This window comes from Thamnophis elegans, chromosome Z (genome assembly GCF_009769535.1).
Source record: "Thamnophis elegans isolate rThaEle1 chromosome Z, rThaEle1.pri, whole genome shotgun sequence".
Taxonomy (NCBI): domain Eukaryota; kingdom Metazoa; phylum Chordata; class Lepidosauria; order Squamata; family Colubridae; genus Thamnophis; species Thamnophis elegans.
Window position 1 is genome coordinate 100,425,028 of NC_045558.1, and position 121,896 is coordinate 100,546,923.

A 121,896-nucleotide genomic window follows, 5' to 3' on the forward strand; every position below is an offset into this window, starting at 1 on the left:
TATATCTGACCTTTTTAACATTCATAGTACAGTGGCTGAATGGGAACTGGCTGCCAAATATTGTCAAAGAAATCTGATTAGTTTAGAAATTGGTCTTCCTTCTTTAGCTGCTCAGGTCAAATAATCCAGTAGCAACTGATGTTATCGGTGCAAGTGAAATGGAATATTTCATTGAGCAGATTTACTAAGATGTAGTAGAATACATTCTTTTGAATGTCATTGAATTCATCAGACAGAAAGATCAAGAGTTCTTCATAAGATAAGCAAATGATTTCATTTTTTCCCCTACCACAACCGGCATATAGAGAAATAGGATTTTTCAGGTGCCAAATGTTAGTTATCTATTTCTTAGCTATCTACCTAATCTAACTCAGGAATGGGATTATTGTGGAGTCCTTGATGATGCTTGGATTTTCTATCAGGTCCACCCAGCACTGCTGATGCAATATAATCTTGCAACATTGAAAAAACTATTCACATTCTCACACATTGTACTTGAGAAGCTTCTGGAATATCTCAGGTTCTCTTTGCTTTTTCTTAATAGTGGTTTTAGCCAATGCTGCAAGTCAGGTCCCATCAGAAAATACCTGCAATTTTACAATTTCTAACCTAGGTTAAAAATATGGAATCTTAATGTGTCATTGGGACTATTCTCTCCTGAGCAACATTTGGACATTCTTCTCATCACCTTTCCTTGTTCTTTGCTGCTCTTTGCCGGTTAAGAAGCCTTCCTTCCATCCCCTCTATCCTCTTTAGCCAACTCATCTGCAGCAATCCCCGCAGTCCATTTCTAAGTTGGTTCAATCTAACTTTATGATTGTGATAACCACTGCCCCATGCCTGTTTTCAGTATCCAATTCCTGTGTTTGCCTTGTCTCTTTCCTATATACCCCATTCCGTGCACTTGAGCCAAGTCTAGATTCATCAAAGGTTTCTGGGATACACTCATCTGTCTGGTACTTGTGAGCAGTGGTGAAATTAATTTTTTTACTACCAGTTCTGTGGGCGTGGTTTGGTGGGCGTGGCAGGGGAAGGATACTGCAAAATCCCCATTCCCACCCCACTCCTGGGGGAAGAATATTACAAAAACTACATTCCCACCCCACTCTGGGGCCAGCCAGAGGTGATATTTGCCGGTTCTCCAAACTACTCAAAATTTCAGCTACCTGTTCTCCAGAACCATCAAAACCTGCTGAATTTCACCCCTGTTTATGAGGCACCATCAAGACCCTGCAAGTAGCTTCCCTTTTGGTAAACTCTATATAAATTGAGATAAAAGACAGAAGGAATACTAAGATATTTCCATATGTTGGAATAGTTTCAATCTTTGTACTGCCTCCCCAAGTCTTCACAATATTGCAGGGCTTCAGTGAATGTTGGAAAATTAAATCGGTTAACTACCATCTTAGCGCTTAAGAATAATCATTGAGATGTTATTTATGCATGTGTCCTCTGGAGCTGCAGGGTCCCTCCTATTGATATGGGCTCTTGTCTTATCTTACTCACCAACTTTTCCTTTCCTGCCACTATAGAGCCCTGTTACCATCTCTTTTCTGCTTTAGGAATTATTAGAGAGGTATTTTTTGCTCCTGCTTCATAATCCCTAGCTTGTTCAATTGATCCCCTTCCTATGGAAAAAAAATAACAAGAAAGCAAAAAGACAGCAACTGGAGTACAGTGGTTTTCCATTCCCCCATGACAAAAAGGGTTGTGGTGCAATCTCCCCCCTCCCTTTCCTCCCCCTTTAATCCTCCTAGGGGAATAACAATGAGTTACCAAAAGCAGTGAGGATTAATGGCTATCTGAGGAGGTTCTGATACACATAATTAGAAGAATCAAAATGAGACTTCATTTGGATTAGATGTTTTTGAATTAAACCCCACTGAGTTCAGTAGGATCTGGCAGATAGATATGTATTGGATCGCAACCATGATGTCCCCTAAATGATTAAGCCAAGAAGTAATTGCCTGAGCCCATCCTCTGCAGAACCTGCTATAGTCAAGGTGCTGATTATTTAACTTTGGGGATATCATAGTTCCTTCCCTTCTGTTCCTTCTTCCCTATTATATGATAAGGATGATGATTTATTGAACAAATGTGCTAAGGAATAGCACCCTATCTGAAGAATGGAAAGAAGTCAGTGTTGATTTCTGAGGAATGTGCAGGTCTCAGATTAATGTAACTTTGCAATACAGAAAAAGCCATTCATATTCTTGTTTAAAAAAAAGCTGTAAGGGATTTCTCTACCAATGCAAAAGGACTAGCCCTTCTTCAGATGTCCTTGGTGTAATCCATACTATTCTGTAATCAGTTTGAAATAGAAGTTGAAAAAAGGAGTAAAAATGCAGTAATTTTAAAATGGTTGGCCTTTTCTACCCTTCTGCTGTCTTTGTTGTTTTCGTGCAGTTAAATTGCTATGAAAATGTCCTTGTCAGCTGAGACCTGGGTGACATGCGCCAGGCAGGGATATGTTGCAAAACCCCATATACATAAAATTATAAACATAAAAAATAGGAGATTACAAGGATCAACTTGACCTTGGCCTTTGAAAGGAAGAGGTGACACCATGGCAAGTTCAATTGCTTTCTATGCTGGCGTGGATGGCATGGAAGAGGGAGGAGGATTTAAAATTGGTTGTTTTCTTATTTTGTACCCAACTCTTCCCCCATCTCATTCCTCCTACTCTTTTGAGTACAAGCCACATGAAAGCACATTAAAGTTGGGAGAATTTGCAGCTGCTGGGGGTAGGGGTGGGCGGAGATTCTTGAAAAGACCAAATGTAGAGGATTAATGAGCATTTTAACAACTGTATCTGTACAGCTGTCAAAACAGACATAAGAATAAACACTTTAAAGTGTTCTCCAATCAAACTTATAGAGATCATGTCAAAGTTCCCCTTAAACAAGGGAGGGAGAGAAAATTTGGGGTTTCCAAATGCAACTTTAGATGCAGAAATTTCTGCCTTCCAAGAAGAACTAATAGAAATAATATTTTTATATACCAATTATTCCAAACAGCTGCATCGTTATTTTATTTCCTTTATAAAGGATTTTAACATATGCAGGCATTTTAGAATCTATCATCACCTCATCCATCAAGAATGATTCATATATAGAAACAGATTTTGTGTAAAACTTCCCTTGAGATTAGACATCTCAGAAATACAAAGGAAATGCTGGACAGCATTGAAAACACTTATTTCTTGACCTGATTCTCACATTATGCTAAGCCATCATGTGCTTGCCTGCTTTGCAAACTGTAGAAGCCAGCTTCCAATGTTTTAAAGTATGGTTCAAGACATATTTTAATGCAGGGGTCCAGAATATTATAAGCCCGGACATTTGGATGACGATAGAGTAAATAATATATTTGTCATGATGTCATTGCAGAAATAAAAATTATGGTTCTTATCAGTCAGAAATTATTTTAGTTATTCAGTAAAACAGTATAACCAAATTGAGGCTTCGAGCCATAAGGGAAGCTGGTCCTTGTACATAATACATTCCTTGCTGGTTTGGAGTGCTACTTTAAATCTTACAACACTAAACTTATACCAAAAATAAGAAGAATTACAATGGAATCTAGTATTTACTGAGAGCTCACTGAGTGTGCGGAGAGAAATTGGAACTGCAGAATAACTACTTAGACCATAGTGAAAGCTTCTTACAGTCCGAATAAACAAGTCCGAATAAAAAAATGATGTGGTAGATCTGAATGCCAGTGGCTTTAGGGATAAATAAGATTTTCTTGCTGCCTAAAGATCTTGGTGTATCTTAGGTGAAAGAGAATTATTAAAGTGAATTTATTACAGGATAGAACTGGTAGACTCTCCTTCACTACTATAATTTAACAGAGCTAGGATGACCATCTATCAGAGATACTGTCTTTGCATCCTGTATCTAAAATTCAGACACCTATATTCGGCATGGATGACCTATTACGTTCTTTCTAATCTATTCTAATCTTTTTTTTTTTAAATTTGATTCAGTAAGAAGTAATTTCATGCATCCATATTGGGGATCTGGTATTTTTGACATTACATAACAAGGCATGAATTAACCAATTTTGTGTAATGGTTAAGGCATCAGTCTGGAAATTGGGAGACCCTGAGTTCTGGTCCTGCCTTAGGCACAAGCCTAAGGATAACCTTGGGTTTGTTACTTTTCCTGAGCCCTAGGAAAGATGCAGTGGCAAACTACTTCTGAAAAACTTTGTCAAAAAATGCATGCCTTATCCAGAGAGTCTCCAATTATTCAACGCAGTTGAATGGAAGTTTGAGGGGAGCAAGTCTACATTGTGCTGTCAGTGCTAAGGTCTATTTGAGGATAAAGGAGAGTCCAAAACAAATTTATTATTAATCTAATTTATATGGGCAACAAATTCACACACAGTAACTCTTGGTGACTTTCAACATTAAACTTTCACAGTGTAAGAACCTCCCACCTTCCTGTTTCCTGCTAAACTGATCACTGTTACAGAAGCCAGAGGTTGCTGGCCACTTGCTTAGTAAGAGGAATAATTTACTTATTTATTTATTTATACATTCATGCATTGTATCAGTTCCCCAGAAATAAAAAAATTTCTAGGCAAGCTACAGATTAGTACAAATTAAAATCACTGTTTTCAGTAAACATCAGTTCGTAATGCCACAAAATCCCCATAAAAGGTACAGCCATATGAAGGCAATCTAATTCGAGATTTAACAGGCTTTCATTAACTATCATATAATACAGAGAATTGTAAAATAATATTTGCAGAGCAGAAAACTGCTATGCAAAATTCATAATGAAATGAAGAGAGTGTAATATTTAATTTCCAAAGGTCAGGAGCCCTGGCAGAAAGACGTGTGCACTAAAAATTGATTTTTTTTGTAAAGTCTGCTGAATGACTAGCACAGGAAGGCAAGGAGAAAGATTGTGCAAAACATTATTGAAAAGAGCCTTTCATTCATAGAGTGTCTCTCTATCTCAGATTGAGAGAAGGGGCATTGAAGAAGCAACAATGTTTGCATAATCCATTGTTCTATTCATTTTTTTAAAATTCTTCCCCTCTCCCCAATCTCCCACTTGTGAGCTTTAGCACTTCTAACTTCATTTGACAGACTAGTGAACAAACTGAAAAACAATAACTTGCTTTAGACTACCCAATAAATCATTACTTGTGCAGGAATATGAACATGTCACTTTCCAACAGTTGGTCAACTAGAAAACACCGTATATATTACAAAGTTCAATCCCTTGCTTGAAAGAAACCTGGTACCAAACTGAAAAAAGATTTTTGCTTAAAATTTTGGAAAGTAGATGGCCAGCAGTCTAATTCAGTATAAGTCAGCTTCATAAATTTGTGTTATGAAAATCAAATGTAGAAGCAGACGGTTCTAAATGCTGAAAGACAATTTTCAGCAGATTCAGCTTTACTCAGCCCTACATAGCATTTCACAGTTGGTGACATTCCTGTTGCTATTAATAAAAGGTGAAAATCGTTTTATTGTTCTGCATCTGATAATAATGAAGCAGGAATGGGCAGTCTAGTCCTCTGGATCCTTAACTACTCTGTGGTGATACTGGCAGGGCTTATAAAAATTAGAGTTATTTTGCTGATAACCCACAAATGCACTAAGGATTCTGTATTAAAAGTGGGGAACAAAAATCAGTACATACGTGTATCTGAAATAGATCCTGGCATTTTATGCCATTCAAGGTGCTCCACAAACAAACCCTGCTTTGATAGCTGTTTCTTTCTTAAGGAAACAAAGTGGCTTGCTCTCATGGCACAAAATAGATTTATGCTCCCAAACATTGAAATATATGAATTGGAGCAACATTCCCAGTTTGCTTAGTAATATTTGCTATGATAAAAAGTAGTTGGGTTTTATTAATTTTATATCCTGTTTTCCTTCAAGAGCTCCAGATAGCTTGCATAAGAATGTCCTTTCAATTTAACCCCACAACAGAGACAGACAATAGAGGTGGATACAGCTAAGGGAGAATAGTGGCCAAAAGTCACCCAGAGAATTTCCATGACTGAAGATGGATTTGAGCATTGCCCTTTGTCTGAGATCAACATCTTCACCATTACCCACATTGGTTCAGGCCAGGGGTTGGTTCTGGCTGCTGCTACTGCTGGTTTGCTCAGGGACGTGCTGTGCACACTTGATGCATGCTACGCGTGCATACGCAGTACTAAAAATACTTCTGTGCATGCGCAGAAGAAAAAAACAAGATGGTGGTGCCTGCAGCAGCACTGAGAGAACCAGTTTGGGGACATGGCAGCCTGAGTTACTACCTATCCAGCCAAACCAAGTCCTTCCTTATGCAAGACAGACATTTTAATGAAAGGATGCCAGTCATTTAGTAATGAATTCTACAACTGGCTTGTGACAAATCATTGCAGTTGTGTATGCCAGATGCCAGTCTGGCAGCCTGGCTTGTAAAATTGAGCTTGTAGAGGTTGAGAACGTTGGCTGAAAATCAATGGATTCTCCCGCCCACACCCATCACCATTAAAATGACTCTGCAAACCTTGGATTATAAATTGTGTGTGGCATTAGAGCAAATTCTCTAGACATCCTGCTTGTGGTTTGCAATCACCATACTATAGAATCCAAACTATGGTTCCAGCTTCCAAAAATATAACGGGAAAATTGTGGATAAAGACTGCACATCTGCTTCCATTTTCCTCTTCTAAGCTTCATACATTCACTTTTATTTCAAACATATCAAAATGGTTTGTAAAAATCAATGTTGTGATCAGTGACTGCTGGCACAAATCATGGCTGACATACATGTAGCATTGGGCCAGGTATAATATGGTTTTGTTTTGCCTTAGCATTCTATGTAGAACTACCAGCTGTCCAATTTGAGGCTATCACTAGGTGGCAATCACCTGTTTCTCTTTGTTGCCATCCAGTAATCTTTTGGATTTTCATTCATAGATCCGATAGCCTTAGTAATATTTGTTGGAAATTTTTACCTAGTGGACCATTAAGAAGCCTAGATGCGATGAAACAAGCTGTTCTCCAACCAAGCAGAGTTGCTGTTTGTTTAGAAACTGTCTAGCCATCTGTTTGGTTTGGCCGTAATTCTGAAGAGGACAGCATTTTGTCCCACTCTACCTTGAGACTCCTCCAGGATTCATAATTCCTACTGTATTCCCAAATGGAAGCTGTAGTCAGGGGAATCTTGACCAAGTTTTGATTGGATTACGGCACTAGTTGTATGGGAATGGGAAGCCTTAGCAACAATGATTCATGTTGTTATCACCAATAGATTAGGTTTTTGCAAAATGCTTAAGTGGAACTATCTCTGTAGACTATTTGGAGACTGTAATTGGTAAAAAATGCAGCAGGTAGCAGGTCAGAATCACAAAGGAACATAACATTAGGATTCTAGGTATTGCTTTGGCTTTCAATAGATTTCCAAGTATAATTCAATATGCTGTTTGTAACTTAAAAAGCCCTTATATCATTTAGTCCTCAGCTATTTTCATGACCATCTCCTCCATGTAGCATATCCTCTTAAACAGGGAAGTTAAAGCCAAAGCAGTTTTTGGATGCTAGATTTTTTTGAGGGGGATTTTTTTCCATCCAGATATCACGCTAAGAGCTGGTCAAAACAAATCTTTTCATTTTATAAAGGCCACAGAATGTCGCTATTGACCTCTGATATATTATAATTATTAAGCTATGTATTTTAGACATGGCACCTGTGGTTTTTGTGTTTATTTACAGTTTTATTTAACTGCTCTGCTTTTGTAATTTTGTTATATCTTGGTCTCTAATGAATTATTGTGGAAAGGTAGTTTGGTATAGTGGTTAAGACATCAGGCTAAAAACTGGAAGACTGTGAGTTCTAGTTTCCCCCTTAGGCACAAAGCCAGCTGGGTGACCTTGGGCCAATCACTTTTTCTCAGGAAAGGAAAGGAAGGTGGCAATAGCAAACCAAGAAAGCCAAGGAAACTTGGTATTTCTTCAAGATGTCTCTGAGAATTGGCCATGATTGAATGGAAAGGGAAAATTATTGTTAGTTAGATTTATTTCTGACATAGAAATATAATATCCAACATATGTTAAAACAAATGTGGATTAATGTGGGTTTACAGAATAATAAATTGTGTTTTGGTAGGATGTAGACTCAACCGTAGTATAGCCAATAAACCATGATTAAGTGTGTGATGTGTGAATTCAACTTTAGCGTGTAGCACAAATACAAAAGTTGCCTTAGTATCATCTTCTGACCTCGGTATGTTCTTCCCATATCCTGAAATCCTTGTCTTTTGGCTTGTAGTTGTACTACACACTAAGCCCCTAAATCTGGATATCAGAGATGCACTATAACACTTTCCGCTTTAGTAGCTTTCATCCAAGCATATTATAAACCATAACTTCTGTTGACTAAATACAAATTTATTTGTGAGATATCAAAACAAGGTGTACCATTGCTTGGCTGAAAAAATCTGGATGATCACCAAATGGACATCTGGGAGCTAAGGGAATCCTTGCTGTCATCTTATGCAGCTAAATAAATCCTTGTTATCACCTTATGGATTTATAGTTCCAGATATTGCTATTGATGCAATATTGTTCAGCTTGTTGTATGCTGCTTGGGAATTCTGGGAACTAGAAGGTAACAAGGTTGAGAGGAGATGCCTGGTTTGAGAAACATTAAGGGCTCTGTAAAGGAGCAGTGAATCCATAGAAAAGCATGTGTAGAAAGCTCTAATAGCCTTCAGAGAATTCCAGGACCAGAAAAACTAAGAGAAATCTTTTCCTGCAAGGTCTCAGAATTCTTGTGGGGATCTTCTGACTGAGAATGATAGAAGTTGCAATTCTACTCATCTGGATAACCTTGAGTTGGGGATGGATAAGCAGCCCGGCTCACTAGCAAGGCAGCTCTAAGTTCGAGGGTGAGAAATAAATGATCTCAGCCTAGTGGCAGCCAAGGCCGGAGGCGACTGCCATCTCTCTGGCCCGCCTGCCTGGCGTAATCCCCGCCTCCAAAAGACAGGTGGAGTCCTGGTTGCCACGGTGACTGTGTCCTAATAAGGAAAGCGAGAGGAAGCTCGCTTGCATTGCTAAGGTCAGGGAGGGGAGGAGGAGTGAAGGAGTATGATGGCAAGTGTGTAATGGAGTTGGTGGGGGGAGCTGCACCTGCATTACTTCTTCTCCAATGGGTGATTTCACTCCCCTCCCCAAAGAAAGCTTGCATCTTCCCCTCTCTACATCACCTCTGTATACCCAAGAACAACCGTATCCAGCAGCAGCTAAGAGAGTGCAGAAAGAAAACAGCCGAGCTGCTGACGGATGAATTTATAGACACTGCAGCCTCCCATTGTGTGAAGTGGGCTGGCTTGAGGATGGCAGAGGCAGAAGGTTCTTTAAGGTGGCCTGGCTTGTTCTAACCTGTGGCAGGTAAGGAGGTTGCCGGATGAAGATGGGGAGGCGATGCAGGGAAATGTCAGTGGAGCCGGGAAGGGAGAGGAGGAGGGGGAAGGGGAGGGGAGCGGGACCCACAGCTGAGCTCTTGCCTGTCTTACTGTTTGCATTGTGGAGGGAAGAAAAATACAGACAGCTTCTTCCCCTCTGTGCGTCCTTTTATGGTGATGGTGGGAAGTCAATCTTTTTGAAAGGAAAATTGTTCTTTCTATGCCTCCTGTAATTCATTGCACCAAACAGTGCAACTGGCTAGCATCTCCCTCCACATCCCAGCCCAGATTGAACAAGCTCTGCCTAAAAGCAAAGGACACCACAATGTGTCCTGGGGCTGCAAATGTTTTCTAAGGCAATGAAGGCAACAAGGGATGTCTGGCTGCCCCTGTAGGTGCACCCATAGACCAATACAGAAGGTGATCCCGTATTGCTCCTTTGATGTAACCGGTGCATAGTGAAATAGTATGGCACTATGGAGATATAGCAGACTCTGTGAGAAGGGAAGGGGGAAAAAAGAGGAGAAATGTTTATATGTGCCTTTGGATTGTTGCTAAGCCACAGCAATCATAAGACTCCAGAGGTCAGAGTGAATTGTCAGGGTGGTAAGGAATTAAGGGGAGAGAAGGAAGGTTTCCTTTAGGATATTTGTAGAAAATCCCTTTCGGATGAGAAACTGAAGCAGTAACGTTTGCATTGGAGTGGGGAGAGGATGTTAATTTTTTGCATCCCACCTATTTGCAAAGGGATCCTGGTATAAATGGGCATGATGTCCTTTAAATTTTACAACAGCCATGTGAGGTAGGTCAAGATTGACTGACAACCATAATAGTCCAAAGGTCTTTAATAATATTCATGGCTCAGAGCTGAGAAATCTCTATCTGGCCAGTGTCTGCTTTTTTCTACTACAACGGTGCTTTGTTTTTTGTTTTTAAACAGTATATTTTTAAGAAGCAACTCCTTTCTCTTATTCTTTTTATAACTGAGACAAGACTTACTTCTCCCATTTTATTATTTTCCATTTTTATTAGAAAAGTAAATGCAGTCATAAATGCATTCCGAAAGAGAACATATGGTTTATCTTTTAATCCAGAAATTTCTACTCCTCTGTTCTTTGGTACTGCATCGTTTGTAAGATAAATGAACTGCAAATGTTAAAATACAGTCTTAATTTTATTTCATTCATTATAAACTTGGTTCTAGCACTGAAACTGGAGCAGCGATCTGATAAGCTTTTTTAAAAGTTAAGACTTTATCTACTTCTTTCTTAAGACTGCTTCTTGGAGAAAGAAATTGGTCATTGATGCCCACCTGTTCATTCCTGCAACACTCCTCAGTATAAAATTTTCAGGAGGATGTATATGTGAAATATTTTTGCCCTGGACATTCCAGAATCCAGAAAATCCATCTATGTTTTCCCCCTTACTCTTTCTTTGACAATGATGTAAGCTATGCCTTATCCACTATTCATTAAGATTGCAATGTCCAATTTTGCATATATGTATTACATCATTTAGTAGTTCACTTATACAATGTTAATTGGGTGTTCTCCCAAGAACTACTACTACTACTACTACTAATTTATGCAATAACTGGGCACTGTCTGGGTCCAGTGGTGTAATCAGTGAACTAAAATCAGTAGTGTTTTACAGAAGACTTATTCTCACAGAGATAGTAAATCCGTAACTGGGTTACACCATCACATTTGTACAGGGAAATTGTTTAGAAATAATACAGATAGCAAAATAGATGATAACTAGTAATTTGATGCATGGCAGAATTAATATGTGATATTTTTCAAATGCTCCGTTGCAATAAAAAAAGAAAAAACCTTGACAGTCTTCCTTAGTACAGAATAGAACATTGCACAGTTAGGAGTAAACTTTAAGTATATTCTAACTGATACATTAGGTTTCTTCTTGCGTGGAGTTTGACACTTGAAAGGAGCCTTCAAAAATAGAAGTTTCAGCTTGCAACCCCGTTATTTTCGCAATCAATTTTCTGTCATGTTCTGTTTTATATGCAGATAAATTGATTGATTGCATTGGATTTATATCCCCTTCCCAAACCAAATCACTGTGCTTAGAAAACTAATGAATTTACGGTGATAAATAAAGTAAAGCCATTCTTTTTAACACAGTGTTTTTCTATTAGGAAGAGTACTTTTTTTTACAAAAAGGCATTCAATCATCACTAGTTCTTCCTACAGACTTAAAACACTTTCAAAGGCATATTTAATTAAGCATTCCTTAGTGAGAAATTTGTCTTAAAGCTTAAAACATATAAAAATAGCTGTTCTGGATCTAAGATCTAAGATCTAAGACTTCTCAGACCAGCATTTATTTCTGAGAATAGCCAATCTAATGCCTTTGGGAAGCCCACACCAGGAGGTAACTGCGACAGCATCTCTACAATAGTTTTTTTCCCCCCAGCAAATGATGGATTGGTGTTTTGCCTTTAATATTGCAGATAAGAGGCGATACAGGTAATCCTCAACTTACCATCACAATTGGGGGTGGAACTTTCATTGCTAAGTGATGCGATTATTAAGGGGTTGTGATTTTACAGTCTTTTTTGCTGCTTCTTGTTGTTGAACATATCAACATGGTCATTAGGTGAAAAACATGGTTGTTAGACTAATCCAACATTTTCTTTGCTTATTGTAAGCCAGCTGGAACATTAGTGGCAAAGAAGAAGTAAGGAAGGGAAGGGAAGGGAAGCAATAGCAATAACAGTAGATTTATATACCGCTTCATAGGCCTTTCAGGCCTCTCTAAGCGGTTTACAGAGTCAGCATATTGCCCCCAACAACAATCCGGGTCCTTCCCAATCCGGGAAGGGAAGGGAGGGAAGAGCACCAGTCATCCTCTCAAAAGACCTGGCTGAGGAACCCTTTGAAACACCAGTGGGGTGGAAGCTGTTCAAATCTCAGGTTGGGGGATGACGACTATGTTCCAGATAGCAGGTATTATTTCTCCTTCTAAACTCCTCTAATAGTCTAACTTTACGGTAGAGCATTGTTCCACTGACCGCATTCATTTTGAGAACCATGTCCTCATATTAGGATGCTGAGTACTGTAGTGAATTTCCACATTCCTGCTTGGTAAGCATTTTTGGTAGAGAGACAGTGAAGCACATGGGAAAGAAAAGAGAAAATATTCACTTATATAGGATTACTGGAGAGAAATGGTCAGGGGGTAGGTGGAGGGAACCAAACGAAATGAGGCAGAAAAGCATTAGTTGAGGACTGAGTGTAGGATGAGTTCACTTGGAAAGAAGAGAGAAGCAGCTTGGAAGATTCTTGCTGTCTCTTACGCGCAGTTGCACATGAAAAAAAGTATATGGATGACTTAGCTTTTAACAAAATGTTCAGCACTTCTGCCCCACCAGAAAACAATTCTGCTTGACTGAAAAAAGGGCATCTGCATTGTTGGCTGCAGGTTGGCATCCATCACATCCTCTTGTGGCACCCTCGTAAACACCAGCTGGTTATGCATTGGCATGATACCAGTTTTACAACATCCAATTACTATCAATGTTTCCTCCCTCCAGACCTTCTTTCTCTCTCTCTCTTTTCTTTCTCTCCTGAACTGTATGGTCACAGTTTTGGAGGTGAAATTATTTATTAAGAATGCTGCACTTTAGCCTTTTAATTACTATTTTTGGGGGAGGGGAGGTTGCATTGAATCATTTTCTTTGATACAATAGAACAGATAGCAATAATCTTCTTTACATTGTCCTTTTCCCATTAAAATTCTGTGCATACATTTGTTCAACATAAATCTGCATAATAGTCTTAAGCCAAAACCAGCAAGGTCATGGTTTTTTCCAGTACTATCTGAAAGGACCAACATTTGAAAGATGCTTCTGTGACTGACTTGCAGCATAACATTATGCCAGGAATCTATCATTTTTGTTGGGGCTGGGATAATTCTTGTAACTGCTTCCATGCCAGTCAACTCTATTTGCCACTAGATGTTGACCTACACACCAGCCCGATAAGCTATATCAAGATTTTTCTATTAATCAAAATATATATATTGCCTTGGTTTGAAAAGCAGTAAAGGATAAGCATTATAGAGTAAAATAAAAAGAGAGAAGATCTTAGCAAAACACGTTTGTCAGAAATGTGAGGGGGGATATGGACAACATTTGGCATTAGGCAAAGGATGCTACTACTGTGTCTCTAGTTTCATTAATGACCACCCTTGGAGAATACTATGCTGTTTTGAAGACATCTCAAAAGAGACATTGTAAATCGGGGAAGGTACTTAAAGCAGGAAAGCAATTAGCAGGTAAGTAACTTCCTTATGAGGAAAATGTATAAAGTTTGAAATCTGTCTCTTTAGAAGAAAGGCATATATTATGACACAAATTCCTCCCAATTCCTTAATGTACACTTGTATAAAGATTTGACCTACAGATTTCTACACCCTTGAGTGTCAAGTTGAGATGCATGTACAAAAAAGTGGCACATGTGTCATGATGTCACAATAAATGCATGCTTCATTATTTTGATAAGAAATAGTTGCCTTGTAAGATGGGACATAATATTAGATGTATCCATAAAGCATGAAGAAAGAAAATAGGATTTTGATATAATATTTGATACAGAGTTTGTCCAATGGAACAAAGAGGTAGGAAGAATCCAAGAAATAATATTATAATTAATATTTGAGGTTCATTGACACTCTTGTTTATAGAAGTTAAGACATTCTCCCATTGACTAGACAACCTCTAATACTTTATTCCACTTTATTCCAGTAATCTCTTAACATCTGCTATCAAATTAATTTATTGATAAAAAATACACGCGCACACTCACATTTGCAAACAAGTAGCGAAGGTAAGTTGATTTCACCCTGGACTAGGAATGACATGATAGCAGTGTTCCAATATCTCATGGGTTGTCACAAAGAAGAGTGAGTCAAACTATTTTTAAAGCACATGAAGATAGAACAAGAAGCAATGGGTGGAAACTAATCAAGGAGAGAAGCAACTTAGAACTAAGGAGAAGTTTCCTGACAGAAAAATTAATTAGTGGAACAAGTTGGCTCCAGAAGTTGTGAATTCTCCAACACTGGAAGTTTTAAAGAAGATATTAGATAACTCTGAAGTGGTGTAGGGTTTCCTGCTTAAGCATAAGGTTGGACTAGAAGATCTCCACGGTCCCTTCCAACTCTTTTATTCTATTCTACTAAAAAAACTCACTTAATATCTGTCTCAGATAACAACAAAAATTTTGGGCTCAATTGCAGTCATAAGTCAAGGACTACCTGTATATGAAACGTTTAAGCAATATTATTATTAATAATAATACTGTTGCTACTACTAAAAAGAAAAGATGTTATATTTTAACATTAAGAGCTGTGGTAGCACAGTGGTTAAAATGCAGTACTGCAGGCTACTTCTGCTGATTGCCAGCTGCCAGCAGTTCAGCAGTTCAAATGTTACCAGACTCAAGGTTAACTCAGCCTTTCACTTCCAAAGTCAGTAAAATGAGGACCCAGATTTTTGAGGGCAATATACTGACTCTGTAAACCACTTAGAGGGGCAGTAAAAGCACTGTGAAGTGATATATGTCTAAGTGCTATTGCTATTTTAATTGTTTATTAATCAGTTTTAATCATTCCAGCTCTCTGCCTTTAGAGGAAAGTTGGAAATACTATTTGAATTTACCATATATATTTATTTTGTCCTTTTTTCATCCACCCTTTTCACTTTGGCCTTTGTTGTCATGGCCGAGCTTCAAATTTGATCAGCTTTGCTACTTCCTGGATGTGTTCCCATGGCTCTGTCACTGAATAGAAACTAGGGAGACTGCTTGGGTGGGAAGTAGTGCCGCTGCATGACAATTCAGTCTTATCAAAGCCTAGCAGCTGCTTTCACTTTGGAGTGCTATTGAATTGGAATATGGTTTGCTGAGATACACATTCCTCTTCTCCCAAGTTTAAGAACTGATCATGGATACTTGAGAAGCTTGTAGTACAATGATGAGCAAATCAGGCATTCAGAAAACTAGCTATCTCCATCTGCAGAATCAGAGGAAACTGACAAAAGAACTTTCTTTTTGCAGTAAGGGAATAATTTAAGATAGTAGTAGAACCAAATTTTGAGACAATCTGCTCCAGATTTTGCATACTCTAATTCTATAGTTGAAAAGTAGACTGTGCAAAATCTGGAGCAGATTGTCTCAAAATTTGGTCCTACTACTATCCTAAATATGGAAAGATACATGCTCGGCATTATAAGACAAGATAGAAAAACCTATACTGTATTGGTTGGAAACATGTGGAAGAGGCCTTTATCCTGCAGCTAAAATGATAATGGTGGTGATATACATACGTATGTATGTATACGTATACGTATACATACATAGGTATGTATACGTATACGTATACGTATACATACATACATACACACACACACACAGACACAAACATATATACATACTTACGCAATAGCTATTAAGACCATATTTTTCTCATAACATAAGCCACTTTTATTCCCAAATATAAGGACTAGAATAAATTGACTTGATTTTCAGTCTTAAATTAAAGTTCCTTGGTAGATTAGTAGATCCTTTGGCATTCAAGTATTTTCAGTGGCGTTCTAGAATCTCCAGTGGTTTTGGAGATTCTAGTATTTGGCTAGATGGATATTGCTTTGTCTGACAAGCAATATAGCATCTTTTCTTTCATATATTTCTACCAAATTCATTTCCAAGTATGAATCTTTAAATAGCTTCTTCTGGAAGGGTCAGATACTTTCTTTTCCTATGGTTCATGTAATCTGGGAATCGAATAAAACACAGAGATCAGTGGAAGTCGAAGGAAATATATTTATTGGAAACAATTTTGCCAAATACACTCAGGTGGAAGCCGTAATGGACTGCTCCTCCAGTTCTCTCTTTATATAGGATTTTTGGCCAATGGAATGTGTTAGCTTATTAGAAATAAATGTTTCATTATCTATAATTAAAACAGATGCCTCCTTATTTATAGCCCCTTTATCTTGAGTTAGAACAGATGTCTTTTTAAATGACCATTTTATCTTTCCTATACATAGTTTTTTTCTATGCATAAAATATATGTCTTTCTTAAATGGGTTTTGCTATGGGATATTTTAATTATTTATAACAGTAGGAATCAGTCTTTTCCTTTTATGAAATAGCTACTCTTTTTCATCATTTCTTAACTGAAACTTATTATAAACATATGAAGAAAATATTTCAATACCAGAAGAATACATACCATAAGAGAAAGAAGAAGAAAAAACTTAGCATGATGTTAAACATTCCACAATAGAAAATACATAGTTAGTGGATAGAAAGAGATATTGACATAACAAACATACATATACACATATCGATTAGACTCCTTCCTTTCAGGGTAAGCATTATTATGCAAAGCGGTAAAGTATGCAAGATAACCAAAATCAGAAGGAAGGAACCAGAACTAAATCTAGTTTTCATACTTTAACTGTCTATGTTTGTAAACTATATTTCATTTCACCAAGTTGAAACACATCCTCCTTGGTAGCCTTTTGTTCCTTAACCTTTTTACCTTAACCTTTGGCGCAGTGGTTAGGGTGCAGTACTGCAGGCCACTTTAGCTGACTGTGATCTGCAGTTCAGCGGTTCAGATCTCACCGGCTCAGGGTCGACTCAGCCTTCCATCCTTCCGAGGTGGATGAAATGAGGACCTGGATTGTTGTTGGGGGCAATATGCTGACTCAATTTGCTAAAAAAAAAAAAAAAATTAAACCGCTTAGAGAGGGCTGAAAGCCCTATGAAGCGGTATATAAGTTAAATAAATAAATAAATATATTTTTCAACAGCTCCATCCAATCACAATTTTAATCCAGTTATTCTTCCTTCTTATATTTGTTTTATAACAAACCATCTCAGTCCGCCTCTTTTGTACCAGTCACTCATTTTTCTGTTCATTCAGAACCCATTCATTTTTCATTACCTTTTTGTTTGACCATGGACACTTCTTAAGTAAACTATTCTTACTATTGTCAAAGAATTTCTTTTGTTTTTCTGACATTCTGAACTTGGGGTAGTGCAACCCTATTTAGAACTAATCGTGTTGAAGTCCTGGAACCCGGAGCTCCATTTGCTCAAAGCCACTCGGTCTTACCAGAATGCAGCCCATCCAAATTCATTTACAGTATATACAGCCCTTTTCCTTTTCTTTCACACATACTCATTCCTCACAAAACCCTACACACTATTTTTATTATAATTGCTTCATTTTTAATAAACATTCTACACAAACTGCAAACTCCTGCAGTAAGGTCTTTGCTTCAGTTTTCCAACTGCATGCTTGCAATTATTTGCAAGAGTTACCATGTCAACACAACTATGTGTTCAATATAATTTCAAAATGTACACTTATTGCATCATACGGTATGTAACATATGCTGCACATCGTTCAGATTGTCACCCAAGAACATAGCATTGTCTGCATGCAAAGGTACATATTCATATCTACTTCATATCAGACTTGTTTCAAAAAAGCTGGACTAAAAAAAGCACAAAAGGTGTTTTTTATTTTAAAAAAAAGACTTATTGAAAAAAAACATAGTAAAGACAATATGAAAGAATTTCAAGGACTGCTATGTCTGAAATGCAAGCCTCATTTATAGTAAAATCAAGGTTTAAATTCTTTTGCCTCTTTCTATTGCCTGCACAATGTTAAGTCCTTTCTCTTTCCTCTTTTCTTTGTCTCTTTTTTTCTTTTTTTCCCTTTTTTCCCTTTTATAGCTGTCTGGACTTTGGTTTCAGTTTGTTTTCTTTTGATTTTGTGAGAATTTGTTTCTGTACCTCAAATATTACTATTGTATTCCTTATCCACAAGTACCTTAACCAAACAAGGAATTATCATATATACATGTCATACTTGAGCTGTGGTGGCATAGTGGTTGGGATGCAGTATTGCAAGCTAACTCTACTTACTGCCAGATGTTTGATTCTGACTGACTCAAGGTTGACTCAGCCTTCCATCTTTCTGAGGTTGGTAGAATGAGGACCCAGACTGTTGGGGAAAATTTGCTGACATTGTAAGCTACTCAGAGAATCTGTAAAGCACTATGGAGCGATATATAAATCTAAGTGCTATTGATACTCGTTGCTGAATTTCATTTATCACATTTATAACTTAACTTTTAATGATTTTTATATTAATATAAATATTAGTGCTCTTTGATATACATCTACCCTTTCCAGAATTCTAAAATGCTCCTTCCAGAATGCTCACTCTTAAATTTCAACCAAATCATTTTATTTTTTTAAATGATATTTACTGTGATGGAGGCTTCTTGTTGAACTTTTGGAATCCATTTCCAAAACAATTTTAGCATCAAACAAACATTTTTTTCATGACAAATTTTTGACTCTACCAAAAGAGCCATGACCCACATTCAGAACCTATTATCACCTTTAATTCTTTCACTAATCATCTTATTTAATTCATGCTTTTTCCATGTATATGTACGGACTTAACAATATGTTTAAAGCATATATTGGAAACAACCTTTTCTCTAAACAAAGCCTTAGTATAAAAAGTCACCAACTAATGGCAGTACAGATACACTCGAAACTCTGACATGTTCTTTAGCATCTGCCCTTTCACTTCTGTTGATGGGAAATTTCTAGGAGAAAATTATTGCAATTTTGAAATGGAAGCCCACAGTGAATATTTGTGAACCTACTTTCAGCAATGTGCTATCATTGAATTTTGGAACAACAAGAGTCCTTCCAATTGAAATTCAGTATCAAAGGAAAGCTATTAATGGTGATGACTATGTGTTACTGGGCCAACATAATGATGGTGAAACAGAAAAAAACTGATTTTTGTGATCAAGAATAAAGTGGACAACTTGTGACAACAAATGACAAGTTTCACATAGAACAAGTAAGGTTAACAAACTGATTAAGGACAGTCAGCAGATCACTCAAAAAAATTGTTCACAGGTTTGGCATTTCACTGAAATATGTAGGTCATATTTATGTTCTTCAGTATGGAAATATGTGTACAAGATGGGTTCCTTTGCATGCGGATAGCAGAGATGAAAACTTCAAGAGTTAAAATTTGCTAGAATTGTTGTCACACTATAAGAATGTAGGTAAGAGATTTCTTCACAGTATTGTGACAGCAGATGAAATATCAGCTTATCTTTATGACCCAGAAATGAAGCATTCATCCATGAAATATTATCACAATTTCCTTTTTTTTCCCAAAAGGAAAACTTGAAGCTACTTTTTGGAGCAGAGATGGTGCTATTCACATGAATTTCTTTGAATCTAGAATTTACCAACACCTGATAGAGCTACATTGCAATGCTCAAAGCTATGAAACATTAAAAAGAAAATTTGCTGCAATACACAATTGTGAAGTTGGGTCTACTGTTTGACCTCCTTCCATATAGTCCAGATTTGATACCATGCAACTTTCATCTTTTTCCAAAATTGAAGATCTTTATTGGCATCTGTTTGTCTCAAATTAAGAAGTAGGAAGAATTCTCAAGACTTAGTTTTACATTCAGTCCACATATACAAGCTAGGATCCCTCATCTGGGAATGATATCATAAGCAAACATACTGTCCCATTTTTAGGAAGTATATGTGGTGTATTGATGTACACTCAGGATATTGCAGCCCTGAAAACCAACAAAATCGTATCAATAAAGATCATGCATCTTAGTTACAGAATAATGATTGCATGGGGGAAAAGATTAGGAAAGCTATGATTGGGGAAGAAAGAATAAAATGAATTATCTAGGGTGCATAACATTCTATTTGTTTGCTTATGAAAAATATTTTGTATATATTAAAAACACATATGTCTTTGTGAACTTTCAATCATTGCACTGAAAACAAGTTTTGGAACCTTAATTCTGTTTTACTGCTCTGAAATCAACCTTCAGTGATCTGCAGTTTCATAGTCATATTGGTATGTTTTATTCCTTGATATAATCTATTCCTTAGCCTTTGCTATTCTTCATACTGTCCTTTCTGCATCATTTCTCCTGTTTTTATTGGTATTAATAAGTCTATCATTTATTCTTATCGCCCTCTGATCCGCCAGTACAAACAGAATGTAATTAATTGTGGTTCTTCTTCCTGCTTTTCTCTAAAATAGGAGGAAAATCCGCTGATGTCAACACCATCTCAGTCTGCTGCAATACAATTGATTTCCTGTGCCAATAGCTGCACTGAAGGGTATGCAGTATGGTAGATAGCTTTGGGAAATAAGCATAATGCAAGAGTTGAAAATGTTGCCAAGAATCAGATAGTTAGCATGTTCAGCCTAGCCTAAAAAATATCATTGAACCACAATTAATTATTCTGCTTCCCCACTATTTTTATTTTAAAAAAAACCTCGCTTGCTTCAAATAATACTTTGCTTTAAGCCAGAAATAAGAATGCCCTCCGTTAATCTGAGTAATTGAAATATGGAGAAATCTATGCATTCTTCCTGGATTTGCGAAACAACTAGAATCTTCAGTAGAGCAATATGGTAACACAGAACACAATCTTCTCCACTCAATAGGTTGCAAACAAATCATTATCTTCTCAAATGACTCATCTGTATGCAAATAATTATCTTCCACTGAAGGTTCCATATGGTGGAAAGCAAAAACTAAAAGAATGTGGTGGTGGTGGGGGACTTATAGGACAAAACAAATTGTGAAAGTACAGTAATCTGTTTATATTTACCGCTTGGTATTAAAGACCCAGACACAGTGGTTCAGTAGCTAAGATGCTGAGTTTGCCGATCAAAAGGTTGGCAGTTCAGTAGTTCGAATCACTAGCGTTGTGTAACATTACTTGTCCCAGCTTCTGCCAAGCTAGCAGTTCTAAAGCAAGCAAAAAATGCAAGTAGAAAAGTAGGGAACACCTTTGGTGGGAAGGTAACAGCATTCCATGTGCCTTTGGCATTTTGTCATGCCAGCCACATGACCACAGAGACGTCTTCGGACAGCGCTGGCTCTTCAGCTTCGAAATAGATGAATACTGCCCCCTAGAGTGGATCTGGGTACTTGAGAGACCGCCTACTGCCAATTACCTCCACCCGACCAATTAGATCCCATAGATTAGGCCTCCTCCGAGTCCCATCTGCCGGTCAATGTCGACTGGCAACTACGCGGAGGAGAGCCTTCTCGGTGGCAGCTCCGACCCTATGGAACGATCTCCCCGTGGAGATTTGTACCCTCACCACCCTCCAGACCTTCCGCACAGCCCTTAAAAACTGTCTATCCCGCCAGGCCTGGGATTAAAGACTGTAACCCACCCGAATAGTATGAATGTTGTGCTTTTAATGATGTATTGTCTTATGTGTCAATTGTTTGTTTCCCTCCCTTTCCGAGTTGTAAGCCGCCCTGAGTCCCCCCAGGGAAAAGGGCGGCATATAAATAAATTACTCAATTACTCAATTACTCAATAGAGTTGGGAATGACTAGCACATATGTGCAAGGAGAACCTTTACCTTTACTAAAGATCTGGTTTTTCAATTGGGCTCAGTTTAGGACTACCTCACTTCCTGGGTTTCAGAATTAGGAATGACAATGGAAATTTTTGATCAAGATCCCCTAAATGTTTTTTTTTCAAAAGCTAATAGCTGAGAGGAAAAAGAAATTGAATAGGGACAGCAGAGCTGCACACTGTTTTTCTTATTAAAATTCCATCAGTACCAGTGAAGCAGATATTTGTCCTGCAGGGCAAAACATGGTTGTAATGTGTAAGTAGCAGTGGGAAGTTCAGCTCATCTTTTACAGAATCATGAAGGATTGCATGAAAGCTGTCCCAAGTCATTAACTCTCTTTACTATACATGGAAAGCTAATGTGCTAAGAGAAGCTCTAGCTAAGCATACCCCCTGACACGCTGCTCTCTAAATGTAGGATGATGAATCATTGTTTAACAAAGTTCTGCTGAATTAATTAATTCTGAATTATAGGAGGGGTTTAATGACATCATGCATAGGGACCTTTTCTATCTTTCTGCTACAGAATTCTCCTTTTTAATGAGTAGCATGTATTCCAACACATGTTTATTACTCAGAAATACATTCTACTGATCTAAACAAACTTATGGTAAATAAATTAATGTAGGAATTCAATCTATATCTGTTATTTTCTGAAGCTAAGAAAGAATATAGCTTTTGAGTGAACTAGATATTATTCAACACCAGGAAGGATTTGAGGCTGATTGAATTGGTGTAGCTAAGTCATCAAAACTTGTGGCCTTTTCCTCCCTTCATTTCAGTGGTTCTGTGTTCCAGATCTGTACATTCATAAAGAAATATTTAATTAAGAGCTAACACCACAAACCAGAAAACATTTAGTTTCACAAGATGTACTAATCTGGGCTGCTGCCAGTTCATTGTTTAAATTCTAATCCCCTCCCCCCAAGACTAGAAAATGAGAAAACTACAAATGATTTTTTTTATTACAATTCATGACATTCTGAGTTGCAATCAATTATTGCACATTGTAATGCTGGCAATTCAGATTTCAATATGTCCATCATTTGTGGCTCTTTATTCAGTCTCTTGTTTCTACTTCTGCCTATGTTTAGATTTGGGGATATATTTGGCAATGATATAATTTTGCTTATGAAATTCCTTAAGTGTATGTCCATTGGAGAAGAAACAAATAAGATATTTTGTTCTATTCACATACCAAATTAAGAATACTTCTCAAGGTTCTATACTACTACATTATTAACCAAAGGTAGTTAAATTGCATTTTGCTCAGTCTGTGAGCAAAGAAAATAAGATGGCATCTTTTTTTTTCATAGATGGAACTATGTACATTGTTAAGTCTAGTTTCAGCATCTTTCACTTCTCAATATGGCTTAACTTCCCTTCTGGCATATCCATTTGAGCATCTCCACTGCTGCTTTGGTTGCCATATAAATTGAAATTGCATACTTTTTCCAGGTATCTAAAGTTATTCATAGGTGTGCTAATCAGTAGTATAATTCTACCTTAAGAAAATAAGGCATATGTCATGAGTAAAACCTAGCCAAAATTAAGCAACATTTGTAGCTTTATTTGGAGACTGAGTACATGATGAATTATTCTTTAACGATCAGTGGGGAGGGCAAATATTTAATGATAGCTGGAATGTGCTCCATGTTGTGTCTCTCTCTCTCTTTACATTGCTATGTAACCTATCATGTGTGTTCTTATTGTTTGCAATTAAATAATAATAATTGGAATTATTTAAAATAAAATAAAGCCATATCTGGCAGGGGACCAGTTTGAATAAATTATTTTACAGAGAGGCATTTGTCCTCTATGTGTTATTCTGTTTAGTCATAATTTAAAATATTCTTTATCATCAGACTTCAAGATAAAAATCAATATGTGATACTGACGTTGCTTTCCTTTCCCTTCCTTTCCTTTAGGTAGTAAAAAAACATGCAATATTACATATATATGTGTAATATATGTAATATATATATATATACCAGTGTTACTAGTTTAACTATAGTTTCTAGATGGGAAAACATTCTTTTAGGATGAAGTAGGATCTTGAACTCTTTGCTTTTTTATTTATTCTTCCAGTAAAATTTCACATCTATATCACTGTATCTACCTGACTGAAGCCTTCCTATGTGATACACACTGACCATTTCAATTCATTTTAGGGAATTCATGACTTTTGTTTTTAAAAAAACCATTGGGAGGGGACTTTAAACAAACCAATTAAACATGATCACTTATCACACTGTTTAAAGTCAACTGTTTTCTCAAAACAGAATCTTAATGGTATTTTTTTGTTGTTCTGTTTTTTTGTTCTTTTTTTGTTAGCAACCCAACTACTGGAGCTTTAAGGTCAGTACTTCCAATTTTTCCCCTCCATGCTTTTATTTGAAACAAATGCATGTGCTTACCCACCTTTTCTCTGTATTTTATGTGTGCGTAGGCAGATATGTCCATGAAGGAATGGGCAATTGAAAACTCGGCTTCCTTAGCCCTTTTTCTTGCACCACATTTCTTATTTTTAATAGGCAGCTCTTAATTCCCCAAACATGTTTGGCTGGTTCCGTTATTCGGCAGAGCTACTTGGCTGCTTCGGGCAGTTAATTTTAAGTGAAAGGCAGGAAACTATGTGTCTGTCTATAGATGTTTACATGCATACATGTACATACACACAAAGATGCATGCATATATGCATACATACAAAGACACACATTCATATACATTACATACATACACATCTACTCTGCCAGGAAATGGTATGAGTAAAATGTTCCGCTCCAAATCAATAAACTTGATCCATCTTGGTTCTTAATATACACCTTGACATTTGTTGCATTACTTACATTTGCTGCCAACTTTGCAAGCATTAAGTGGTCTTGGAACCTGTTTCACCATCTGCAAGTGCAGAACTGCAGCTGTGGGAGTAAGAGAATTAGATATTACAAATAGATGTACAACTTTCCCAACTGTTTACAAATGATTACAGCCCTGGAAGATGGCCATGAGGAGTAATGGGATAGCAGGGTAGACAGAAGAGCACAAGAAGATGTTTTATACCAATTCAGTTTATTCAAGCGCGCCTGGGAAAGGTGCAGCTTTCCAGATGTCGTTAAGCTCCAACTCCATCTGTCCTATCCAGCATGACCAACGATGAGGAATAACAGAAGTTTCAATCCAGTATTATTAGTACAGCTACACATGGCTGATCCCTGATTTATATTTGTTTATTTCATCCAGCAAGGAGTCTGTAAATATTACACACAAAGGACTGAGACTTCATTTGCTCCCAATTCTTCTAAAAGCACACAATCTTATCTAAATATTAAATCTTAACAGTTCCCAACAGTAGTCTGTGGATAACTAGCAGTCTGAAAGAGTACTGCAGCTGATCCACTCAATTCTTCACAAAAGTGAGAGTTCAACTCAGAACACCAACATTTCACAACATTTGGTGGTATGAGATCACTCTTAACATTTCATGGTGGTCTACAAAAGCTTTTGATAACCAAGTGCTGCTTTTCCAAAGGCCAGAAATGCTCATAATTCTAGATACAAAACACTATCATCCCCCAAATTCTTTATTGAAGGGACAGTGAATTTAATTTCAAAACAGTTCTAAGTGATTTTTTTTCTTTTACACACCAGTGATAACCTAGGATTCTTGCCCCAGCTGCTTTAAATATGGGTAATGATTGGGCTTGCATAATCACATATTCAAAACCATATGTTTACTTTTTTATTTATCAAATTTAGAACCACTCTTTTCCCTCACAGCAAATACAATATCAGAATGCATGCAACATTTTAAACCAGGACCAAAGAAACAACCTTTTGCTAAATGCAGGATATCAACCTAAGCCTGTGAGACAGAACAGAAAAATGTAGGCTTCTACGAGAGTAAGAATTATTCCTCAAGTAAACCACAATGCCCACACTTTCAGCTTTTGGTTTTTTTGAAAAAAGATCAAGCTTGTAACACTTCTAGAATCTGAGGTATAAATATCTTATTGTCACAGGCTATTTTAAGACTTTTTCTTGGTTTTCAGTGGATGAATGAACATTCTTAGCAATGACTCATATATTGCACACATGGTTTGGAAAAGGAAATTCCTTTTTTCCTAGTTAGAAGAATTTCCTTCTTCACTTTAAAAAAAAACCAGAAATCTAGGCTTTTGCTAATAGTAGTATTGGGTATAACACATCTATCTAACAACTGAAGGCAGGGGCAGGACTAGGCATTTGTCATATTTTAAACTCATGCCTTGCATTTAAAATAGAGGATTTTTTTTTAACATTAGAAAAATATCCTGCCAGACACATATATTATTTGCCATTGCGAGTTGTAAAAAAATAAGCAAGAACTGAGAGACTGTGGCTCAGGTGACACAAAATGCTCTACTAGATTAAAACTGAGTTGCACTTTTTCTGATCTATTGTATTGCAAAAACCAAGATACTGGTTTAGTGTGTATGAATTTTGTCATCATGTTAAGCCTTAACAGTATTCATATGTTTGGACATAAAATGTTATGGGAACATAGATGCAGTGCTTTGTTAATTCAGATTTAACAGATTGAGTTTTATCTGAACCAAACCTACAATTCATATCAATTCTGCATGATGTGGTTATTCCCATTTGGGATAAAGTAAATAGAATAGTGGATGTATATATTGGGATTTTCTTTTGTAAAAATACCAAGGTGATGGGCAGATTTAAAGTGCTATAGATTGTAATGGTTAAGTCTGATTAAGTAATGGAGAAGAGTCAGGTCTTTGTATATATCGAAAATTCTAAATTAAGTAAAATTATAAATTTCCCTTTATCTTATTTTCTGCATGAGATCTGTCTCACTCTCATTAGCAAAGACCATGACATATAGAAATTAGTGTCCCACCCTCTTCCCCACTTACACTGTGGCAGCCTCTCATGGAAGATAGCCACATCTCTTGCATACTACCTGCAGCTTAAGAATGCACAAAGATGGTAAACTATTTGAAGAAAATCACATATTTATTAAATCTATACTCTTTCTTTCTCCCCAAAAATGGCACTCAAGACAATTATGAATAATAAAAATAAAGATAACAAAATTATAATCAATGCAAAACACAGCAATTAAAACAAATAAAAATAGATGAATAAAAAAGTAAAGTAATAAAAGTGAAGTAACAATAAATGGTAAAAGAGAAGAGAGGACAGGAGAAGGTATTGCAGTGGTGACAGCTATAGGGAAATATGAGCAGGAGACAAGGGGAAGGCTATTCTCAGGCAAGGCAACATCAGTGCTTCAGACTGTTCTGACTTGCTCTGCTCAGCTCCATTACCAGGTTTTAGAGTTTTAGTCTCTCTGATTGAACTCTCTTTTGAATGCAGATCAGCATGTAATAAAAATGTTGTCATCCACAACTTGATCATGGATGAGAATGCTAATCTGGTCTGTATCACTGAAATTTGGTTGTGCACGGTGGCTGTTGTCTTTTGTGAGTCTCCAGTAGTCACTAGAGGCCCTGAAATCACCAGCTATAAGACCCTGTTTGTGAACTTGGACCAATGGAGATTGCTTCCTCCTATAGGGCAGCAGCATCCTCATGCTATTGGGCTCTTGTCTACCCAGTGGAGATTTCCAGGCTTATGTTCTGGGGTGGGGGTGGGGAGCAAGGTGTGAGATAGTGCATGGCTATCATGGCAGTCATGGATCTGGCCCAACTTATTCATGGCCCTACTCTCACAGGGGGTCACCCATTAGATCTGCTGTTAGTAGCCTCCAGGCAGTAGTATCATAATCTGGATTTGGAGGGCCTATCATTAGTTCATTCTCATAGATAGACCACTCTCTCTTGACCTTGGAGTTCTCCACTGTTGCTACCCACCACTGGGTGGTGGAGCCTATTTGACTGGCCTGCCCCAACCACCGATGAACCAATGTGGTTTCAGAAGAAGCTTGGGATTTTTCCTGAAACTCTGTTGCATGGTTGAGCAGAGGCTTTTGTCACAGCTTGGAATGAGCAGGTGATGAGGATCATGGACTGAATCTCTACTATGTGGACACTCTCTGTATGTGGAACTTATAGATCTCCATTGTTTATCAAGAGACTCGGAAAAATGAAGCGACATAAGAGAGAACACACTTGAGGAAAAGAGCAAGGCTGATCAAGCAAGAGTAAGAGACTATATTAGGATTTACCTTGTGATGATACGGGCAGTTTAATTACTTCTCAATGCATCTGCAGGTAGCCAATTGGCATTTCTGTTTTGGGTGAAAAAGTTCATCTGCGTAAGAAGGAGCCTGAGCAGTCCTTGCAGCATCACAATGAGAAACACTCTTGCTTGAGTGCACTCAGAACTGGACCAGATCCTTTGGAGGTGATGGAGACAAGCCTCAGCCTTGTTATCTGAAGGAGTTCAATTCAGTTGCTCTTGAGGACAGTTCCTTGGGGCAATGAATTTGGCTACCTGTGTTTTGGACTCATGTCCCTCCTGGTTGATTAATGCCCCCCCCAACCCAGGAGGGCACATGTGGTTAGGTTCAAGCAGTGGTTAATGTCTGCTTGCAGGAGGGGATGATTTTGTCTATAGGTGTGAAATAATTTTTAAAACCCCAGCTTGAAAAGAATATTACATTATTCTTGGTTTGAGGTCTGATATAAATCTTGCCAGACCGAAGACTATCTGCATCTACAATAGAGTCTGTGAACTATTAGGGAGGGACTGTCTTCATCCTGTTCCACTCATATCTAACACCTGGCCTGAGTTGCCTCTTACTCCTATGGAATGCTCCCCTCCCCCCCTGGGGATCCAACTCATCAGTACATTCTATCACTGTTGCTGCCTTAGAGGCTATGTGGCACGTCTACACATCCTATCAGGTCAGTGAGCATGGCTCTGATCTTTTCCCTTAAATGTGGCCATTTTAGGGAATCCAGGAAAGGTGCCTTTTCTCTGGTGACTTCTGCCCTGTGGAACACTCTTCCACTTGTGGTTTGACAAACCACTCCCCTTATAGCCATCCAAAAAGCACCGAAGACCTGATTTTCCCCCTCCCAAGCACTGGGATAGGATGAGGCAGAGATGGGTTGCTCCCGGTTTAGCCCGGATCGGGAAAAGCAGTAGTGGTGGTGGTGGAAGGCTCCACCTACCCTCCAGATGCTTCTGTGCACATGCAGAAACATTACGCATGAGCGAACCGGTAGTAAGAAAAATGGAAACCCACCACTGGGGTGAGATGGATGAAAGGATATAATAAGGATGTTGGAAGTTTAACTTTGGTGTTACATTTTTAATGTTTATGGTTTTAATTGATTTTATGCATACAGTTGTTTTAACTGTTGATTGGCAGATAGGCTGAATATAAATGTTTTAAATAAATAAATAAAGTTGTGTTAATATGCAAAACATGGTTTGCTTCCAAGCAGTGGTGGGTTTCAAAAAATTTTGGAACCTCTTCTGTAGGTGTGGCCTGCTTTCCGGGTCCACTGGTGGAACCTCTTCTAACGGTAGATTTGAGGAACCGGTTCTACCGAATAGGTGCAAACCCACCTCTGCTTCCAAGCCAGCTTTGCTCCAGTTTGCAGAAAGAAAAAGAATGATGTTGGTGTTCCCTACAGCGGCGTTAGATAGTTTTAGGCCTGAAGCAAACCAAATTACTGTGTTCTATTATAATGTGAATCTCATTTTAATTTTTTAAGCACAAGACGTAGATTAAAATCCACTCAGGCTACTTAATATATCCTTTCCCATCACTTGCTACCTTATAAAGCTTTAAACTAGGTATATCAAGGGTTGTATCCTGTCCTTTCTACTTGAAAAGCATGAGTGTTGCTATTTGGCTCAAAGCTAAGATTCCCAGTTTATGCTGAATTCTGATACAAATGCTGAATCACATAATTAGCACTCTTCTCAGTATTGGCAGCCTGCTTTTCAGACCTGATTTGTAATGACTACTCTAGAAAAAGGTATATGCTTCCAACTAGAAATAAATATTAAGCGGGAGAAAATAAATACTAGTCTCTTTTTTTGTGGTCTCAAAGCGACAACACTGCATGAAAGGCTTCATTCTCACTGAGAATTCAAACTGTGACTATATAACACCCTGTCAAATTGCAGGTGGGATCTTACTTTTTTATAATGTTATACAGTAATTCATTCAAAATACTGCCTGCATGCGTATAACAATCTGTTCCAAGACAAAGGTTACAGCCTGGCTTGTTCCCTGATATGTTCAGAGGAGATTTCATTTTAGTTTTAAAAATATACATTTTTAATATGGAAAATATTTTTGTTGTGTTAATTGCACATGCAACCTGGAGCAGTGTAGATATAAGCCAAAACTCATTTCCAGGATGACTCTGCATTTTTTCTAAGTGATGAAAGAGAATAAATTATGGTCCTTGGTGATGCCTTTGAGATAGATCTGACTAAGAAGCAGACTCCTCAAGATGATTAAAACTACACTTTATTGAGATTCATAATAGAAACAGAAACTTGCAAACCTTATATTTTCCTTCCATCCCTCGCAGAGTCTAGGCAATCAGAAAGGAGCCAGCCTGATTCTCTTCCTAATGCTTCCTTTGGTTCCTGGACTCAACACATGGCAGCAAGCTTTGTAAGGCAAATACTTTTGGGCAGGTTTGGTTTCTGTGTGCTCAGATTTAGAGTACAGTCAGAAGCCAATGTTGGTCATTGACTTACACAAATAAGAATAGGTATATGCAAGCCAAAGCTTTGTTTTTGCTTTGCTTTTTGTAGAAGAAATTTGTATACTGTGTCAGGCCTGCAGCCATCTTTTCTTTTGGGTCTTTGGCCTGCCACACTTTCTATTTTTCTGCTATGCATTTTCTATTGTGGGGAAATAGGAGGAGGGATTGTAAGGAGTTGCATACTATGTAGCCATAACAAAATTCTTTCTAGAAAGCCAAGGTCATGCTTTGTCTTTGCACATCTGCACCTGACTGGAATTGGATGGGTGGAACTGCCAGCATGGCAGTGGGAGATTGGACCATGTAATAGTTGTGCATGTGGGGGCAATATCTTGAACTTTCAACTGGGTGGGGAAAACCGGGAAGCTTTCAGATTCGGGTTTTTCCAGATGTGCCAACATGGCTCTCTTAATAAATTGGAACTTTGAGCAATACTTTGTCTTGGACTCTGATTTACTTTTGGATGCTATTTGGAACTCTGACATTAATCTGAATCTGAAAGCTTCCCATTTTTTTCCACCTAGTTGAAAGTTATACATACTGTATATTCACATTCAACCAATATGAGACATTGGAATTCAAGAAAGTATGTTTTGTGTATAATAAATTCTATGAAACACAAAACTTCTGCATACTGCTCTAATAAATACTTTGGAAGTAGATTACTCTTGCTTCTGTGGGTTCCATGTAGTTAGTGTGGCAAATAGCTTTAAATGAACCTCTTCGTCTCCATGACCATGGCACATGTCCTTTTAAAATACATACGCTCCACCACATCCTATGACAATAAGTTCCATATCCTATGGTCATATGCTGTATGAAGGATTGCTCCCCCCCTCTTGTCTTAAATCTACTTCTAATAAGTTTCACTGGATAACTTTGAGTCAGAGGAGAGGGTGAAGGAGAAGGTGTTCTTCAAATCTACCATAAGTATTTGTATTTTATGAATAGATATATGGCTCTGTCTGTGGTTCTTAAATTGATTTCAGAAGGGAGATATAAGTAATATTCTGAGTAGACAAATATTCATGACAAAATATTACTAGGTTTTATTGCTATGGATGGTTTAGGAGAGGAAGGAAACTGAATTAATGCTTTGCAACATGAGATAAGACTGTATTGTCCCTTCTCCCTCCCCTATTCCGTGATCTGAGGGACTAGCATATTGTCTTTTTTCACACTGAGGTGAATTCAACAACAACAATGCATTTTCTTGCTTAATGCCAACAGACATATGATGTTTATATTTACCATTGAAAGCACAAACCAGAATATTGTGCAACATAAATAATGGAGGATATCTGCCCTTATTGAACATTAAGAAATTTTCAAGAATAGGAAGGAGGAACTGATGTCGCAATGACACAATGTGCAATCTTGGAGCTCCAATATCGCAGTCGATATGTTTGCCACTGCACAGCACTTTTGGTCCCAAACCGTTCTGAAGAGATGTTGACAGGAAAGAGTATGTCCTGCTGATCTCAGGGACACTGCAAAGTCCCTGACTGATCCAGGAAAATCTCTTTTTGCTGGCGACAGAAGCACAGCCATTGAAGCTGCTGAAGTTGGGACAGCTCCGGAACAGGAGGAAAACGGAAAGAGAAAGTGTGTCCATCTGGTGAGGAAATCTTATTATTATAAAAGAGACTACCCCCCCAAAAAATTAAAGCTAAATTAAATTTGAAAACAGAAGAGAACAAGTGGCAAAATTAAGCAACACTAGACAGTGTGTTATCCTTTTTTAAAAATTTTCTTTTACGAATGGAACTTTTGCAAATGTTTCCTATTCTTTAAATTGAACAGATTAGTTTTTCTTCTACTACTTTTTATATTCTTTCTTTCATACCTATGGATTAAAATCTTTTTCCTTATTTTTATAATGCTGGATTGGATGGGGTTTCTCCATTTAAGAATTTTGTTTTCTTTAAGCCTGGAATATAAAGAAGATATAAAAGGAATACAAATAGGGCTGTAATGACAGAGGGAAAGGAAATAACACTGCCACTTGGAGGCTGGAGGCTTGGAAGGCTTGGAAATATTGTCTTTTCTTTTTTCTCTTTGATCATTTGACTTTGCATTTCAAGGTTCCTCAGCATATTTACAGAGAATGATAGTGAGAAGAGCATGGGTTGTTTTTACAGGTGCTCTTTGGGAGCTTTATTGGCAGCTGGAGTGGAGTGAAAACAAAGCCTTGTCTTGAAAGATTATAAATGAACTTGCTTTAAATTTAATAAAAAGTTTTGAATGCCAGAGTGGCAGTGTTTGCAAGTTGGAAGTATGGCACAACATGAAAAAGAAACCTTAACATTGCAAAAGATTATGTTTGAAATTCAAAAATTATTAGAAGTAACAGAGAAAATTGAGAAGAGATTGGAGAACATAGATCATAGAACAGTAAAATTTGATGGAAAAATTGAGGATGTTCATCAAATGAAGAAAGTGGAGGTCAGAGTTCTAAAAACTGAAGGAAAAAATAAAGAGACAAGAAAATTGTTGATACTGACGGTGAACTGAGTGTGATTGGAATGGAAAGAGTGGAATATGGAAAGGGGAGATAGGTGAACTGGAGCTGTATCCCAGATTTCAAAGTATAGAAGAGAAGAGAGAAGAATTGATGGAATTAAGGAGAAAAACTTTGTCAGAAGCACTAGTGATAACCAAAGATAAGCTGATCAAAGAAGCAGATGGAGGGTTTCGAGCTTATACAAGATATGCAATAAGCAATAAGTTGCGAAGAGAAGTCCATACAAAACTTACTAAGGAAATAACCAGAATATTAATGCTACAAATAGTAAGAGACATAAGATTGTGCTATTACCGGAAAGACACAGGTTGATGTAATGAAAGCTTATAATAAAAAAATTAAGTCAAATTTAGTTAAAGTTAGAGCATTATGTATAAAATGAAGTAATAATGGATACAATTAAATAATTGATTGATAATGATAATAATGCATATATATGTATTGGTTTGATAAGAGGTAATTTGATATAAATTGCAAATGGTGACTACGAAAGGAGGTTTAGAAACTCTGTTATTAAATATATCCAATTTTTATTTAGAACATGTTATAAAGATATAATGTTACTGGGTGATATTGGGAAAAGCTAAGGGAATACCATTATGTGGTTCTGCTTTAAATCTGGAATATTTTACATAAAAGGACGTAAAAACAATTACAGTCAAATGAAGGTTGAGGTATGATGATAGTTATATAGAAATATATTTGATTTAAAATATATGATTTGATATGAATTGTAGGTGATGACTGTGTCAGGGATGCATGGAGGGTTTTGTAACCAATTGACACACTTTCTACAATTTGTAATGGAAGATGGTTTTGTATTTTTGTGTGTGTATGTTTTATCTGTTTGTGTTTATTCAAAAAAATTTCTTTATAAAAAAAGAAATGATAGATTGGAGAATAGATTGGAGATTATAATCCAAATTAGTATATTCTGGATTAACATATGTCAAACTGATGTTTCTTTAGTGCATTTGAAAATATACATATACATATACATATACACATACACATATACACACATACACACATACACACATACACACATACACACATACACACATACACACATACACACATACACACATACACACATACACACATACACATACACACACACACACACACACACACACACACATATATATATATATATATATATATATATATATATATATATATATATTAGATTTCGCTGATAACGGATAAGAGCCTGTGGCCTAATGGCTAAGAAGGTTGCCTAGTATGCAATATAGCCCAGGTTCAAATCCCAATAAGGGTATGGCTAGCTGATGAGAGCTAAATAGCTTGAAATAGATCTATACTAGTCTCCCTTTATTTATTTATCAGCACAAATACAACAACATATACAACAACATATACAACAACATATACAACAACATATACATATACATATACATATACATATACATATACATATACATATACATATACATATACATATACATATACATATACATATACATATACATATACATATACATATACATATACATATACATATACATATATATATATATATATATATATATATATATATATATATAAAATATACAGCCACTTTGATTACTGTCATGGTGGTGAAAAAGGAGTTATCGTCCAACATATGTAGAAAGTAGCAGGTTATAGACAATGGTTCCCTGTGCCCACTCTTAGACATCTGAAGCTCACCATTTTCAAAGACTACAGAAAGTCATGGACAAATGCTTGCCAGCAGAGACAGCAAAAGTAAAAATGATAGTTACAAATGTGTATGTTAAGATTGGTTCTTTACAAAATACCTTCACAAAGAGAAAAGATGGAGCTTTAAATAGCATGGTTACACTGTGCACGATGTAGTGAATTGAGCTTGTAGGCAGTGACTGGATTTGAACAACACATGAAGCTTTATTAATTTTAATTTGGCTATTTTTTGTGATTTGCGTTTTGTGTTTTGTAAAACCAGCCAATTTACTATTTTGTGGTTCTATATATTGTGTGAATGCAGAAAACGATTTAATTGAGTATCTAAATTAAGTGCACCCTCTGAATCTAATCAGTTATATGAACTTTGCCTGTTCTCTTTTCTGTTCCTATACTCTCCAAAATCACATTTTAAAATTATTTTTCTCCTGCGGGAAGGACTCCATGGTCCAAACCAATCTTCACAAGCAGAAAGTCCTTCTAAAAAACCTTAATCTGCATTGCAGTAATTGGGTATAGCATGAGATGGGTCTGCCCATCAATGTTTCAATGCTGACTTCCTTTTTTTCTTTCTTCTTCTCATTTTATCCCATTTATCACCCAAAGAAGATTTGTCTTTCTTTCAACTGGCTCTCTCACCCTCAACCTTCATCCATACTTATCAGAGGAACTTCTGGTCCCTCTTTCCCATTGCAAGTTCTATCATCTATCATCCAAATGCATTTTGGTTCTAAATGGTCCTTTAGTAACCTAGCAACTGCAGCTCTAGCAACCAGAGAAAGGAAACTGGTTCAGGCACTTCAGTGTATAAAAAAAAATCCATCATCCACTTTGTTTATTAAGACTTTTTAAAAAAGATTTCTCCCCCATTTGTATACATTATTTTCCAAGTATTTTTCTCAGCTTATGTAGCTTTTATGTGTATTAGATAATCTTTAACCTGCAATGACTAATTTTCAATGAATGAGTCTCATGTCTCACCTCCAAATCACACACTGTAAATCTCTTTTCATAATATCTAATGTCCACTTGAAGGCTGTGGTTATCTTAGTGATGATTGAAAATAATTCCATACACTTCTTTATTTTTATTTTTTTGAAATTGAGTTCTCACAATACAATTGTAGGACAATGTCGCAGTGGAAATTTGAATATTAAAGTGACCAGATAAAAACATTTTGTATCTACAGTATGTTTAAAGGAACACTGATTTATCAACTGTGGGTTTTGTTCATTTCAGAAGTCCCAATGGATACAATGTCCTATATTCAATATTAGAAAGGTGATTCTTCCCCCCCCCCCCCCTTAATTTAGTATGGCATCTTAGGCTGGGTCAAGAATGATTGCTGTCAAATAAGAACTTTGTTTTAATTTGCAGATACTGATGATTTATTTCCAAACTTGGGAGTTTTAGGGATTGGCACTGCATGCATCAGAGATGTCTGTTCCAATGAATCAAGCAAATATCAAGGAGGATTAATGCCTATAATCTTCTGTCCAAATGCAACCACAGCCCTGAAAGTCAGACCAGCTGGCTCTCTAAATGACATCTGGGCAACTGTTGCAGTTATTACTAAGGAATTCTCCCTGATAATGATTAAATTTTGCAAGTCACACTTTGCATGACAACCAAAGTTTGATATGAATCAGTTTTCATCCCTAGAAAACTATAGTACTATAGTTTAGTTTTCAAGTTATGGGGGAAAGGTGGTATATAACATGAATAGATTCTAAACATCTATGCACCTGACATCTTGGGAAAGAGTCTTCCTGTCAGAGGATGTGATGTGTATATATTTTTCTTATTTACAGTGTTTTCCTTCAGTAATATGGTTTCTTTTATTTAATGTTTGGGCTGTTTTATTTTGAATGCAATATTTTTGGGGATATGCATCAGCTTCTACAAGGTGCTCTTTTTGCCCAAAACAGAAGAGGAAAATTACAAACAGATTGAAAGGTAAATATAACAATTCTCTTTGTACTTTGACAGTTTTGAAATCAGACCCTATGAGACTGCTTTGTACCTTCCAGATATATTTAAACTATAGAGGCCATGTTGTCTGGGGAATTCCCTGTTGGAAGAAGTACATCTTCTTGCTATAAAACCTTCCTCGGGTGATATACTTTTTGTTGGGGGAGGATTGATTCCAATGGGTCTATAATATTTTTTGTCATCTTTTCATCTTTTCTGATATCAGAATTAGACTTTTGATGCAGGAAGTACTGACCAAGGTAGTTCTTGGGTTATAGTTTCCATTGCTTAAGCCTACATTCATAAAGTTTGACGTCACATAATTGCATCACTTAACAAAGGCAGTCCTGGCTGTTGTTGTAATCCCAGGACTACATAGGTTGTTAAGCAGGAAGAGGAAAGAGTCCCAGGTTAGTAGGCAAGCAAGTAAGAGCTTAGGATGAGAGCTATGGGCAAGTGGTGGGTTCCATAGGCAAATGCTGTGGAGTACAGTTAGGTGTATGGTCACCACAGGGGACAGGCGAAAAGGCAACAAGAATGGGAGCAACTTCCAAATTCTCGCAAGCTTCCCCATTGACTTTCCTTATGGAAATCAGCAAATCTTACTCACATAACCCCAGCTCGCTGCAATATCATAATTGTAAAGCAAACCCTGAATGCTCAGATCATGGTCACTTTAGCATGGGGCCACTCTGACAGCCAGAATTCCAGGACTGGTTATAAATCCCTCTCATTCAGTGCTATTGTATCTTAGAATGGTTGTTGAACGAGTAGTCATAACTTGAGGACTACCTGTAAAGACATTTCTGGTGTATGATTGGTTCCTCTCATGTTAAACCTTGAAGATGAAATTGTGTAGTAACTTGTGGTCCTTAGATTCTTTTATGCAATTATAGCCTGAAAACATCTAAGGCTTATTTTTTTACCAAGTTCAAGAAATGGTCAAAGCCTTAAAAATTACTCTATTTCCATTGCTAAATGCTGAGGCTTCATTTTAGTTGTCTTGGTAAAAGCAGTAATAAATAACTTCTATGTGGGCATCTTATTTATGAAGTACATTAACCCAGCACTTCAGCTGGGAAAAAATAATCTCAATTTTTAAAAAAAAGAAAAGAAAGAAAAGACAGCTAATAATGCCCATCCCAGCTCTTGTGGTAGGGGCAAAATATACATTCTGTGAAGAAGTATTTCTTTTTGTCACACATTTCATTGGGTGTTTGGTTGTTGATGTTGTTTTTAAACAATGTGAGGATGAAGTGCATAGAATCTTCTTGCTTTGCTCTCCTTAAAAGTGAAGAGGTCCACAGCCAGTCCTTAAATTAGTCTGTGAAATGAAATGAGAAAACTGAAATGCGGCAATGTTACCTCTATGAAACTTGCATGTTGCTGCACAAGGAATCTTGCTTATCATTGTTCGGTTAGACAGAATAGCAGAGTAATAGAATAAGAGTTAGAAGAGGTATTGGAGATCTTCTAATCCAACCCCCTGCTCAGGCAGAAAACTCTATACCATTTCAGACAAATGGTTGTCCTATCTACAATTGACTACAATTGTCAATTGTAAAATACAAATGACTACAATCCTGCTTACCCAAAAATATGTTCCACTGAACTTAATCGAGTTTGCTTTTGAAGCAACATTCCAAAAATTCCAAAGAACCAAAAATATTTATTATTATTATAGTATTGTTTTACATTTTGTACGGGAATCACTGTGTTTTTTTTAATCTCCTTTAATACATTTCCATATTTTCTTGGTAATCCATCATTATCTTCAACAAACATTCATTTTTTTCACACTTGAATATCACCCCCTCTAGTGCTGGGGGCGTGCAGTCTATCTGCTAATCTGATTTTAACATTAATCCTGTTAATGTAAAGATTAAGATTAATTCTGGATTAATTGGGATAATCCTGACAAAATGGTTAGCATTTTAAACTTCCAGCAGATTAATTTTTTAGCCTAAGTGACATTTGGGTTTAAAATAATATTGAAATTCTTTGATCAGGAGGGATATAAGTGAGTGAAAATAAAATTAGAAATAAGGTTAGGATTTTGAGGTCAAGAGTGGGAAATGGAAATGTCTGTCTAGAGGCAATGGATGCTGTTTTGGTGCTTAAGAGGATTCTTGTTGGATAAACAATGTATAGTCCCAGAGGTTTTCTTTATCCAAGGAATAAGAAAAAATTCCTGAATGTATGTCAGTGTCCATTTCTCTAAGTGTGTGTGTATCCTTGCAATGGATATTCTTGCCTTTCTCTGCAAGAGAAAGCTTAGCCTGTTTGTTCAAATATCTGAAGCTCTCCTCATAAGAGCACTGCAATATGGATTGAGCCAATTTGATTATGACGAAGGTGTCCTATGCATGTTGAGTCCAAGAGAATGTGCAGAAAAGGAAAATCAAAACATCTTCCCACACATCAGCATGATATTTGTCCGTTGGGAATAATTTTTATACAAATTGAAATGAGAGAGAGTTGCAAGTGACTATTTTCAGTGGATTATCAGTCAGATTTGTTTTCAGTTCTACATTGTTATGTTCACTCTGCCGCCCAAGGCAGATGCTTCATTTTTCCTCTGGATAGGCCCATTCATGTGATCATTATAGAGAATGTTAGGCCTCAGAGAAAATGATAATCAGTAAATAAACCATTTGCTGTTCCAAAATTTAAACAAACTGTCACTGTTTCCTTGCATTTCTTAGTAGCCCTTCCTTTCTTGGTTCTGTAGCAATCCTTACTTGTAGCAATTCCTCAAAATGCATTTTGAGGGCTTGAATGCTCAACATTCACAGTTCACTTCCTAGATCCGGTTGCCTGCTGGGATACAGAAAGATAGGCAGCTCATTTACACTGAATCAAACCCAAAGCTTAATTAATAGAATTGATTCTGAGTGATGATAATTGACCGTAGTTTCATGAGACACTGGGTATGGACCTGAAATCTGATGCATTGAAATTGTACTGTATTTCTGAATCACCCACTATATGGATACTGGCATGCTCTAGGATTGAAAGGAAGAAATTTGAGAGTATGGCTTTCAACATGTCTAGCATATACAAATTCTAATCTGGGCCATCTTGGTTTTTTTAATGAGACGTTAAAAGATTGAAGATGCCAACTTTTGTTTTTAGAATATTTTTCCAAAATTAGGGCATGAAGTCTGAGTTGTATAAAAACCCCTCCAAAAAACCAAAGCAGGAGAAAATCATATCTTAGTTTATAAATTTGGGATCAGGCACCATAAGGATAGCTGATTTGCCATTATAGTACATGGCAGATGGGCGTTTCAGAGACCAACTTTTCTCTGTCAGCATTGTTGGCTGCCAGCCAAAAAAGATGGCAAACTGGATGCCTGCCACAGTTGAGTGATATACAAACTCAGGCAGAACTTTTAGAAGAGAAGGGTCCTTTTTACCCATATCTAACAAAGTCAAACATATCTAACATAGTCAAAGAGGGACACAGTGGCTCAGTGAGCTTGGCGAACAGAAAGGTCAGCAGTTTGGTGGTTCAAATCCCTATTGCCACATAATGGAGTGAGCTCCCATTACTTGTTCCAGCTTCTGTCAACTTAGCAATTCGAAAGCATGTAAAAATGCAAGTAGAAAAATGGGAACAACCTTTTGTGGGAAGGTAACAGTGTTCCGTTCACCTTCGGTGTTAGTCATGCCGGCCACATGACCATGGAGACATCTTCGGGCAGCACTGGCTCTTTGGCTTTGAAACGGAGATGAGCACCACCCCCTAGAGCAGTGTTTTTCAACCTTTTTTGTGCAAAGGCACACTTTTTTCATGAAAAAAATCACGAGGCACACCACCATTAGAAAATGTTAAAAATTTGTAACTCTGTGCCTATATTGACTATAGGCGGGTGTTTTTCCCTCGGCACACCTTACATTATGTCACGGCACACTAGTGTGCCGCGGCACAGTGGTTGAAAAACACTGCCCTAGAGTCAGGAACAACTAGTACATATGTGCAAGTGGAACCTTTACCTTCACCTTTTAACATAGTCAAAGACTGGCACAGATTGAGATCAAGGATCCAATAAAGAACTAATTCAAGAGAAAAGACAAAAGACATGGTGAAGTGGAATCCAGAGTTCAAAGCACAGCTTAACAAGGTAAACACGACTGAACTGAGACTTGGAAATTTGTTCCCACCATTTGCTGTCAGGGAGTCAAGTCAATAAATAAGATACCATGCCAGAAAACAGCTTCTGAACTTTGTGTTTGATGTGGAAAAGAATGAAACTTTGATTCTGGGTTTTACAGACTAGACTGATAGACTTTTGTAGAAATGACTGGTTCGTGCTATTATGGTAAAACAAAAAGTTGTGATTTATTGTTAATGCCTTATCCTACTGTAACAGATAGAGTCGGAAATCAATACTTTTTCTTTTTCCTTCCCTACCCTCTCTCACTTTTCTTTGCCCTTTCCCCTTCCCTCTCCCCATCCTCTTATTTCTTTTTGTATTTTGTATTTTATAATACTTCATAACCCAATAAAAATGTACTATAATAAATAAACAAGATATCACCCATATGCGCAAATAGACGCACATTACTGAATCTATTCTTCTGCTGGGTTGTTTTTGGCCAATCTATCTGACCTACAGATTTGAGCCTTCTAATATTGGGTCTTTAAAGCACAGATGTGCTTGGGTCTGCATGGCTGGACTTGAGTCTAACAGATTATTAGTATGGACAGACAGAGAATGCTGGTGGTGTGCTGGACCTGCCTTGCCCAGTCATTGGCTCATTGGCTTTAATGCTGCTGGAATCACCTCTACCAAGGCTATTAGCCCTGGAAGTCCTCCTTCTCTTCCTCCTCCTCCTCCTCCCCCCTCCTCCTCCTCCTCTAGTAGAGCAGTAACAGCAAGAAAATGTCCGAATGATTCTTTTCTAAGCATACTAGCATCTTTCATCTTTCAAACTAGCAGGTAGCTATTTTAAGGATGGTGCATATTGTGGTGGCAGAATTTCTAAGGGATCATGGTAAATATGTAAACACAATTCCATGCAGGGACGTGCAGTCAGGGGAGGCAAGTGAGGTGGAGCCTTATCCCTGTCATCATGAAAAAAAAATGTAAAAGGAAAAAGGCAAGAGCTGAGGTCAGGCTGAGCTAGTTGCTGCCAGAGTCACCATGGATGACTCTGCTTAGTGCTTAACTGTTTAAAAAAGTCTCTAAAAAAGTGCTCTCTACAGGAGGCGGCAGGAGAACATCTAGTCTGACTTTATGATCACTCAAGCAGAGCTAAGCAAGGGTTAAAAGCCGAAAAATTCCTGACGTAGATGAGGCATGTCGTTCTCCTGCCTCCTGTAGTGGGCGTTTTTTAAGAGGCTTTTTAGAGGCTCTGGCAGCAACTAGCTGGCAGCAACTAGCTCAGCCTGACCTCAGTTCATGCCTTTTTCCTTTTATATTTTTTTTTCTTTTCATGATGCCAGACAAGAGCAGAGTTGAAATCCTCTCTGAAACAGCTGGAAAAGGTACATGTGTGGGTCGGAGGGAGGGGGAGGAATTCAAAAAGTTTGATTGCATGCAGAGCCACATTGCCTTTTCAAACACACACATACAGAGAGATAAAAGTATATAAGCCCAACTTCACTGATTACAAGTTTGAAAAGGCAACCTGCAATCAAAGGCTCGGATCGGAAGGCAGCAGGGGAATGGGGGCGGGGCATGGCAGAGGAGCTGTTTTCAAGCCATTGGAAAATATATCCAATCCAACCTCTGTGTTTGTGTTTGTTTGAGAGTGATGAGTGAGAGAGGGATCCAACTTCTCTGTGTGCGTGTGTCTGTTTGAGAGAAGGGGGTGGGAGGGAGAGAGGGAGGAAAGAGAAGGAGGGAGAAGAAAAAGAATGAAGGAAAACTTTTTCACAAAGGAGAAAAACAAATGCTGTCGCTTTAAATCAGAACTGAGCATGCCTGGCTGTGGAATTCTGGGAGTTGGAGTCCACAAGTCTAAAAAAATTTGAAACCCCTGTGTCAGTGCCTCACCATAAACCTCACCGCACGGCACTGATTTCATGTCTCTCTCTCTCTCTCTGCTAATATGAGAATGAGGTTAATGTGTGCATAAGCCTGACTTCCAGCATTTGCAATGGCAGGAGAAAGCCCAGTGAAGAACAAAATCAAAAACTTAGGAAAGGTATCTGAAGTCTTTAATAGCCTCCCATCCCACAGAAAAAAAGATATTTCCCTTCTGCAGATATTTATGTTTGACAATTATGTACTTCTCATACATAGTGGAAATTCAGTAACATTGGCTCCATGTGTTATTATTATATTACTAATAGCCTCCAAAGTAATCCATTCTCACTGTAAGGAATGATTTCCTTTACATGTTCATGGCTGCGACTCTCTTCCTACTTTAAGATATTTGAATTAATATGAATTATATTTGATGACGGTGGAAGAGATGCCCAAAAGCCTTTTGTAACCAGCTGATACACTTTCTACAGCATGCAAAGAAGGAGGATTTGTATGTTTGTTTTGAAAATAAAAAAAATCTTTACAAAAAAAAAAAAGAATGAGGTTGTAAATTGTTGAAGAATTAATCTGGGCAAATGATTCTACTTTTCTGGTTTTCATACTATGCAAATATTACTTTCCATAGAGAGCTCTTTCTCATTGTGAAATCTGAAATATATTTCTGGGACCATCTTCTGAGTGAAAAATAGTGCTAGAAAATGCCAACAAAATGTAATAGTTGCTAGCATTAATATTTTCTTTTAGTGAGGGAAATTCCATCATCTTTACTGGAAAAAGTATGTATTTCAGACAGTAAGAGGTAGCAAGATTTGGAGGATTACAAACATTTATTTGCCAATGTAATCATAGAGCAGAGCTTTTAAAAAGATAGAAATCAATAGGAGATAACAAGTGTGAGATGGCTACGGTAAAGTAGGATGTAGGAGCTTTATGTTTAGATATTCAGTTTCCTATCCATTCACCCAGTTCAAAATTATTGATTGACTGACCAACACTGATGCTGGGGAAGATTTTGTATTTTTACAATATTGCACTGTGTTGTTACTTTTTTTTGAGGGGTGTATCTTTATTATATGCTTAGGGCATTATGCTTGAATAAATACTTTGCTTGGAATCACTCTGCTGAATATCTAGAGTCATTGTGCAGGTATACAGTATTTGTCTTTGTTTAGTTTTTAATTAGTGCTTATATACAACGTTTCTGTATCACTGTATGCAAAATATGCCTTGATTTGAAAACACATCTGGCATATGAAATCTTGATGTGGCTTTCTTGCAATGATGTTATGAATAATACTTTGAGATGGGCTGCAAGTGCTTTTGTCACATATATTATTAGGAACACTTTGATTTGATGCATTCTGTTTTAAACCATAGTTTGAAGCAGCATGTAATGTCAGACAAATCTAATGCAAAAAAACATGTTTGGTGATGCAATTGTTAAAACAGTCTCCATTATGCCTCTGCAAAAGTGGCCAGGACAGAAGGAGAAAGATATGCTCTTCTCATCTGATGCAGGAAGTCCAAACACTGGTTTGCACGCTTCACTAAAGATAATGTGTGAAGAGACCAAATCAGATTGTTCATTATCTGTGCCCGCAGATACTTAATGATATTGATCCCCTCCACAGCTGCAGCTTGATACAAAATGGAGTATGATTATGCCACACTCTTTCTAAAATCAACAAGGATCTCCTTTGTTTTTATCAACATCCAAACCAAAGCCTTCATCTCCTCCCTATAAGAGTCTTCATTGTCATCCCTGATAAGACCCACTACTGCCGTGTCCTCTGCACACAATATGATTTGTAGAAGATTTGTAGTCATGGGTCATCAAGGCGAACAATAATGTATCAGGACAAAGCCCTGTGTGGAACCTGTACTCAAGAAGATGGAATTTGAAACTTTTCTTCCAATTCGCACCAGCTGGGGCCTATCAATAAAGAAAAGAAGTATGCAATTACATAAAGAAATATTAAAACCTAATAGACCCAGTTTGTGCAGATGAATGATTGTGTTGAATCCTAAACTAAAACCAACAACCAGCATTTACACATGAGTATTCTTCTCCAGATATGCCAAACTAAGATGAAGCACATAGGAAAGTGCATCATTTATAGAGTGTTTCTTCAGACAAGCAAATTGTAATGAATCAAAAGTAGGGGGAGGGCAATCTCTCAAAACACTTTACCATAATGAAAGTGAGTGCACCTGGACAGAAATCATTAAGGCATGTAATTAAAGATTTTTGGGGGGACTGATACAATGATTGCAGTCTTAAAACATCATAGAAACAAGGCCTGGTGCAACAAAGGATTGAAGATGTCTAGATTGAAGAACAGAGTCCTGCTGGTCAGAACACTCCTTAAGTATTCACTCAGGGATATTATCAGGTCCTACAGTCTTTCATATGTTGACTTTCTGCGGGATCTTCCAAATGGCAGTTGTATCAAATCCGAGTACTTGTTCATCAGAAAGGGGAACAGTTTTTCTTTCTGGAATCTTATTTGAGGCCTCAAATTTTCCAAAAAACATGTTTAGGTTATTTAGAAAATCCATGTCTTATAGTCAGGGAAGCTGCCTTATAGTCAGTAATAACCTGGATACTTTGCAACATAGGGTCCATATAAACTTGAAAAAAATTCTATACGTTCTGACTATAGGCCCGCTTTGCAGTTTTTATAGGAAGGTTGTGCAAGATTAATCCTGATCAATGCTCCATGTTCAAAATTTTGTTTCTTTATCAACTCACCACTTCACCACTTCTGCTGTTGGGTATCTCTCACTCCTAACTGTGTAACCTATGGACTCGGAAGATTGAATGATAAGTATCTGGTGGAACAACATAAATTGCTTTCTTAACTTGTTTTCCAACAGGTTGTTTTCTATCAACACTGAATGCAGGCTATGCCATTCTCTTAGCAAAAGTTGATAGAACTGGTAATTTAAGAGAGGACAAAATGTCTTATAGTAGCTGCTGAACATTTGTCAGTGTCAATTTGTGCATGAGGTTGGCTTTACTGAAGAACCATATCTTTAGAAAAAACCAAAAAGCCCCACCTTCTGATCATCAGGCTTTAGGAAAAAGCAAGATATATCTGTCAGATGCTGCATTAAAAGCCGCTTACTCACATGGGGTGAGATAGGTAGATAGGGCTAAAATACCACATTTGCCATTATATTGGGATTCTTGAATAAATGGTTATGTTGGACTGGAGTTGAATTATATTTGTTTTTTATGTATGAAATTATTTAGATCATATTCAAGCTTCCATCGGCAACTGATCCTGCTTCTGGAATACTTAAAAGATGTGTGAATTAGCTAATATATATAGTAAATTTTAATATACTGTTTTCCATAATGTTTTACAGAGGCTGGGTCAGATAGTGTGATAGGAGTAATGAAAAATATTACTTATGTGAAAAAAAATTAGCGGTCCTATTTGATAAATCATTAATTTAAATTAGCAAATTATATTTTAATTACATGTAAATTAAAAGCATGTACACAGCAGTTATTTCAGAGAGATGTTTGGCCCCCTTTAGGTTCTGCAATTTGTCCCACTTAGTTAGCAAATGCCTCAACACACCTCTTAGGATGCAGATTGTATCTGCTTTTTAGCTCTGTGCATGGAAATCAGACAGTGATTTCAACTCAGTAAAACTGAAAACATCTATTTATTTAACAAGCTTTGTTTCATTAACTGTGACTGTTCTTTGGTTTTAAGCAAGGATTTGCACAAAGATTGGCAATGGAAAATTGAGAAGTAAATATTCTCCTAGGCCTTGATAGACAATCATCAGCTATTGAAGCTTCCCCCATCCTTGTGTTTCTATTCCAAAAACAAACTCATAGCTGCAAAATCAAAGGAGTTTTGTTAATTAAGAGATAGCATTAAGACTCACTCCAGTATCTGCTCCCCTTTCCTATCTCTGATATCTTCACATGGTAGGCTTAAAGGTACAATACTTTGGCTATATAAAAGCTTTGCGCCTTTACCTTTAATTAAAATAAGATAGTGAAGTTTGGAATAGTTTTACATGCACATCTGATAAAAAGATAGTCTGGAAAGAATTTCTGTGTAGTACAAAGTCCAAAAAGTTGGACTGTATTCCACTTCTCCCTTCAATTCCTCTTCTCAAGGTCTCTAGTTACAAAATATTAAATAGAGTGGGATTGGCAAATATAATATCAACTGACCTGGTGGTACAAAGATATGAGAGCGGAGAAGAGAGTGGCAGGCACACAGAGAAGCAGAAGCAGAAAAGCTATCTTATCTAACCAGGCAGATATAATGAAGTTGTTTCTCAGCAGGGACAATGAAGGAATTGTTGGATGCAAAGTGAGAATTGCTTAATTGTATCCACACACTTTCCTCTCCTTGTCTGTGTCCTGAGAAGCAGTCGTTTTTCTCACCTCCCTTCTTTTCATTTCCAGTTGTAATAATACATCCCATTTCAAAGGTGCTAAAGATCCTAGAAGAATAAAAATTCAAGTCTTGGACACCTCAAAATCTTGCCCTCAGAAGCTGTACTTCCTAATGTCAGGTATGATAAAAGTAAGATGGTTTTAGATATTTAAGACACATTCTCTGCAAGCCTTCCCTAGCCAGATAGCCTACTCAGATATTAGTCTACCAATCCCATTGTTTTGATTTGAAATTATTGAAGCTGGAGTCCTGCGTATCTGAAAGGCATTAAGTTGGTGTGCTGTTCTACGTAGGTAGCTGGATTATGGACTATGCTACTTCACGATGCAGCTGTTTGGTCAGGCATTATTGCTTTGATGGTTCCTGTACTTCAGAGGTTCCCTGTGTTAGCATTCTCTCTGCGGTACTTGGGGAGGGAAATGACTTATTCATGGTGCAAATTTAAATATTAGAATATTTTTATATTTTACGTTCAATATCCTTTTTTTGTTTTAAGTTTTGTTTCATACCACATTGAACATATTTTGGGGGGAGGGGGGAAATAGTTTAAAAGGCAGAATGCTCATTACACTAACCCAGTCTTACTTTATTTCTATAAAGCAATTTCCCCTGTAACTTTGTCCTCTCGGGTTACCTTTTCATTTTGTATAGAGCAGAGCGTGGCTTCTCTCACACAACAAAGGTAAGCTCTCTTAAATGGTAATTGTCCCATTAATTAAGGGGTTATTTTTTTCCCATGTTGCCTAGTTTTCCCTAGATTACTTTTATATGAATCGGAAGTACTCGTACTTCATGGTTCCCATGTAACAAATGGAGCGTGGATTGGAACCTATATCATTCTGTACAGCATGTGAAACAGACTTCAGGGGTAAAGATTGGGAGGGGGGGAGAGAGAGAGCAATGCCTCACTTTTGTGTTGCCCAATGTTATAAGTAAAAAAAATATCTTTCAACTCTAGTAAATTAAAGCAACGTGAAGTCCATTCAGTGTATAAAAGGAAGGAGAACAATTCTTGCATTAATGTTTTCAGATATATATATATATATATATATATATATATATATATATATATATATATATATATATATATATATATATATATATATATATATTCATATTGAATGGGTACATTGTTCAGACTTGATAAGAGTATCTACAGACTTACTCTTACAGCATTTTCCCTCATATCCCTGGGTCTCAGTGCTCTTTAATTTATAGCCTCCAGTTGGCTCTTCAGTGCATCCTGTGTGCATCAGAGGATGAATGTGAGATTATCTGAGAGGCACTCCAAGGACTATAAAAAACTCACAAGTATGCAGGCATGAGTGGAGAAGATCGCTGGGCACCAGTAAGACTAAGATGAGGCAAAGATGTTATTGTAGCAGCTATAAAGGCTGCCAGAGAACCAGTGCATACATGGAGCTAACTAAAGAAATGTCTGACTAGATAGCAATATTGGTGAAACAGGAAGGAGAAAATAAAACGTGATTAGATGAATCTCTGCCAATGTACCATATAGCAGAACGTTGGTACTCTGATATGCTTGGAGACTATCTTTTGAGTCAGTGGAAATAGGTAGCCGAGGGTTCCTGTATCTGTTATTATATGTCCAAACTTCTCCTCTCCTTCCCTCTCTCCCCCTCCCCCCCCTCTCTCTTGATTTCAGTTATTGTCTCTGATCATTTTTATGTTAAAATGTATATCTGTGCTACATTCTAAATATTTTGTTGCCTTGGTATTTAAAATGAGGCATTGCATTTCCAAGCCCAATCTCTCTATATAAATGGCTGTGTGGGTATGTTTCAGCATAACTCTGGAATGCCTTGAGCAATTTCAACCAAACTTGGCACACAGATGACTTACTCTCTGGAAAAAAAATACTGTGGGGATAAGACACCCCTAACACTCTTGGGAGGGGGTTCTGTTAAGAGACAGCCTGTTGTGCCTTAAAATGGCTTACACTGTACTGCCTTAAAATGGCTGTACAGCAGGGGTGGGTTTCTCGCCCCGTTCCAACCGGATCGGTTGGAACGAGGCCGGCGGCGTCCTCACGCACGCACGCGGCGCGCGCGTGCATGCACGTGGCATCCTCGCGCATGCGCGCAGCGCACGCATGCGTACTAGCATCTGCGCGATGCTCCAGCTGCTCCTGGAGGATCGCGCAGGCGTTCTGCGCAGGCGTGGAAAGCGCAAAATTCGAAAAAACTGGGTAAGGAGCGGGCGCGGGTGTGCGGGCGCGCGCGGGCGCGGGGGGGGCTTCGCCGTTCCCGGAAGTCTTACTTCCGGGTTCGGCGACCAACCGGATCGCAGGGACCGGTGCGAACCGGTCGAAACCCAGCCCTGCTGTACAGTGTAGTGGAGTTCCCTTGGTAACAGCTTCACAGTACTCCACAAGGGGGCTCCCTCTGGTAACGGGGGAAATCCAACATTAAAAATTATCATTCTGGGGGCACAGGGAAACTATTTTTAACTAATTTAATTGTCCCAAAATCAGGGCTCAGAGAGAAGTTGCTCTTGCCATCACCTATTCAGGAATTGCGGCAACATTCCTGGAAGGAGGGAAGACAGCCCATTCCGCACATACGTTGCCACTTGACATCACCATTCCTGTCTAATAGAGAATTGGGATACATAAATACCTGGGCAACACCAAGTTATCAGCTAATGGTATATAAATCCTGGCTATTGGACATCCAGAGTCTCAAGTCTGTAACAAACATTAAGACTGTGATATTTTAGATTGTTTCAAGTTGGCAACATTAGATTAATATTGGTAGTAAAGAAGCTGAATTTGTGGAAAGAGGAAATTGCTCCCTTTCCCTCTTAGATGTGTGTGGTCTTTGTTCATTCACGGTGTAGGAGGGGGAAATTCTTTAGCTTTGTGGACACCGGTTTATTTGTTGTTTGGAAAACAGTGGCAGGCTGCAAAGCTAACACCTGTCCATTCACACATTTTCAATTTAGGGTAGAACAAAAGACCCAGTAGAGACGATAAAAGATACAGTACAGGATCAGTGCAAGATCCAGGGCTAAATGAAGTTTAAATGTTTTTAACTGCTTCTGCCAAACTTAGACATGAACGAAACGCCACTGGAATAATTCCATTTGAAGTTTTGCACGGAATTATTTGAAAGTGGCCACTTTTGATTAGAAACTATGTACTAGGAGGTCTCTGCATTTGACTCTTCTAGTTTTCAAAGAAGCATGTCTTTGAATGGAATGAGATGATGCACATCACTTCAATGCAAGCGAATGTTTTCTTGGTTGTATCCTGGCCCACATTTCCAGGAAAAGTTCTTTTCATGTTGTGTTTGAAATTACCCTGAAGCTTTTGGCTGGCCCTTAGGGTTAGCTTAACCTAACCCTAACTTATGCTATTATTAGCATTTTGGACACAATTCAGCTGTCCAGCTCAGTTTTATATTTTATTGGTTTCTGCTAAAATGATTAGGAATTTGCTTAAATTTCCCACTAGAATCAGTAGATTTCAAAAATACTAACATCGGACAGCTTGTGTCTTATATCTTTACTCCTATATTTAAAAAATAATAATTCACCACCACTACCATCATCACCACACACACACACACACAGAGAGAACCCTCAGGTATTTTATGAAGAGCTGTGCAACATTCTGAATGTCACAGAAAAACAAAGCAATTGATTAGCATAAAAAATAGCATTCATTTGCATAATAAATCAGTTACTGTAATTTTTCTTGGAAAACAATTTAAGGATCCTTAGTTGTAGATGTTAATTGAAATTTATTCTTCCCTTGCTGATTCAGAAGGCTGTGTTCCCTATCCACTCCTGTCCTCCAATTCTTTTGTTCATCACCCACACTGTAGCTTTTATAACTTCCCATGTAGTTTTGTATTACTGTAGTGTATATTTGTTCTTGTATCTGCTACCTGCCTGCTTAAATTGGTGCTTTTAAATCTTAGGCATCTTAGCAGAACTAAAGTTTATAAATAAAACCTTTCCTGTTGACAGGGATTTTATTAATTTAATGGTATATGCAAGTATTAATATTTGAAATCTTGTAGCCCCTATTCTTCATTATAAAGTACATCTTGCAATATAAGAAGATACAAGGAATATAGAATAGGATGTCTCATGCCAAAGTCACTATGCAAGTTTTTGGGTTTCAAAAGAATCATCAATGGACTTGAAAGATATTCCAGAGGGTAGGTGCCATGGCAGAAAATGTTCTCTTCCTGATTCCCATCAGATGGAACTCTTTAACTAATGAGACTTGGAACATAGAACACATACTGGGATAGATATTTGCCTGACACCTAATGGATTTTTCTTTGGCTATTTTTTTGAAATGGACTAAAATGTTTGTATAACAGAAAATGACTTATTCTTTTCTTAACTGAAAAAAATAAAAGACTTAAGGCTATTTGTAAAGTCCTCTTTCTTATATAATACCTAATCTTGAATGGAGGAAAGGCTCAATCACAATCCTAATCTTGGTTAATGGAGGAAAGGTAGGATTCTTGGCTCAAAGATATCTTTTTTAGGTCACACTTTTAGAATGTGACTTAAAGAGTGATACCAAAGTGAACAATTATATGATAGCTAACCCAGGGCTACCCAATCTGGGCTGCTGAAACCTAGTAAATCCACAGCAGTTTTCTGCACCTGGTGGTCATCTGGATTTTCACCTGAAAAGCAGTCTTCCAATAATCTCCCCCCACTCCTCTTCCCCCTTATTTCCACCATATACATAAAAGCAGCAAGAATAGAAACCAAAATACAGCATGCCACTTTACATTACAGGCTGAGACTGACATTCCTTGCTACAGGTTATGCCGCAAATATGAGAGTAGACATTTCAAATTTTCATTTCTTGGCCTTTCATCTTATTTACTAAAGCACAATGATGTTTAAGTAGTGCCTGTTTGATAAAGAACAGCAGTATCATCCAGCTCTTCATGGAGTATCAGTTTCAGAAATGTTATGGCATCAGCTGTTGCATCTCTGTAGTTCTTTATCACCAAATAGAGAAGAGCTTCTACCTTAATCCAATACAATGACTTTTGCTTGTTGCATCAGGAATGTGGCTTTGAGAAGATTCCCAGGCATTAGGCATTTGCTTCCAGGAATCAGAATAAATAGAATCTATTTGGCATGTCCTTTTCTTTTATTAATTTTGCAGGAGCCCAGCAGACTTCTAATCACTTTAATATCATTACATAATTTACCATCAAGCAATATGTATAGTTTTTGCTTTCTGACACTAACTCTGAGGCAACACTGCAAGGTATTGTATATAAAATAAGACACAGGTACTCCTGATTTAGTGATTCCATTTGGTACCAGCAACTCAGACATTAAGTCAAGTAGTTGCTATGTGAAATGGTGACTGTGCTTATCATCTTACTTCAGTTTTTCTTTGCTTTTTAGACTTGCAAAGGAGATAAATACAAGGATTGGTTATAAAATTACTTTTCCATCATTGCATTAACTGTGAACAGTTGCTAAACAAGGCAGTCACTAGACAAGGACTACCTATAACTAAGAATAGTTGTACTTATTTGATTATGGTCTGCCAGATACTGGCATTAAGTTTAAAACAGACTGACTTTTTCATTGGCCAAGCTGCCCCTTTTTAAATGAATCATTTATGGTAATTGATTGCTATTTTTAAAACCCAACCTTTCATTTATTGTAATCCTTTTAGTTTTATCTTTAGGCTTATTGTTAAGTGACAATATTTAGCTTTAAAACTTTCTTTAGTTAAAATTAATTATTTTATTGTAAATGTTTTATTCATTTTTTCATTTTCAATTTTGTACATTCACTTATATACTGGATATTGGCAATAATAATATTATAATCGTAAGAAGAACAAAAAACAAACAAACAAACAAACAAACAAAAAAAAAAAAAAACACCCCCAACCGAGACGCAACTCATAAACCCCACCTATCACTTTCACACATCCCTTCTTCTCCCCCTCCAACTTTCCTTTCTCCCTCCAACAATCACCCCTCCTACTTCCCTTTCCCCTCCTATCTTCCTTTCTCGCCTTTCTCACCCTCCTTCCCCTCTCATCCTCCTTACATTCCCCTCTTCCTCCCTCCTTACTTCTCCCTCTTCTTTTCCTCTACTTCTCACTATGGTGCATTTCTCTATTCCTTACACCCAGAGAGAAAAAAAAAAAAAAAAGGGGAAAAAAAAAAGCAATAAGAAAAAAAAAAGAGAAAAATAAAAAGAAAAGATAAGGAACAGCAGTATACAAGTGTATTCTTCTATATATTGAAGCTATATCTCCACCCACCCACCCACCCCCAATGAACCCCCCTCCCTAACCCCCTCCGACTTCCCAGGTCACACACCCGGCACGGTTCAGTACCATTCACCTTCAAAGTATCTTATTAACAATAATAATGAAAATAAAATAAAAAGAACACTCCGAAAAAGAAAACAAAAACAAAAAAGTAAATAAAGTAAAATTAAAAACTCTTTTGCATTATGCTCAGCCTCCCATCATTCTTCAAATTTTAAACAGTATAAATCATTCCATTTATATTTTGTCCTCGTCCCTTAGTTCTTTGATATTTACCCCCATCTTCCTGTAGAATCTCCAGATAGTCTTTCTTAAGCTTATATTCAAATATTAGTTTATACAAAGATCAATTTGTCTTCATATTTTCGCTGCTCATCTTCCTATCCTTCGTTTCACGTCTCCATTCCTCCCAAGCCCAGATTGCATAAGATTAGGATCTCACTCTTCACTTTAAAATCCTGAGCTTTTTATATTATACTTCAGACTTGTAGATTCATAAAACATATGCCCAAAATTCATACCAGTTCGTTCAATCCCAAGATTCCTTCATCAATATCCCATTCCACCTTCCTTTCTGCTCCACACTCCATTCACCCCAAACCGCAATTCAAATGAATCTTAGTCCCCGCTTTCCTCACAGAAAACACTTCGTGCGCAGTTTGGATTTAAACTCAAATAAGTCTTGTAAAAGTCCCGTATCAATACACAACTTTACCATTTCATACCAAACAGAAATCCTAAAGTTTTAATCAGTCCAAAAGCTTAGAAAGTATTTTAAAAACGTCGCTGGGTCTGTATTCTTTACTCTTCTGTCCTTCCGGAAAGAAAAGGCAACCCTCTGCCTTATAACCACGTGTCCCGCTGCTTTGTAGATATAACTGAATCCTCAGTTTCCGCTCTTCTGCCTCTCCAGTAGGGGGAGAGCAACTCCCTCCTTCTTGTAGTCAAATGAGTTGCTGCTTGTCTTTCCTTCACCTTGTCCTTCCGCGTTTCCGGGTGAGTCAGGAAGCCCCGCCTTCAGAATTTTATAATAAAAGTCCCGAGCTTCCGAAACAGAATTAATACGAAATCTTTGATTTTCAAATGTAACTGTAATTCCAACTGGAGCCTCCCATTTATACTTTATTTGACGATTTCTGAGTTCTTGGGTTAAGAAAGTATAACTTCTCCTTGCGTGGAGCATCTGAAGCGGAATATCTTTAAAGACGAACAAATCGTGGTTCTCAATTCGGAGCCTGCTTTTATAAAACTTTCGTAAAATCGCATTTCTGGATTCTCTTGTGAAAAAATGTATAATTATGTCTCTTGGAAGCTGTCGTTGCTCCGCCACATGCGAATTCTGGCGATAGATTTTTCGAATATTCCAATCAAAATTAAGTCCTGGGCCTCCCACCAGTTGGCTGAAAGCTTCTACAAAAGTCTGTTTCAAACTCTCTCCTTTCCTTTCAGGCAATCCTCTAACTCGTAATGCAAACGCCTTTGTATTATAATTTATCATTGTAAGTTGTGTTTGATTATTAATAATCTCTTGTTGTAAAGCTTGAATATTAGAAGACAAATCAAGATTAGCCCTCTCCAAAGATTCCAATTTCGTCTCCATTTCTTCAACATAATCTGTTAAAGTAGACGTGACTTCAAACACATTCGCATTCATCTGGGCAATTTTGGCATGTATTTTATCGCATAAATCCAACACAAATTCTTGAATTTCTTTTCTAAAGTCATTAATTATTTGAAAGAGAAGCTCCTGTGTCACGAAATCTCCAGTAGATGGCGTAGGAGACAAAGGCAGCGATTTGGTAGCAAGTTCTTTAGGCACAAGGGGGGAGGGTTTTTTTGCCTGTTTAGACTTGGGAGGCATTATAGATAAAATCTGAGAATAGACAGATAAACAGTGTCTTCAGCTGGCCAGTTCTCAATAAATTATTTGTGGACTTTGCTCATTAATGAGTAGCGGTCTCCGGGGAAATAAAGCCAGTTAATTACGTCATCAATCACCAACACAGTAAAAACGCCATTTTGTGTCCCAATTGCGCAGAAAAGTTCAAAGGAAAAACAAGGCTGGTGTTTAGATAGTTAAAAAAAAAACACACACATCACAGAGGTGTGACCCGCTCGTATTATCTTAAAAGCAATTTGTCATTGTCCTGAGTGCGGGGGAGGCTGTCTAGGGCTGCAAAAAGGCAGCTGTAAAGAAATGGCTGGAGATGAAAGCTCGGCTACGTTGGATCATTCTCTGTTCGCAGCCCAAAAAAAAAAGAAGAGGGCTGTGAACTACGAATAAATCCTAACACCTGAGCTTCTGCCTGTCCCTTTCTGCCAGAAAGGGATGATATCTATTGATCTTAATTAGATATACAGACCAGATCTTTAAGAGGGGCTTCGTTGAGCTCCTCGGCGACAGGCTCCTCCCACAGGAAGTCCAAAATTAATTATTTTATATTGTCCCTTATTTTAATTGTTTTTATTCTCATCTTAGACGTACTGTTATATTTGCTTTGTGCTAGTTTGTGGCTGCATTAACATTGATTTGATTTTGCAATCTAGATATGATTAACTAATCCCAACTTTTGTTGATTTATAAGGCCTCCTTGCAGTTTAGGGCACTTCCAAGTTTAAAGTTTTATATCTCCCTTGAACTGCTTTCATTGCTTTTTTTATTGTTTTTGGAAACTTTCTTCTTATTTAGCAGAAGTTTATTGCTATTTCCTGTACAGTACTATTTACACAATGGCTTTTCCAGGAGATGAAAGCAAACTATTTTACCAGTCCTTTGCAACCGTGTATCCTAGAACTTTGTGAAGCTAATTGGCCTGTAAAGCTGTGCTGAAAACTCCAATACCAAAATGCCATGTAAAAAGTGCTTTAAATCCAGTTCCAGTTTGTTGTAAAATGATTTGCTTTGATCCACCAAACTCCGTCCTTAATAAGACTTGCCAAGCCAAGTTAATAGATCAAAGTAGAACTTTTTTAAAAGCAACAGCACCATTTTTCAAATTAATCATGCAAAATTGCCTGATCAAAAGTTCAGCAATATTGTAAAAAGCACTCTAGCATAAGAAGCACATTCATGCCTTTTCCTTTAAGATGGGGAAATGCTTTCCTCATAATAATCTGAATGAAACAAACAGTTAAATAGCTATTGGATGGTATCTTCACTCCCACCCCCTTCCCCAATAGACTGCATGCTGAGAATTAAAGAATAAGAATTTCAGAAGCAAAACATAACGTTTTCAAAATTATAGAAATAAAACAAAGTCTCTTAGGTGAACTTGGTTATTGGTGATTTCATGGATTTATCTATATAGCTTTTTGACTACCATAGAAAAGTGGTTGGCCACAGTTTCCTTCTGGGATCTTTTTTCAACTTCTCCCTCTAGTTAGAGAATTCTTTGGTATTTACCAAATTAGTCCTATTTAATTCCAAGTCTACATAGAAATTACGGCTGAATAGATGAAGAGTTTAGGGGTTTTCTGAGGCACATTTGCTTATAGCAGTAGACTTATATACCGCTTCATAGGGCTTTCAGCCCTCTCTAAGCAGTTTACAGAGAGTCAGCATATTGCCCCCAACAATCTGGGTCCTCATTTTACCCACCTCGGAAGGATGGAAGGCTGAGTCAACCCTGAGCCGGTGAGATTTGAACCGCTGAACTGCTGATCTAGCAGTAGCCTGCAGTGCTGCATTTAACCACTGCGTCACCTCGGCTTATGTCTATTAGTAGGATTTCCCTCATATATATGTGACCTCTACCTCTATTTATTTACCTATATTAAGAATGCACCTTCTAACTAAATGCCAAGTAATCAACTCGGTGCAGTTTATAGAAGCCTTTCCCAATTTTTGTCCTCCAAATATACTGGAACTATTCCTGCCCAAATTTATGCACAGAATGGGAATACTGGTTTGGTATTTTGAAAATTATGATCCCAGCATACTTGGAAAAAATTTCAGCCTTAAAAAAAAAATGTTCTGAAAAATGTTGTAGTCAGTGGATGCCCCCTAGTGGTACTGTGAACTCCATCCTTGCTGGTGCCACATAGCCAACCTCAATCTAGAGAAGGATGTTTATTTATGAAACAGATCCCATTGTGGTTCCCTTTTTCTAACTAGTCCCTAAATTCTGCCTTTTTCATAGTGCTACTATAAACTTAATGTGGTCTGGGTCCCATGCCCACAACATCAAAGATACTTCAGTAGTTCCACTAATTTACACCATGTTCTTTCATTCAGACATACATGTTTAGAAAGAAAACTATGACTATGAAAGAATCCCAGGGATTCAGTAATGGTTCTGGTAAATTTGTTTGCTCCTCCTTTCATACTTTATAAGTGCAGCTGTTCTACTGTTAAATTGATTAAGTTTGTAGTTTAGTTAGGCTCTGAGGTTTCCAAAAATGTGATCTGCTTGGAAACATTATCTTGTTCTTGGCTAATTCATTTGTGAAATCTGTGTCATAAACAAACCCTTTTAGCAATTTCACAAATTAGTTCAGTGGAATGGAATATATTTCTTTTAAGGGATATTGGCATGCAACTTCTATGGAAAGTATGTACAGTATATAATAAACATTTCTAAGTGATCAGAGGTCCATATCAAGGGTAGGAGGATAATAATACATTCTACCTCTTTTTAAAAAAATATTTAAAATTTGTGAGATGGTAGTCCTAATCTATTTCATCTTGTTTTGCCATAGAAAAATTCAGCTTCTAAAAAGCTAGTTATAGCTGACATAAATATATCCCTGAATTGGTTGGTCAAGGTTCATGCAGGCATAATTTCCTGGGCCAATTCACATCCTAACCAAAACAGAATTTTGATAATTCCTATAATTATGCTTGCATTATCCTTGGTGCCCTTGTTGTTTCTTATCCTGCCTCTACTGCATTATCCTCATTCATTGGTGAATTGTGGTGATGGCTAAAGGGCATGTTAAACAGAGTATTTAGTTCATTCCTCTAGATGTGCTTCCTAAATATTACTGTCCACAAGAAAATATATTCATTACTCATGATTGTGCTGGGTGAACAGAGTGGGGTCTGATGACTGAGTTTCATTGTCCTTTTAAATTAAACAGTGGGAAGTAAAAAGGAGCATACAGGGAGCCTCCATTACATGCATTAAAAATGCATGAAGTGGAAGAGTGTGGTCTAATACTCTTGTCCCAAAGGTGCTTTTTCAAGAGGCAACTGGGCTTTCTTTGTTTTTCCTTGAAGACATTTTGCTTCTCATCCAAGAAGCTTCTTCAGTTCTGATTGATTGATGGAGAATGGAAGGATTTATATTCCTTGCAGTCATTTGGTTATTAGCACTCTTTCTGAGGGTTGAGGCCATTTGGAAGTTTATCTGTGCCTTCGGGATCATCTGAATACTGCAAAGGTGTGTGGAACCTTTCTGGAACTGCTGAAGGGACTGTGTTGTAAACAAAGAAAGTCCAGTTGAAAAAGCACTTTTGGGACAACCAGGGCCTGGATGACTGAGAAGCTCCAGAGAATTCTAGTACTCTTGTACAGTTCTATGTTAAACTGCTTTAGCTAATGCTTTCAAGGCTTGCATGAGGCTGGAGCATAACTCAAGCAGGAGAGGAGAGGCATGCAGTGCTCATAATCCTTATTCAACCAGCCCAACCTGACTCCATGATGAGCATCCTCTTCATAAGCTTTTGAAGCCATTCAATACAACAGCAAAGCTTGTGGGTGGAAAATGCAAACGTTTACTTGACCCAGCTGAGAAAGAGATCCTGTGAGTGCTAGTATCGTTAAAATGTTTTTATTTTCCATTTTTCATTTTCATACAGTCACATATATACTGTGCATAACCGGGGCCATACAACATTAAACAATAATCACAGCAGTTCCTCTTGTCAACAATACCCCCAGAAATATAAATAAAATAAAACTCAAACTCAAACTCAAATAGAAACCCAATATACCTCTTCCGCTCTCCATAAACCTCTTTCTTCCGCCCCCCTCCAACTTACTATCTTCCCTCCATCATTCCCCTCTACCCTACTTCCCCTCCCCCTCTACCACTCCTCTCTCCCAGTCCGCTCCCTCCCTTCCTTCTCACCCTCCCTCCCATCCTCTTTCCCGCCCTCTCTATCCCTCTTCCTTCTATCCCACTCCTCCTCCCCTTGGTGTATTTCTACTATATGTCAATGTATTCAGCTTGTCCTGTTTTTACAGAAAAATTAAAGAGAAACAGTATACATGTGAAATCGCATTACGTTGAAATCTAACCCATAGTATATGTCCCCCCCTCCCCTACCCTCCCCCCTAACACCCCACCTCCCTCCCCCCGCCTTCCCAGAGCCCGTACACGGTATAGATTTTTAACAAACACAGTCTAAAATATATTAAGACAAAAGAAATTTTAAAAAGAGGTTAATAACATCTCTACATTGATCTTAGCTTCTTCCTGTTACACTAACTTTGAACAGTTTAACTCATTCCTGATCCTAAGCGTAGACTATCTGGAATTTCTTGGTTCCGTATTTGTTTTGTATATAGTCAATCCATTTTTTCCAGTCTCGTTTATATCTCTCATTTGAATGATCTTTAAAATATGCCTGTGAGTGCTAGTATCATTGTCAAGCTATTTATTACATAACCTGAGCCATTATTTGCACTGGCTTGTTTCACCGGATAGAGTCAAGCTGGGGGTTCTATATGCACACTACTCTTCTACAAGGTTGGTGAAAATGCATGGATGGGTAGCAGTTACTGAATGAAGTCTATTACTACTGCACTTTTGTGCTGTCGTTTTTACCAAATGTGCCTTAAGGAAAGTAAGCACAATTTCTCAGAGGTCCTTTTGCCTCCCTTTGGTGTCCAGTAGAGTCCAGGCAATCTCCCTCTCTAACCTGTCTCCATGGAAAGATTTCACCCTATTACCTACAAAGTCAAATGATATCTCCAATAGTGATATGAGTTTTTCATACCTTGCAACAATGCTTAAAGGGAGAAAAGTACTAATGCTGGTACAGTTCAGGATAATTTAAATGTCTCTCATGGGTTGGAGATGACAAGAAGGCAAAGTCACAGAGATATGGAAGAAAGCAAGATATTGTCATGGCGTGTTTTTGCTGAATTCAAGTGCAAAAATGGACCATAAAGAGTGGGATTATTCCCATTTGGGAATGTTTACTAAAGCACTATAAGGCAGTGTAATACAAGCAATTCCCACACTACTCAAGTATCATCATATAAATGGGATCTAGATAGAAAGTATGTCTTCTATAATTGGTAATGAAGAAATACAAGCCTTACATTTATATTAGCTTATGGCATAAATTATTCTTTACTTTCCTCTGAAGTTCCATCTGATAAAACTGAACAATGTCACATTTCTTAAAGTTCAAGCTCCACTGATTTGAAAAAAATGTCAAATTAACTACCCAGACATTCTGACATGCATGTGTGCTCAAACCTCATAGCAACCAACTTAAAAGCATAGCAACGACAGCTATTTGGCTGAAAAATCCATTCCATTGTCAAAATATAGCTGTAAGCTTTTCCCTTCCTCTTCGTGATCCGATCATCTTTTGCTTCCTTTTTTTCTCAACAAAATAAATTATTGGAATAGGGAGTAAAAAAAACAAAAACTGTTTGATGTAGACTGCAAACGTTTTGCCTCAGAAATTCAGAAACACCCTATTATAGGTAGTTTTGAAGATCATTTAGTGATGAAAGACAAAAAATGCATGGCAAATGCATACATTTATGGATATGGATGTGTGTAGTTTTAGAAATAAGACTGGATTTATTTATTATAAAACTGCCTGTCCTAGGATTCTGGGTGCATCACAATTTTCAAACAATAAAAGTACCCCAAAAAGTCACTGAAAAGGCAGTTTGTAAATTTATGTACAAAACGAATGAAAATGTCAATCGATGAAACTTAAAGTTAAAAGACCTAGCAGAAAAAAATACTTTTCATCCTATCCAAAATATGAACAAATAGGAATTATCTAGATTTGGGGCAAGGAATAGTAAGCTGTCTCACAAAGATGGAGGCAATTGCCAAGATCTACCTGCCAACCTTCTCTTTCTCCAGCCACCTTGAAGCATCCTAAATATCTCTCCAGTTGAATGCATAGGATGTAAAGGTTCTGTGTAGATTTTAAATTTAAATTTAGATTTAGATTTTAATAGCATTTATAGGCCGCCCTTTTCCCTGAGGGGACTCAGGGCGGCTTACAATAACAAGGAAGGGGAGTGAAGACAAAACATAAAAAGAAATGTGCAATAACTGAAAAATACTAAAAACACAACATTCTCTCAGCATTCGGGAGGGGCGGAAGAGTTTATCCCCAGGCCTGACGGGCTAGCCAGATCTTGAGGGCTGTACGGAAGGCCTGGACTGTGGTCAGGGTACGAATCTCCACGGGGAGATTGTTCCATAGCGTCGGAGCAGCAACTGAGAAGGCTCTCCTCCGGGTAGTCGCCAGTCGGCACTGACTGGCGGATGGAATACGGAGGAGGCCCGCTCTATGCGATCTGATGGGACGCAGGGAGGTTATTGGCAGAAGGCGGTCTCTCAAATAGTCAGATCCACTACCATGGAGCGCTTTATGGGTGGTAAGTAAGACCTTGAATTGCACCCGGAGATCCACAGGCAGCCAGCGCAGCTCGCGGAGGATAGGTGTTATGTGGGCGAACCGAGGTGCGCCCACAATCACTCGCGCGGCCGCGTTCTGTACTAGCTGAAGTCTCCGGGTGCTCTTCAAGGGCAGCCCCATGTAGAGCACGTTGCAGTATTCCAGCTTAGAGATCACAAGGGCTCGAGTGACTGTCGTGAGAGCCTCCCGATTCAGGTAGGGCCGCAACTGGCGCACCAGGCGAACCTGGGCAAATGCCCCCCTGGTCACAGCCGATAGATGGTGATCAAAACTCAGCTGTGGATCCAGGAGGACTCCCAAGTTGCGGACCCTAGAAAAGAAGTCTTGTAGGTAATACAGAGGCAAACCATATTGGGCTTTATAGGTTAAAAAAAATCACTTTGGTTAGTGTTGGGAAATCAAATATGTAACGTTTCAGCTCCTCTTTCAAGTGAAGAAAAGAGATAACTTAGAGAAGGGACTGAAATATTGCATAATTAGTTTCTGAATAAAATACAGAAAAGTGAGTCTAAAAGAAGGAAACAAAAAATATATCCTTTGTAGCAGCTATCAACTAGATAAGCAGGGATTAACACTAAAAAAACAATCTATCTGAAAATAATTCTCTGTTCAAAGGGATTACCAATGGGGGGGGGGAAATCACACACGCACAACCCAACGCTGATAGGGCAAGCAACTAAATGTTACTTTCATTCGTACTGATGATGTTACCTAATTGGGTAATGAAATGTCTTCAAGCAAACAACCAAACTCAGAGAGCACCGAGGACTTCACAAAGTTTTTAAAGTTGTCAACAGCTTCAAAAAATAATAGCAAATGTAACAATAAATTATTTATAGAAAGAACATTTTCTGTCTCACTCACAGGGACTAATCAAAGTCCAATTAATGCCCCCATTTAAACAATGATTGTAGCTGTTATAATTTCAATATTGATGTCCTTCCTTCCTCTTTCCCCATTTTTAAAATCTAGTTTCAGAATCTCAGTTCTTCCTTCCATCTTTCTCAAATCGTTTCTTCAATGTATTATTTGTTCTTAACTAGAGTTTGTCAACAAGAAGGCACTTAAGTATTATTTGTTTTCTTATCTCTGTGTGTTTGAAAATAGAGTCAGGTAATTTGAGCACTGAAGGTTTGGGAAAGTAAATGAGCAATATGGCTTAAAAGTAACTATGAAGATGAACCCATGAATAAAAGCGGGAACATCCTGATAAATTGTGTATGGACCAAAGGTAAGGATTGTGTAAGGACCAAAGGTAGACTCCAAATTCTGGAAAATAAAAACTGTCCATAATATAGAGCAGTGGCCCCCAACATTTTGGACGCCAGGGACCGGTTCCATGGAGATAGGTTTTTCTGTGGGGCAGAGGGGAGTTGGTTTCATGTGCTGCCTGCCTTCCGCGGATGGGGCTTCGCTAGTTTATGCAGCCTGGTTTCTGGCTTGCCATGGCCTGGTGCCAGTCCAGAGACTGGGGGTTGAAGACCCCTGATATAGAAGACTATATTTAATTTTGTGCAATAATCTTAAGGCAGATAAACTTGCAGTAGACATATTTGCAAATATTTCAGTAAACATATTTCATAAATTAAACTGGTGTTATTTCATGTACTTATAGCAATAATGCAAGCATTCAGAAAATAATTGTGATTTTGCTCCCCTTTTTTCTTAAGATTCTACATCTCTTTTTATATACTAATATAATAAAAATGTACATTCCACCCAAATATATACTTATTATTCTCAGTGAGTCTTTGTTCTAAAATGCTGTCCCTTGCTCACCCAGAATTTAAATAATGCAATGTTTTTAAAAAGTATCATGGGAAGGTATGCAGAAAATTATGTGATAGTTTGAGCTGCTATTTTATTGTTCAAAATTAAGCAGATTTCTGATGGTTGTGGTCTGAACAGTAGATTACATGGGAACTCTATATAGATTCTTCTGACCTTCAGGCAGGCTGTAATAAATAAAACAAATGCCAATGCTGTATTGAAGCAATAGACCCAGATGGTCATGGGAACAGAAAATTCAATTTCCTCAATCTCAGTTTCATTAGCCAAAGTGTTATAATGGTATCATACAGTGATTTGATAACAATCCATTCTGAACCACTTCTAAAATAATGGAATACATCTAGATAGATGGTTATTTGCACTACTAGTGAAAGTACATAGTGTACTATTTTGATTTTTATTCCTTGATTGAATAGGGGTGAGGAGGGGTTAAGGAAAATAAGAGAGCAAATGTGTAGACAATATAGGAGGACTAAACATGAAAGACGGGGACATCTAGACTCCCTGCTAACATTACAGAAATAAGCCGCATGAATGCACATTGGAAACATTTCTAGAAGTATCTCTAGCTTGAGCTGCTGTGATGTGGAATCACAAAAATCTCATGTTAGGATCTTTAGCTGGCGGGCCAAAGGGTATAAGAATGAACAGCTGGCAAGGAGTAAGTTAAAGCCATTACACAACTCTCCTAGAACATACACACATATACACATCATCTGTTTGGCTGCTGCATTTGCTTTTATGGTCTTTCACTTTGAAGTGATTTCAAAGCTGCCTTTCAACACTTTTTTCCTCACTAATGTGGCAATGGTCCAAGAGTGCAGCTATTTTTTCTTTCTGATAAAAATTCAAAACTTTCACACACTTTCATACAAATTCTTTACACTGCAAAAATTATGCAAAAAAAGGTTATGTTTGCCAGATTTGCTTTCTTCAGCTATTCGGGAATGATGCGGGACCCTATGGTATGCATTCAGAAGTCTCTCTTCTGAAGTTTCCCTTCTAGGTTTGGAACAAGATTTTTTTAAAAAAATAGATTTTATGTATGTATTGATGGAAAAGGTGGCACATCTTTCTGAAAAGCGAAGAATTTAGGTTCCTGATAATTTTTACATTCAGAATATTGATTATCTCTTAGTTAAAATAGTAATGAATGATATGAAATGCAATATTTCTGGACAAATTAAATTTATGCTGAAAGCATTGCTCAGGAAATAGGTCTAGATAGAGAGCCATTAAATTTAAACCAGTTCAATCATCTAGTTTCAGCATTTTATTCTGTGTCTCTTCAAGAAAGAAAGAAAAATCTACATGGATAAGATTCTTACATAAGAATGCTATAGGAAGAAATTTAGAATGTCAACAGTTTGCCCACAGAATTAAACCTAAGGTTACCTTCTGGTATAATAATTATTTCATGAATGTCTTCCATAAAATGTCAGCATCTCCCAGTATGACAAGCCAGTTTGTGTAACGAACAAGAGCAAGCTTTTAAGAAGATGGTTTTCATGTTGCTTTCTAACATACATATTTCTGCATATAAGAACTAACTGGAATAAAGCTTTATTTCTTCTATATTTGACTTCAATACCAAAATTATCATTATTAGTATTATTATTATTCAGAGTTTATTATAGAGCTTTAGCCGTCTGCATGCTAACCCACTGGAGATGATCGGCCCTTGTCAACTCAAAGTAAAGCCAGTTTATTGATCATCTGGAGTCACTCACACCTTCAACTTTCCAGTCTGTTTGGCAAAGCAAAGGGCATGGCAGGGAAATTGAAAACAGATAATGGAAAGATAAAGCACTTCAAACTATTTTGTTCCTAAATCAGAGAGAGGAAAATAACCCATTTGCAACAAGACATTGTAAAATACTGTAGAAGAGTTTTACGGGAGAGCCCTAAATGTCAAGATTGCCTACTAAATGCCCCAAAAGGAATACCCTGTCTCTTTCTAGCCCTGTTTCTGTTTTATCTTGGCTTACAATTACCAGATTGATCATATCCTGGTGGGTGTAATTTTATACACATGTGCTAGAAACAGGATAATGGATAAAGGTTGTGGCCTCAACCAAAACAGAACATTTCATAGGTTATTTATCCTTTATTTTCTGATTAAAAATTGTTTTTAGAAATCTACAACTGAAATATATGTATTACTATCTGGACTTAAGGAATGGGATTAGTGATTTAAGTAAAAATGTCATTCAGCCACTGTACACAACTCTCATTATTTCATTATAGGAAGCAGATTACTTTTTGATAACAAAAGCTGATCCAGAAAAAAAATTAAAAAGTAATAGCAATTACTTTTGCATTGCTTCTGCTTGTTACAATCATCTATGCAAAAGGAACATTATAGTAGAAGAAACATTGTTTAATGTATTACTGTTTTTTCTATGCTGGGAATGTATGCCCATTTCTCCTACTTCCTGCTGCCATAAGCCTTGAATCACATATATCTCAGAATCAAAACGAGTCCTATATGTCTCCTAGGAGCTGTCTCTTTCACACAAGAGATAGGTGGTCTATGGCAATTTCAAGGGTGATCCCAAAGTCTTGAGTTTTTTGTCTGTTTATTTGTCTGCAATCAGCAGCAAAGCCATCAAGATCAACTTGTTCTGATCTTGGATATGGAAGTTTTCCTCCTGTGCCGTAAAAAGGAAGCTGCTCTCTCATGACAGGTTATGTTCTTTACGGAGGGGGCAAGATAGGCCCTGAAGGGGAAGAAAAGCATCTTGCCTTCTTGTAAACTCTCTTCCAGCTTTGATTAAGGACAGTTAATGTATTCCGTTCCCCCCTCCCCATCATCCCTTTTTACATCTCTCCCTCCTGCTGTGAGGAGAGGAAATGTGCTTCCAGAAAAAGCTTTTATTGTATAGTCAGAATAAAGCATATCTCAAATATAGATTTTATTAAGGGGATGTTCAGGAAACATGCCTTTTTGCAATTTTGTCATATTTTCCAAGTTTAGTTCTCTCTTTTACCACAAAAATTATTATTGAGGGAGGAACGAGAGAATATCTATTTGGTAGCTCTGTGGGATTTTCCCCAAAGCTCAATTAAAATGCTATCCGCCTGTCCTTGAGCCAGTATAAACATTGCTTTCCCCACTGCTGATTGCTGTGCTACATCTAACCTCTGTTTTGGCTTTCCATTACATGTAGTCTTCAACTTATGATCATTTATTTAATAAATCTTTGAAGTTATAATTTACAGCCAGGCCTGGCAATTAGGACCATCCACAGCATCCCTGTGGTCACATGATCAACATTTGGGTGTTTGGCATGTATTTATGATAGTTGCAGCCTCCCAAGGTCATATGTTTTCTAGTTGTGACCATCACAGGGGGGAAGTTGCAACCTTCCCAGTTGGGGAAAGCCATGTGGTTTACTGAAAGATTGCAGCCAAAAAAGATAATTAAATCAGGCAAAATTCATATAATGACCACATCACTTAGCAATGCAAGTTCCAGTCCCAGTTGTGGTTGTAACCAATTGAGATAGATGCAAAATATGTTAAACCCTCTATCTTTACTAACCCCACCCCTTCCTGAATGTCACCACCCTTAAGTATCCCTTGCATCCTGTGGTTTTTGTCAAAATGATGAAATGTATGCTGTGATGTCATGTGTGGGATGTACAAAAAGGGATGGAATTTGCATTTTAACAGGTCTTTTGATTGTCAAGTTGCTATTCCTATAAAATAATTCAGTTTCCTCTTTGTCAAGTTCTGAAAGTTTCCTTGAGCAAAATAGAAAGGCAGCATAGGCGAAAGGGAAGAAACTATAGGAATAAAATAGTAATCAAGGAAAGAAATCAGAACATAGGACATAAATCTAACTTTGTACTGATATTAAGTACTGATACAGCACTAGAACTGATTGCCAAGGACTGTGCACATGCCTGCATAAACACAATTTTCATCGCTGGGAATCTTGAGGAACAAATTGGATGAATGCTTGGCTACTAGATTAATTGAGCTGGTCTGTCAAGTCTGGCAGAAGCTCATTCCAGTGGAAGCTATTGACCAATTAAAACATCTTTCCTGATTAATCACTTGCCTTTAATAGAGCAGTCATCTAATTGACTGAATTTATGTACATTTGCATATAAGCCAAAGCTCAATAAACTGTACTTTTTTAGATATTAAAGGAAGCATGTACCATAAAATTATAAAAAAGGTATTGTGCGAATAGCTTATTTAATATCTTGTATTTCATTCCATAAGTAGCAATATAGCAGAATGAAAATAGACTTAAAATTAAACAAGCATTGTTAATGTAGAGCTCTGCTGATTAAAATTAATCAACCACTATTAATTAAGTAAAGTGCTTGTACATCAATTAAATTGGTTAAAATTTATAACTATGCTTCCTAATTCCACTTCCATGCTAGATGTTGGAATAAAACATTGATTCTGTAGTTTTCAGAAAAAAATATTTTGGGAAGGTTTCTATTTATGGACTATAATATTTCTTATAAATAAGGGATGTACAACCTTTTTTTCAGGTTGAGGCCACATTCTGCCTTTGAGCAAGCATGCTGCAGATCATGTTCCAAATAATAATGCAACTGGACAAAGAAATAGATAAAGAGGAGGATCACATTTGATTGTACTCCATTTAAACCAATTTAAATAGATTTAGGTAGTAGGATTGTTTCCCTATATATTTCTATTTTGTCATATTATAATTATTGTAAGATCTTGGATTCACAATAACACCCAAGAGTAGAAAGTGATTTCAATCTCCTCTCCCTGGAATTAGAGCTCACTTGAAAGTTCATTGTCATCATAGCAATCATATGTTTGTCATAGGCTATCACTGGCCCTTGCACACATACAGCTATGTTTTAGATCTTGCAATCACCTTGGAACAAATATATTGTTATCTTTGGGGGGGGGTACTTTTCCATCAGTTCATTGCCATGGGCAGATCACTTCCTTGTGATAATGGCCTTGACTATGGCTGCCACCTTCCGAAGGAAGGAAAAACTTAGTCAGATGGTCTACAACTAACATCTGATGGATCCTCAAAGATTCCTGTTACTGCTTGGGGAGTTGTTAGCCATATTTTGGCTGGTGTTTCTGTTAGATGCTTTTTTTGACCATTGGAATACAGAGGCAACTGGGGCACTTCAGAAATCACATTTCTCCATTTGTCTTCCAGCCTTTTTGTTGTTGTTGTTATGAGGCTTGGTCTGCCACACATTCTGCCTTCCAAATATGGAGGGCAAATTAAATTGCTGTAAGAGCATCACTAGGTCTGGTTCTGTTTTGATTGAGAGCAGTTTCTATCCCCAACAGGTCGTTGTGTTTCAGGGCTCGCTGTCATGCTTAATTTACAAAGAAGATGACAGATACAAACTAGAGATACAACCTTCTGCTGCCAACTCATATTTAATCCTTAGCAAATTTTTCTTCTCTTACAAAAGGAGGATTCCTTCTATAACAGCTAAACATTTGGCTATATCAAAATGTTGAGAGACAGTAACATGTTTAACTCTGTGTTTTAGAAATGTGATAGAAAATATCTGTCCTAATGTCTCACCTCTCCCTCTCTCTCTCTCTCCCTCCCTCCCTCTCTCTCTGTGCTTTTAGACCCGAAGCTCTCGGCATTCACAGGGTTCTCAGCCTGGCCTGGCTGATCAAGCCAAGCTTTCCTTTGCTTCAGCAGAATCTCTGGAAACCATGTCTGAAGCTGAACTGCCCATTGGGTTCAACAGAATGAATCGCTTTAGGCAAAGCCTGCCATTGTCTCGTTCCACCAGCCAAACAAAACTTCGATCACCAGGTAAACTCTTTGTGCACTACAAAGTGCATGATCTTGGGCAGGAGATGTCATTTTTCTTTTAAATGAAATCTGCTTTTGTGTTACCTTTTTGGAGGTTTTCTTGTGTAGCACTCGAAGGGGATGTGATTAAATCTGTTTCCGTATAAGCACTTTTTTCACTTACAGGGTAAATAAGCATCTTAGATGAAGCAGTAGCATGTTTATTTTATTTATTTAAATTATTTTTGGAGAAAGGGTCTGACATTTTTAGGAGAGAAGGGTTAGGGTTAAGGTTAAAACATTGACATCCTTAGTTAAAAAGATATTGGATTATAAGTGTAGGAAACACAGCATAAAACTTTTCTATAGATCCATCTCTGGATGTTCTGACTTTTAGTCAACAGAGTCCATTAGACATTCTGTGAGAGTTAATGAAAACTATATTCCATCATAACCAGCATGCTCCAGATTTACAAAGGCTGTCTTAGAGAATGACTGCCAGAGAGAATAAGCAATGCTATTCCAAGGACACCAGTATTTTGAGTGAATTCAAAAAGTTTAGCTATATTAATTTACTTGCTCACAATTATTTTTATTAGCAACAACTTAGCTTCCAAACTTCATAAAACATTTTTTTTAAAAAAAAAATTAAATCTAGAAATCCAGAACAATCAAAGCACCAGTCAAAATCTTTGAATTAATAGAGTAGAAGAATCAGAATAATACTTACTCTCCAGTCTCCTGATTGTTGCTATATTCCTGATCGCCTATTAATAACTTTAGCTTTTCTGTGAAAATGGTGAGATTGTGCAATTTCATACTCACACATCTCAAACTCTTGTTACTAATTGCATGTGCTACTAGTAGATACTAAAATAGAAATTGAATATTTAGCCATATATCTGACAGCACATAGTTCCATTTGTATTTGTGATTCTATTTTTCCCCTTATAATGTTGTTCTTAAAATATATTAGATTATAATTGCATAACAATCCAGAAGAGCTTTTTGGCAATGTTGGGAATCTTTTTGGCAATGTTCTCTATATCTGAAACACACAAAATTGGAGAAGATTATTCCATATTTTACCATTTACCATATTTTACCACTTATGCACCTATTAACAAAGGCCCTAAGGCATCTATGTAAGAAATCCTGCAGGAATCTGCAAAACTTCTCTAGGATTTCAGTCTCTGTGACTGTTGCTTGTTTCAGGGAAATGTGTGGCTTGGGAGACAAAAGACTGAAATTTTGAGAAGTGGGGCATGTTCCTTCAAGCCGCTCAGTGAAAGACCAATTCTGGTCCCACCACCATGGGTCAATTTTTTGTTTCCCCCCCCCAATAGAAAAATGGGGGCAGGGGGAAGAGCCAAACTTTACGAAGATTTCTTTTCAGGCCTCTTTGCAATTGCTGGAAATACTAAAAATAAAGTTATCATCTTTGCTTCCTGGGTCATATGCTATCATCACACAAATGTGAGAGGTTTGCTTGGGGGCAGGGGGAGGTGGCTGTTGATGGTTCTCAGGGGTTTGGAAGCACCTCTTGCTAAGATTCTATGCAGTTCAGAGAATCCCCAAATCCCACTCCTGGCTGGCCCTGCCCAGTGCCCACCCATCCATCCTCCCAGGCAGCGTATTTTGGATGTAGGTAAGTGCAGGGCACGACCAGGGGCTCAGGGAGGGTGAAAAACGGGCCTACCAGAAGTTCAGGAAGGCTGGAAGGCCGTTTCTGGCCTCCAGAGCCTGGGGAGGCCATTTTCACGCTCCTGGAGTCTTGAGGAAAAGCTCCAGAATCTGGGGAGGGCAAAAATACACCCCCCCTGCCATGATGCAGAAGGCTGACTAGGCCACGTCCACACAGCAACCAGGCAGCGAACCCCTTGCTAAAATTTTTGAAGCCCACCCCTGCTTGGGAGAGGGATTCATGTCCTATTTAGCTCTCATCAGCTAGCCATACCCTTACTGGGATTTAGCTGATGAGAGCTAAATAGGTTGAAATAGATCTATACTAGTCCCTTTATTTATTTATCAGCACAAATGCAACACAAATGTAACAAAGGCAACAGTAAAAATAATGGCTTTCTGTCTGGATGGTCTCCTAGGGTGACCATATTTGGGCATACCAGGGGTTGTGACACAAAATACATATACACACACACACACACACACACACACACACACAGATATCCTATGGAATTTAAAATTTATAATTATGAGTCACTCAACAATTCCATCTTTTGAACTGTTTCCTTCCTGTTCTATTCTCCATTTCCTCAGGCATCCTTTTCCTGCAGTTTGGGGATGAGACAAGGAGGGTTCATATCACCCACGAAATCAGCAGCATGGATACTCTACATGCCCTCATTGTTCACATGTTTCCTCAGAAGTTGACAATGGGGATGCTCAAGTCCCCAAACACTGCCATTCTGATTAAAGACGAATCCCGCAATGTTTTCTATGAATTGGAGGATGTCAGGTATGTCTTGCTGTAGATATTAACTCCTGGTAGGAAATAACAGGGGAAACAGAATGTTCACTTCTGTATGATCTCTGTGGAAAGGTCTTCTATCCATTAGTCTGATCCCTTGCTAAAGGAACCTCGAAAGATGGCTTTCAGCTTTTCTAGAAGATTTTCAGCAATTGAAAAATAGACCCTTTGCTCTATTATTCTGCTGCCAAATACTTATTTCCGTCAAGAAGTTTCTCCTAATGTTTCTTTTTGCTCCAGAGGAATTGTAGAAGGATGGATAGGGGGATGAAAACATAAATGTTATTTCTGTCAAGAATATATCAAAATATATTTTAGGAAAATATTAATCAAATACAGCCTGTGGCAACATAGCTTGTTCATTGTATTTAGCTCTAATGTTATATTTTTCCCCTGTTCTAATCATTAAGAATACCAACTCCAGCCTACTTACCTGGCAAGAGAGATGTCTTGATCATGAACTATCATAAACATTTATTTGTTTACTATGGCAATATGATATTTTAAAAAATCATTCTTTGTTCAATCTTTCTAAACTGTGGGCTATTGCCATATTTTCATGACTCAGGGTTTTATACCTATGGGACTGCCTTCTCTGCATTGAAGGTACAGGTGAGATCAAGAAGAGAGGGCAAGCCTTCTTGCAAATGGCCTCCCTGATTTGGAACAGACGCAGTGGCTCAGTGGCTAAGACGCTGAGCTTGTCAATCAGAAAGGTCAGCAGTTTGGCGGTTCGAATTCCTAGTACTGCGTAATGAAGTGCGGTCCTGTTACTTGTCCCAGCTTCTGCCAACCTAGCAGTTCAAAAACATGTAAAAATGCAAGTACAAAAATAAAGAACCACCTTTGGTGGGAAGATAACAGCGTTCCGTGAGCCTTTGGCATTTAGTCATGCTGGCCACCTGACCATAGAGACGTCTTTGGACAGTGCTGGATCTCCGGCTCTGAAACGGAGATGAGCACCACCCCCTAGAATTGGGAATGACTAGCACATATGTGCAAGGGGAACCTTTACCTTTACTCTTGGATATTTGGCAGTCCACCTGCATCTTTTGAAAGGCCATAAAGATTTGACCCTTCAAGAAAGTATGAGGGCTATGGAGGTTTAACCCACCCTTATGAGATGATGGGTCCTGGTTTTGGGAGTTTTATAACTTTACATTTTATCTTTGCTGTGGTGTTTTGTTCTGTAAGTGATTTACAGTCTATGGGAATGTAGCAACATAGAAGCCCTTATTATAGATAAATAAATCTTGCAGCAACTGATTCTGTTAGTAGAGTATTTCTTATGAAAAGAAATATTTTTCCTTGTCATCCCGCCAAAAAATCTATTGCCAATCAATTTAATTATTTAATGTCAAGTTCTATTGTTATGATGCTAGTGTTAGGAAAAAAATTGTCTCTAGCCATTCTCTTTCTATTATGCATCATTGTTAAATACTTCTATCAAGTTAGTCATCCTTGTTTTTATCACCCCCTTGAGGAACTTAGTATATTTTCTTGCAAAGTATTTTTATCCAAGACTTGCACTTTTTAATCTCTTTTTTGTAGCCCTCCCTATAGTGGTTCCTACAGCTGCTTTTCTCTTTTTCTCTTTTTACCTTTCCTCAACAACTCATTCAAGAAGAAAAGAGATTTAATTAAACAGTACCTTTTGAATGATAGCATTAGGAGGATCCATTTTACTAGAAACACCCCCACCCCTTTGTAGATCTTCATGGTTCCTTTTATGTGAGCTTTGGCAATTCAGCCCAAACTTACAAGTACGAAAGGAGGCCCACAGATGTAAAGGACTCATACAATGTTGACTCTAGGTACAAATTTCACCCCCACAGAAGTATTTGCATGGACATGCTGCTGTATATCAAAGCAACAGATTACTGCAAAAAGATTATAAATTCTAAATTCTGATGTGATCTGCTTGAAGGCTTTTTGGAATGAACAGGAAACAATGGCACAGGAAATGCCTGTGCAGTATGCATCTTGCTCCTATCACTGTGCTTGAGCATATTTTAGGACCTGAAATAATAACCAAACCTAATATGCATTTATCTCATGTGATTCTTTGGGCTTTGTTCTTCCAGGGATATTCAGGACAGAAGTATTATCAAAATTTACCGGAAAGAACCACTTTATGCCTCATTCCCTGGATCCCACATCACCAATGGTGACCTTCGGGTAAGAGCAAAGGATTGCACAGAGGCCATCCTGTTCTTTATTGTCAGTGCCCCAAGAGACAAAACAGGCAACGTATTAAAGAACGTTTCACTAATACCTTTTTCTATATATGATGCATGTAGACATGCATTGACTTATACCTAGCATTGTGGACTGCAGATTTGCAGTCATAATCTTCCTTCAATGTTCAATGTACTCTAGCAGAAGATGGCAATTTCCTCCTTGTAGTTTGAGAGCTATAGATGTGCACTGGGGTGATTATTTCCTCAGAAAGTAACTGAAAAATCCTAACAATTCCAATCTAAGCACCTTCCCCACCCCTCCTTTTCTTCTTTCCTTTTCAGCAAAACTAAAATACTTGAACCAAATCTCTTCAGTAGAGAGGATCACTGGAAGATCTGTATTTCCCTTGAGCTTTAGCTATTCAGAATTTTTTTTTTAAGTATCTCCACTGTGGGAACAATTTATATATCCTATAAAATTTTGCTTCTGGGGGATTCTAATTTAGTTCTGTTTTAAGAAAAGAAAAGACTATAGAGAATCCTCTGTTAATGGATGGTGCCTATGAGCTTTGAAAAATTTAGGATGGGACTTGCATTTATGTAGTGCAAAATCATGTTATCCCACAACTTCCTACATGGAAAAATCCCACTAATCCCACATGTGATTAGTTTTAGAAAAGTAAGTACAAGTTATCCATCTATTATAAGGAACAACCTAGTTTAGTAAGGAAAAACAATTGCTTTGGAATTTGGAAGCGTCAGAAAGCTGAAAAACATTGGCAAGTTGCCAATGAATATTTCACTAGCATAAGCAGAATTTTTGGCAGGGAAATAATAAATACGCCCATCAAGGCATTCATCAGAGTAAAATATGTTTCCAAAAAAGGGGATGGAATGAATCATCAGTAAAAAAAAAAAAAAAAAAAAAAACTATAAGAAAGAAAAGAGAGAGAGAGAGAACTCTGTTCCAGAATAAGAATAAGACATTTTGTTCTCCATGTTTATGCAGCTCAGTATATATTATGCACTTATAGGTTGTTTCATATGATTAAATAATATCACATATTTTCACCTATATACTGTGATAATGCAGAAAAGATTTATGATGTTCTGAATTTCTCTGACGTCTCATTGTTCTAGAGAGAGGTGGTCTACACTTCCAGAGAATCCTCTCCCACCCGGCGCCTAAACAGCATGTCTCCTGCTTCCCACCTTACTTCTGGCTCTCCTCCTCCAGTGCTCCAATCATCCTCACCTTCCCGTTCCCGTATGTCTTACAGTGGTGGGCGCCCACCCTCCTATGCTGGCAGTCCTGTGCATCATGCAGAGCGCCTCTCCAACCTCCCTCCAGCTCAGGGAGTCTCACCAAGTCCAAGTGCTATCTTGGAGCGCCGGGATGTCAAGCCGGATGAAGACCTGGTGGGAAAAAATATGGTTCTGGTGAAGAATGAAGGCCTGTATGCTGATCCATATAGTATGGTGCATGAGGGACGTTTGAGCATTACATCTACTCAGTCACTGGCTGGGATGGGGGATCCATTTGCTTACCCTGGAGGGCTTTATAAGAGGGGCTCAGTGCGTTCTCTTAGCACCTATTCAGCTGCTGCCCTACAATCAGAACTGGAAGATAGTTTATATAAGCCCAATGCACAGATCTACAGTGATACTTACGGCCCAGGGATGGGCTTCCGTTTGCCACCATCATCTCCCCAGAAAATAGCTGATGGCCGACTGGTAGATGTTCAGCAGAGCCAAAGTCCTCACAGCCCTTATTCAGGGCCTCCAAGTCGATCCTCACCAGTACGGCAAACTTTCCGCAAGGACTCTTGTTCCTCAGTGTTCATGGAAAGCCCTGTCAATAAACCACGGAATCTCAGTTCTTCAGGTGCTTCAGAACTATTCCCTGGACCTGGGGAACGACCTCATTCTGGATTCAGTTCACCTGTGCCTGCCAAGGATACCGAAACAAGGTAAAAAGATGGAAGTTGTCATTTCTTGCTAACAATAGATGTACCATTATTAATAACACAGGGATAAGCAGCTTGAATAATTTGCATACTGAAAAGTTGGACTCTAAAATGCAGGCTTTCTTATTCTGAACTAAATGTGATAAGAGTACAAAAATGACAAATGAGCAAATGAGATTTCTACCCTATGATGCTGTTGCCACAAAACAACCCAAGTGATGTTGGTTATTTTGTGCCAATATGTTAAAATAAATGTACATGGGTTATTAAATTGTTTGTTTGTATCTGACCACTCCAACTGCTCCAGCCAAAATGACCATAGGAGTCATTTTGGCTGGAGTAGCAGGAGTGATGAGACACACTATGCATTTGAGCACAGGATGCTTGACTAGTGCTTTTATAATCAATGATCAGGCACTATGAAGGATAATTGCCTACATGGGCCAAGCACTCTCATGCGAGATTACTAGAGCCTGATTGACAAGGCAGCTTGCACAAAAGAGCACTCTGCTGGATGAAGTGGTGAGTCCACTTGCCCATAGCCCCCTGACAGCTTTTTTTCGACAAAGCAAAAGAGACAGCAAGAGAACATGAATAAGCAAAAGAACAAGGAAGCCCAAAAGAAACAGGTGAGTGAAAAACAAAATATTACACAAAGAAGAAAGGAGGGATTGAGCAAATATGCAAGAGAAATAAATCATCAGCAATCTGCTTTCAATTAAAGCCAGAAGATAGGTCCCAGATATCTGTCAAAATTAACCTCTTTTCCCAGCCTCACCTCTGATTAAGGAGAGCAATTGGAAGTTGTTTTTCTCAGCAGCAGGAAATCCACCAATCATTTTCCATAATCAGTTCCATGTTAACCTGTCAGAACAGAACCTCCCACTGCTGTCTCATTACCAAAGCAGAGCAGAGATCAGCTGTAAGACTATGCAAGTAATGTTGGCATACATTTGTGTCTTCTTATGGACTGAAGGAAGACATGTTAAGCAGGCTTCCTACTGATGATGACACAAATGTCTCTTGATCTAAGGCCTGGGTAAGGTCCTTCTTTTGTGTCCCTCTTCTCTTCAGCTTTCCGCAGATAAGAAATAAAAAAAGTGGGGGGAAATCAGCAAAATTACAAATGGAAGCTATCTTGATCCTCTGTAAAAATAAAATAAAATTTAGTGACGAAGGCAGTCACTCAAAGGAAGTCAGGCAAAGGAAGCCTTATTCCAAAGCATTCTAATAATGGCATTTCCAGTGTTTTATTTTTTTTCCAGATCTTTGTTTATTTTTTCCTTTTTAATTTGCCAAGTGCTTACATCAGCAGTAGATTAATCCAGTGCAACAATGCAAAATACTGTTGCAGCATTCGGTTTTCTGTGTACCTTTATTTAGATTCCTATTCTTGCAAGTTCTGCCCTTACATTACTTGACAACTGAGTGGGTAGTCTGAACGGATATGCCTAATAATTACCTCTTACAGCATAATCCTATGTACTCTTCAGAACTAAGTTCTACTCTATAATGAGGCTGACTGCTGAATAATTGCCAATAGGATTGCTGAACAAATGTCAGATCTGTTGCAAGCATGATATCTTGGGTTCTTCCTTTTGCTTCTTTTGTTTCATTATAGGCAAAAAGGGGTTATTTTGCTCATTTAAAAAGAAATAAATTAAAAATGGCAGGAAAATAGTCATTATAGCTATCTCTTGTGGGAAGCTGAAATCAAACTTCAATTAAAAGATGCTACTCGTGGGACAATTATCACCTATTTCCCAGCAGTAAGCAATAAAATGAGTGAAAATCGGCAAGCAGGAAACTTTCAACAAAGAAGAGAAGGTTTTTTTACTGAAGGAGTCTTATTGTTCAATTAAATGTTATAGAAAGCCCAAAGTCATTGCTTGATAATATACTGTCTGAGTCCCCAATTAATGTATCAAGACAACAATGTGCCTGCTTATAAACTGTCAAGATTCCTGCCCTATTCTTTTAAGGATTCTTTAATTTTATAATAATGAAAAGCTTTGCATCCTGCAGAGCAAAGCATCATTCCCAACCATAGCTTGAGATTCCACTTGATTTTTTATTGTAGAAAATAAAGTGGTGATGGCTGCAATCCAGTATGGGTTTTTTTTAATCTCCTGTAATGGTAGAAAGGTGTTTCATTTCAAATGTAGCACTGCTCCCAAGTTTGATTACCCCTGAAATAGCGGGATATAACATATTTTGTAAAACTTTCATTGTCTTAATTTCAGTTTGTTGTAGTCCCAGTAGTACTGAAGGGCTGACAAAAGAATATTGGAATAACTGATATTTAATGTCACCATAGCACAATCTATTCTCTCCCCATTTTTAACTTCTGTCTCTTTACCCATAATTTTTAGGACTCTGAAAGCAAATTATACAAGATAAGATTGTGTGCCTTATCTCATGTTTAAACTTCCTGTGCCTACATCTCCAGGAATGAGGATGGTTTCTCAGATGATTTGAGTTGTCAGGGGGAAATGTAAGAACAGAGATCATTAGGATAAGAGAAATAAAGAAAAAAGAAATGGTTAGAAACATCAAGAGGGAGAAGGAGTGAAAGGTAAACAGAAGAGGTCAATAGAATCAAAGTCATAGTCCTATCAGAAGTTAATGAAGTGGAAAGTATGTGTGAGAAATTCCTCCTCAGTTCAAAACCTTGAAGAAAGACTGCCTGAAGAGGCCCTTTGGGATGGACACTTGGTGGGGAGAGCGAGAGAAGCCAAAACACAAAACCACTCTTAGTCTCACGCTGTCTCATTTCATTTCTGCCCTTCCCTTTTCAAAGTCAAATCATGGAGCATGACCCCAAAAGGCACTTTGACCAACTAAAGATACAGGAGGCCTGAGTTTTACTAGTATAACAGTCGCCCACACTAGTTGGGTGACTATGTATGACTGAGAAAGTAGACATGCTCATCAGGTTGTTAATGCAATTGTAAGTAGAGTGAAATGAAGGCTACAAAATCACCGACAAAGAGTTGTCGTGCACGTGACACTTTTTTCCAATAGCACATTACCTGATATACAGAGGTGGAGTGGAAAGAACAGAACAGTGGATTGGAGTGTCACATACCACCATTGGAGTGTCACATACCACAGTGGATTGAGTGTCACATACCACTATGTGCAATACTACTATTCAAAATCTGATTTGCTAAATTACTAGCAAAATTCCCAACCTTGTATTCTTGCTGTATACTAGCTGGAATTACAGGATTTGCATCTGAAGGGCATCAAGTATCGAGAAAATATCTCATGTGACTGTCTTCTTTCCAGGTTCCCAGAAGTACTTATAAGGTCTTTGTGGATTTGTGCTGATTCCACAGAGCTGTTAGGGTCTTGATTTCCTGTCCTAAAGAAGCCTATTTTGGTCAATTGTTTCTTAGTTTTCACCATGGTACTAGAGGCTGTTACTCTTTACAGAGCTTCAGAAGGTTACATGGACTTCCCTTAGGTGCTTTTTAAAGTGTAATTTCCTTGCTGTTTTATCTGGAATATGATATTGTTTCTTTAGTATTATTTTTTCTTGCTTTGGTGATTTTATACTTTTAACTTTTTTATATTATTACAAACAGGTCTATCAAACTGAGAGACATGCAGGAATGCTCTTTCAAAATTGAATACAAATAAATATACTGTATTCTTATGTTTACTAATATTGCCATAATACTAGGAAACAATAAAAAAGCATATATTTGTCCTACTGCTTTGTCTGGACTTTTTTATGTATACAGTCTTTCTCCCTTTTCCTTTCTCTTTTTATTAAGGGAGCGCATGGAAGCGATGGAAAAACAGATTGCCAGCCTCACAGGATTGGTTCAGAGTGCATTAATGAGAAGCTCAGATGGAGAGACCCCCAGGTAAGAGGCTTGATGGGTGAAACTACATGAACTGCTGCTCTTCCTTTTGACATTGATAGAGATGGTGAACTTCATATTTTCAACAATCTAACTAAACTGGCTAATTTGCTTTTGTCGTGGATTAAAAATAGAAGGAAAGTCTCTATGATATAAAGGTTAGCTAGTATATGAGATTTTGGCCAAATCTTTGTTCAGTCATGAATTATAGTGGAGTGGCAAGAAGCATTTTAAGTGAAAAAACATGGATTTTTTTGTAGTTGGTCACTCTAATTGCAGATGATCTTAAGGCAATAACTCTCGGCCAAATATGCTCAACCAATCAGTCCATAAAGTTTGTATTCCAATAACTATGAGGCAAAACACCTAGTAGTAGAGCAGCATTTTGCAGATTATCTACATATTTCCAAACTGATCCTTCCCACATTATATAGCTCTCTATTCCAAGGAGAATCATTACTGAGAATATCACTTCCTTTACACCATCAATATCTTGTGAAGTACCTTTGTACAGTAATCAGTTACCTTAGCTTAAATTGTACTTAATTGGGATAATGGAAGGGTTGTTATTGCACCCTCCTCCTTTTAAAGAAATAGGACACTGGCAATCCATGCTGCTTTGGTGGCTCAAATAATTAAAATGAGAATGGGGTATTGTATAGAGGATGGCCTTGAAAGAAAGGGAAGGGAAAGACATTCAGACTTGTAATATTTTGTTACTATAGTTCCAATTAAATCTTTAGGTTTGCATGGTCTCTGTTTCTTAGTCTGATCTTTCTTATGGGGTGACATGAGATAAATTGTTGCATTAGCATAAACTCCTACTATTTCGTCAAGTTTGGCAATGTACGTATTCTTTCCTGGCCTTTTTTGAAAAACAGATCAACCTCACAAGATATTAATAAAAATCAATCTTTATTTTTTAAAAAGAAATAAAATTAAATCTTACTTTTTAATATTATTAAAGTGCAAATATTCATGATAAATAAAACAAAGCGTATGTGATAACATAAAAAAGAGAGAAATAGATCATAGGTTAAGCTTGTCTACCATAAATTTTCTATCAAGTTGCATGGTAGAAAATATAAAGAAAAAATTAGATCTTTGGGCACACCCTGTTATAAGAAAAAAGGCTGAAAAGAACAAAAGTTAGCGAAGCTCAAATAATACTATATAGAAAAAAAATAAAGATAAAAATTAACATAGTTAGTTATGCTTCTAGTCTTATTTACCTATTCCTGAGATACAATTTCCTGAAGCAAAAGCTCTCTGCTTGTTTCCCTTGTTTTCCACTTCTTGTAATTCCAACCTTTAATCAAAAGCTCGGGAATATAATATTAATTATTTCCTCTATTTCCTCTTCCTACCTCTATTACTCATCTTTCAACTCTTCTATCTCTTGGGGCAAAGCTTTGTACATTACCCTGAGTCACATTGATTGAGTTGGGAAACCTTATAAATCTAGTTAATAAATAAATAATAGAATTTTGTTCTCTCTGTGACCTGGAGCAGACATGCCTCACACTTAAAATGCACATTTTGCATCTGAGATGAATAAATGTGTTTTCTATGTTTGGCATTACTGTGGACACCTAGAATATTATGAATGCAAGTAAGCTTCACTTTTAATCATATATACAAATCACTCACTGTTTACAGTATAATAATTTTTATTCCCATCTAAACATCTTAAACCTAGAAATGGTTTTGGAATATCTATGTCTTGCTTGTCATTACAGTGAGAAAACAGAAGGGACCAACGGAGGAACACCTCCATCAGCACGTAAGTGAGCATTTGAAATCCCATCCTCAAATGTGACATCCCAAGAAAAAGAAATAATCTTAAATTCAATAACAGAGCAGTTAAACCAGAAATATAAATTCCAATTGTCGTTGCTGCTTTATCTGGAACAGGAGAAATATACTAAAAGTATTTTTATCTTGATAGGTGGACTTTAGAGTTAGGAAGTTTTCGTGAAAATCTCCCACCCTTCCATTTTATTATTTATGCTTTTCCTTTTCTGCTGTAAGTTATAGAAACCTGTATGCCCTTCTCATATTCACTGGTATTTTTTCCACTTTTGGGGCTGTCTGGAACAAAATGGAAGCAAGAATTTGACTTCACTCTTGATTCAACTTCTTGATGATGCCCCATAGTTGAACAGATTTGAAGCATGATATTAAAAATGCAGTTTAAAGTGAGGGTAGTTGTTTTACCTTAAAAAAAATGAATTGGCTTTGTTACAAAGATAAACTGAGGTAAGATAGTTTCACATAACTACCAGGCCCTTCTGTATGCTGGTTTGAAAGAAAAGTATTAGATAAATGAGGGGAAGCCAATACTAAAATTCACAGTTCTCTGCATTCTCGGAGTTGCTGGGGGGAAAAAATAGCATTATCCAGACCAATTTGTAGTAAAAAATGAAGCTACTACTCACTAGTGTATTTTATTCATGCAGAGGGTATTACTCAAGATGTTGTCCTCTCTTTGATAATATTTTTATAATGCTTTGAACTGAAAGTTACAGAATTTGTATTTTTACCCAAGCTTGATAAAGGATTTCAATGACATAATTTTTCTCTTTTTTTTCTCAATATCCATGGATTATCATGCATTTCTGGGGGTTTTTTTCTGTTTCAGACCCAAGCAAGAGCAATGTAGGGACTCCAGTTCCTGGACCTCCACCCCCATCAACTACTGGCACACCAGCTGGGCAGCCCACTGCAATCACTCGTCTACACATGCAGCTGCATCTCCATGACCTGCAGCAGAATGCCAGTGAACTCCGCAACCAGCTGCACCAACTCAAGAAGCTGCAGGTAACCTGAATTGGAAGGAATATTATATTTTATTCTTTTTCCAATGGAGGAGAAAATTTTAGACTATTACGTTTGTTCCATGAGACTGAACCTTTTCTCCATGCATTAGAAATGATGTGTTTCGAAAGTAAATGATGCTTCATACTCAGAGTTCAGAAGCCAGAGAATGCTGAATCTGATGCCCAGTTGTCAGAGCATGCTCTGCATAACACCAGAAAACAAATAAATTAGGTGAAGCAGAAGCATTGCAAATTTGTTCAAATTACTCAATATATACAGCTCTGTGGATTTAGCTTCACTTGATGGAGAATTTGGAGGGGCACTTGGAAATAAAATTATATTATTTGATGTAATCTTATGCTTCATATAACACAAAATTGAAAGGCCTAAACCAGAACTTATTTCTTTTTTAAAAGAAAAAAATAGTTTCTGGCTAAATTCCATAAGGAGTTAATTGATTTTAAGGTTGACAAAAACTAATTGTATCTCACTTTTCTTTCAGGAAAGTAACAGTATTCATTCAGCAATCATAGACACTGAATTTCAGTACTGCTCATTCCTCTCTTCCCCCCAACTCACATTTTGACTCCATTTAATAAACTAACCTTTCCCTACAATTTTCCATTGTTCCATTGAGGGAGAAAGGAAGGGGCACAAAGAACAAAGAGGAATGCAAATGAAATGTAGGCATAGAGAAAGTCTATAGCTAAGCATTATCACATACACATTACTCACAGAAAGTCTTAGTTTAATCCTTGGCATCAACTAAGATTGCAAAAGGTTCTCTGTCTAAAACTTTGAAGTGTTATTGCCAATCAATACTGACAGTAATGGGCCACATGGATCTGTTATCTGAATCCAGCTTGTTATTTTTCCATTTCTATTTGGGTTTCCTTTAAATTAGTGATAAGATGGCTTTTAATCCTAAAATCTCTCCTTGTCCTTCAGACACCATGAAAAATAAGATTTTGGCTTTCTCCACCTTGCCACAAGAGTTTGCCTTGCTATCTTTTTGCTCTCAATTTTGTTTCTCTTTTCTGTTGACATTTATTCTCATTAGTTGTGCTCACCAAAACAAACTGCCTTGGTGCCAGGTGAGATTAATTTGGAGTCTGTGGCACCAAATAAAAGGGCAGATGGTAGCTGTGCATCCAGAGCCAGCAATCTGATCTTCCCTCCCAAACTGTGGGAGGTGCTTCTGTTTTTTTTCTCTGAGTTGCTTAACTCCAGAGATAATTAACAGTGACAGCTTGTTGGAAACTGGAAAGCAGCAAACAGTGCTGTGTGGTGGAAAGGCAAATGGCTCACACTCTCACGTTTCTCCCAGATGCTTTGAAACTCTGCAACAGATTTGGTGTCCAGATTTGCATGGATGTCTTCTGTGGTGTCAATCACATGTAGTAACCTCATTCCTATGGGTGTGTTTGGATTGTGGCAAATTCATTCAACAAAGGGTGCTCCAAAGATAAATGAACTGGCATCCAATCCCACCAGACCCTGCTAGAATAGCCAGTGGCAAGGGATTCATAACACATTGGTCAGGCCATGCAAAATTCTATATGTAATCTGTATAGAAATAAGTATTTCTAGAAAATCAGCTTTGACTAGCTGGTATGTTCTTTTGTTACTTTGCAAATATAAGTAAAAGAAATCAAGCTCTATGGAAGAGAGAAACAAAAAATAACTCTTGATTGCCAATTCAAAAGTATTATTAATGTTAGAAGATAGCACTAGGCTATATTATATTTCTAAAAGTATTTGTTTTTAACCATTCTTAATTTGGAATCCAAATTAGTCTCATAGAAATTTAAACAATTCTAATTATGTATGCAGTGTTCCAATCCAATTTCAGCATGACTATAAAAGAACATGAAGTGTTAAACAATAAAGTCTGTAAGGTTTTATTTATTTCAGTTGCAGTATTTTACATGTAACAGTAATAAGATTGGATTTCTCCCCTCCAATGGCAACATACAAATCTAAATTACAAAATGAAAACTCCAGGCCTTTGAAGAATCATACATTCACTGAGTTTAGACAGAAAATAAAAATGCATGTATACACCTTGTATGCTTCTAAATATAAAACAAATATTTATTAATTAAATTTATATATCACCATCTCATCAGTAAAGCGACTCTATAAATATTAATTTGTGTTATGAGTTTAGATCAGGGGCCGGCAACCTTAAACATTCAAAGAGCCACAAAAGTTCTAACCTGAAACCCCCATTCAATTCTGGAGCCGACCGGAAGTCCAGTTCTCCCACCATGGAGTCTCCTCCTAGCACAGTATCCTTTTTCCTCTACCTATCCTAATCAAAAGCCCTATCAACTGCGAAACCGAACAGCGACTGGGAATCGCAGCAGAGGGATGAAAGAGCCACATGCGGCTCCAGAGCCACAGGTTGCTGACCCCTGGTTTAGATGTACATTTAGGTCCAATTCCTCATTTACTGCCTCCTTTCCCACTAGTTTTACATTGTTTGGGAGAAAACAGAATAACCAGAGATCTTTTTAAATGCAGGTACATATAAACCCTTTTTAATATAACTAATTCAATATTCCTTTTGTGCAAATCCTATTGGAAAGAAGTAAGTGTATATGTTTGTTTGAAAATGAATTATTTTATCCATTTTATACATCTGTTTAGGAAAGAAAATTTAATGCTGGACTGTGACAATGTCTACATAGTTTTCCTGAAGGGAATTAGCTGTGCATCTTTCTTTAAATTCCATGGTTTATTAATATTAACAGTTGCTTCCTACACCAATGATTGATTGGTCCTGACTGTCTGTGGAAGAAACAGTTCACAATTGCTTTATCTGCTTTCTACTTTTCCAATTTTCCTTTAATGTCTTAGCTATGACCATGGAAAGCTATCATTCAGCTGACCCTAAGGAGCCTTATCCTAAATCATAGCAAACTGTAGAAATAACACAGGACTGCACAAACGCACACGATCAAACACACTCTGGTGGTTCCACAAGAAAATGCCTCACATGTTAGATTTGAGTATCTGATTATTTTCCTGTTGCTTTTCTTCCCCCTCCCTTCCATTTCAGCTTCAAAATCAAGAAACAGTGAAGACCATGTTGCGACGGACAGAGACTGAAATCAGTGTGCGGGTGACCGACACCATGCGCAAACAAGAAGATCCCTTACAACGGCAGCGCACTCTGGTTGAAGAGGAACGCCTCCGCTACCTCAATGAGGAAGAACTCATAACTCAGCAGCTTAAGTGAGCATCCTGTAAAAATGTTCATGTTTATCTAGGGCAAGGCTGGATCAACACGAAGAACTTGTTTGTCATAGTCTATGGGGGCTGGGGGAAGTGACCCTGTATGCTTCTGGTGGGAATGACATTTCAAGGTTAAGTATTCTGTGAGTGATACAACTTAATACCATAATGCACTGTTAGATTTAAGATTTGCACTGCTGAGACAAGTAAAGCATGGTTGGTTTGAAAATATATATCTTGCCCTTCAAGTATGCGCCAGTCAGAATGGTAATCAGTTGTTTAGTTTGGACAAAGAGACTGAGAAAGAATTTAGGAATTAAAAATATTTCTTCCATTTAAACTTAAACAACTATAAGTACAAAGATATAAAGGTGCGCATTATGGCAACATTCATAACCACAAGCTGTGATTGTACAAGCGAAGCGCTGCCTACTTTTTACAAAAGTTTCAATGCAGAAGAAACGGTCAAGGCTTTGACTATGTAATTTTGGCCATCATCTTCACTCTCTTGAGTGTTCCATTTTAATTGGATGAGACATCACAAAAAGTGAATTAAGCAGCCATTTTCTCTTATTTTTCTGTCTCTTCACACCCCCCCTCTCTCTTACACACACACACGCACACACACACACACACAAACTTATACACTTTCCTTTCCCTCCTGCTCCTTCAACAGATTTCTGGAAAAGAATCAAATTACTTTTGTCAGATATCTGAACTACTTATTTCAAAAAGCTTTTGAAATTAGGCTGAGGGCTGTCTCAAATTAGGTCAAAGGCCTTGAGTGATTCAAGCCTGGTGAAAATAATTCTGGAGGATTCATTCTGCTTACTGGCTTTATTATAACTGAAAAAACCAGGCAGGTCCTTTAAAACACTGTAACCTTTTATTCAGTAGCTGAAGTAGTGTAACAAAACTCGCAACAATGTATTAAATGAAGCCGGCTGGGCGGCTGCAGGAACAGCTGAAACAATAGAGCAATCAGCAAGGTTGTTGCTTTAACATGACGGTGAGGAGAACTCTAAACAACTGAGAGAAGAAAATTGCAGTTGATTTTCTTCAGGTTACAGGTCCCCAGTCTTCGTCGCCAGTATTATAACTGAAAAAACCAGGCAGGTCCTTTAAAACACTGTAACCTTTTATTCAGTAGCTGAAGTAGTGTAACAAAACTCGCAACAATGTATTAAATGAAGCCGGCTGGGCGGCTGCAGGAACAGCTGAAACAATAGAGCAATCAGCAAGGTTGTTGCTTTAACAAGACAGTTAACTGTTTAAACGGCTTGCCTTTTATACTGCAATCACCTGGCTCGTGTTACAGCTCGCGCTGATGACAGCTCGGCAACTGACAGGCACGTCTGATTGGCTAAGACGCACCTGGCTGCTTCCGAGCTGTCATTCGTAACAGCGAGGACTTTCTTCAATACACAACAGGCTTAAGTTCCTCTTTGTCTGCATCTATTTTATCATCCATATGAAACTACTGGTTTTCTCTGGATGTGAGGTACATGTTATGACAATGATATAGTCCCTATCTTTCTCATCCTCCTTTTATCTTAGATAAACAGTTACTATACTGCTGAGGAAGTTGCATAGCTTCCTGGATCTAATCATGCTGATGACTTTTGGGAATTTCTCAGTGTCTTTTTTTTTTTAAATTCATCAAATACATGTAACTTGGAGACTATGTTATAATGAGTCTACATTACTTCCAAATCCAGGATTTCAACCATTTTTGTTTCTTTAATGAAACTGAACCTTTTTTCGGAGGTGGGGGAGGTCCTCCCCACTTTTTAAAATTAAAATACTTTCTAGGCATAACTGAAGATTTAGTCAATAATTTCATTTGTCTGCACATAATTCATTGCATGTAAAAATGATTCTTTTTTAAAATCAAACTGAGACTGTTTCCGCCAATTTAAAAGCAGCTGAAGTTCTACATTATTACAGTTCTATTTTGGTACCTTCCTGATTGCTTTCTACATCCCCAAATAAACCTGTCAAATGATTAAGATGTACAATCTCTGGGGATTTTTAAAACTGGTTTATTACTTAGTAGCTTGATTTCATGTTGTTTGTTGTTTATTCTAGTAAACACAAAGCACTAGCTTCTTCATATATATGGCCAAAAACAATACAGAGATATTTAAGCTAATTCATTCTAGTGGACTTGAATTTTTCATCATACTAACAAATACATTTACATACATATACACACACACACACACACACACACACATCAGCCACCTGGATTGTTCCTACTTGTAACTTTCCACAGGCAAGTGGCTATTTAAGAGTCTGTATCCAAGTTATACCACTAGTTTACCTCATGGAAAGAGGAAAAGTAGAAGATGAAGGTCAGTAGTCAGGAAAGAATGAGAAATTAACTTTCTTAGTGCTGTATTGCTTTTTATATCATTTCAAGAGAATGGCAACAGATGTCTTTTCTTTTCCCTTTCTCCCTGACGTCAGCCTATTGTCTTTGTGTATCCACAGTGACTTGGAAAAATCTGTAGAGAAGATCCAAAAGGATTTGATGCATAATCACAGATTCATTTCCATACAAGAGCTGGAGGAGAAATCACTGGTGCTCAAACAGTTGGGAGATACCTTGACAGAACTGAAGGGTGAGATGGGACTGGGTTTGAGATCAGATAAATATAACAAAATTGGAAGAAGTCTATTTCATGGAGGAGAAATCGCATGTGGTAACATTTGGTATCATATTTACCAAGCTCAGCAGTCTTATAAAACAATCATACAAACAAATCAGGAAAGGTCTGGCCCTCATATTCATTTTAGAAATTAAACTGAAAATTTATAAGTAGAATATATTAAGATTGTGCTGTGATTTGGAATTAAAGGCAAAAATATGTTTTGGAGGATATACAGGTACCATTTGTTTGCAGTTTCATAAATCAAACACATCCTTTCCTAAATTTGCATGACAATTGCAGATGATAGCTCTTTGATCCCAGGAAAAAACACAGCTGCTTTTGTCTATTGGTGGATGAATGGCCCTTTCTTGTTTACTCTTAGATTCATTCCAGTGTTTCTATTAGTTCATATAACATTCCCTATTCAACAGTTGCTGACTTGAGGTTTATTATATGCATGTTTTCACAGCTCTTTATCCTTAATATTTATTAATTACACCTTCATATTAAAATAATGTCTAAGTTCTTTAAAAAGTAACAAACACATCAGCCCACATATTTCAAGAAGTGGGGTTTTTTTAGAAACAAGGAAATTATATATTCTGTATATGTTTTAGATTTTTCTTGAGTGCAAATTTATGAGGAATCTTTTTTAGTAATTGTCCTCACACTTGCAATATTTGTTACATACATTATGAACAATCTGGAAGCCATGGGTTTTCCAGGACATTAGTCATGACACTTGTATTTTGAAGCTGGCTTAGACCAAAGACCTGTTAAATCCAATAATCCAACTGTGATCGAGCAAATGCTCAAAGAATTTACTAGTAGATCGCATATGCAATCTCTATAATTTGTGGTTGGTTCCAAAGAGAAAAGGATAAGGATAATTTATCATGCTTTTTAGCTTTACATGGTCAGTATATCAAGAGAAATATAATACATTACCTGCTGGAATATGTTATGCATATCCTAAATTACTTCAATAATATCCTAAATGAAAACCGTGGTTCAGGGTTTCAAAATACATATTGATCCTTACGTTAAGAAGCATCAAGAGGCAAAAAGTACTTTGAATTTGTTATCTTTACAAGTCTCAAGGCAGAAAAGTAGACATAGTACCCATCCAGAAGTCCTGGATGTTTCCCTTGTCTCCTTCCAGGAGCTAGTATTGCATAAAGAAACAGTCTTTCTTTCAAAACCTGTCTCTCAGCATGACGGTCTCCCACGTAGAACTCTCATGAGCATTATTTTATGCTCTCCAAATACTATGACAGAAGTACTGTACATACATCACAAGGAGTAAGACCCATTTTCCTTTTTTATGGCATTTGTACTGGTTTGATTGCTGTGTGGATGTGTAGTATGCGCTTACAAGCTTTTCTCTATGTATCTGCTACCTGGAGACAATGCTTCTGTACTTCAGGCAATTGGATATCAGTTTGTAGTGCTGCTTTAAAAAAAAAAAAAAGAACAAGCCCAATAATCCAGAGGGTAATATACTTTATTCTTTTCTGGTAAATGTCCAAAACATCAATACAATAGAATCAAGAGAAAGATTACAGAAAATCCTAAAGTTTTTCAAGAAATGTAAACAGCAACTATGCCTTTGGTAAATTATCCAAATGTCAGTCTCATTTCCACCATTTCCAAATACTTCCCCCTCCCCTTTCACATTTTGAGTTGTAAATGTCAAAAAGCAGCTTGACAGCATTTTGTTTCCTAACATTTCTCACTGGGCCTTTTATTGTCAGTTTTGCCAGGTTTTTTGACATTTACGTGGATAAATCAAAATAAAAGGAAGGTGGTGCAGATATATTTCATGATGTGCCAAAGAGTTCGTCTTGATAAGATATCTGCCTAAATATAGTCTTAGTAGTTTCTGGACCACTTTTTTCTTTATGCTGTGCTAGATAAGTGTATTTAGTATGGTTGTCAGCAATCCACATTGCTGATACCCTAAATGTCTTTCGCCTTCCTTACACATCTTCTGTACCTATATCATATCTATTTATTCTGTAAGACAAACACATGGTATTTATCCATCAGCAAAACAGTTGTGACTTTGCAAATCCTTCTTCATACCCCTCATTCCTCAAAACACACTAGTGTTTATTTGGCTAAAATTGACTACTTGCAGGAGGTGAAAGATGCTGGGATGGGTGTTTAGGCAGAGGGTCAGTGCTGTTTCATTTTTGCCAAACAACAACCAGGAAAAGCCTCATTTCTCACTCATCCTAAGCCTTACCAATCTGCCCTCCTGCTTCCCTACTTGGCTCCATGCCCCCCACTGCCTTCAGTTAAAAACCTTCTTTCAGCCTGCTCTGACTCCCATGCCTCTCATTTCCTTCTCTGTTCATTCCTGCCATTGCAGCTAATTTTCCCAGCCTGCAGAGCAAAATGCGCGTAGTTCTCCGTGTAGAGGTAGAGGCTGTGAAGTTCCTCAAAGAAGAGCCACATCGCCTGGATGGCTTATTCAAGCGGTGCAAGGCAGTGACTGACACCCTGACAGAAGTCCGCAAGTGAGTGAGCCCTTCTTGAATGAGAAAAAAAAAACTCTTGGGGATAGGCTGGGGTATCAGCATTCCTAAAAGATACTCTTAGCTATCTTGCAAATGTACTAGCATACAATTTAAGTGTTGTATTTCTGTCCCTTGTATCTTGACTGGGGCCAGATATACTTATTTTGCAAATGGAAATATACTGGGTGTCTGTGGCCCATTCTCTGGGCTGTAAAATTGGAAGACTTCCTTTAACATTTGCATTTAGACCCAAAGGCCCTCTTATCACTTGCGGGGGTTCAACTGCCATCATCATCCCTATTACAATCCACTCATGATTGCTTCTTCCTGATGGTCACAGCTTCTCTTGTTCTCACTGATTTCAGAAACCAGCCATCATTCTGTTAATGCTACTATTCATGCACACATGCATGCAGATTCAAAAATAGCCCCTCCAGGCAGACAAACTACAATACATGAGAAGAACCATTTTAGTATATTGCTGTACCTGCAAGCTTCTTTCTGAAATTCCTAACCTGCTTTTAACTCTTCTTGCCATTTTCCTGGTAGGCAAGTAGATGAAGGTGTCTGGGATTCCTCCAGTAACCTTCTCAACCAATCTCCAAAGAAGGTAGAGCTGGAAAGTGACTTCAGCAGAAGCCTGGATTTTGAGCTTCCCACCAGCCCTCCGACAAACCTCCATGACCTAACTTCTTCCACTGACAGCCTAGGCACAATCAGCTTTGGACCAAGCCAAGGGCAGAGCCACGCATCCAAAAGTAGCAATCCATCCCGGGGGTCAGAGATGATTGGTGCCAAGCCCCAAACAGGCTCTGAGACTCCCAGCAAAAAAAGTATGGACAGATCAGTGTCTGTGGAGGTGAGTGCAATTTATATACTTTGAACACACACAAAAAGAAGAATGCTCCTGAATTTGCATTGTTGTTGAATTTGCATTGTCCTTTGACAACTGATAGTCCTTGGACTGATTCAGGGTCTGATCTGAATTTCCAAAATAGCAATAGGAATAGCAATAGCAGTTAGACTTATATACCACTTCATAGGGCTTTCAGCCCTCTCTAAGCGGTTTACAGAGTCAGCATATCGCCCCCAACAACAATCTGGGTCCTCATTTCACCCACCTCGGAAGGATGGAAGGCTGAGTCAACCTTGAGCTGGTGAGATTAGAACCGCTGAACTGCAGATAACAGTCAGCTGAAGTGGCCTGCAGTACTGCACCCTAACCACTGTGCCACCAGCCCAAAAGGAAGGAATAATAAAAACTGTAATTGGAATCATGAAAAACACCAGTTGAGAAAAGCTATTCCAGCACCAAATGGTTTGCAATCACTGGCAAGATTTCCACATTGTTCCACATTCTCTTTCTTCCATATAGATTTCTTTACCATAGTCAGAAAAATATAGCTGCCATTTACAATCCTCTATTTTTCATTCCACCTTCCATCTAAAACTCCAATATAAGAAACAAGAAAAGTATACATTAAATTCACAAAATTGGGATACACAATATATAAGGTTATGTATTTTACATGTATGTATGTATGTACTATATCTCTGTGTGTATATACATAGAAGAATTGTGTGCCTGAACCCTGATGGACTTCAATGACTCAGTTTAAAAAATCTTTGTAAAGAAACTGTTTTTCCCATAATTCCTAGAAGTTGAATCAAACAGGCAATTGGTGGGGAATTGGTGCCTGCAATTGGTGCCTGCAATTCACCCTCCCCACCAACTTCAAAGGAATTGGTTTGGAACGTATAAGCAGAGAGAGGAGAGAGTCTTAACTATTTCTGGAACTATTTCTTTTTCCCAGCTCAATTGATATGTATGCCAGCAATTTTCCTGAATTTTCCAATGTAACAATGATTTTGATTCCCTACTTTATGATAGCACTTTCAATAAAACTGGAATGGGGAACAGGGTTCTTTATTCATTGCCCCATTTTCTCAACCACAAAGAGATTCAGCACTTCTTGGAAAGCCAGAATTTGTCTATAGAATGGGCCACATAATAGATCAGGGTGTGCTGCTATGGGTTCACCCCGGTTCAGGAGAACCTGTAGCTAATGTTATGGCTGGTTTGGAGGACCTCCAAATCACAACCCTGGCTGCCCCACTTGGCCCCTCCCACTCCTCCCCTCCCCTCTTAAGAGTCTCCACATGGCCCTTTTGGATGCGAGGTAAGTGCGGAGACTCGGGGAGGGGGGGAAAACACGCCTCCTGGAAGTTCTGTTTCCACAGGCCTCGAGAGCCCAGGGGAGGAAGTTTTTGCCCCCCCATTGGCTCAAAGAAAGCCTCCAGAGCCTGAGGAAGATGAAAATGCCCCCCCACACTGTGGTGCAGGAGGCCGACTAAACCACGTCCACCATGGCCACACCCACCCAGCAACTAGACAGAGAACTCATTGCTGAAATTTTTGAAGCCCACCCCTGTAATAGATGTCAACTGAACAGTATTGTAGAGAAGCCTCATTGTAGTTAATACAAACCTATTTTACAGGCTGCAGAACGAGACTGGGAGGAAAAACGTGCAGCCTTGACCCAATACAGTGCTAAAGACATTAACCGGCTTCTGGAAGAGACCCAAGCTGAGCTGATGAAAGCCATCCCTGATTTGGAGTTTGCGGCCAAGCACAAGCAGTCTTCCAGCTGTGGTGGCAGTGGAAGCATTGCCTCTACCCCAGAGCACAAGCCTACCAAACCCCAGCATGCACAAAAGTCCACAACCAAAATGGACCCCAATGGTCGCCGGGGATCGGGTAAGACAGACGCAAAATTGGGTACAGCTTGTAAGGAGAGGATCAAGCAGGATTGCCACACATCGAGGAGTGGGTTTGACCTGTTGCTTCCTGGACTGCCATCATAATGAAGATCACTCCAGTGAAAGCATATGTTCTAGAGGAGAGAAATAGCTCCCTGAACTCATCTTGTTTTATCCATATACCTAACACTGACAAATAATGTGTTATTTAAAATGGAAACTGAGTCACAACTGAAACAGACAGAGGGATAGACTCTGATTACAAGATTACAAGAAACGCACATGCCTTTTGGCTAATTCTTGACAGTATTTTAGGGACAATATGGGGTATTTGGTGTAGAGGCCACTGTAGAAAATTAAATTAAGGTTTATGCAGTAACCACACATTTACAAACATAGATCAGCATGGTTGAAGGCCTATCTTATAATACCTGTAGTAAAAATTGGATAGTCCTTTGAGAAATAGTTTATCTTCAACCAGTACTTTATTTATCAGCAACAGGAAAACATGTTGCAGATTTAATTATGAGAAAAGTGTAACCTCAGCTGAATTGTCTCATGTTCTAATATCATTGTTACAACACTGGCAGCCTCATGTAATTCATCAGAAAAGGAATCCATGTAGTTGGTTTAATTAATTGGAATTTTGGAAAATGATTTGCTTTAACTTTTTGCAGGGAGGGATTGAATATTCCTCTTCCCCTGAAAACTTAAGGGAGAAACTTAAGGGGATGGCGAAAGAGAATATATACTTTTTCCATTTTTTAAAAATGTTCCAAATTGCCACTTTAAATGTTTCTCTCCTTAGTTTTAAGTTGTTCCTTTAAAAATGGGCTAACTATTATAGCAATAGCAATAGCAGTTAGACTTATATACCGCTTCATAGGGCTTTCAGCCCTCTCTAAGCGGTTTACAGAGTCAGCATATCGCCCCCAACAACAATCCGGGTCTTCATTTCACCCACCTCGGAAGGATGGAAGGCTGAGTCAACCTTGAGCCAGTGAGATTTGAACCGCCGAACTGCAGATAGCAGTCAGCTGAAGTGGCCTGCAGTACTGCACTCTAACCACTGCGCCACCTCGGCTCTTTTAGCCATGGTATTTGCATTTATTAGTTTTCAAACATGTAGGTATAAATATAAACATGGATTCATTCTAATAATATTATCATTGCAGATGAGCTGACGGTGCCCAGATATCGTACAGAGAAGCCCTCCAAATCTCCCCCTCCTCCTCCACCCCGGCGAAGCTTTCCATCTTCTCATGGGCTGACAACCACCCGCACAGGAGAGGTGATCATCACCAGCAAAAAAGAATCCAGTTTCATGAAGGTACACAGACCATTTTTCCCAATGAAGAAATATGGACCTGTAAAACCAAAGAGGACCCAGTGGTTTAGCTTTGTTCTTTTCTTCCCATTAACACATTTTCTTTTCTTTTCTTTTTCTTTTTTTGCTTTTTATGATATCAGAAAGCTGAATCAGAAGAGCTGGAAACCCAAAAGCCTCAAGTGAAACTGAGAAGAACCGTATCTGAGGTTGCCAGGCCTGCTTCAACACCCCCCATCATTGCTTCTGCCATCAAAGATGATGATGAGGAGGATAGGATCATTGCTGAACTTGAGGTAGGATGGGAAAAGGGCATTAGACTAAAAGTAAGATCTGAGGTTCGAGAGTTTTTCAAAGAAACAATTTTAACATTCAACAAATTCAGAGAAAAATCTCACCAGACTGGAAATTTGCAAAGGAGAGATTCATTATGCAGATAACTTTATGACTTAATCTCAGCAAATATATATTCTTCACCTAAATATAGTCTTGATTGACAGAGATTGTACTCCTCTGCTGTTGAATCTTTGATCAGATACAAGACTCCCAAATCTTCATACTTTGGAACAAGCTCAAAACATTCTCTATTGAGCAATTATATGGTTATTATTTTATTATTTATTTAAGTTGCTATTATAGGAATCTTTCATAAGTGTTTATTGAATCTGCCTGTATTAGTGTCACCAGACAATAAGAACTGCACAATAAGAGCCAGGTCACTACATATGGCATGCTGGTGTGTGGTCTGGTTTGCACATTATATTAACGCAAATTCTCTATAACTGCAGTTTATGGATTTGGAATGCAGAGGCAGAAAGGAAAGGATAATTTATCTTTTTTCCATGTGGATTTCATTTTGATGCTCCAAATTGCCCCCTCCAGTATTTCTCTCCTGCAGTTTCAAATATTTGTTTACTCTTACAACTTCCTTTTTCAGGTTATTATCAAATATCGCAACTAAGTTTTATTAATACATTTATTAATATAGATAGATTTATGAGTACTCACAGACATTCATGAACAATGTTCCCTCTAATTTTTTTTTCAGTGTGCGCGGAAAAGTATAGTGTTTGAGCAGCACATTTTCATGCCTGAGCACCTGAAATTTTTTTAGCCATAATTGCTATCAGAGCAGAGGTTGGGAAGGGGGCCAAGGAAGAAAAGGATCCCCTCCTTCTCCCTCAGACCCCCAGGAAGGGAGGGAGGGAGGGAGGGAGGGAGGGAAGGGAAGGAAGGGGGAAGGAAAGGAAAGGAAATGGGAAAGAAGAAAAGGAAAGGCAAAGAGAAAGGAAAGGAAAAAGGAAAGGAAATGGAAAAGAAGGAAAGGGAAAGGAAATGAGAAAGGAAAAGAGAAAGGAAAGGAAAAAGAAAAAGAAAAGGAAAGGAAGATAGAAGAAGGACAGAAAGGGAAAGGAAAGAGTGGAATGGATTGGTACTGCTCAAAAATCAAGTTTCAAGATTCCGTGGACCCCTTTGGCTCAGGCAGTCCAATTCCACGCTGCTTTCCTCTCTCCACAAAGCGAAGGGATCGCAGAAAGACTGCCGAGCCCAGAACAGGCTGCCTGAGAAACCCCAGATGTGCAGAGGAACACAGGCTACAACCAGCAAATCGTGTTTTCCCAGGAACCGACGAAGTCCCAAAGGACCAATGGGAATTCTCCCTTCTGCAGCATCATCGGTCTCCGGCCAGAGTCTTCCTTGATTTCACCAATCACCAGATGGAGGAGAGAGTTCGATGCAGAGAGAGAAGGGAGGGAGGGGGATATTTTCAGTCATATTTTAAGACATTAAAATACACTGCACGGAAGTTTGAAACTTCTGCGTGTGTTTTCTTGTTATGTGTGCGGCTGCGTGGCCGCACAGCTGCACAGCTTAGAGGGAACATTGGTCATGAATACATTGCTTGTGCTGGTCTAAGACTATAATAAACTGACTGACTTATACATTTCAACATTGACATAGGTTGTGAAGCATTATATAAATCTGTTACAATATCATTATACAATAAGACAGACTTTCTCAGCCTGATGCCTTAAGGCAGCGGTCTCTAACCTTTCCAAATTGACAACCCGACTAGGCACAAGTATGGACACCCATACTTGTGCCCATACTTGTACATACAAGTGAGTGGCAGGTGCACACATGCATACATAGCTCCATTTGTGTGAGAGGTGAGCACAGTCAGGTACGCCCTCCACTTGTACAAATGGAACTTTGCATGCAAACGAAGAGTGCTCTCTGCTCACATGAGTGAATGCACACACTTGCCCCCCCACTTGTGTGAGCGGACCTTCACACACATGCATTTTTCTGCCACTTATGCAAATGAGCCTTCATGTACACACATTTGCCTATCTCTCCCACAGTCAGGTTAAAACAGGCCTCAGCCTGGTAGTGGGCCACAGCCCGGCTGTTGGGGACCTCTGCCTTAAGGTATGTTGCTCTTCAACTTACCATGGCCAGTGACTGGATAGAATTGGTGAAAATAAGACTGGATTTCCAATACATATGAAGGACATCAGGTTACGAAAGCCTTCAGTAAAGAGTCCGTACTGATCAAGCAATGAATACCTTGCTGTTTTTTCCATTGTTTACCTAAAGCCTATTTGTATACTAATATAGTTTACTAGAGTATATAACCAAGGAATTCCTGATTCCTGATCAGGAATTACTGATATTTTCAACAATATCTCTGCTGTTGAAAACTCAGTTTTATATAAGTCCTCTGTACTAGTTTGAGAATGTCTCCCAACAAATATTGTGTTGTTTTTTGTATATTTTCATATATGAATATTTATAAAATATTTCATCGAACTCAGATTTATTTATATACTACACCAAACTAACAAAATTGCACACATGCAACTATCATATAGTTATTTTAAGATAAATTTTAAAAGGTGATGAGATTGTCTAGAAAATATACAATTTACAAAATAACTTTTAAAAAAATATTAAATTATATTGAAAGTACTTTACCTTCCTTTATTGTCTCAAAAATTAATCCAGATTTGATAAGCATCATATCAGAAATCTATCACTGTAGATATAATAGTTAATATAATATAATAGTTTTTAAAGCTAAAACCAATAGTTTACTGAATTTGCAGACAAGATATTTGGTACAATATTAATAGTTCTATTTCAGAAGCACGATGTTTATTGGGACCAAATATTTATCAAAGCTATTGACTTAATATTCAGTGGGTGTGTATAATGAGTTAGTTAGTGGTTGTTTAACATCCTTTTCTAGGGATTTAACTAACCATTTCTTCTTTTTTATAAAAAATATATGCAAAAATACAAATTTGAACAAATACTTCTCCAGGGTCTACATTAGCTATATAACCTAATCCCAATAGAATAAATTCCACATTATCTACTGTTTCATCTGCTTACCACCTAGTAGTGATGCATTCAGGGAAGGGACCACTTAACAGGGGTGTGTAAGTTATTGTAAGATAAAGCTGTTCACCTCATTTAAAAATTATGTATCTGTCATAGTTCTTAATTTAGCAAAGAATGCAATATCAGGAAATAATCTATCTGCCACCTTCACCCCAAAACGCTACCCTGAAAAAAAAGACAAACCCACTTTCTGTACCAAGAAGGAAGAATAATGAAAAATTAATTTTGAAAAATTAAATATTTATTTGTTTATGTTGCCAAAGTGGCCTTTCGGGTTCCAAATCTAGTAGTGAAATCTGAGTAAAGGATAGTACATTTTATAAAGGAGTTTAATTGTAAGAATTATAAAACCCAAGATTTATAAGATCCAAAAAATTGTCCAGTTATTATATGATTGATTGACTTGAAATGCAACACTGAAAATGGAGATAATGTAGAGTAAATACAGATCAGCTTGAATTAAATATGGGTCTAAAAACAGTATGCAAAGAAATAGTTCAATTTTGTGGGCAACTGAATAATAGAAAGTAAGTCAGCTTAGATGATTCTGAATGTTAGTTTTTAAAATATTAGCCAATTTTCACATCAGTAAGAGGTACAGACATGGAAATGAGGCCATTCTAACATTTCGTGTTTGGGAGTAAGAACACATGCAAACTTTCTGTATCTAATCTATTAGCTACATGTGACCATTAGCACTATCTGTACTTTTGGCTATATATATATATATATATATATATATATATATATATATGATGCATTATTTGCATGTTTCTTTTGCAGAATAATGACAAAATTCAGGCTTCCATGGCATAAAAGTTGACAATAAAAAATAAGAAGAAAAATGAAAGCAAGGATAAATCAGGGAAATTTATCTTCAGTTCTGTAAATAAGTGAAATTTAAGTAAAACAAAAAATAAGAGTTTGGGTGAAATCCTAGAGGATTTTTTAAAGTGTTAGAAATATTCATTGTAGGTAGATTTTCGGTGGACCATGATAGGGATGAATGAGTGGAACATTTCTATGTACAAAAATAGTGTATTTTCTGAATATGGGATCAGACAAAGGAATACATTTATCTCTGTTTCTTGCCTGAGAGTTTTCAAGAAGCATCTGACTTTATTTTATACAGGCTATTTGCAGCAATACTTGTTGAAATTAATATTATTGTAACATCAACAACAACAGGCACCTGCCACATAACACCCTGGACTTAACAGTTATTGATAAGAAAGTCAAAGAAGTCTGGATAATGAATGTGGCAGTGTCTGGAGACAGCAGAATAGAAGAGAAAGAACTGGAGAAGATAACAAAATACAAACACTTATAAATAGAAATAGAACGACTATGGCAAAGGCAAGCAAAGATACTAACAATAGTAATAGGCACCTTGGGTGCAGTCCCAAAACAACTGGAGCACCACTTGAACACCATAGGCATTGACAAATTTGCCACCAGTCAATTGCAGAAGGTGGTTTTACTTGGAACTGCTTCCATCCTGCAACGATATCTGTAAAATCATCAAACATCCAGATTTGCCTATTCCTGGTCTTGGTAAGAACTTGATAGGTAGAGAAAAATGCCAAACCTAGACTGAACATCTGACTGACTGTGTAAATAATAATCATAATCATAATCATAATCATAGACATTGCAATACCAGGTGATAGCAGGGTTGCCGAGAAGGAACATGAAAAAATCGCAAAATATCAGGATTTAAAAATCGAAATTCAACGATTATGGCACAAACCAGCAGTGGTAATTCCAGTGGTAATTGGCACACTGGGTACTATTCCAAAAGCACTGGAATTACAGTTAAAACAGTTAAAAATTGACAAAATCACCATCAGTCAAATGCAAAAAGCCGCACTGCTTGGATCTGCACGCATATTACGTAAATACATTACGACGTCCTAGGGCCCTGGGTGAGGCCCAACTAGTAACCAATGCCAAATCCGGTGAAACAACTGGCCGCTGTGATACAATTGTATAACAACAACAACAATAATAGTCAGTCAATGGTATTTGTGATGCATTTTTGAATGTTCAGTTGACTGAATTTCATGGTTAATGAAAAAAGTATATAATAATAATCAGGGAAGGCATACTGACTACTGGAAAGAGCAAATTGGTCTACAAGAAAGACCAAATGAAGAATAGAATGGAAGCATGGAAAGACAAAGCAATACATGGCCAGTACTTTTTAAAAAATAGCAGGGAAAGCAGATTATAAAAAAATAATCTTATTAGGTTCATTAATATTAATGGCTTTTGAAAGAGTATTAGAATTCAATAACATTTTTATTGGCTATATATAGAATTGCCAAAAGATAGATATGTTGAGAGCTTTTAGTCTGAAATAAACCTTTTGCCTTGTCTACTCAAAAATTATTTTAAAATCAGTGGGCTAAACCACTGTAAAAATTTGAGCCTTAACCTAAAAGGATTTCAGCTACAGATTGGAGAAACAAGTTGTTATTCACCAATTTCCATAACATAAAAAATACATGCTGTTGTTTATTGTTGTATTTTTTTTTCTAAAGGTCATGCATAAATATGCTTTAAATTCAGACAGAAGTCCTCATAACTTCATTATATATCGTGTAAACTCTAATTATAGATATACTTTAAACAGCTACATTGAAGTAGTTGAAACAGGCAATTTAACTAAGCCTTATGGTTGGATTATTGGTTCTCAAATTTGGAGTTCTTCTCTTCTTCAAAACTGCATTTTAGGTTTAATTTGATAAGTGTTCTTCGTTGAACCAGAATTAGCAATCCACATTATTTTGCTTTCTGTATGTAAAAAACAACCACATTCCATGTTCTGACTTCCTCAGGTATTTCAGAGAAGCTCTTCATTTATTCCTAAATTCCGTTGCGACCAACCTGTGCCAACCACAGACATGTGGCCCAATGGGGCCACCGTAACCACCAAAAGATGGAAGGTAACAGCTGTTGTTCAGATGGATTACAACTCCTTTCTTCTTTCCTTCTGACTGGTTACCCACTCTCTAACAGGGCTCCAATTCTTGTCTACAGCCTTTATTAATTCAGCTTCTTCTTTCTTTCTGTACATTAATCAACTAATGGCCTTCATGCTATCTTATTATTCTACTGACACAAAGTGGTGTGAATTATGTTGATACAAAATTGAAAACCTACAGGGTACTAAAAATATTGAACTGTTTACAGGGGTAAAAAAATTACTTGGGGAACTGGACATGAGAACAATTTGCCATATTTGCTTCTTATTAGTGAACTATATCTCACTCTTTTGTACTGAATTATATTTCTTTGCTCTTGTAAATAAGAAAGATACTCTGATCAAAGTCACACCATTTAGTAAGTCTGGGTACTAATACCATTTTTTGTCATGTTAGTTATGAGTTAACAACTTACTTTATCATCTTTGGAAATAAAAATATTATTATAGTTTAAAAACAATGATCCACTTCATTGAATCCAAAAAAATAAATGATTTCTATTCATATGCATCAGTCTTGAAACTGTTAGGCTTAAAAAATGCTATTTATGCCTCTTGTATAACTTCCAAACAGACCTGAGATACTACTGATAAAATGATATGGAGGTAAAGTGGACAATGGGCTTCATTGGTATTCAGGGTACTTTCATTTGGGTTTCTGAATATTTTCCCCAGATCCCATCGACTGTGGCCATGATAGATTGTATCTCTCACCTATTATATGTATGAGTTACCTATTCCATAGTTGCTGGAGGGTTTTTCGGGTGGGGGGGAGTCTGATGTTTGTTTAGGTCAAGCTGAGCTTGGATTGTATAGACCAATCAGTGCAAAGTAGACATCTGACAGTTCAGTGAACTCCGTGGGAACTAAAGTTTGTCTATTCTCTTTGAAATATTACCAATAATATTCCATGGCTTCAAGGGAAAGTCATGATATAAAACTTATATATATACATACTAAAGTATGTAATTTGTTGTTATGTATTTCTCAGCAACAGAAGGGAGGTCTCTAAGGATCTTTCTTTATTTGTTTGCTTATCTTGGGTTAATAAATATTGAACTTGCTATCTTCCACTGATGTTAATGGAAGTCTCCAACTACAGCAGAGTGAATGATGATTAAGGTCTCAAGGAAGGCTGGGGGAAAAGAAAAAGCTAAACATTCTTCTGTCATGTAATTTCAGTTCTGAGTCTCACTCCCACTCCCACAAACTTTTAAAATTTGCAATAAACATGTAAAGATTTTCAGCCTTAACATTAACGATACTTTGTTCCCAGGTTTAACACTTGGATGTGAGAATCAGGTATTAAAACAAAGAAAAAAGGAGCAATACCTGACAAGATAATTGCCTTGTTGTGTTTCATTTTGGAATAACTTGTCATAAGAGGGGAGAAGATTTGATTAAGGAAGGACTTTAAAATAGGGAACAGAAAGCATTTATAGAATTTAACTCCATGATGCATTGTAAATCTTACAATGAAAGGAAAACATGGAAAACTATCCCAATTAAATGTGTCTTCTCTCTGATGCTTATCCTAGGAAACTTGAAATGAATATATTGAAAATCAGGATAGGTCATTTGTCCTTCTTTCCTGGTATCAGTTTCTTGTTTCTCCCATTGAGAAACATTAATATGAATAAATTAAATATGATAAATTAAAACCTGCTTCTTATGTGGGCAGTTGGATATTGTCATAATATAGAGATGCAATCCCAAAATGAAAATCCTTTATTTATGATAACTCTTTTCTTGGAGCATATATTTAGATACAAGATTTGATTAATGAGCCAATATAATAACATTACCTTTACTGCCATATTGTTTCCAATAATGCATAATTGCTGTAATTCATACATAGTTTCTGAATTCTGCCCTTTCAGTTTTCAAAATAGAATTATACTTAGCAAGTGTCTTGCCAAATCTGCTTGTTTCTGACCTGGCTAAACTATAACTTTGTTTTTAATTCTGATAGCCGTTGCTCAACTTGCTAATTTTCTTCCTTAGCTTTTTTTTTAACATCCTAAATACTCATTCTAAAGACTGCATGGTTCTTTGTCATTTTCCTACAATTCCATAGCAAATATCAAAGATGGTGAACCGCCAGTCCATATGCTGAATCTGGAATGTTAGTTGCCTCCATCTGGTCTTCAAGACTTAAGAATAATTTTTTCTCAGAAGCACTGAAGAACTATCACTTATATTGTAGATGTTGATACCACTTAGAATCAGTGCTTTGTTAGGGCTTTTGCTATCTCAACCCCTTTACAAAAGAAAGACCTGAAAGTTATTGAAGCCAATTCTCATAACCTGGTGGGCATACAAGCAATGGCTTTGAAATACTCAGGACACCTTAAAGTGGCTTCTGTCTACTTATTAATATTTATTATTGTTACTGAGTTTTGCTTTGGGAAAATTAGGTTTTCAAGTCTGGCTTCATCTAAAATGTATTACCTACTCCCCTCCAACCCCCACCTCTGGATGTTTTTCCCTATCTAGGGGCCTTCCAGATACATTGGACTATAGCTGGGGACTTCATATTTTCATAATTTGATTTCCATTAAAAATAAAGTTACTTTTCTAATCACCTGATGTTCATTATGAGACAATTACATGTTTTTCATAGAATATGAGGCTATCCTTCACATACAAACATTGTAAATGATTATTTGCAGGCATAGCTATAGGGGTGAAATGCTACTGGTTCGATTTGCCCAAACCAGTAGTTAAACCAGTAGGAAAAAATGCTACCAGTTCACCGGTATTTCCGACGATCAGCTGGGTGATGATCAGCTGTGATGTGTGATTTATATTAGCTAGAATTGACAGATTTCCTGCTTTCTAGCTAATCTAAATCACATGGCACAGCAGATTCTCCCCCCCCCTTTACTGTTCTATTTACCTTTGCAGACCCGGAAGTCTTCAAAATGTTCCTTTTTTAGCATTGTGTGGGCACTCCTCAGGTGCACATGCACACAAAGCGCGCGCTCAGTAGCATACTCACCGAACCAGTAGCAGACTTCAGAGGATTACGCCACTGCATAGCTGTAACACAATTTGAAGATGCCAGATATGCTGCCTTGCAGGTCCAATTTCACTAAGTCTTATAGCATAATCTTTTTAAACGTTTTTCAGAGGATACCTAGAATGTGCTTGGTGTTTTGACCCCCTCCTCCTTCCAGTAACGAAAGCCGAGACAAGCTTTACTAGAATGTACTTTTAATAGCAAGAAGCCAAAATCTCGGTGGCTGAAAGCCAAGCAAACAAACAGATAAGAACCTTGGCAGCAAGTCAGACAAACCTTGGCAGCAAGTCAGACAAACCTTGGATTGCTATCCAGCCTGCCAAGTTAATTATGTTCTCTTTAGTCAATGCGTTGACTTCTGCAAGAAGGGCGTGTCACAAGCAGCCTTTTTTGTAGTCTGGAGAGGAGCCTAATGACCATCAGCAACTGTTCCTGACACCGAGTAGCTCTTCGATGGCATGCATCCAGGAACAACTCACTGCTGGCTTCTGGATCACTCTCCCTTGTCTCACTGGTCCAAGTCTGAGGCGCCACCTGGTGACCAACCAGTCTCTCTGTGCCCTGCTTAGAGTTGGAACCCTGTCCAGAGTCCTCCACATCCTCCAGAGCCGACTCATAGGGCCCCTCGCTGTCGGAGTCTGGTGGCAGCTCCAACGGCTCCTGCTGGGCCACAACAGCTTGGCATCTGTTACATTATTCCTAGAGACCTCAGTTGACTGAAGCTTTTCAGCACTTCCCTCACTTTCGTAGGAGGATGGTTTATCTCTACTTAGTTAAGGGGATTATATAACATTGCAAAAATGTGTGTAGTTTGATAATAACATGAGTGAAACTTTCCTGGAAAGATGACTTGTGATCTGGGCCAATTTTAAAATATTCTGGGCAATAGAACAATTAGTCTAAATACTAAGGGCATGAAATGGATTAAATGAAATTTTTATACATATCTATTTTAGTATTCAAATCCGTAAATTTATATGGGTGCCATATACATTTAATAATTAAATAAATAATTCATTTTATAATTTGGAATTATAAATAGAATTGATTTCTTGTATGGTGGATGTCTTCATCTTCTGAGGAGTCTTAAGGTATCTTGGTTTTGAAAATGAAAGTCTTCTTCTTGCAGGTGACCCTTACTAAGACCCTGCCTAATTTTTGTTGGGAAGAAAAATGCCTTCATTTTTCACCCAAGGGAAAGTTGAGGGAAACAATTCAAACCATTCCTCTGCCATAAATAAATTATTTATTGCATCATCTGTTAATTAAATTAGTCATTTCAATTTACAGTTACAGATTTTCTGATGGATAATAAAATATAAATTTAAAAGGGCAGAAATTCCAAGTGAAATAATTGTCTAAAGCCAAACAAAAATATAGTATTGAAACTGGAAGTATAAATGTACACAGAAGGAAGAGTGTTTATTTTCTGCCTCTGGATTTTATTTATAAACTAATAGAGATTAGGATCAAATAAAAAATACATAGAACAATCCAAAGAACTAAATGGGAAAGTCCCCATCTATGTATGACCATGCTTCGTTTTATAGTAAGGAAAAGTGTATGTCTACATTATCTTTGGATTCTTCTCTTATTGTACTCTTATGATATATTTGCTCATGTAAAGGTGAGGAAAAAGTATTTGGCTTCAACAAAATGGCTGCTAAAAATTCCAGGTCCTTAATTGATGGCATATTCAAATGCTCTTTTGCCCTTTTCATGGAAGGATAACACAATAGAAGATCTCTTTTTGCTGTAATTTTTGTTGACTCCTTTTATTGGAAGGTTGAGGATGTGGAGAAAGCAATCTAACCTTCTAGCTGCATTTTCTATTAATAGACTATTCTACTAGCAGTCTTCATATAGCTGAGCCAAACTTCAGTGTCCCAAGTGTCCATGCACCACAATTCAGGTAAGCCTGCAAATTGTAAAGCAGGAGGATATAGCCCAAGAAAATGCTGCAATTCAAGAAATAAGAGCTACTATAGAATCTTTTCCCACTTGTTGTAGCACAAATATACCCTAGTAATTTTCCCCAGCTCTTTATTAATCAGGTAAGGCTTCTTTGTTCCCAAATTGAAGAAATTTCATTCCTGGAAGTTCCTAAAAACTTTCCCCCCCTTATACCTATTTTTTTATGGAGAAAGTAATCTTAGGAGGGAAAGAATTTGGAACCTAGCTTAACCTTGGAGAAATTAAAATAGGAGAGCCACTTTGATTCTCCACACTGATATTTGTTTACGAAAGCTGTTCTTATGTATGTTGTTAAACTCCCTGTTAATTATGAGAGGACAAACACCATCTAAGGAAAGCTTTCATCTTTGGATAGCTGATATATATATATATCAGCTATCCAAGAGAGCCGAGGTGGCGCAGTGGTTAAATGCAGCACTGCAGGCTACTGCTAGATCAGCAGTTCAGCGGTTCAAATCTCACCGGCTCAGGGTTGACTCAGCCTTCCATCCTTCTAAGGTGGGTAAAATGAGGACCCAGATTGTTGGGGGCAATATGCTGACTCTCTGTAAACTGCTTAGAGAGGGCTGAAAGCCCTATGAAGCGGTATATAAGTCTACTGCTATTGCTATTGCTATATGTATGTATGTATGTATGTATGTATGTATGTATGTATGTATGTAGGTAGGTAGGTAGGTAGGTAGGTAGGTAGATAGATAGATAGATAGATAGATAGATAGATAGATAGATAGATAGATAGATAGATAGATAGATAGATAGATAGATAGATAAATAGATAGATAGATGTGTGTGTGTACTATATAGTTCATTATTTCTTTCCTGGAAGTAAGTTGTTTATAAAATAGTTGAATAGGCCACAAAAGGGGCATCATGGCCTGTGCTGCATGTATGCATTACTTTCTCCTCCCTGATTCAAAGGCAATTTTTGATGTGGCTTTAACAAAGAGTTTCATAAATTTTGAATCACTAAGAAATATGGAGAAAAAATAGCAGGCTGTGAGAGTGAGCAAAGTAAGCTTGTCAACTTAAAAAAAAGTTGGTGAAATCAGAGAAAGTCACAATTCATTAAAAAAAAATTTCCTCAATCTGGGCATCTTCAAAATGTACAGACTTTTCCAGCCAGCATGGAGATGGTTGGGAAGCTACCTAGAGTTATTTCTTTGTCTCTGCCCATCAGTTATTCCCAATATGTAACCCATTTGAAATGTGCATTACTTTTTAGGTGTTTGGATATGACTTGTAATGAGAGATGTTTATCTGCCATTATCCCAAGTTTTTAGGACCACAGGATACCAACTATCTAAGATAAAGGAATGGTCTATGTGAGCAAACCATTAACCCCACACTATTAAAATAATTAGATTATTGAAGAGAGAAATTTCCTGATTTGCACACTGCTTAAATACTCCTGTCTCAAGAATTCCTGTATATTTTTTCCCTAAGAGTTAGGACTCTCTTTTGGTAATAATTCTCATTTTCCTCTTATTTTTCCTTCTGTATGAGTATCCAAATTTCCTAAATCTAAGCCACAAGCAGGCTTGGAGTTATGCAGTCCTATTACTGAAGCATTGAGGGGCAGTTGGGACTCTGAATGGATTACAGACAAAATGAAAAAGAAACAAAGGGCCTTGCTGGAAAAGCTGAGCAACAGTGAGAAGAAAGTGAAATGTTTGGTTCATTCATCATTTGATGTGTAGTAAGGCCATCATATATTGTCTGCAGAACAGGAAGTTGGGATGGGGTGGCTCTAAACAACTCTGCATATTTTGGTATTTTTGAGTAATTGGTTAGGGGAATGGGAAGTATAATACACGAAGCATCAAACCATCTCTGGAGGATAAAGTTATTCAACTGGAAGGCAATATCATATAGTTGTGAATGCTGGGGTCAACCAAGCAAAGAATCTACGACATTTGCTAAAGGGGCTGGGGTCCATACATGAGACAAACAGCTGTGTCATCCTATCAAATGTCATACTTGGTGATAAGACTTTTTCTTCATCCACAGAAGAAGGTGAAGTACTCATGGGGTTGGATAACAAACATGGCACTACAGAACTAAAAAGCAAAGAAGACAGAACTCAGAAGATATACTTTCAGTTTTGAGAAACCTTTAATGAAGATTGAAAACAGATGCTTAGAGGTAACCAGGCTGATGTTTCGAATAGTATTTTCCCTTAGAAAATCTACAATCCCTTGGGAATGAAATACCCACTAAATATGAGAAATTGTTTAGGCAGCAATACCAGAATTCTACGGAAGAGGATGATATTTTAAGAGAAGATCAGTAAAGGAATCTGGATGAAAAATAAAAGGTGTGTGCTACTGTTGATGTCATGACTATAAGAATCCAAGACATTTGAAAAAGACACTTGCCAAAAGCTGGACATCCTAGAAGAGACCATCAATGACTATCGGTGTAATTTAGCTGCCAGGCATCTATTGACCTAATATTTCTGGACAGCTAAAATCCAAAGATTAAAAAATAGAGAAGGAAAGGCAGGCATGAATGTGCCCAGAAGTAGCATTACTGTTGACAGGGATGTGAAGTTAGAATGCAAGGTTCAAAACAGTGCAAATGCAAATGACAGCCCACCTAATTCTTCTCCAATCATCTCGAAGCCTCTTTTACTATCCAAGTCTCAGTTTCTGTTGAAAAGATTAACTTGTTTGATGTTCCTCTTGATCTGCTCCTCCTCGATTCTTCTTGAAAGTGTCATTTACTGTCTATCCTCTCAAGATTTCATTTGTTTAAAAGAGAAAAGGTGTGAAACCACCAGTTGCTGGGACTCTGTAAAATGGGACTTCGGTCTCACTGAAAAGTTAAATGAACTGTTTTAACTTCATCATCTGTTCTTTCTTATTATAAAAATAGTTTGGTGTTCTTTAAGTTTATTGCTGTTTCTTTAATACTGTTGTAACTACCACATTCTGCTTCCTGTTTGTACTAACTTTTTATCATCACCATCAAATCTATCTCTAAACTGTATTAAGGACTGCCTCTTCATAGAAATGAAAGGAGTTTTCTTGAGTTTCATTTTGAACAGATCTGAACTACAAATTTAAATTACTTAGCACAGCTTGGTTGTTCAGCAACTGTAGTTCACTCTCAATCATGGAAAAATAGAGTTTTGGGAGGGGGGAATTCGTTGAATATCTAATGCAAATTTTTTAGCAATCCATGACCACCATAAGAAAAAAAAATAGCTTGAAATGATATGATGGGGATAGAACGTGAAAATAATTTTAGATGAGTTTAAATGGATAGTGTCATTGTCCCTTTAAAAAATACCACAGATTGTCCAGCTACGCTCTCCAATTCTTCCAGCTGATAGCATACTCTATATTTTAATCTATTTATTTCATTAATAGATAAGGAGAAGGTGGATGTTGTGCTGTATAGAACTAGATGTTTAGATTTGTATTTACTGTATTTCTCTTATCAAATCCCAGAAAAGAGTTAGGTTTGTGAACCAACCAAAATCTTTTCCTTTTAGTTACCAGGAAGCCATTTTTTGATTAAAAAATGGACTTGGCTTTCTTAATTAAAGTATGTGAATTTGTTTTAGGAGTGAAACATGAAAACTTTCTGAATTCACTCTCCATTCCAAATATAGCAGAGAGGACAAATCTCTCTGTATGCCATTGCAGATTATTTATTTATTTTCCAAGATTGGGAGGTTTTATGGACTTCTTACATGTCTATAAAATGAGAACATTTTGCAATTTGAATTGGTAAAAAATAGATCAAATACACAAGAGGCTGCACCAAACAGTATTCAATCTTGGTGGATGAAAACAGGCCTCTTCTTTTTTTCTATTTCTGAAATGCAGTTAAGAACACCTTTTCTTATAGAGCCAACCAGTATAGAACTGTACATGTATTAGCTATAGCTACAGTATTAATTTCTCTTCCAATTGTTTCAAAAAGAGCTAGGAAGGTGTGTTGTCTTCTGATTTGGAATTCTAGAACTACTAAAGGAATTAGGCTATGTAATAAGATGAAAGCTTGACAATGTCAGTTTAGACAGAATTGTAAATATAAAATGCTGCCCTCCTCCTACATTCTTCTCTTTCCTTTCCTTTGAAGTTGGGAAGAGGAAGCACTTTAAAACAAATTTTATCAGTTATGTGAAAAGAGATCCCCTCCCCCTCTTTTACATAAGCTGGAAGGGTCTCATTTTTTCATACTACTTCAGGTCCAGACATTAGCAGTGTTATATTTCAATGTGACCACAATGCTTAAAGGCCTGCTTTGGTCTCCCTTTAAAAAGAAATATACCCCACCCATTTTTCTTCCAATTTATCTGCACACTGGGAAAATAGGCAGTAGGTTTATTGCACAGAAGCTTAGGTTTTCCATGAATTTTCAAATCAGCAGTAATAAAGATTCAATCTTCTACATGCTACATTAATCAGCAAAACTCTATGAAATTGGAGGAAAGAAGGCAGCTGGGAGCAATGAAGGTGCTGGGCTTTTACCCAGTTTTGTTACTTAAATATAATTATGTCTTTTTGTTTACTTAACTTTAATTATGACATGTTCTAATTAGTTTCTTAAAATAAGATCTTAGACAAAATCTCCACTTTATTACATTTTTCCCAAACTACCTAAATAAGTAACTGAGAACAAAGTCCTTAATTTGATAAGCATCCTCCAAAGGTTTTTAGGATAATGTTTGGCAGCTAAAGTTTATTTCAGATATCTGGGTGCTTCAACTTCTGTTTTTAATCTGCTTCCTGCATTTTCCTCTGTATTATTCCCCCTCCCCCATGCCAAAAATTAAATATGTGAAGACAATGATTATAATTCTCCTATAATCTTCTTGTTGTAAGCCAAAATTTGAGTTAGAACTACTAGCATTTTTTAAGTTGCAGTACCCAGGAACCTAAATTAATCACAAATTGTGATCGATTAGCAAGTTAAACATTCTCAATCCTGTTAATAAAACATGAGAGATGATTTTTTTTATGATTGCCTGATTTTTATTTTTATTTTTTGATATCTATGAGCCTTTAAAGAGCTTAATTTTTGGGGGGGGGGGTTTACAGATATTTACAGTTGTTTTATTATTTTCAAATAGTATATATTACATATGCATGTGCTCACATTCACATACAGCTTTTTATCAAAGGAACAATTTTGAAGAAATTGTTCAAAAATTATAACCTCCATAAAATATGCAAATCAAGAATATTTTTATAATTTGGTTGACAGCCTTTAGGCATACAAAGACATATGCATTCGGATTTAATCCTCTGACCCATCTCTGAATCTAGACTGCACAAATTTCATGAACATTCCCTAAGAACTAGAAAGTTGTTGGGAAAATAGAAAAAATGAAACCTAATATTTTTAGGTTTCTGGTATCTGCATGTAAATATATACTGACATGAATATCAATATATTAAAATAAAGATTATGTTCAAACTTGTTGAAATTCTAACTTGTGAACTGTACAATGAAGCCAAGTTGTCTTGACAATGATTTCAGGCAAGGATTTGCACATAACTGATAATTTTGTTTAATTTGGGGAAGGGAATTAAAATATATAGATAACATTAGTAATACTCCAAATCTGTCTAATATGTGATGGGAATAAAACACAGGAAGTCTCTTCTCTCATATAGCCACTATATTAATTCAGAAGCTAAGTGTATAAACTCTTCCTATCCTTAGATATTCATAAAGCATTTGACAGAGTGAAAGATACATTTATTTAAAAGTAGTTACTGGAAATGGGATTCCTAGATTTAATCATCTACTTTCATCCAGCACAAACAGTAATTAGCATCAATAAAATCAGAGTAGCAGTTTTCTCAAGAATCCAAGTTCAGTATAAAAATTGCATACAATTTTATAGATCTGTCTGTAAATTGTTGGTGCATTTTTGTAATCCACATGGAGAAATCATAGAATTAGAAGGGACCATTTATATCACTGAATTAGTTCCCTGCTCATAGTATTTGTAATTGTTGGTTGCTTATCCTGTGAACAAATCTATTGACAGGGAACGCAATTAACTCCTGGTAAATTATTCTCCTATCAACATTACTTTGACTATTAAGGATTTTTTTAGAGTGTGGGTTCTCACACCCAATTTGTATCACCCTAGAATATTTCCTTCCACTTTTTAAATCTTGCTGATAAAATAATATAAACTGATTAAAAAATATTAAAAATTAGAAGATCCAGAACATAACTTTGTTTCATCATAGTACATGTCTGTCTTTAATTTGATGAAGAGTGTTTAAGTGTTCATTACACACCACTTTCAAGCTAGCTTTGCAGCAGTTTAATTGTCATGCCCATAGATATCAAATTTATTAATCAGAATAATGGGGTATTTTGAAAAATGCCTTGTTGAAATCAAAATGTATTATGTTCTCAATATCCCCATCTATTAAGGTTGTATTCCCATCTATTAAAGTTAATCATGCAAAACCACTAGAAAACTCATGCTGACTTCTGATGATGATTGCCTCATCTTTTTCAAAGCACATGCAAATACTTAAAATTTTCCTAAGTGTTAATATTAAGCTATTCAATAGCTCCTGGATCCATTAATGTTCCTAGAACTTCCTTTCTCCTCCCATACTATGTAAATGCTCATTGAAACTATCAGTTAATACCTGGGATGGTGCTGATCTGATTGCAGTTTTAAATTTAGTCATAGACAGATATATCCTGAAAATGTTTTCATCATCATCATGTTTCAGCCCCTTTCCTTTATCCATTTTATATTTATATTACTTATATTATTATTGGAGAAGATCAAATCAAAGCAAGTGTTAGCAGCATTGCCCATGTCTGTGTGTTTGTGTGTACAATCTGTTAGCATTTTGCCTTTTTCACTGTTCAGTTAATATCCTGGCTATTTTGCTTTGAACAAGAAACTATTTTTATAGTGTGAGTATCTCAGGTCATTCCACGCTTTACTTTTTAGGCACTAACTCTACAGCTCTGTCAGTATCCTTCCTAAATGTGGTTCTCATTGCTTTCAGATCTTCACTAAGCTTTTTATGTAGGCACACTGGTTTCTTCGTCCTCATTGGAATTGGTATAGGTAGAACATTCCTACTTTTTCTGTGTATTTGAATAGATAAATTATGATGTGATGTGAGTCTTTATCAATACCTTGGCTAAAATTGTAATTATTTTGGCACTGCTTTAAATTATTATTTTTTAAAAGTTGTATTACAGTATTAAAAGATTTTTGACACTTTTAAAACTAGTAATTTTAAGTTGCTTGAGGTGAAGGATAAGACATATTTATTATTACATTTTTGAGCATAAATTATCTATCTACAGGAACTGCTTTACATCTACCTATGCTAGATCTGCTACATTAAGTTGTATGAAGAAACCCATATGCTAAAAATAAAACCCTTTATCTCATGCCTACGTTATCCCTCTGTTATTTTCTGTTATTCACTTAACTTCTCTATTTCTTTGTTCAACTCTTCTTGTTCCCCAAACGTCTCGTGCATTTTCAGACTGGCAAAGGAAGTTGGGGTGAACAGAGTAAGGACTCATTTTAAAAACTTGTACAAAACTCGCATTCTGTAATTTCCCGAGCCTATGGCATCATCTGTCTGTTCTTTGACAGGCTGATCAAAGAATGTGATGTGTTTGGTGGTGTAATATAATATGTTTGAATACTGGTGGAACATTGTTTTATGTTTAAAAACTATTGAACTTTCTTGCGCCACAACACAATAAAATTGAAACAGATAAGGTTGCAAGAAATACTTGTCCTGATGAGAATTCAAAGGAAAAAATAGTCCTTTGGTGCATTTTGTGCCAAAATTATCAGACAAATGGTAATTGAACAGTTAGAATGCTTGGAGATATTTCATGACATCCTAGCAATTCAATTTACTGGTGGACAGAGGCATTTGCTTTTGCCAGGAAACACAGCTGCCAATTCACACTATGTCATCACAACTGCAGAACCAAAGGCAACCCCTTAAGCTATTATTTGTGTCAGTTTTCAACATCCTTGTTTCTTAATCGATCCCCAACAATATCACTTAATCTGTTATTTCCCCAGAGTGGTGGCGGTGTCTCGATTCCAGCCATGAAGATGGTCAATCCAGCATCACGACTAAAGCAAACCCAGCAAGGCAGCCCAGACAAAAGCAAACACATAAAGCAACGCATGGAATACATGCGCATCCAGGGACAACAGCAGGTAGTTTATTTGTAGGCCACTTTGCCATTATTCTGGGGGACCAAGGAGACAGGTTAGCAACACTTCATTTTGGCAGTTGGAGGGTGGGGGGAGTTGTTCCCAGGAAAATAGTCCTGTCTCTTAGGCTTTGGGTGGGTATGAAGAGAGGCACATTTGCATCCATTTTGAATGTAGATCCTTAATAGGCCTTTAGATTTGGAATGTGGTTTTAAAATTGTATTGATCTTTATCCTAACTGAGGTAAAGTACACAATAATTTACAGACTGGAATTTCAAAATGAAGAGATTTTATTTATTATTTATTTATTTATTTATTTATTTATTTATTTATTTATTTATTTATTTATTTATTTATTTATTTATTAACAGTGACAGTGTAAATTGAGATTATTCCATTCTCTGCAAGTATATATACACCAAACACTAGAGAACAATCATTTTTCCAGATCTACGTTTATCTCAAAATAAGTCACCCCTTTCACCCAGGCTTTAGCTCCCTCAGTTGTTAAGGACCATCTGCATGCATCTTCCAGAAGAATCACCCAGATTTCAGTCATTAGCTTGAATTTACCCTTTCGGAATGCCTGGCACATTATAATAACCCAAATATAGAGATGTCGTAAGAGGTGCTATTGAAAAAAAAAACTTTCTGCAAGAGTTATAAAAAGGTCAGTTCACAGTAACTCTGCAATACTTTTTGAAGGCAAAAAGCAGAAAAAGGTTAGAGCAATTACAATAGATGCATTATAATTGCTTGAGGAAAAACAATCAATATCAACCAAAAATATTGAATAAGGAGAAATTTAAAATAAATCCTCTGAATAATTAAAAAGAACCATCAAATAGAAGTTAATATCTCTTCTTATTTAATGTAAATTATATGTTTACTACCTATACTTTTGAATACAATTATTTTACAATTCATTTTGCTGAATTAATAATAAGACATTTGTGAGGCAATATAAAAATGAATGAGTTGGTCCCTGAAAGTTGCAAGTTGTGGCAATCTTTTTTTAAAGAGATCAATAAAAATCCTCATGGACTCTAAGCTTATTGTGCCAGGCATTGATATTTCATAGATGCTGCAGTTTCTATGCAGGTGGTATTTTTCCCCATTGACTTGGAGGTAAAACTTTAATACTTGGTTATTTATTTTCATCTGGATGGTTCCCTTGAGCATGAATTGATATTTATTTTATTTTAATGATCCAATCCATCAAAACAGCTTTATCAGGAGAACATAATAAAATCACAATTTAAAATTTGTAAAAATAAATAATGATCCATTTGTTATTATCCAATGGAGAACATAAACTTTTTCCCATGGACGTATGCGACATTTATTTAATTAATTTGAAGGAACTTAAAATCCACTGGCCCCTTTATCCATTAAAATTTTTATAGTTCAACCTGTTGGTAAGGAGGGGTTTGTTTGTTTTTTGCTCAGATTAATTTTTAAATCCTCCCCCCCCCCCAGTCTTTTCCTTTAAACATACCCCAGGCCATAAGAACACTCACTGGATGGTTTGGTTGCTCTGCTGCTCTGAAGATCTCTTTAGCATTTAAATAACTGTATTTCAAATGTGTCTAAACAGGTAGAGCAGAGTTGTATTGGATGTCCATAAAGGGCCTGCTGAGGCTGTATCTTTCTTCCTCAGCTCCCTTTCAATGCCTCCTGGTCCTGCAGACTTCCTCATGAGGAGCTGCCTTTCAAAATACAATCATCAATCTCTTCATCTTTTCTTTTTCTGGAAACTCTGCTGGTCTGGCTCATCACCCATAAATTCCCAGTCTATGCTATACCTAATGATTAACATGTATTGAGAAATGATGGAAGAATGTCTAAATCTGATAAGGTGTTGTCTGGTTGAGGACTTTGCCCAAGAAATGGATATTGGCCACAGACTATAATGATTCAGTCCTTCTATATTCTACAACTGTTCTTCCTTTTTCCTTTTCTAGTGAGCTAGAACTACTCTTGCGCACACACAAAAAGAGAAATAGCTAATCTCTTGGGTCCATTTGAGGAGCCCTAACATGTAGAGTGTGCCATGATGAATACATTAATCATACCTCAATGACCTACTGGGTGTTCTTTTAGATTTCAGACTAGGATCAAACTCAAATTCTGTGGACAGTTTTATATTTTTTATAGTGCTTTGCCTTGTCTGTGTAGAAAGGCCTGAAAGACAGGACTGGAAAATTGCAAGCTCTCATCTAAGCAAGGTAGACAAAGCAATAAACATGCCTGTTGCATAGCATCCCAATAAGTTTAATTAGTCAAAACAGCCTTCTCTAGATTTCAGCAGTGGAAAGTCAAATTATATGGAACTGTCATCAGCATTTAGGCAAGGGTTAAATATACTTTCTGGCTGGATTGGCTCCCAGTACATTTTCTGGAATTCAAGTTATATCAGCAGTCTCGTCGCTCTTCCCCACCCCCACCCATTTGAAACCCAGTCATAAAGCCCTATCCCAGCATTCCTTTTCTTTCTCTGGTCATACAGTTCTTTGTTTGTGAATATGCTTGGATGGAGAATGAGGTAGGCAAGCAATCTAAACTTTAGACTGTTAAAATATGACAAATGGTATTTTTACGAGAATATTTTAGTGTTGGTACTGTTCTTATCATGATTCTGTCTTTCCCATAGCTACAAACATTGGCAGTATATTACATGCCTTTATAACAGCTGTATAAAATTGTTTAAAATGAAAATAGCAGCTGTTATGTGAATTATCCAGTCTGCAGCTGCATATAGCTTTAACTATATTAATGCCCCACTTTCACAATTACATAGGCAACATAGGATGTTTCATTTTCCTCACAGTAGAGGTAGTCACAATAAAAATTCTTCCCCAGCAACACAATTAGAAATAAGAAAACCAAACTTTCCATTTACAGCATTAACGATTTGATTTTTCCACATCTAAATGCAGCGTACAAGGGTTTTGTATTGGGATTGCAGTTGGGAAGTTAAAGTCCTCTTTTATTTGACATTGATTCCTGACAAGACCATGGATACATCCATATAATTTTATTGGCAACAATATAGTACAGAAGTGATTCATCACTGTCTTTTTTCAAGATTTTTTTAATTCTTCCCAGTCTAAGATTTAAACTCTTGTCAGTTTTATGATTCTGATGGAAGAGGGCTAAATTTTATAAATTTCCAAATGAAAATCCAATGCAAATAGTGAATATAACTTTTATGCAGGCAGTTCTGTTCAGCACTAAGTTGAGCCTTTCCTATCTGAACATAAACTAATTGACTGCAATATTTAACAGTTATAATCATGCAATGCACAGAGACAGTTCCTGATTTATCATTCCCTGGAAAATGAAGGAATTACAAACACAATACAAATTTTCTACTTTATTGGTATCTCTATTCGCTATTTATTCAAACTTCTTGCCATCCTACTGGTCTAAGTGCATTAGTAATGGTTAGGGACTTAATGGTTTAGTCAGTGAAGTTCAGCTGGGTTGACATGCTTCTGTGTTCTTGCTGATGCTGACAGTGTACCCAGTGGCTTGCCAACTTTCTGAGGCCACAAAGCAAGGTAACAACCACCATTTTTCCATTCCTTAAGCACAACATATCTACCTGTTTCCCCATCCCCCTTTGTTCCCGGAGACCTGACTTTCCTTTCCATAAATCCTTTCCCCTTTTTGGTCCCTACGCACTTTTGATTTGCTGATGCTTTCCCAAAAATTCACTCCTGCTTCTGTCTTCTTCTTCTGTCATATGTGAGTAGATCAAAGACCATGGACACTTGCTTTCCCATGTTCTCAATATCTCCCTAAAGGACTCTCCATTTTGCTCATTTGGCAATATATAAACAAGTTCTCCCCTCTTACTCCAAACGTGGGAGAATAAATGGCTGTCTTCTTTTGACCTTTTGAAATGTTTTGCATTTTGTTTCTAGATGTATTAAAAGTAATGCTCTCAAAATGCCCAGGCAACGTTCTAGAAGTTGTAGTCCCAATATATCTGGAGGATATCAGACTGGGGAAACATGGTCTATTATGAGATATACATTATGAGCAAAATGAGTCTAAACCCCCTCCTTCGTCACTGTTCTCTGCATAGCCCCCTTCACTCTATATCTCTGCATCCCACGATTTTTATTTTTATTTATTTATACTATTGCAATACAAACCTAGCACAGGTGCTGTTTGCCTGTTGGGAACATTTCTAAAGGTCAGCTTCCAAAATGGTTTACTTGAATGATGTGCAGATGCATGAGTAAACACTTGCCTTTATCACCAAGCTAGCTATGACCCAAAATTTGAAACAGCAAGTGGGCTGAGATTTGTAGGTGATGAAGGCAAAAATTTAGAAGCCATCTCTGGCAAAAAAAATTCTTATCTACAAAGAATAAGTTACATCAGAATTGTCCCTCTTTATTGCTTTTGGCACAAATGGCAACCGAGGGAGGTGAGGCTTAGAGCAATATGAATAGTGTTTTCAACCCGCTATATAATATCTTTGGAGGAGGATTATGGGATTTGATTTCTAGAATACCACCAGTACCTTCTTGATATGACTTATTTGCAGCACTTCTAGTCATATATTTAGGCTTGCCTGCATTTCAATACGAACTTTATGCATATACTGTATGTAGTTTTATTGCATGAAAGGAACTTGTGCGCTGGGCTGGAGAAATGAAGCAGGGATTGCAAAAATCTGTCTTTTGTTTCTTCAGCCATCACACAAGTTTCTTTCTATGTTCAGAGGACAGGGAAACTGGGGGAAGCAAAGTGGGGATCATTAAGAATCCAGCATTGTTTCTCCAGTCCAGTACATAAGTTCCCTTCTGCACAATGTAGAGAGCTGCTTGCCTCCTTTGGCAGGAAGTTGTTTTTCTCTAATTGTAACTGGGATTGCCAGAATTGTGGCTGTTAGTGATGCGGTCACATTGGTATCCCACTTAATAACCTCTTTGCTCAATAATCAAGATTTTTGTTCCAATTGTGGTAGTAACTTGAGGACTACCTGTATCTCATACCTTTAATTTTGTTGGCTTAATATTTTTTATTCCTTTTCTACATTTTTCATAATGTCTCTTATCTTGTAGAGGAATAGCATGACGGATATATATGCTATCACAGAAGTATCCGTGAATGGATTAGTGTAGCTTCTTAGTACTTGAATTGGATTTTATCGTTCACCCTTCCAGTTCTCTTTCAAGCAAGTACATTTCTGAGTGCCTTGCTAATATATTTAGTGTGAAATCCACAACAAATCCCCATGACAAGTGATTTTATTTTGTGTGTGTTCAACTACAGAAGAAAAGGTCTTTTATGGGATTACAAAATGGCCAGGTATAATAGTTAGAATTCACTTAAGTGATGACTGTAAAAGAAGCCTGCTTATTCACAATGGGTTTATATTATATTCTCACTCACCTGTTTTTTCTTTCTCTCCTTACCACATCTTTAGCTGTCAAACTGAGAACTACTCAAAAAACTTTACAATATTTAGCAATAAAAATAAAAAAGAGCTTTCTTCCCTCTATGCCAAATCCAAAATGTACTCTGCATATTATGTCATTCTTTAAAAACAAATGATATCTCTTAATCCCAACCAAAAATAGTTTCTCTGGGCCTAAATTTGATAAACAGCACCTTTGCAAGTACCAGCATTCCTTTCCTCCTTTGTGCTATTCTCATTTTTTGCTTTGCCTGCTTCTGCTATAGGATAATATTGTTCTAATTTACTGTCCATGGCTACAAACTAAATATTTTAATTCTTTTTCTTCCTCATTTCCCTAAATCCCTTTTTTTCAACCTGCCTGTGTGTTTGTATTTTCCCACCCGACTTCTCTTTCACCTCATTCTGTCTTCTTTATATTGTCTCACATACACTCCTTGCCCTTGTTCAGTAATCTTGTTAACAAGCTACTCACTTTGACCTCATGTTTTTGTCAAGCACACCTTTTGCCTTAGGTTTTTTCATGTTCCAGCTTCTAAAAGAAATGTTCCCAATTAGCCCCTACCCTACCCTTTCTCTCTTTGTTTCCTTCTATTTTGTTCTGCCCTTTGAGAAGAAAATATTTGTTTTTCCCTTGCCGTTTCCCTTTTCTTCCCCTCACCTTCTTTTTTTCCCTGAATCTCGCTTTTCTTTCTAGGCCGCTAGATCAACCAAGGACTCTGGCACGGGGAATGAGACTTCCAGCCCAGTCTCAGAGAAACCTACTTCGGGCAGGACCTCCATCCCAGTTCTGACTTCCTTTGGGTCACGGAACTCCTCCATTTCATTCTAGAAGCTCCTTTGCCAAATTCTCCGTTGGTAGTTTTTCCTACATACTGTAATGGGGGTGGGGGTGGGGGTGGGGTGGTCTGGGGAGGGCTTGTGTCTCTCTGTTTCCTCCTCCCAGCTCTTCCTGAGGCACCTCGGAAAGGTCTCCCCCTTCCTTGTACTTTTCAGCATTACATCAAAATGGCCAATCTTGGCCACTTCCAAAATGGCCAATGCTTATACTACACTTGATCTTAGCCAAAAGGGTCACTTTGGGCATCTTAGTGTACCCAAGAATGGCTAGTTGACTGTTTCACCTCTTCAGTTCCTAAGTTGACCAACTGGTTTATCCGTTTACATGCTATAATGTGACTGACGAGGTCTCGATTTCTCCCGTTAATCCTCCCTGCCCTTCTTCACCCACTCCTAGCCCAATCTCACTTTTCTACTCTGGCAATTTAGGTTCTTGTTCAAACAATATTCAAACATTCTGCAGCATGTTTGGAAGC

General features: G+C 37.4%; 1 protein-coding gene and 1 long non-coding RNA gene across 2 annotated transcripts; one reads left to right on the plus strand and one right to left on the minus strand.

Annotated features, from left to right (window-relative positions):
• Positions 1 to 17,127: 17,127 nt before the first annotated feature.
• Positions 17,128 to 25,059, minus strand: LOC116522897. Its single transcript, XR_004257009.1, has 3 exons — positions 24,978 to 25,059; positions 24,764 to 24,835; positions 17,128 to 17,166 (listed from the first exon to the last, which is right to left on the minus strand). It is a non-coding gene; the product is annotated as an uncharacterized LOC116522897 (long non-coding RNA).
• A 21,990-nt stretch (positions 25,060 to 47,049) lies between these two features.
• Positions 47,050 to 121,456, plus strand: SRCIN1 (SRC kinase signaling inhibitor 1). Its single transcript, XM_032237990.1, has 19 exons — positions 47,050 to 47,157; positions 47,253 to 47,362; positions 69,560 to 69,752; positions 72,009 to 72,207; positions 74,304 to 74,397; positions 75,540 to 76,369; positions 80,149 to 80,241; positions 81,978 to 82,021; positions 82,880 to 83,058; positions 86,123 to 86,298; positions 88,792 to 88,922; positions 91,327 to 91,474; positions 92,024 to 92,333; positions 93,974 to 94,232; positions 95,410 to 95,564; positions 95,705 to 95,857; positions 101,810 to 101,917; positions 115,005 to 115,145; positions 121,278 to 121,456. Exons 3-19 carry the CDS (start codon positions 69,650 to 69,652, stop codon positions 121,410 to 121,412), a joined length of 3,258 nt encoding a protein of 1,085 aa, XP_032093881.1. The 5' UTR covers positions 47,050 to 47,157; positions 47,253 to 47,362; positions 69,560 to 69,649; the 3' UTR covers positions 121,413 to 121,456.
• The last annotated feature ends 440 nt before the right edge of the window (positions 121,457 to 121,896 follow it).

Excerpts from the sequence above, each read along its gene's own strand:
- SRCIN1 (XM_032237990.1), top strand. The coding sequence starts at position 69,650 with ATGTCTGAAGCTGAACTGCCCATTGGGTTCAACAGAATGAATCGCTTT. Across the intron at positions 76,370-80,148 it reads GCCAAGGATACCGAAACAAG|GGAGCGCATGGAAGCGATGG; the intron begins GTAAAAAGATGG and ends CTTTTTATTAAG. Across the intron at positions 95,565-95,704 it reads AAGAATCCAGTTTCATGAAG|AAAGCTGAATCAGAAGAGCT; the intron begins GTACACAGACCA and ends TTATGATATCAG.